At 35.9% G+C, this 144,179-nt stretch overlaps 2 protein-coding genes across 4 annotated transcripts; one reads left to right on the top strand and one right to left on the bottom strand.

Moving 5' to 3' along the window:
• Nucleotides 1-15,188: 15,188 nt before the first annotated feature.
• Nucleotides 15,189-82,300, bottom strand: P4ha1 (prolyl 4-hydroxylase subunit alpha 1). Of its 2 annotated transcripts, none has more exons than XM_026390234.2 (15): nt 81,992-82,300; nt 67,839-67,946; nt 66,677-66,773; nt 64,979-65,130; nt 61,296-61,433; nt 50,628-50,867; nt 47,982-48,178; nt 45,267-45,443; nt 42,150-42,220; nt 29,157-29,256; nt 25,218-25,271; nt 21,736-21,801; nt 18,349-18,417; nt 17,470-17,566; nt 15,189-16,151 (listed from the first exon to the last, which is right to left on the bottom strand). In XM_026390234.2, exons 2-15 carry the CDS (start codon nt 67,912-67,914, stop codon nt 16,081-16,083), a joined length of 1,605 nt encoding a protein of 534 aa, XP_026246019.1. In that variant the 5' UTR covers nt 67,915-67,946; nt 81,992-82,300; the 3' UTR covers nt 15,189-16,080. The 2 variants fall into 2 exon arrangements, with proteins under 2 accessions (XP_026246019.1, XP_026246020.1); XM_026390235.2 differs by lacking the exon at nt 42,150-42,220 and adding an exon at nt 43,386-43,456.
• Nucleotides 82,301-97,504: 15,204 nt separating this feature from the next.
• On the top strand, nt 97,505-115,074 carry Nudt13 (nudix hydrolase 13). 2 transcript variants are annotated; one of them, XM_026390219.2, is made up of 9 exons: nt 97,505-97,630; nt 102,741-102,833; nt 106,032-106,171; nt 108,010-108,144; nt 109,041-109,147; nt 110,089-110,214; nt 110,546-110,657; nt 111,620-111,783; nt 114,576-115,074. In XM_026390219.2, the coding sequence occupies exons 2-9, from the start codon at nt 102,751-102,753 to the stop codon at nt 114,774-114,776; spliced, it is 1,068 nt and encodes a 355-aa protein (XP_026246004.1). In that variant the 5' UTR covers nt 97,505-97,630; nt 102,741-102,750; the 3' UTR covers nt 114,777-115,074. The 2 variants fall into 2 exon arrangements, with proteins under 2 accessions (XP_026246004.1, XP_026246005.1); XM_026390220.2 differs by having other exon boundaries at nt 111,629-111,783.
• Nucleotides 115,075-144,179: the final 29,105 nt, after the last annotated feature.

Raw genomic sequence — 144,179 nt, forward strand, 5'->3', positions numbered from 1 at the left:
TGGACCCCATGGGATTTAAGTTAAGGTTTCAACATACATTCAGGAACGAGAAACAGTCTTTGCTGGATTTACTCTTAGCTGTAAACTGATTAACTTCTCTTATCTCTCCCCACCCCGCACCCCCTGTCCAAACTCATCCTCCGGCTCTTAAAATTAAGTTTACAATATCTCAGAATTTTTTTCAAAATATGCAATACTCCTTTCTTTTCTGACTTGTTTCTATCTAGATTCTAAGGTTGGCTTCTAATGTGATGCATTAATCTTGTGTCAAGAGTCAATTTTTGAAAGAGAAATAAAAGATTGTTGTTGGAGCAGATAAAAAAAAAAGTCATTTGTTTACAAAATGTTTCTTTTTCAATACCTTGGAAACAAATGCAGCCACAAGAACAGTGTAATTCAGAACGTCAATCCTGGGAATTCTAGTCACACTCTTCATCTCTTTCCGTCAAACCCCTGGGCTCCAAATGTTTTCATCCCTCCACAAATTTCTCTGCCTCTTTTTACTCCCTGTGGAAATGGTCAGAAATCTTTTATATATGAGAAAGGATTGAAAATAATGAGACCCTAGACCGATTTCATCAATAATGCTAATGAATGTTCACCTTCAAAGTCAGTGTGGTGGCTCAGGAGGATCTCAAGTTCAAAGCCAGCCTCAGCAATGGTGAGGCGCTAAGCAACTTGGTGAGACCCTGTCTCTAAATAAAATACAAAATAGGGCTGAGGATGTGGCTCCGTGGTGGAGTGCACATGAGTTTGATCCCCAGTAATCCCCCCAAAAAGTTAGTCAATTTGGGAATCCAGACGGTTATCCTGGTGCTAAAAGTTGGTCAAATTTTTTTTAGAACTCGTTCACGAGTCAAGTATGCTGTTCTCTTGATCAGTGGGGCTAGATCTGTGCATAGTTCTCAGTCTTGTTTCACATTTAGGAAATTGTTAAAATATGTCCAGTTTCATTTCTAGAAATTCTAATTGGTGTGGGGGTTGATCCATTTTGAGTTAATTTTTCTGTATGGTATATAAGGGATCTTGTTCATTTTTTTGCATAGGGATATCCTTTCCACCATTGAATGGTCTTGGTAGCCTTGTCAAAATCATTTGACCATATATATATATGTGGACCCTTTATTCCATTCCATTTCTCTGTTTGTCCCTAAGCCAACACCATACTGTTTTGATTGCTTTAGCTTTGTGGTACGTTTTGAAATCACGAGTCCTTCAATTTGTTCTTTATCAAAAATGTTTTTGCTACATGAAACGGTGTTTATCTGTCACATGCAGTTTCTGTATTAATTGAAATGATCATGTTTATTTTCCCTTTTTCTATGACTATGGTTATAGTACATTGGTGTATTCCAGGAATAAATCTCCCTGGGTCATGGGATATAAACCTTTTAAATTTGTGGTAGAGTTTGATTTGCTAGTATTTTATCAGGGATATTTTCATCAATGTTCATAAGGGATATTGGTTGGTAGTTCTCATATCTTTGGCTTTGGGATTAGAGTAATGCTGTACCCTTAGAATAAGTTAGGAAGTGTTCCCTCCTCTTGATTTTTGAGATGAATTTGAGAAGGATTGGTGTTAAATTTTACAAAAAAATTAAAGAGTTATCAGTAAGGCCATCTGATCCAGAGATGTTCTTTGTTGTAAAGTTTTAGATTCAATCCTATAGTAATGATAAATTTAGAATTTGTTTCTACATTATTCAATCTTGGGAGATCTCGTGTGTTAGGGGAGTTGTACCTTTCATCTAGGTTATCAAATTTGTATACAGTTGTTGGTGTTTCCTATAACACTTTTTATTAAAATTTGGAATTTTAATAATTTGTCTTCTTTTTTCAGTCATTCTAACCAAAGGTTTGACAATTTTATTTCTATAGAACCAATTTTGGTTTTGTTTTTTTCTCTATTTTTTCTATTCTCTATTAATCTCTGTCCTAACTTTACTATTTCCTTCTTCCTGCTAGTTCTGGGTTCAATTTTTTTCTAGTTCTTTAAGGTATAAAGTTAGGTTACTTATTAGAGGTCTCCAGGTTTTTGAGCACGTGTGTGTAGCCATGAACACTCCTCTTAGCTCTGCTGTTGTTGTTCCCATAAGTTTTGGCGTATTGTTTTTTGTTTTTATTCCTCTCAAGGTATTTTCTAGTTTCTATAGTGATTAGATTTTAAAAGGCTGGAGTCATACCAAATATCTTTTCCAATTGAAATGAAGTGAGCCAGGGTGTGGTGGTGTGTGGGAGCCACATTGAGTGACCACGCCTTCCAGTCCTGATGCACCACGGGGATCTGAAAGATCAATGCAGTCTGGCCTGGTAGTGCCATGACTTGTTATTTGGTCTTTTCTCCTTGCTCAGATAGTGGGGTGTGCCCTGAGGGTTGAGTTACACTCACCTGTTCCCTTGAGTCCTGCCCCTTCTGCCCTTTTTTGGATAGAACTTTCTAAGAACAAGAGTTCCCCCCCCTGCCCCGCCCCCAATAAAGCTCACTTCTGAGTGTGTTCCCTCTCTATTGTCAGCCTCTCTTGACTTTCTCTTGCTCTCCCTTTTGGGAAGCCTGAGACTGAGAGCTGGGGAAGCCGTCCTGAAGCTTGTGTAAAGGTAAATTGTGTGTGTGTTTTATTTGGTGTCCCTGCAAATTCACTTGAGCAGCCTTAAATTCAGCTGCCTTGCTGGTCAGGGGCGGCAGTGACGCACACCTGTAATCCCAGCAGCTGGGGAAGTTGAGGCAGGAGGATCGCAAGTGGGTGGAGGGTTCTGTGCAGGTCTGGTAGACCCAATTGTTTTATAGAGTTGCTCAAGTCCTCTGTTTCCTTAGTGACCCTCTGTCTGGTTCTTCTATCCATTACTGCAATCGAGGTACTGAATTCCACAATTGTAGAACTCTTTCTCCTTTCAATTCTGCCAATTGATACTTTAAAAAAATTTTTTTTTTGGTTGTAGATAGACATACTATATTAATTGATTTATTTGTATGTGGTGCTGAGGATCGAACCCAGTGCCTCACACATGTGAGCCAAGCACTGTACCACTGAGCTACTGCCCCAGCCCCTAGTCAATACATTTTTTCCTGAGCTCTGATATGAGGTACATAATATGCCTATACTATATAGCTTCTTGGTGAATTGACTCTTTTATTAATATTTGATGTTCTTCTTTATCTGTTGTAATAGTTCTTATCTGGAGCCTGTTTTGTCTGACATTAGGATAGACATCTCCACTCTTATTTGCATGGAATGTATTTTTATATTGTTTATTTTCAGCCTATATTTTTAAAAATTATTTTAATGCATTGTTGTTATACATAATAGTGGGGTTCATTCTGACATATTCATAAATACATAGAATAGTTTTTTGTTTTTTCCTATTACAATTGCCAGTATTATCCCTTTCACTTCTCTGGGCTGGGGCTGGGGCTCAGCGGTAGAGCGCTTGCCTAGCACCTGCCAGGTGCTGGGTTTGATCTTCTGTTTATTTTTAATTGGTGCATTGTTCCACGACTAAACACTCAGGGTCACTCCAGGTGAACTGGACTGCAGGAAACAATCACCCAGAGACAGAGAAATACCTTTTTCTTTGGGACCTGTGACGGCTCCTCTGACCTTAGGGGTCCATGGAAAGAGACAGTGAGAGCCTCTGCTGAACCCTTTTAGGGGAGAAGCCATTCAAATGAGGCAAGGGGTCAGGTTTCAGGGGGTTGAGTCTAGCTTTGTGATGTCTGATGACAGCAGGTTGACTGACCTCTACAGAGGCCACGCCCATCTCAGGAGCTGTGTGGGGATCATGGAAGAGCAAGGCCGGGCAAACAGAGGGGCAGCATGGGTTCAGTCCACTGGGTGCGCTCAGTGCTCATAGTCGCGCGCGCGCACACACACATATATACACACACACACACAGAGCTGTGGCTGGCTTGCCACAGCTCTACACTCTCATCACTCAAGGCTAAGGGGCACTCGGTTCCTATGTGGCACTCCCAACCGTGCATTATAGTTATACATAAAATTAGAATTATTGTGATCTTCATACATGCACAGAGCTTAATTTGGTCAACTTCATCTCCTACTTCTTCCCATTTCCCTCCCCTCCGCTCTCCCCGTGTCCCCGACTTTCGCTCTGCTGACCTCCATTGTGTTTTTTCAAGATCCCCTTTTTACTCCTTTTGTCTTTCTAGTTTCTACATATTAGAGAAAATATTGATCCCTTAACATTCTGAATCTGGCTTATTTCACTTAGAAAGATGTTCTCCAGTTCAATCCATTTACCAGAAAATGACATAATTTTATTCTTTATGGCTGAGTAGAACTCCACTGTGTGTATACCACATTTTCTTGTCTGTTCATCTATCGCCGGGCACCTAGGCTGGTTCCATAACTTGGCTATTGTGGATTGTCCTCTATAAACACTGGTATGCTGGTATTGCTATCCCATGTTGATTTGTAGTTCTTTGGGATAAATACCAAGGAGTGGGATAGCTGGGTCACATGGTAGTTTCTCTCCTAGTCTTTTGAAGAATCTTCATACTGCTTTCCAAAGTGATTGCAATCCCAGCAGCCATGTGTTAAGTATACCTTTTACCCACATCCTCACCAGCAATTATCATATATTTGTATTCTTGACGATTGCCATTCTAATTGGGGTGAGATTAAATTTCTGTGTATTTTTTATTTGCATCTCCCTTATTGTTAGGGTGTTGAACTTTTTTTTTTTTTCAAATTTGTGGCACATTTGCATTTCTTCTTTTGAAAAATGTCACTTTAGATCTTGTGCCCATTAAGTGGGTTATTCATTTTTGGTTTTTTTCTGTGGGTTTTTCTTTTTTCTTTTTTTTTTTTAAAGAGTGAGAGAGAGAATTTTTTTTTTTTAAGAGAGAGTGAGAGAGGAGAGAGAGAATTTTTAATATTTATTTTTTAGTTCTCGGCGGACACAACATCTTTGTTGGTATGTGGTGCTGAGGATCGAACCCGGGCTGCACGCATGCCAGGCGAGCGCGCTACCACTTGAGCCACATCCCCAGCCCGAGAGAGAATTTTTTAATATTTATATTTTAGTTTTTGGCGGACACAACATCTTTCTTTGTGTGTGGTGCTGAGGATCGAACCCGGGCCATACCCATGCCAGGCGAGCGCGCTACCGTTTGAGCCACATCCCCAGCCCTGTGGGTTTTTCTTTATGTTGTTCTTTATATATTCTGGTTATTAATCCTCTGTCAGAAGTGTAGCTGGCAAAGATTTTCTTCCATTCTGTAGGTTCTCTCTTCACTTTAATTGCTCCTTTTCTGTGTTTTTAAATTTTATGCTGTTGTTCTTACTGATTCTTGGTTTTATTTCTTGAGCTTTAGGAGTTTTATTAAGGAAGTCAACCTATTTTTGTGTTTAGACTTAAAAAAAAAGTTTAGACTTAAAAAAAAATTTAGACTTGGATCTTTTTTTTTTAAAGTCCATTTTGTCAGTCTTTACTTTTTTCATTGGTGCGTTTAATCCATTTAATTTATTCTTGCTATTGTGCTGCTTGTTTATGTATGCCTTATAGCTTTTTGGGGGAATTATATATAACATAGTAAAGTTATAACAATATAATTCAAATGATGGTAATATAGCTTCATTCATGTACAGAAACACTACTTTCCAGATCAGCTTTCCCTTTATCAATGTCACCAGTTACATCTTTATGCATGTTATACCCAAAGAATAGATCTATGACTATTAGGCATTTGTCTATAAGGTAATAAAAAGTGAAGTTACAAACCAAAATTATAATAATCTCATAGATCTCATATTTTCCCATGCACTTACCTGACATCTTCTATCACCACATGGCTTTGAGTTACAGTCCAGCATCATTCATTGCAATCTGAAGGATTCTCTTTTAGATTTTCTTACAGGGCAAATATAGTGGTGATGTATTTTCTCAGCTTTTATTTTTCCATAAATGTCTAAAATTTTCCTTGTTTTTGAAGGACAGTTTTGCCAGATTTAGAATTCTCAGTTTGTGGGTTTTTTTCCCTTTCAGAACTTCAACTATCTTATCCTACTGTTTCTGGCCTTCTAGATAGCTGCTGAGATGATAATATTGAGGATTAGCCCCGCAGCCTTGTATTTCTGTGGAGCCTTGGCTAGACCCGAGGCATGTCGATGTCCGGGCCAGTTGCTTGGTACTGGCTTTCCTGCTTGCCCCCAGATCTGGTCCTGTCTGCAGTGCACACAGGCAGGCTCTGCTGTCCCGTCAGGCTGCACTTACAACATGTAAGTTCAGAGTTAAGAATTTTGAGAACTTGAAGACAGTGATAGCAGAACATTAAACAATGTTCTGGTTTTTTTCCTGAGAGGAGGGCATCCATGAAGCTGGCCCTAACTGGGACCAAAACATGCTTTCTCTACCAGAAGTAGCATCTCTTCAACTGACATCTAAAGTGGAAGTAAAATATATGAAGTGTTTCTTACCCTTATGTTGAGGACAAAAGAGTTTACTGTTTAATGTATTTGAGTAACAAACTTACAGAAATAGTAAAGAAGACAGCTAACATGTACTTGGGCTAGGGCTGGGGCTCAGTGGTAGAGCACTTGCCTAGCACGTGTGAGGCACTAGTTTCAATCCTCAGCACCACATTAAAAAATAAAGTTTTTTTAAAAAAAAAACCCATGTATTTGCATGTAGGACAACTTGATTAGAAAGCATATGATAAAAAATGCTACAAACTCCAGTTAGTTGCCATCAGTAAGAATTTTTTTTTTTCTGCTGTACTGAGGATAGAACCCACGGCCTATGCATGCTAGGCAAGTGAGCTATATTCACAGCCCATTTACTTTTAAAAAAAAAATCCATTATATAGGCCAGTCTCGGGGGTACACACCTGTATCCCAGTGATTTGGGAGGTTGAGGCAGGAGGATAAGTTCAAGGCCAACCTCAACAGCTTAGTGAGGCTTTAAGCAACTTAGCAAGACTCTGTCTCAAAATAAAAAAACAAAAATGATTGAAGAAATGGCTCAGGGGTAAAATGACCCTGGGTTAAATCACCAGTTAAAAAAAAATTCCATTGTCCATAACTTTATTTCTAATTGTTATAAATTGCTAAAACTTGATTATAAAACATTTGCATTAATGCTTTGTATCCTCAAATTTATATTAAAATTTATGCACAAATGAAAAAAATAAATTGGAAAAATTGCCAACTGATTTCTGTTCCCTATTTTTCTGCTTGAAATCATACTTTTGACCTCATGGAGTGGGAGGGGAAACCTAACATTCAGAACTACCAAACAGGAAAAAGAGGGAAAGAATATTTTTCACCAGAATGAAATGTTTTCCATCATAGTGGATTTTAAAGCATGTTCTCCATGTATGTGGCATGCTTTTTGTTTGTTTGTTTGTTTGTTTTGTCCTAATTGTTACAGGTTTGGCATGGGTAGCACATAGGTTGATGTCTTCAAAAATAGTCAACCAGGTAGGATTCAGTTGCCTCCTGCAAAGCACTGATAGCTGTGCTTTGGAAGGGCAGATCTATTTTGAAGTCTGAGTAATTTCTTACACCATACACTGGAAGGGGAAAGTGTGAGTCTGTACAGGGGAACTCAGATGTATGATGTCAGGGAGCGCCTCAATACCAGGCGTGGAACAGTGAGGTTTCTTCGTCTTTCCAGCAGAGGGCGCTCTTTGTGAGCACCATCTGCAGTCAGTTGCACCCTGGGCGTTTTAACCACTGGTTGACTTGTGGGCAGTTGGCTTTGTCAGAGCCCTGGTAAAGAGATCTACTCTCTTCTGCTGAGCTCAGTAAGCTAGAGGTGGCATTGGCATCAGTGATGGCAACATCTCAGCAGCTGCAAACACAACTCTAAAATACTTTTTAAACCAAGTTTATAATAGAGAATCTGACCACTTAAGGTTTGGGGAACATTCAACTCTTAAGTATTATTGTATCTTCATAAAGCAAGTTCACTTCTAAGACTAAATCCCTGGCGATCTGAGCAACATGGTTTTGTTATGTTAGCCTAGTAGGACTGACTGAGTCAAAGCTGTTTCTAGGGCATAAGATGTGAATCTCTCTGCTCCCTCCCATTCCCACAGTTTTCCAGGGCCAGGTGTGTGTGTGCGCACACATGTGCTTGTGTGTGCTTGTGTACCTGTTATATTCAGGATGTTAGTCTTTGCTGTATGAAGTAAACCCTACTGTGACTTTGCAAGCCTGCTAGAAGATGGAAAATGGGCAAACGGAGAGGCAGGATGAAGTGACCATACGAATCCAGAGGTCAAGGTAGATGGAGAAGATAGCCTCACATGGGTCCTACCTGGAAAGCCCTACACACATGGCAGAGAGGGAAGCCAGTCAGGGAGTAGGAAGCACAGCATACTCTATTTACTCACCACTCCGCCCTCCCCTGTGTTGGGGATGGAGCCTAGAGCCTTGCACAGGCCAGGCAAGCTCTCAACCAGTGAGCTGCAGTTCTAGCCTCAATAGTCTTTAATCACAAAATTTCTCTTCTGGAAAGCCTTCCTCTGCCTGGTCAAATCTGACCTTCATGGCTCAGTTTAACTGACTTACTCTTGTATAAAATTTAGCTTAACTCTAATAGTGACCATCACCTATTGAGCATTTATTGTATGCCTGCCCTGGTACTATTACCACTGTACATATGGAGGTAATAAAAGCAGGCTGAACAATTTGTCCAAGGTTAGATTGTGAATGGTTAAACCAGGACTCAAATTTAGGACTGCCTAATTCCAATGCCATTCCCTTAATCCGGACTGGATACTACTGCTCCTACTTTGTTGGTGCTGGTCCAGCCCTACTGTTGCAGGTCGCCTAACTCCTGTAAGCCTTGGTTTGCCTCATCCAGGGGAGCAGCAGCTGTCAGTGACTCCTGCTATGCTCATACGGTTCAGTCCTGCAGAACAGGATTGTCCCAGCTACCAGCACAGTAATAGTTTTGCCTAAAGGCTTTCTCTGATAGCTGAGCTGCCTCTGCTCTGTCTTGGTACAGGTGAGTGGAAGTACCTCAGGGAGAAATGACCCTGGGTAGTCCTACCAAATGCATGATGGCAGCTGGTGTATAAAAACCACGTTCCTTTGCCATGAGCAGAAACAGAATTCTGGGATATATTTGTTTTATACTGTTACTGACAGTCCCCTGCTGAATTAAGGCCCAGGTGCCCACAGAAGTAACACACCATTTTGTTGTCTTCCTCCTTTTCCTGTCTTCTTCCCCTCTTTCCCTCTACAAGTATACTACTGGCAGCCAAACCCTCCTCCCTAGGGACTGCTTTTGGGGAAACTCAAACTAGGACACTCATTTTAGTTTTATTGCTAACTTTTATTTTCTGTGTATCCATGTTTTCTCTACTAAGGCAGACATATTCTCTCAGCCTTGTCACACCCCTCCTTGCATCACAGTTAGCAAGGGGTTGGGAACATTAGCAAGGGGTTGGGAACAAGGTAGGTGCTCTGAACAAACCCACTTGATTGCCAGGCTTTATTCCAATAATTTCTGGCCTGGGAGCTTTATATGCAATGGGCCACTGGGAGCTGTGATTGAAGTCTAAGGCAAGTGCTGTAACGGGTAACCCTCAAGGAATTACTGGAGGTCCTAGAGGAATATGTGATCTCTAGTTTCACCATAAATCCAAGTTTTGGAGAATCCAAATCAAAGCTGGGACCTGGATGTGTATTTAATGACTCTGAGCTGCACATTAAATCTGAAACTACCACAAAGCAGCCCAGGGCTGATGTGGAGAGACTGAAAACATGGACTCCCCTTGATGTGGGTAAAAGGACTAACATGCATGCCCTTTGTAGGCCATGAATGATGATAGAAGGGTGGAAAGGCTATTTAATGTTTATTTAAAAGATTGACTATGTGTATAGAGGCCCCTGGGGAAAGGGTGACCTCTGTAGTATTTCTCTCCTTCACATAATTACAATACCCACAAGTGTTCCTCAGCAGGGTAGTTTTTAACTTTTAGAATGCAGAGTTCTACAACTAGCTCTCCTGTGACTGCCTTTTCTCTAAATTAAGTTTGAGTTGCCATAAGGGCCCTCTGTCCCTCCCATCCCTTTTCAGTAGACTTTCATTCTTCCCCATCCTTTACCAAATCAAGACAAACTTCTTCACCTGGGATTCCAGCAACTTCATGATCTGGTCTTTTCTTTTTTTCCTTCGTATTTTCCATTTCTTTCTATACTGTATGTTTATCAGTGTTAATTTCCCACTTTTCCCAACTTTCCCCCATTTCCCCTTCAATTTCCAAAGCCCGTCTACATTCTGAATGTCCTCTGAGTCATGAGGACTTCATCCCTCAATGTCCCTACCTACCTACCACCACATGGAATCTCTTACCACCACTGGGCCCTCAAAGCTATGAATTATCTCTTTTGAACATAAGTAACATTTTATTTCTACTGCCATAACATCTTTTAAACCTGATTTGTATATAGTAGTTCTCTGATTTTTCTTGTACTCAACTATATAATATGTCCTTTCATCTGAGTGTGTATTACCCAGAAATGGAATTGCTGGATCATGTTAACTTTTGATTAGGAAATCAAGTTTTGAGGAATTTTCATATTTTCCATAGCAGTTATACCGTTTTATATTCCTTCTAGAAATGCAAGAATTCCAATTTCCTCACCTAGCTAACATTTTTTAAAAATAGTAATCCTAAAGTATTATAGTTCTGATTTTACACTTCCTTAATGACTAGTGATATGGCATACCTTCACATGTGTTTTATCTTTGGAGAAATGTGCCCATTTGCAAGTATGTTTCCCCCTTGTTTTTTTTTTTTTTGAGAGAGAAATTTTTAATATTTATTTTTTAGTTTTCGGTGGACACAACATCTTTATTTTATTTTTATGTGGTGCTGAGGATGACTCTAGCACCCTGCGCATGCCAGACGAGCGCACTACCGCTTGAGCCACATCCCCAGCACCCCCCCTTGGTTTTTAAATTAGGATTTATCTTTTTGCTTGTTTTTCTATTCCAGTTGTCTCTATCTTTCTTCCAGTATCACACTATTTTGATGACTAACTTTGCAGTAAATGTTGAAGCATTATGAGACTTCTACAACTATTCAAGATTGTTGGCCATTTAAAGTACTTTGGGATTCCTTATTCATTTTAGGAGGGATTTTTGTATTTCTGCAGAACTCTTGGGGATTTTGGTAGGAAATATATATTTCCATCCTTTCACTTTGAGCCTGTGTCTTTAAATCTACAGTATTTTACAGACAGCATATAGTTGAATCCTTTTTTTTTTAATCCTTTATGCCAATCTGTCTTTTTGATTGGATAATCTACACTACTAAGTTTAAAGAAATTACTGTTAGGGAAGGATTTCTCTGTTTCGTCTTACAGCTTTTTCCTCCCATTTTTGGCTTCCTTTGTGTTGACTTTTTTTTTTTTAATAGTAACATGTTTTTATTCCCTTGTTTTCCTTTTGGGTAAATTGTGGTTTTCACGGGAATTACATGTAACATCCTAATGTTATAAACAATCTTAACCTGAGTTCTGGTGTGCTGTTGAATTACTCTAGTGAATTTTTCAATTTGGTTATTATGCATTTCAGTGTCAGAATTTGTTTAGCTCCATTTTACATATTCTTGTTGATAATCTGATTTTGTTCACGTAGCGTTTTCCTACACCCTGTAGTCCATCCATGTTTCCCTTTAGTTCTCTGGGTATACTGCAAACAGGCATATTAAAGTCCTGTCTAGTCCTCTGAGGTCTATGTCTTCCCAGATGGTCTCCACCACTCTTGCTCCCTTTGAAGGTTAGGTTTGTTTCCTCATCTGTCTTTTCCTTTTTGGTTGAACCTGCATTCATGCCAAGGACAACCTCTGCTAGGAGTGGGCAATGTTCTGAGGCTTGAGATCAGCCAGGGTGATGGCTTAGAGTCCTGCAGGTTTTCCCCAGCTGCCTCCTTGCTTCCTGCAAGCTCTGAGTTAGGTGAGACAGACTAGTCCTTTAGGCAACTCCCAGACAAGTCAGAATACTGAAAATAAGTTCTGCTCAGTTCTCTCTAGTTCAAGGAAACTGGGAATTGAAAAATTTTACTTTAAAAGTGATGGTTTTCACTGAAATAAGGAATTTTTCCACAATGTAAATAACACATTGCTTTCATCTAGAAAGTCTTGCAATGAAAAAAAAAAACTGAATTAAATGTGTTCTTGATGTAATATGATTTTGATGTAAGGTCCTTAACGTTAAATAAGAAACCCCACGGTAGCTCATCTACAAATCACACTCAGAGCACTTTTATTATTGCTTTTCTTGAATTTTCCATAGACTTTCCCTATAGTTAAAGAAATAAAATGAGAATGTGGGAAAGATAGCACTGATTATTTTTAATTAGGAGTTTTATTTTTTCTGTTTCATGGTAAAAGTCTAAAAGGTGTTTTCAGAAGTCACAGAACTTCAAGTAATTTTTGCCTTTTAAAAGTAAAAATAGAACATAACTAAGTTCAATTATTATGTAAATTATTTCATCTTTTAAGATTAGACAATGGAGGGCTGGGGTTGTGGCTCAGCGGTAGAGCGCTTGCCTCGAATGTGTGAGGACCTAGGTTTGATCCTCAGCACCACATAAAAATAAAGATTAGACAATGGCAATATTATTATAAAGGCATCAAAGGATAAGATCAATACCTGTTAGAAGTTAACCATTTATGTAGTTATCTTATATATATGATTTAAATAATATCTAAACCCATATAAAACCACTTTGCAATGGAGATCAACTGTGACTTTGAAGTAGATAAGGTAATAATTCTGATTTTTGTGGAGTTTATATGAATGATTTTCCTAAGAAAAGGTTAACTCTCCTGAAAAACACTTAAGTGTAAAAGTGCCTGTCATTCTATATTTAAGATGTTTTATTCTGAATTCTGTAAGGTGCTTAGCCTAAAATAGATTTTTAAAAATAAGTCTCTTACGAAATTAGAAGGATCGAATGACATAATTTAGGAAATTTTCTCTTGAAAGTTTTCAAGTTTATCTGTGATTATCTTGCTTTGTACAATTAACTTCAATAAAATAGTACTGCAAAAGAAGTTCAAGAAGGCCACCAAAAGCAGAATAAAGGATAGGCTCAGGGTTACTGAGGAAACCAGAGTTTCCACTCTACCGGTTTTCTTTTACTTAATATCTGCTTGTACATTTAGTAAGTTACAAAACATCAACAGTAGGCTATTTTATCAGTCTTCCTGTGTCAAAATTTAGATTTAATTGAAGGTGATGTTTATATAGAAAATGAAATAAAAAATCCTCAAAAGTTAAAGTAAACAACCAAGAACTTGTCTACTGTAGTTAAATTTTGCAAAACACCATCAGAGTGGTAGGATAATATTCAAAGACATTAAAAGAATATGAAATTAACATTATTCTGATCTGGTAATTGATAATACTCTAGTGTTGACAATTCATTCCTCTCTAACTTACCCAATATTATTCCTTCTAAAACACCTAATTTAAACACAGTAAACATAGGTGCTACCAAGAGAAAGAGATTGGCTCTTATGTTGCTGACTAATCAGATTAAATTGTCATTTTTCTGTTCTGCTTTCTCCTTGCAATCTTTATTTCACAATTATCTATTCTTGATCAAATGATTACAGGTACTCATGAAGGTGTTTTGGTATTATTACAGTATAACTTCCCCATTCAACTATTTAGCCCATGATGTCTGGCACATACATTCATTATTCAGTTATCTGGGTATAAGTAGTCACCTGGCATGCACCTTACATATAAATCTATACATGCTTATGTATAGATATTCAGATTTTTATCAGCAATAAGATTTCATTCATATACACATAAATTACATGTTTTACTGCTTACAACCCTTTCACACAGTATAAACCTAAGATTTTTACTGAAGTAAATGGCTAATTGCTTCTTTCATCATTGTATTTCTCATTTAGCCAAAGAATCCTACAGTTGCCTTGGTCTTCTTTTACTAGGTCATGACCTAGCTATCACATTCACATATCCTGCTGTTTAGGATGTTCTTGTGGATACATTAGTTAAGAATGAAACTTCTAAATTTGAAGGATAGGCCTAGGGTTGGTGAAGAAACCAGTTTCCACATTTTCCAGGAGAGTTCAGCTCATTAACTTGAAAGGTCGGCATTAAAAGGAAAAAACAAACAACAACAACAAAAAAACTTGTGACAGCTAGACCCCAAGCTTCCTATTGTTTTTTTTTTTGTTTCCCCTCCTTTTTCATTGGAAGGAACAATCACTGATACTTATGAAACTGTGGTGGGTTCTATTGAGACCTAACTCTGAAAGGAGTTTACCAATCCCCATGTGGGATTCTGGGTGAATATAATGAGATAATTTGTAAGGTCATGGAATATGCAACTTCCTTGTGAAAGTTATCTTACTTGCTAAAACACATAATGGCAATACATTTTATTTTCTATGCTTTGAATACCCATCTTATTTCTATACTTTTGAATTTGTTGCTTCAATCTTGATTAGAAATTTTTGTTGTTGATGTTCTGGGGATTGAACTCTGGATATCATTTATGCTAATAAGCATGTGCTCTAACTCAGGTACATCCCAACATCCTCAGCCTAAAAAAGTGGAAACAAATGAAAATGCTAGTCTTAATGTTTTTGGCTAAAATACTTGGGGTGGAACAGAGGGTAGCTGAGAGAAAGGAACTTTGTAGTTCATTTATACATAGGTAAAAATAATAGCTACTTCCCCACAGAATCAAACAGAAACCTTCCTTACATATTCAAAATGCGAAAGGATAAAGAACCAGGATTCACCACAAGTAAAAAGTCGGGGTTAATTAACATAAGTTCACAGCTTTCTACTATTATACCCTATTTCTGAATAGGAGAAAGCCTTAAGTACCATTAATGTAATAACCCCAAAACTAACCAAAGCAAAGCTCTCTAAAAGAAACTTTTTCTTTTCCTGTTGTTTTGGGAATATAAAAGCTGGAGCCTTGTGCATACTAGGTGAGCTCTACCACTGAGCTAAAATCCCTAGCCTAATGGAAATACATTTGACTGATTAATTAATCTGGAACTTCAGAGTCTTTGGCCCATAATAATGTGTTTCAGTGTGAGTGAAAACCAAGAGTTTATAAACCTAAATCTTGTATATTAGGTAACATAAATTAGAATTAAACCATTTTTACTATATTAGACGTTCGATTTAAATAAGAAATACACAGAAAACAAACATTTTTAAAAAAGATTTAAGATCATAAATAGGTTGTTGTCACAACACATTTCAGAATTTTTAAAAAACATTTTGGTTTTTTAAGAAATATTTTTTAAAAAATCAATTCCCTCATTGAAAGGACCTGTACATTTTTAAAATTCCAGTCTTATAAGGCACAATATTTAATCAGAATGCCAACATCACCACCCTGCTATAGTAGGAATAAGATGCAAGGTACTGGCACTAAGAAACAACAAAATTTCCGGGAAAAAAAATCAGTCATTTAAGAAAAATGAAAAAGACAAAAATGCCTAGTGTTATGAGAGACTTTCTGTTAAAAAACTTTAGTGAATTAAATGAGTTAAAATACTTAAGAGGAGCTATGAGAAAAGAGGGGCAGTAGCAAAATACATTTTCTTTAAAAACTTACCAAAAACAAAACAGCTTTGAATAGTGTATGGAGGGGGCAAACATCTAGAACCCAGATCAGAGCCCTAGATTATCACTATTGTCTGAGCAGATTCAGAAAATAAACAGGAAGACTTGGTTAGTATGACACTGTAAGGCATTTGTTCTGGCCTACCACCCAACAATGGAGATATAGTAGAATATTAAAATCACAATTATATTTTATCCTGCCAAAAAAATTCTTTAAAATATAAAATTCCTCATTTTTAACTTTGCCTCATTTCCTGTGGTATCAACTGAACTTAAAGGTTTTATGCAATGTGGTGATTTACTATTTTAAAAGGAAAAAACCCACAAAGTGATTGTCCACAGATGAAACACGGGATGAGGTTCATGACTGAATCAATCATGGAGTGTTAGTCAATTGTAAACTCTCAAAGGTTAGGACTAGGAACTGTATCAGACACTAATTAGAGTATAACAATAGGAAAGGGAAGCCTATTTGTCATTCCAATTCTGACAAGGTACATGGTCTTCGAAATTCTTGTCCACGTTCATGAAGCCATTTATTGGATACTGTGAGGAGGAAAAAAAAAATTAATTTTTTTCCCTTCTAAATGCTAGTCTGTAACAAAGTTTCAACAAGGACTAGGAGTTCAAGACCAAAACCAGATAAAGGCAGACATTACTTTAAACACTGGGTCTGGAAATATATGATTTTGTTATGTACTTGTATGTGTACATACGTATATACATTTGAGTCTATGTGTGTTTCCTAAAGCTTCCAAAATGAGGCTTGAAATGAGCACAAATAGGATTCAGATTGAAAGGAAAAACAATGCCCTGCTCTAAATATGACATCCAAAATAAAAATGAATGTAAACTTTCCCATATAGAAGAGCAACTCTGATCAATCACTATTATTATGTGCTCATTAATTTTCCTTGGTTCCTAGATAATTAATTTCTTTGAGATATATTTTTAAAAATTTTATCCTTCGGGGTGGGGTTGTGGCTCAGTGGTAGAGTGCTTGCCTAGCATGTGTGAGGCTCTGGGTTCAATTCTCAGCACCATATATAAATAAAATGAAGGTCCATGACAACTAAAAAAATATTAAAAAAATTTTTTTCCTCCTTCATCTCCAGTATCATAAACTACATACCTTATTTCTTAATTGCTTTTTTACCATCCTTTGAATCTGACTGCTATTCATCAAACTGTCACTTCTTATTTTTATTTTGGTACCAGAGATTGAACTCAGGGGTGCTTAAGTACTGAGCCACATTCCCAGCCCTTTTTACTTTTTAAGATGGGGTTTTGCTAAGTTGTCCAGGCTGGCCTTGATCTTGCAATCCTCCTGCCTCAACCTCCCAAGTTACTGAGATTGCAAGTACGCGCTACCACACCCAGCTCTGGATTCCTTATCTCTTGAATCTACTATTTGTTCCCTAACCCTTCTGCTGCTGCTTTAGTTCAGGCTCTCACTTCACCATTGCCAATTTAGAGGAAGAGAGCCTGCAGAAGGCTTCCCCAAACTTAGGTTATAAACAAGATGATGACTCCCTTTGTATTAATGTGTACTGCATGATACTGCTTGAGATTCTATACTAAGAATTCATAAATCAAACTCTAAGCCTCCGAGGGGAAGATGTTTTATCATCTTTGAGTCAATGTTTCTTATTTTTAACTGCATTTCCACCTGTTCTTATATCAAAATTCTGATCTGAAAAAAATGAAAATTTATATAAAGATCAGGGACTTCCTTGGTTGAATCCCATACAATCAATGTTAGTCATATGAGGCAAATCTATGGCAGGAGGTGTTTTTGTTTTAAGGTGTAGATTACTTGTTTCAAAATAAGACATTCTTTTCATGGAATACAAGAAATATTTACCCCATTTGTTTCCAACTAGCACTGGACAGGCTGCATGCCGTGTACTATAATCTCCTTCTCCACTGGCGAACAGATTATACCAGAAAACAGCAGTTCCCTGTGGGAAACAATTCAAAATTATCCCCAAATAAAATGCCAGGTTAGCTGAGGTTGAGGCTCAGTGGTAGAGTGTTTGCCTAGCATGTGCAAGGGCCTGGGTTCGATCCTCAGCACCACATACTAAATAAATAATATAAAGGTATTGTGTTCAACTATAGCTAAAAATAAATTTTTTAAAATACCCAGGTTATAACTTTTTTAAAAAAAATTTTGGGGATTACAGGTGTTCAACATAGCTGGGCTCTTTTTTTTTTTTTTTAATAAACATTTCTTTTCCCTTTATTTTCATGTGGTGCTGAGGATTGAACCCAGTGCCTCACACTGTGCTAGTCAAGCACTCTACCACAACCCCAGCCCTACGTTATCACTTTGTATCGTTAAATATTTGTTTCCTCTGGGGAAGCATTATACTTCCCCCTAATTTAATTCTGAAAATGATAAAATCACTTCAGAAACTTTCTAAAAAGTTAATAACACAAAGCTTCTTGAAGAGAATATTTGCTAAAACAAAGATAATGAATCTAGTCATTAATAATAATAATCTAGCAAAGTGAAGAGGAAAAAAATGTCTGAAACCAATGTTACGGATAAGAACTTTAAAATACCAATCCCTGGTTGTTACTCATCTCATGGTAATTTGTGCCATAAATCCAGAGATAAATTTTTAAAGGTAGTATCCTTTAAGGGATATATTAACAATCAGACCATGAAATACAAGTGCACCTCCTCCTCAGGGGAAAAATAGACAAAAACAAAACTCCCACAACAAACCCAGCTTACTTTTTTTGGCCAAACACTAGCTCCTACTTCAGGAAAAACAGTGGCTCCTCCTGCAGACACATCACTCATCTACAAGGAACAAGAGGGCATCATCAAAAGTGTTATAAAGTAAAACATGCCAATGAGGAAAACGTGATATTGAACTTTAGAATATCAGGGACATATAGATTCCTATTTACATAGCTGGTCTTTGCATGATACTCAGAAAAACACTACGAAAGCATGCTTAACAGCAAGGGAGATGGGGATATAATTTGAGATAGGCACTTCTTTTATATCAACAGGGAAAATGAAATGACTTGAAACCAATAAATCAAGTAACAGGCATAAACATCTATTTTATTGCATTAACATGTAATTTCTTGGGCTGGGGTTGTGGCTCATCGGTTGAGCGCTCACCTCAAATGTGTGAGACCCTGGGTTCAATCCTCAACACCACATAAAAATAAATAACATGTAATCTCCATGGAGACAAGAATGTCATTTGTTTTGCACTTCTGATCTTTAGCTTCTAGAATAGTAACTCAAGAACAGTAGGTACTCAACAAATATTTCTTTAAATAAAATTTAAACAAAGAAATCGGCTTATCGTTTCTCATGCTAGGTAACCAATTATGTTAAAAATGAAAGGATTATATTAAGTTAGTCATGAAGGAAACAGAATTAAAAACAAACACTTCAAATTAACAAGCACATGCACCAAAATAAGGTAAAGGAAGTATTAGATCACAGATCATATCATGAAGTTTTGTTTTTTTTTTTTAAAGCAACACAACAGGGGCTGGGATTGTGGCTCAGCGGTAGAGCGCTCGCCTAGCACAGGCGGGACCCAAGTTCGATCCTTAGCACCACATAAAAATAAAAGGCATTGTGTTGTGTCCATCTATACCTAAAAAATTAAAAAAATTAAAAGCAACACAACATATTAGGTTTTGCTTTGTGATAACAAAAGTCTATGTGTAATATTAGCTTATCTGAAATAAGACTTATAAATACAAAGATAAGATTTTGGGGGGTAATATTGCTCCCCCAATAATACAAAGTATGATCTCACATCAGACAGACTAAATCAAGGTAAAAAGTATTAATGAAGGGTATTTCACAAGAATGAATGTATAATAATGAAGAGCTTATCTCTTAAGCAATGAGAAAATCAACCTTGGAGATATTTAAATGTTATGCATGATAGGAAAAATAAATATAAATGCAATGTGGCTCACCTGGAAATAGTATTTAAATATAAGAAATGAATACTAATCAAATGCTATTCAACTATTTTAGAAAATATTGTTTTTTCCTTCTTCCTAATCTAACATAATCTAATAGCCCAAATAATATAATATCAATATTCATAAAGCAAAGACATATGAGAAACAAACCCAGAAACTAAGGAAACACAAATGGCTCTAAAACATCTGAAAATATGTAAGATCCTAAATAAACCTTTCTAAGAGAAATACAAAATTAAATAACTGCCAATTTGGTGAGTGGAAGATATATAGATCAATAAGTCTGACAAATGTATCACACTTAGAGGTAGGATGATTTGGTACAACCTCTATGGAGAACTCACTTCTAGAAAGTATGTAAGCTTTCACAGCATAAAATTATACACTGTACCAGTTTCTCTTCTGGTTTTTCCTTGGTGATATTTCTTTCACTTTATTTTATATGAAACTTAGTAATGTACCTTACCTCTTTTCAGAAACTAGATGGAGATGTAATGTACCTTACCTCTTTTCAGAAACTAGATGGAGTTGTGAGGGAAATGCAATTAGGAAGACGGGAGAGAGGAGAGGATAAGAGGGTGAGAAGGTGGAATGGAGGCAGGGAGAGAGGAAGAAAATAGACTGAGCAAAGACAGATATTGATAGGGAGCAAGATACCACAGATAGCAAAGATAATTCCATAAAAGTCTAATAAGGGTAAGAGATGGAAATAATGAAATAAGCAAAACTAAGTCTAGTTATAAAATACATCTTTAAAATTAAAGGTCATAGCCTTGTAGCAAATTATATTTTCCAAATATATATTGTATTCCAAATATGGATGTATTCATCACAGTATGCTTCATTCTACATGTTTTTTGTTGTTTTGGGTCTCATGCATGCTAATATTGTGGATTAGCATGCATGAGATCCAAGATTGAGCCTTGGGTCTCATGCATGCTAATCCACAACCATGCTACTAGTGAGTTACACCCACAGCCCACACATTCTCTTTTTACATGACACACTCATCTCAGGTGGTCTAACTTATATTCCCTCACCTTGAAGCTGGGCAGAGCTTTATGATTGCTTTAATTAATATAATAAAGAGCAAAAATTACACTTATTATACTGAAGGACATTGAGGGTAGGTTATAAAAATGCCATGTACTTTTTGCATTGTTCTTTTGGGATGCTTTGTCTTGCAATCCAGACACCATGCTGTGAGGAAACACAGGTCACATGGATTGACTAGACTTGAAGTATGCTGTACAGAGCCAGTTTCAACCTCAGCTTCAAGATGACCCTAATACCAAACATCTGACTGCAAATGTGTGAGAAATCTGGAGCAGGAACCATGAACTGAGCCAAGTCAACCTCATAACCATGAGATAATATTAAAAGGACTGTTATTTTAAAAAAATTTTTTTTAGACTTTGGACATTTATTTTGTTCATTTATTTATATGCGTTGCTGAGAATTAAACCCAGTGCCTCACACATGTGAGGCAACAGCTCTACCACTGAGCCACAACTCCAGCTCCAAAAGGACTGTTATTTTAAACCACTTAGTTTTGGGGTGATTTGTGATGCAACAATAGAAAAGAAAAAGAAATATGACTGAAACTTTATTTGGGGGCTGGGGATGTAACTGTGGTAGCCCTGGGTTTAAACCTCAACATCACACATACCAATTTCATTTTACATTTATGTCTATATAAATTTTTTTTAAAAGATCGGTGTTTTGAAACTAACAATGTCAGAGTTGTTTACTGCTGATAGGGCTTTTGGAGTACTGCAATGTGCTATTTGATCTGGGTACCAGTTACCAGATGTGTTCACTTTGTGCGAAATTACCAAGATATATACTTAATGTGTATATTCTTCTGACATGATACTTCAATAAAAATTCTAATTTAGAAAAGTTTACTAAAATATGTGAATATATGGGCTTTTACATATATTAATTATACATCACAAAACAATTCTATTAATCATTAATATTTGAATATTAACAATTTAAATTTTAAGTTTTTCAAATTTCTACACTGAACTTCTATATTACAAACTAAGTTAATTGTAAACTAGGATGTTAAATAGGAATAATGCTGAACAATCTTAGTTGAGTTCATCTAAATATTATGTGATCAAATCCCAACTTAAATTTAGCCATAACTTACATAAAACAGCCATGTAGCAATTCTGTTTCCTGTCCCCAGCTCTTTGAAAGCATCTGGCTCATCTTTCTGTGAATGCAACAATGAATTCAATGATATAAAATTCAATAATGCAAATACTCTAATAGCTGAACATCAGTAGTAATAAGCTGAATGATAAGCCAAATTGTTCCCTTATAATGTCCATAAGCATATACAATAGCTGCTTAAGTATCTGTTGAGACTGGTACTTCCATCATTATCGGGATAAAAACAGATTTGTTAGCCTAAACAATAATAGCCAATATTAAATGACTATAGATTATTTAAAAGACATGACAGCTATCTCATAGCTACATTCATGAAGTATATTCTCTGTGGATAAAAAATTTACACGGAGATTAATTTTCAGCTTATAACCTCCTCAAATACTTATTGCAATTCTGATTTTCTTTTGGATAGTCAACAATAATGAGGTTGAAGACTTCATATCTATCTACTTAAATCTAAATTAAAATACATAAAAATCTCTTGGCATTTATGAAAATGTATCTTTCACACAAATTTGTATACCGTTGTTTGTAATAACCCAAAATTGAAAACAATCCGAATGTTTTTCGATTTGTGAATTGGTAAACTGAGGTGCATCTATGCTATGGAATACTACCAAGCAATAAAAAGCTCACTGTTGACGTGTGCCTCGAGGAAATTTTATGCTTGGTAAACAAACACAATCTCAAAAGGATACATACTGTATGGTTCCATTAATATAACATTTATGAACTAACTGAAATGGAACAGATTATTGATTACCAGCAGTTAGGGATGGGAGGAGTAAGTTTCTTTTTTAAAGTTTTTTAAAATTTTTTATTCTAATTTGTTATATATGACAATGCATTACAGTTCATATTATACATATAGAGCACAATTTTTCATATCTCTGGTTGTATACAAAGTATACTTACACCTTTCATGTCTTCATACATGTACTTAGGGTAATGATGTCCATCTCATTCCACCGTCTTTCCTACCCCCATGGCCCCTCCCTTCCCCTCGCACTATCTAGAGTTCCTCTAATCCTTCCTTGCTCCCCCTCCCAACCCCACTAGGAAGTTTCTATGTAGCTTTAGAGCAGTACTGCAAGGGAACACTGCTGTGACGCATCTTGACTGTGGTAGTAATTGCATAAAACTACACCATGTGCTAAAACTGCATAGAGCCACACAGAAACAAATGCACATAATTGGTATAATATGCATACTCTTGGTGGATGTGTTAATGCCAAATTCCAGGTTTGGATATTTGACAATACTAAAGTTATGCAAGATATTAACATTGGGGGAGGATGGATGAGGGGTGCACGGGACCTCCCTGAATGTGTGTTTACTACTTCCTATGAATTAATAATTAAAAATAAAAAGTTAAAAACATACAACTTAGTTTTGTAATTCAAGGATTTAACTGTATAGTTTTCTACACCATCAAAAACCTTCATATCTTTGAAAACTGAAAATAGAAGGAAAACAGGCTTTACATGTCTTGATAGAAAAAAGGCCCAAGATTTGGGGATTAAGCCAGTAGAGGGTTTTTTATAAAATATAGACTGTGTTCTGTGAAAAAGAATCTACCAGGCTGGGGTTGTAGCTCAGTGGTAGAGTGCTTGCCTAGCATGTGCGAGGCCCTGGGTTTGATCCCCAGCACCACATAAAACTAAATAAACAAAATAAAGGTATTGTGTCCATCTACAACTAAAAATATTAAAAAAAAAAACAACAACCCTGGTTTCATAATGGTGACCAAGAATGTTGTGGATACATGAGGCACATTCCTTAGAATTCTGTCATTATAATAAAGATTAAATTAAGATTGGTAATACTATACTTTAAAGCCAAATATATAAAAGAAGTAAAAAGAGGCTAACATTTATTAATCTTAAATCAAGAGTACTTGGCAAGCAGCACAAACTTTTATAAACTGCTTTAATATTATTATCCTCTATCCTCTAAGCTCTCTAGATCCTTCTTGTTTTTTGAGATAGTGTCTTACTATGTTGCTCAGGCTGCTCTGGAATTTCTGGGCTCAAGTGATCCTCCTGCCTCAGTTTCAAGTAGCTGGGACTACAGACACACACCACCGTGCCTGGCTTCTTTTGTTTATTTTCCTGTCTGAAAATGCGTTCATGTAATTGCTTCAGAGCTATTGGTTCAGAATTCATATGAATTCGTTTCATCTGTCTCTATTCTGTTTTGAACTCAGCCATTACAATTTAATTCTCAATTATTTTTTAATTTGAAACTTCCCTTATTTTTTAAGTATAAAAATTCCTTCTTATAGTTTCTTTTGTCCCATTCTCTAAGTACCATGTAAGTATTTTATATTATGTATCTGATAAATTTTAGTATGCAAAATCCTGGGTATATCTGTCAATTGCTTTAGTCCTACTAACAGTGTCTTATTACCAGTTAGTGATTTATAAAAAATGAATCCATGTTTATAGCTTAAGTGCTCCAATGAGGATTGTCTCTCTCTAGACAGGATATGAATTTGTTTCTGACACAGCAAGGAATACCACCTAGCTGAACACTCTGTTCTTTTCCAGAGTAGTAAAAATTCAAAACCCAGATTCATGTGAGGGTAGGCCTATACTTCTAGAAGCAGCATCCCATACCACCCCAGCCAGGATAGATTATTTTCAAACCCACTCTTTTCTTCACTGAAGGTGTAATTCTTCTGGAGATTTAGGTGTGATACTGGCGGTTCAGGTGCAGCAGCTCACATTGTGGCAGATCCTCTCCCTGAGCTGGTAATCTGGGTTCTTGCAGGTATGTGCCTCTGGCATCAGCTTTTCTGTCTCCTGTTAACCATCTAATTTTGGTCTCTAGGTGTCTTTGTTCAGTTTGTCTTTGGGAATATCCTTTACTTTCTTCCAAGCTTACCAATGCACTTAACCAAGTATCTTAAATACTTTCTCAGGTATCTAGGTGTTTTTTACTGCTAAAATGGCTTTGCAGAGTATATGTTCGCTATGGATTTATAACACTAAAATAACAGAATAAATATGTTGACATTCTCTTCTTGACCAACACTACTCAGGTCCCTCCAAAATCTCTTTTCAACTAGGCCCCAAATTCCAGGCTTCTGTGTTCACTTCTGCGTTTAAGCAAGAATCCTGCTAAAGTTAATTTAGCCAGGATTACCCATCCTCAATATCTAATCAGGTTCCTCACCTTTTATCCCCTAAGTGAATATGATCTCTCTGCCCTTTCTGCAGCAAGATTCTCCTCTTACCTCTTCCATAATTTTTTATTTTTCCTTACTGTATTTGGAGTTAAGCTCTCCCTCACTGCAAAACCTGACTGCAGTGGTCCCTATACTTATCTAATCCAATAGTCCTCTACTGAACTAAGTAGGCCTTCATCTTTAACAAGGGTCATGAATAATTTTTCTTTAACAATGTAATACCTAAGCTTCAGTGGATTTGTTAGGTCTCCATGTCTTTTACTTACCCGTGCAAAGTCAAAATGGGGTTCATATTGTCCTCCAACTCCATAATTTGCGACCTGAAGAAATAAAGTATGAATTAAAGAACTGTCAACATTAATGCTTTAAAAAAAATTCTGTGAGCCCTATTTTGGCCTTTTATATGGTTAGGAACTTCAAGAGAAATAAAAAAGTATTTAAAGTCAATGAGAATTCCAAAGAAAATAGGAATGAAAAACTAAGGATAGCTACTATGTGCTATTTTTAGAAACTTAGTTAATGGGATTTTTTCTTTTGCTTTTGTAGTGAGGGAGCACTTAAGCATATCTGAGACACATGCTTTTTCCAAATACATAATTTAAACTAAAACTTTGAGATTGCTATTTATTTTCACAAATACATCTTCCTTAGAAATTTAAATTTAAAAAAAGTTTCTCAAAGCACCAAATGCTAGCAAATTCCCAATGTACTTTAATAAAATTCCTTTCCTTGAATATTTTTTTTTTTGAACCCAGGCCTTGTGCATGCAAGGCAAGCACTCTACCACCTGAGCTATATTCCCAGCCCTTGAATATTTTTTCTTTGCTAAGGTAAAATGGGAAAAGGTCCACATCTATTTAGTCATTCCTGCTGAAGGGCCCCAACAACTTCAGTTGGTTATGACAATATCTCAGTATGAGAAAGAAGGAAATAAGATATTTGTTCTGGGCTGGGTGCAGTGGTGCATGCCTATAATCCCAGCAGCTCAGGAGGGAGAGAGAAAGGGGGATCGAGAGTTCAAACCCAGCCTCAGTGAGGTGCTAAGCAACTCAGTAATACCCTGTCTCTAATAAAAATACAAAATTGGGCTGGGATTATGGCTCATGGTTGAGTGCCCCTGAGTTCAATCCCCAGTACCCAAAAACAACAACAACAAAAAAGATACTTGGTCTAATTTTTATGTTCCAGCTCTCCTATTTACAATGTTTGTAATGTTGGATACATCCAGTTTTTTTATTTGGAAAATGATGCCTTCCTTGATTCCCTCCATCACAACATGAAATGCTGACAAAGCCAAAGGAGAATGTAACTAAAAGAATGTTGCTGACAAAACAGGAGATCATAATTAGAAGTACTGCCCACAGAAAGTGCAAGTCATGTATATTATTCTGGACATTTTATTTTTGTTTTAAGTAGGTGGACCAATCTGTTAGAAATTGCAAACCAATCTGTTAGAAATCTACAATTTGCTTGGAAGAGGTTATAAAGGTTATGGAGGTTACAATAAAAACAAGATTGGAGAAGACGATGACAAAGTTTTTTTTTTTATGAAAATAAGATAACCATAGAATAAATGACAATTTAAGAACATAAATATAGGCAGTTCTGAATCTCATTTACTATGGCTTATCTACACCAGGACCCTAAAACACAGTTCAAATTTCAATTGCCATGGTATATTAACTGTAATTGCATAAAGTAAAACTTTGCTGCTATTTCTTTAGTCCACAAGTAACTATGTAAAATAAAAGCTACACATCATGATCAATAATCAGTCATATCCAATCTTTCAAAGGCTGTCAGTGACTGGTCACTGTGCATCTGTTATTTTTTGTTCTAAATTATCATGACAAGTGACTTGCCAAGATAATTCAATAGGAAAAGAACAGTCTTTTCAATAAATGGTTCTGGGACAATTGATATCCACAGGAAAATAATGAAGATGATTGCCTACCTCACAATATCATATGCAAAAGTTAATTCAAAAATCAAAGACCTGAATGGAAGAGAGAAAACTGTAAAATTCTTAGGGATCAGTGGTATAGCGCAGTGTCAGTGTGTGCTTAGCATTTGTAAGGCAAGGGAAGAGGGTTTAATTCCTAGTACTGAAAATGAAAACTACACAACACTTAGATAAATGCACAAATGTAAATCTTCATAACCCTGCATTAGGCAATCATTTCTAAAAAGCATAAACAACAACAAAACCCTGACAAATCAGATTCCATCAAAATTAAAAATATTTGTGCCAATAGATGCCATTAGAGTGAAGACAGCTCACAGAATGGGAGCAAATATTTGCAAACCACATCTGAAAAGGGTCTGGTATCCAGAATATATAAAGAACACTTGACAAACAATTCAATCTGAACAACAACAGATCTGAACCTCTTTTTTTTCCCAAAAAGATATAGTAAATGGCCAACAGCACAGGAAAAAGATGTTCATTATCACTAGCTAATAGGGATATGCAAACAAAAACACGAGACAGTACTTCAAACTCATTAGGATACCTATGCTAAAAACAAAAAACAAAGACTGACAATATCAACTATTAAGGTTGTGAAGAAACTTTAACCCCCATATATGGCTTCTGAGAACATAAAATGGTTCAATCACTTTGAAAAACAATTTGGTATATCCCCAAAGTTAACCACTCTGGAAAGCAGTATGGAGATTCCTTAGAAAACCTGGAATGGAACCACTACTTGACCCAGTTATCCCATTCCACAGCATATACCCAAAGGACTTAAAAATCAGCATACTATAGTGATATAGCCACATCAATGTTCATAGCAGCTCAATTCACAATATCTAAGCTATGAACCAATATAGGTGCCCTTCAGCAGATGATAAATAAAGAAAATGTAGTACATATACACAATGGAATACTACTTAGCCATAAAGAAGAATGAAGTTATTGCATTTGCTGTTAAATGGATGGAACTGGAGGCTATCATGCTAAGTGAAATAAGCCAATCCCAAAAAAACAAATATTCTCTCTGATATGTGGATGCTGACTCACAATTAGGTGTGTTGGGAGAGTAGAAGTTCAGCAGATTGAATGGGGGAATGTGGGGAAGGGAGGGGGAATGGGAAAGACAGTAGAATGAATCCCACATAACTTTCCTATGTTCATATGTAAATACATGATCAATGTAACTCCCATCATGTACAACCACAAAAATGGGAAGTTATACTCCATGTATGTATGATACATCAAATTACATTGTGTCATGTATAATTAAAAAGAACAAAAAAAATGTTACCATATGAGTCAGCAACTCCTAGGCATATACCCAAGAGGATTTAAAATACCTGTACATGAAATGATCACTGCAGTTATTCATAATAACAAAGTAGAAACAACCCAAATGTCCATCAAGTGATGAACAGATACATGAAATGTATTCTACCTACAAAATGGAATATTATTGTGCCATAAAAATAAATAAAGAAGGACTGGGGTTGTGGCTCAGCAGTAGAATGCTCGCCAAGCACGTGCAAGGCACTGGGTTTGATCCTCAGCACCACGTAAAAATAAATAAAATAAAGGTGTTGTGTCCAACTACAACTAAAAAAAATATTTTTTTAAAAAAGGAATAAAGGACTGATATATGCTTCCACATGAATGAACCTTGAAAATATAATGCTTAGTGAAAGAAGTAACATACAAAAGGTCACATATTAGATGATCCCACTTATATAAAATACCTAGCAAAAGCAAATTCAGAGACAGAAGGAAGACTAGTGGTTGCCAGGAGTTCAGAGAGGGGGAATATGGTATTACTATTTAAAGGGCATGGTTAGGGTTTCTTGCTAGGATTGTGAAATTTTTATGTGAATCACATTTCAATTCAAAAATTTTTAAAAAGTCAAAATTCATAGTGGCTACCCTCCAGACAGCCTGAGGAATGAAAAAAAATTATAATGTACTTAGTAAGTTTTAGTGTCACATACTTTCCATTTCCTTGTACATTCATATTCAATAGTACTTCATGTTTTGACAAAATTCAAAGGTCATAGAACAATTATAATTTCTCCCACTGATTATTAAAATCACATTGCATGGTTTCAGGCAACAGTTACTTTTTACGGTTTCCAACTCTCATGCAAATAAAGAACTGCCTGTTCAGTGTCCAAAGTTCTTATCTGAAGCCTTTCTTGAAGAACTATAAAAATAACTTGCAAATATGATTACCTACCTGTAATTCCTCTGCAGTGGAAACATCGAGTCCTGTTAGATCTTGAATTCTCATATTTATTCGAGACACTACAGGGTCTTCATAGCCAGAGAGCCAAGCACTAAGGACAAGAGAATATTAGTTTTACTGATATTGTTTTATTACATGAAGATTGAGCTATAATGGGGAATAACAGTAGAATGAATCCCACATAACTTAAGAGTAATGGGGACTAAACCCAGGGGTTTTGTACCACTGATGCATATAACTGGCCCTTTTTCTTGTTTTGAGACAGGGTCTCTTTAACTTGTCCAAGCTGTCCTTGAACTTGTAATCCTCCTGCTTCAGCATCCCAAGCTGTGATCATATGCCATTGCACCTGGCAAGAGCTGTAATTTTAAAAATCATAAAATATAGGACAATAAACGCTTAAAGGCATTTAGGTGATTTACTTGTTTGTGCTTTTTATTAATGAATATATATTTTTAAAAGGATGTCACATTCTATAGTTAGAGATTGAAAGGAAAATATTTTTATCATTTTAGTGTTTCTATAAAAACGGTTGGATTAATGTAAAGAGACCACACTGAGAATTCTTTCCTTGAAACAACATCTCACTATGTTCCTGGCCAATCTGTTAACTCCTGGACTCAAACAATCCTCTTGCCTCAGTCTCACATGTAGCTGGGATTGTAGGCAAGCATCACTGTGCTTTGGCTTACAATGGCAATTTCTAAAAATTCTAGAAAAATACATTTAAACTGAAAGCAACTGTTTCATATAATGTATAGGAACAAACTGGGGTGGAGGTCAAAGGGTCTTTAGTCACATGTATATAGTAGTAATATTTTATAGGAAACAAATTCATGTATTTTATTTACTTTATTTAAATAAGTTTTATAAAAATATCCAAACACACCCACTAAGATAGTTATAACAAACTGATGATAAGCATTTATAGAAACTGGAACCCTCATACATTGCTGGTGAGAATGTAAAATGATCCACCTATTGTGGAACACAGCTTGGCACTTCCTCAAAAATGTCAAGTACTACCCAGAACAATGGCACACACCTGTGATCCCAGCTACTCTGGAGGCTGAGGCAGGAGGATTGCAAGTTTGAGGTCATCCTTGACAACCTAGCAAGATCCTGTCTCAAAATAAAAAGGGCTGGTGATGGAGCTCAGCAGTCAAGTGCCTCATGAGTTTAATTCCCAGTACCACAAAAGAAAAAAAAAAACCCAAGAGTAACCATATTAGCTTATAGCCATCTACGCAAATTAAATATTACATACAGAAATGTTCAGAGCAGCATTACTAACAGCCAAAAAAGTAACAACACAATGCCCATCAATTGATGAAAAAACAAAACAAAACAAAACCCTAAATGTAGGGGGTGTGTGTGTGCATATATCCATAAAATGGACCTTTACTGTGCTGTGAAAGTACTGATATATGCTATAACATGGATGAAAACTTATAAGCATATTCAGTGAAAGATGCTAGATTCAAATGGCCACATATTATATGATTTTACTTATATGAAATATACAGAATTAGGTAAATCAACAGATGTAGATTAGTGATTGCCAGAATAGGGTGGGGGGGAATGGAGAATAACTCATATTTTGGGGTGGGAGGACAAAAATGTTTTGGAATTAGACAATGGTGACAGCTATACAACTAAAAAGATTAAAATCACTTGAATGCACATTCAAAGGGGTGAATTTTATAGTATGAAAATTGTATTTCCATTTTTAAAAATATAACTCCATCATAAGGCTCTGGGTTTAATTTCCAGAACATAAATGATAGAAGAACCCCAAATTCAACTATATCCCCTTTACATATATTTTTAAAACATTTTTAATAGTTGTAGATGGACAGCATGCCTTTGTTTAGTATTTTATGGTGCTAAGGATCAAATGCCTCACAAATGCTAGGCAAGTGCTCTGCCAGTGAGCTTCAGCCCAGCCCCTTCACATATATTTTTGCCCGGTCTATTGGCCCTTTTCTTTCTTCATTTCTCTTCTCGGTAAGCTTAATTCCGTGGTTTGTCATTTTAACAATATTCTTGCTATGGGACTAAATTTAACCTAGAAAAACAATCCTGCATGAATTTTTTTCTCCAAGCTATACCTATGTCACCAAACCATAGTCACAAAATAGGGCAGATATGGTCCACTAAAAAAACATGAAAACCAACTTTAAATGGGCCTTTACTCTTACTTCCTTCTCTATTCTGGACCCCAACCCACCCAGCTTCTTCTTTACTCTGCAAATAACAGAGAACAAACCACACAACTTGCCTACATTAGTATCCACTTGTTCCTTCTAGTTCCTAGAGGCTAACCTAAGGCTTACCTTTTCCTTTAGATTCCATTACCTCAGGCCATCTCAGGAATTGATTAGCCTTTCTCTCTATGATCAACTTGTTCTCTCTCTTGAACCCACTGCCCTTAATTGTGGTGCTGGCAACTGAACCCAGGGCCTTCTACATGCTATGCAAACATCTTAACGTTGTGCTACAACCCATCTTCCTTAATAATGCCCACATCTTTTAACTGGGCTTAAATCTCTCATTAATATAGACAAATAAATTCCCACAGTTGTCGCCTTCTCACCAGCTACCACACACCTTATTCCCCCCTTAATCAACTTTTTCAGACTCATAAATTCATTCTAATCTAGTTTTAGTCCCTTATCACTCCATTTAAATTGCTCTTGATAATGTTACCCATAATCCTATCGTGCTACTAAATCTAATAACACTTTCTAATTCCTGTTGTTTCTCCCCTTGGTAACATTTGACAGTATTAATTCTTTCTAGCAACTCTTCCTCAAACACTCCTTCTCCAGATATTCCTGTAATGTCTGGCTCCTTTACAGTCACCTCCACAGCCTTCTACCTCCCTCCCAGGACTTCACCACTTCCTATGGAACATACTGCCTCTAGCCCTAAGGCTAGTGCCATGCTTTTCTCTTTGCCCAGAATATTCCTTTTTGCTTTGCAAAATCAAGGCTATGGATAGCACCTTAGACATCACTTCTTCAGAGAAGCCTTTCTTGGCCTCTCTCCGTGTCAGACTAAAGTCAAGTCTTCTAATACTCTTTTTTTTTTTTTTTTTAAAGAAGACAAGGAAGAAAGGAAGAGGAGGAGGAGACAGAAGTTTTTGCTAATCACATGAAACTGGCATAAATAACATCCTATTAGAATTAAGCGAGGATAAATACTGTTATAAAATTCCTATTTCTCACATCCATTTCAAAGGAAAATATATTTGGCTTTTTGATCATATGGACTGATGTCAGTGATTTTGATCATATGGACTGATTTCAGTAATACCATGTGTGTGTTGTGTGGTATCAGAGTTTGAAACCAGGGTTTGTTCTACCTAACACTGAGCTACATCACCAGCCCTTTTAGCTTTCTGAGACAGGTCTAATCCAGCCAACTTTTAGTCTTCCTGCCTCAGCCTCCTATGTAGCTGGGATTACAGGCTTGCACCACCATACCTGGCCAGTAAAACCATTCACCACCCCACTGCATCCAGTAGAACCATTTTTAAAAAATAGTAAATAGCAATTAACATCATCTCAACTGCTAAGACATTGTCTTAAAAGCAATTATAAAATCATATAATAACAACTGGCAGGATTAGGACTGTGTTGTAGAACACTAAGAATCATCTCTATTTTAGCTGTTATATCAATACACCTTGCAGTTTTCTCTCTCAGTTTTACTCTCTTTTGGAGTACAATAAATAATATAGGTTTATAGGTAGGGAAGTATTATGAAATGCAGCTGTTCCAATTTTCTAAATTTTATTCCTTCAAAAGTAAATGGGGGGGCTGGGGTTGTGGCTCAGCGGTAGAGCTCTCATCTAGCACGTGAGAGGCCCTGGGTTCGATCCTCAGCATCACATAAAATAAAATATTGTGTCCATCTACAACTAAAAAATATTTTTTTAAAAAAGTAAATGGGCAATTCATGATTGTTAGGAGTAATTCTTTGAGATACTTCCAGTTTTCTAAAAAGCAAGGTTTCTGAATAAGTTCTTAAAACTAGTTTTTCATTTTGGTACAAGAGCTTATAAGCATTATACATTTTGATCTGAATTTTAGTACTTCTTTTATGAGGATTAATGTTTTAGTTTCAAACAAATTCTACTTAGATTTAAAAACTGAACTGGGATCTTTTTTCCACTTGTATACATTAATGTGTTAATCTAACATACACATATACACTTGTATATGAATGTACATGTATTCTAAAAGTAAGTTACTTTTACCAGTAGAATAAAACTAAACTCAAGAAAAAACTCTGAGGAACAGTTTGGTTTGCCTTAGAAATCCTTTTCAAGGTTGGAGAGAGCAGGTAGTTTGTTAAGAGTACAATAAAACTACCTATAGTCTAAACATCTGTCAGTCTCACACTGTGTCAGATTGCTCTGCAGCATAGGTCTCTAGAGGGATGCATATCAGACACAGCATGCTGTTGGGTGGTCAGTCAACGCTATCTGCAATCTTTCAGTAACTTTTATTTTCCACTTTGTGCCTAGTTTTTGTACCAAAGTAATCAACACATTCAAGAATAGCTCCCTCTATAGAATGCCCAAATAACAGCCTTTGTGCCACTACACTCTCTAAGAATAGATATACACTTTCATTTAAATCTCCCTTCATTAACTGAATGCTGTAACTACATCTTCAAAGAATTCTTATATCCAGCTCTGAATGCTTTTACCTCCATGTATCCCTGTAGTTATTTCAGAAAAAACTGCTAACACATATTGTCTGCCACAGCCTGGTTCATCTGTTGCAGGTCATATGCCCTATTCTCAGAATACAGAGATCAGAAGGGTCCCATCCTGGTGGGAATCCTCTTCAGGACCATTTTCTTAAAGGACTTATATTCTCCTGGCACTCCTTTTCTTTCCGAGAGGGAAGAAGCATCTTTTCTTGTGTATTTTTTTTAGTTGTCAATGGACCTTTATTTATTATTTGTGTGTTTGTTTATATGTAGTGCTGAGAATCGAACCCAGTGCCTCAAACATGCCAGGTAAGTGCTTTACCACTGAGCCACAACTCCAGCCCTGGAAGTTTTTTTGCCTGCAAATATTCTTAATGTTTTCTTAAAGTTAATAAGACTTCTTCACAAAAGCAATCTATTTTGTGGCACCTTTGCTACATACTGGAACTGCAATGACTTTGGCATCTGCTGGATGCTATTAAATGAATCAGCATGATAGTTGGGAAAATAGAGGGTGTCATCAGCTGTACACCCAAAACTCTCCTAGGTATCTCATAGTCCTTTAAAGAATCTTGGAGTTAGCAACTGCCTGCAGCCGAAGCACATCAGGGAAGGCCACCTATGAGCATTAGGAAATGGAGAAGGCTGCTGCTTCAAAATGCTTTTTTTGTTGTTGTTGTATAAAACATTTTATTTATTGATCTTTTGGGGGGAATGTGATGCATCACCATTTTGTATTACAGCTGAGCCTTAATCTTGTAGTTTCGTCAACGTAAGTTTTTTTGGCTGGATATGTGAAATACATTCCTGGACTTCTGCCCTCCTAATTTGTTCTTGGCCATCATCTTTCACCAGATCTCCCACATGCAGCTGCTCAAGTTCCAGGTGATGCTCTGCAAATATGCTTTTATAGTACTATGCTATCCTTCCTTTCTAGCATTAATCACAGTAATAATTTTACATTTATTTGTTATTTGACTATAGTAGATATGTTAATTTGACTCTTATTTCCAAATACATAAAAATGCTGCCTGTTTCTGCTCACCAGTACAACTGTAGAACCTACAATGTCTGGCATATAGTAGATGCTTAGTAAATATTTGCTAAATGAATGAACATATTCTGTACACTTCTTAAAACAGAGCCAAGATTTATCTTATTTTACCAAATTTCTTTGTCTGTTGATCTCTTATAAATTTATCAGGACTGGCCGAGTAGATTTCCTTAGTGAGCAGAATGGGAAGAATAAAAGAGTCTTATTGTAAATTATATAGGTAACATACAGGTAATAAATATTAAGAATTTGATGGATTTTTTTAAATTTAATAAGCAATCAGCAACTGACTTATAGTTAGCTGCAATGTAAAACTGGTAAGTATTCTAATTTACCAGAAATTAACACAAATTAACACATCTTGATAACTGTTCCTATTCTATCCTAGAAAACTATTACCTCAAAAATCTGTTACCCAAAAAGAACCTGACTTCTGATATCTTCACTCTCCTTCCCTGCTACCACCAATTTAAGTGTCTAGGCCTATCTTTTTCTTATACTTTAGTGGAATCATTTCCTTCAGCCTTACAGAGGCATACTCCCCCCACCTCCCCTTCTGGGCTGAGAACTAAACTCAGGGCCTTGCACATGCTAGGAAAGCAATTTGCCACTGAACTAAATCTCCAATCCCCAGAAGCAGACTTTTCTATGATGCTTTTGAGTCTATCCTACTATCACATACCTTATTCTAGCAGCTGTAGCCTCCCTTTTTATCTTTAATCTCCTCCTTGCCAATGCTTGTTTGCTTGCTTGTTTTGGTACTAGAGATTGAACCCAAGAGCACTTTACTACTGAGCTATTTTGAGACAGTCTCATACAGTTGCTGAGTCTGGCCTTGAAATTGAGATCCTCCTGTCTCAGCCTCACTGAGTAGCCAGAATTATAGGCATGTGCCACCACACCCCACTCTAGTGCTTGCTTTTTATTCTTCACTGTGAAGTCTCCTGCTACCAAGAGGAAAAAAAAAAAAAACTTTCATTTTTTTGCTCTTCTAGAAAGTTATCAAAGCTCTCACTTTACTCATGTAAAATTACAAAAGCAAAAAAAAAATGTTTGTTATATTCAACAAATGGTCATGGAACACTGGATAGCTACATTCAAAGAAGAAAACTTCATACTATATTAAAAAATATTTTACTCAAGATGTATGAAAGAGTCAAGTGTGATGGCACACGTTTCTAATCCCAGCTACTCCAAAGGCTGAGACAGGAGAATCACAGGTTCAAGGCCAGCCTGGACAACAGGGCAAAACCCTATCTCAAAAAATCAAAGGTGTGTGTCTGTAGTTCCAGCTATTGGGAGGCTGAGGTGGGAAGGTTGCCAGGAGTTCAAGCCAGCCTGTATAGCACAGCATGACCCCATCTCAAAACAAAAAACAAAAACCACACTCCACCATAAGATATAACACTTAACCTCTACTGGGATGGCTATGATCAAAAAGACAGTAACAAGTCAGGGGCTGTGGCCCACACTGGTAATCCCAGGGACTTGGGAAACTGAGGCAGAAGGATTGCAAGTTCAAAGCCAGCCTCAGCAACTTAGAGAGGCCCTAGGCAATTTAGCAAAACCCTGTCTCTAAATGAAAAAAATAAGAAGGACTGCAGAAATGTAGCTCAGTGGTTCAGCACTCCTGGATTAAATTCCTAGTATAAAAAAAAAAAAATCCAGGCACAAGTATGTCAATCACTAGACATGATAGACATCCAAAACCTTTTTCAAAAAAAAATTATACAATTTAGTGGTTCTTGATATATCCATAGAGCTGTACAATCATTACCAATACTTAATTTCAGAACATTTTTACCACCACAAAAGAAACTCAGTGCTCATTAGCAGTCACTTCCATTCTTACCAAATATCTCATTTATCAGAAAAATGATTTGTAAATATTCTATAAGTTACCTTTCCATCTCTTGATTGAATCTGTGGATGCATAAAAAATTTTTCTGATACAGTAAAAAAAATCTGGAAAAACTAGAAACCTAATAAATTGTTGGTGGGACTATAAAATGGGACAGCCACTTTGGAAAACAGCCTGACAGTTTCTCAAATAGTTAAAACAGATTTACCATATGAACCAGCAATTTCACTTCTAGGTATAAACTCAAGAAATTTAAAATGTTTGTTCCTACAAAATCTTGTAAATATTTATAGCAGCATTATTGTAATAAAATTATATATTTGCACATTTGTGGGAATATCTCTGAATAAATTCCCAGATGTAGAATTGCTACAACTTTTATATTCTGAAAAACTATATCAAATTGTCCTTTTAAAAAGCTGCACTGATTTATACCTGCTTATTTCATAAATGCTTGTTAACATCAATCTTTTTATTCTTTGTCAATCATAAAGGCAAAAATAATTTTAATAGTTTAAATTTTCTTAAAACTTTTAAAATTTGCACTTCTGATTATAAAAGATCTCAATGGAAGGTTTGGAGCTTAGCCGTTAAAGCCAATAATGATTACAGGTTAAAAAAAAAACTTGTCATTTTAACCGTGGTTCTATTGTAGTCACTGCAGAGGAAAATGAATGACACATGGGAATCAATCCTGCAAATATATCTTTGCAGACATTACTATAGACCTATCAGGTAATTTAAAAATCTAGCTGTTATTCCTGCATTTAATTTAATCATCAGAAATCATGGTTTCTTTTTTCTAGTACCCAGTGCTTTACCTAAATTAATATGTAAAGTTATTTAGGGGTGGGGATGTAGTTCAGTAGTACAGCACTTGCCTAGTGTGTACAAAGCCCTGGGTTTGATTCCCAGCACTGCAAAAAATAAAAAAATAATAATAATTTAGGAATAAGTAAATAAGATTACAGAATTTATTTATTTATTTTTTAGTTGAAGTTGGGCACAATATCTTTATTTTTATGTGGTGCTGAGATTAAACCCAGAGGCTCGCACATGCTAGGCGAGGGCTCTACCGCTGAGCCACAATCCCAGCCCCAGAATTTATTTTAATAGGAAAAAAATCATTTGAAGCTGGGCATCTAATCCCAGCTACTTAGAAGGCTGAGGAATGAAGATCATAAGTTCAAGATCAGCCTCAGAAATCTTGCAAGACCCTCAGCAACCTAATGAATCACAGTCAAAATAAAAAGGGATGGGGATATAGTTCAATGGTAAAGTGTCCCTGGGTGGCTCAATCCCCAGTAGGAAACAAAAACAACCATTTGAAGATTTCTTTTTTTTGTACAACTGTATTAGAAAATGTCAACTAAGTTATAGTGTTTTCCCCATAACACAGTTTAGTGCCAAGAGGAAAAAAAAATTTGCTTCAAATAACTTCATACAAATCCCTAACATCCATTAAAAGCTAAATTGCCCAGGGCTGGAGTTGTGGCTCAGTGGCAGAGCACTTGCCTAGCATGTGTGAGGCACTGGGTTCGATTCTTAGCACCACATATCAATAAATAAAATAAAGGTCCATTGGCAACTAAAACAATAGTAAAAAAAAAAAAAAAAACTAAATTCCCCCAAATATCTTCCTTTTGGCCTTAAAGACAAACTTATTAGCCAAGTCGTACATTTAATTAGGGTACTATTTTTTTTTTTACATTATCATTTTTTAACATAATTTTTTAAAAAATCACAATAATGCTTTATTGAAAAGAAACAATATTCTCACACTAAACAAGCACAAGTGAATAAAACCATTTTGGAGGTTTTGGGTTTTGGAGATTGTTACAAATGTCAGTAATATAGTTTGAACACCATCACTGCCTTCCTGTAACACAACACAGATGTGAAAATTAACTATGTACAATTAGCTAATATAAAAATCACTATGCAAATTATCTTTTGCCTTTGTAATTTGGGGCTCAAAATGCCAGGGGGCAAAAATTCCAACAGTTCAAGTGCTCTATGGTTAACAAACTGTTGTTAACAGTGGTTCTCAGACTGAAATGGACAGATCTGTAGTCTTGTTAATTATTCTACTATTAACAAGACTACAGATCTGTCCATTTCAGTTTTTAGTCTGAGAACCACTGTTCAACCCATTAAAGGGCAGTGTTGTTAAAAATTTAAGCTAAGATTATGTTAAAATTTTTAAAAATCTGAAATTATTTAAAATTATTTGTAATGTTTACATATTGTAAAAGTACTTTTATATCTGAATCTGCTCCTTATTAGCATTGTAAACTAAATTCTGAGCATAATATAAACATTATATTTGGTATCATAAATGTCATATTGTAGGAAAGCATTACTTCAGAGCAAAGAAATTAAAATCATTTCCAAGAATAATTCACCAAATCATAGAAGATTTTTCTACCACTTTAAATAGATTATTGTTTATTATATATATCACTATTTATATTACTTCAACCGAACTTTATAAGCTCATCTAATTTGTCTTTTCAGAACATGTAACTGAACGTTTACCTTTCAAAACTTCAATTTATTAGCCAGGCATTGACTTAGGAGGCTTCTGCAATTTAGCAAGGCTCTAAGCAATTATGTGAGATGACCCTGAGTAGCTGGGGCTACAGGTGTGCACTAGCATGCCTGGCTTAAATCATGTTTTAAATTATAAAGAACTTTCAAAAATATTTTGCCAAAGAAAATTCCATTTGCTGGAATGCTGGAATAAATTTTACTTCCACAGAAGATAATGTACTCTCTTAGATATTTCTCAAAATACAGTTATTTGAAATCACCTTCCAGGAATTTTCAGAATACAGATATTCCCAGAGCAAAAGAAAGCATTATATTAACAGACATCAGAACACATAAATTTTCTTCCATTTGTTATCTGAGATGTCTTTTGCTTATACAAGAGAAAATATTTATTTCACTTACAGGAATCTTCAAAATTAAGATTTACAGTGATGGGTGGCAAATGACTCCACATAGCTTTAAAATAAATTTTCAAAATAGAAAAAACACATTTTTACTTGTTAATATAAAACATCAGGGGGCTGGAGTTGTGGCTCAGTAGTAGGGCACTTGCCAAGCATGTGTGAGGCACTAGGTTCAATTCTCAGCACCACATATAAATAAACAAATAAAATAAAGGTCCGTCAACATCTAATATATATATATATATATATATATATATATATATATATATATATATATATATATATATATATATATATATAATAAAACAACATAGGACTAGGGGATGTAGCTCTGTGGTATAGTGCTTACCTAGTATGCACAAGGCCCTGGGGTTCAATCACCAGTACCACCCACAAAAGATTTGTGTGCTTGTGTGTATATATATATGTATATACATATATATATATATACACACATATGCATATATACATATATATACATATATGTATATATAGATTTTATATATACGATATAATAGAAATTATAATATATATAATATGTATATAATTATATATAATAGAAAATTTCCAGGAAATGTCTTCCAAAACCCTTAACTTATTAAATGTTGCTTTATATGCTTCCTAGAAACATCCAAATGTGAAGAATTAAGTGCTTATAAATTTTATGATAGTAAAAATGTCTAAAACCATGCAGTCATCTCTGATGAATTACCTAACAGCTTGTTTTTCTTTTTTTTAAAGAAGGGGTTCATTTTTGTAGAAATAAACAAGGTTCTGTAATACAATGGAAAATTAGTGAAACTTAAAATCAGGTTAATTACAATGACCAGAAGCACTATAAATTATTCTCAGAACATGTCTACCCAAGTTGGTTTCTGCAAATCGTTACCATCTATTGGTGTTCCTAAAAGACAATTGGCTCCTACAATTAAATCAAAATCATATTAAAGCAAATTTAAATTTTCTTCACGTCTTCTGATTGAGTTCTGGAAGCTCTACTCCAAAATATGGCACCTGGCATATGAGGAAATAGCAAAGCCAGAAAATCTCTCTGACCTCCTCCTATTCTTTACCCATAAAGCAGGCCATAAAATAATTCTCTGACCTTCCTCCAAAATAAAAATATTTTCATTCCAAAGATACCCTCCTTTATACCTGAAGGAAAAGAACTTATTCTTATCCTTAAAGATACAGAGATGCCAAGAAGTATCTGAACAAAAAGGCCTTGTTAAATTCACTCTTGTTTATCACCTTAGATCATATGCTACTTTGTCCAATCATGCTTTTCTAAAGGCTTTAATGTAATATAACACTTTATTAAATAAATTTGAATGCTCTTATTAATCTCTTTGGTTGTAGTGACTCAGCCATAACCTAGTGAGAGGTGAGAAAAAACCCTTTTCTTCCCTATTCTTACTGGGCAAGAGGACAAGCAGTGGTATAGGGTAGAGACAGGTAGGAAACTAGAATGTGTATATGGTGATGTTAAGGTTAGTACATGAAGGACATAAATATATGCTCAAAAAACAGTAAGAAAATGTTCATGAATGTATTATCTAATCTTTAAAATTATTTAACAATTATTTGTAAAATAATTGTTAAAAATCTATGTAATTCTTTGTATAATTTTTTTAGTTGACAACTAAAATTTTCATAAATAATCTCAAATGATTTCATTCTGTCACAATGAAATACTGGTGTTATTTTGGTTTTGGTACTGGGAATTAAACCCATGAGCACTTTACCATTGAAGTACATCCCAGTTCTTTCTGAGACAGGGCCTTACTAAATTGCTGAGGCTGCCCTTGAATTTATAATCCTCCTGCTTAAGCCTCCAGAATTGCTGGGTTACAGGTGTGTGCCTCTGTGCTTGCTTCTAAATTATATATTCTTAAAAATCATTCCAGTGATCTATCAGCTAATATTCATAATCTCTTTAAATATTGTCAAAAGCAAGGAATCTAAAACTGACTTGCAAAGGTTTCCTTATGTAATAACTCAAGGTGTTTACTAATACTTACAGCTACTATGTGAACTAGAGATTAACTCTTATTTATAATAGAGTCCAAATTAGGCCCTATTCTATGAAGAGTCTTCAGGATCTTCTCTTACTTCAATATGAGAATACAACTTTACATATAAGTTAAAGAGTTTAGGAGCCTTACCAGGCACTCTGTAATCTAATAAATTACTTTGGAAAATGTCATCAACTGCCCCATAACCATGTCTGTTTACTGGTCCATCATAAAAATTCAAGCACAGATGTCATCAAATACCTACACTTAACAGCTGAGGTCTCAGAAACCATATCAAGGATTTTGTGAAAATTAAATTCAAGAAAGAAAATGGTCCAAATATGACCAAAGTTCTCTCCATTACTCCCTTACCTCTTAGATACTCTGTACTGTGCTGTGGTCAATTTTCCAGTCTCAGGGTCATGTACTGTAGCTCGGCTCAGCTACAAAAAAAAAGAAAAAAGGAAAAAAAAGAAAGGACAAGGACTTACTCCAGTAGCAGGCAATTTTGGACTTTATTCCTTTTCTTTTGTTTTGCCAAGCCACAGGTGATTGGAAGGATTCAGATTGGTCTGGATGGTAGGTAATAGTTTCAAATCAGCAAAAAACATTTAGAAAGGTGGCAATAAGAGCAGCCACTTCTAAATCAAGAGAAAAAAGGGTTGTTGACAGATTCTATGTTGTAGATTTATTGTCCTTTCACTTTAAAAAAAAATCATTTGAAACTGTATGTAAATGATTTTTGGCACTGGATTTCACAGGCATTTTCCCAGATCCAGAAGTTTAATGTTCTTCAAATATTTGGGGGGAAAAATAGTCTCTGTAAGCACATTTTTTTTAAAGAATTTAATCTTTATTTTTTATTTATGTGAAGCTGAGGATTGAATTCAGTGCCTCGCCCATGCTAGGCAAGTGCTCTACCACTGAGCTTCAACCCCAGCCCTGTAAGTACATTTTAAAAAACTCTCACCAAGATAACTGTTTTTCACTGTCCCTGCAAAGTGAAAGGCAATTAAGTTCAGAAGTAATTTTTGGAAGCTTGAGCTCAGAAGCATAACTCTGTTCTTTCCATTGCCAACTTTTGAGTCAGCAAATTTTTTTTAAAATAAAATACTCCAACAGGAGAAATACATTACTTTGTAATGACAATATTTTATAAGATGTAAGGACAAATGCCAACACAGTCACCATGAAAGATGATGTGAATCACTGCAGCACTTAGGAATGCCAGAGAAATGCATAAGCAAGGTCTATTCCCAGATTAACCAGGCTGCTGCTTTTTCTTTATTTCCTTCATTAGCAAAAGTGGGGAAAAGAAAACAAGTATCAGGCCATTTCCTGGATATTTGATACCTGATCTTAAGATACAAAGCTACTAATTCCCTAAACATAACAAACCAACTAACAATTGAAGAGAGAACTTCTAGTTAAAGGGAAAAGCCTGTGAAACACAGAGCAGTTTATCTGTGTGTTATCCTGTTTACATATAAGGTGGCAACTTGAGCTGGAGACTGAAAATGACCTATTTTCCTTAAATGAATAAAAATTCCTGTAGGATGTACAAAACACTCATTAGAGGGCAAAATATGCAGCATACACATCTCTTACCTTTTGCTAATTCTGTAATGTACCGTCTCCAAGTCTCCTGTTATTGGGTTTGAAATGGTGGCTCGCCTCAGCTGTGAAGCCAACCATCAAAACAATTGCATTACAAGACAAAAAATGAATCACATTTATCCAACCAGTCAGAATTCTGGTGTTTTGTTTTGAAAGGAGAGTAAGTAGAGGAAATAACTCCATACACTTCCATTCACCTTGTGTTGAGCAGTGAAAGTCAGTTGGTTTCTTAGGATTTTGTATTTTTTTAAAAAAATTATTATTTTATGTGCTTTTATGTTGTATGAATAAAGGATTACAAAAGAGATTGGAATATAAATTTCTTTCAATGGTTAGAGGATCTGACAGTGAGGAAGAGAGAAATTTCTAAAATTTAAAGCATAACTTACAGCTATAAGAATGGCTATTTACAATTAGTGATCTATTCCAAATTCTCTGATTTTAATTTTTAGTGACAGAACTGTTTACAAACACTAATACTGTTTAGAATTCATTTTAAGGTCAATCTTTCCTCCTTCAAGACATCCACTTAACATATACAGTGAAATAATTTTGGACTGAGGAGAAAGGCAGATGAAAAGAACTCATAAATGAAAGAGATGACAGCCAAGATATTATTTCAGACGAGACCGGGTGCATTCAGGGTGGCATGGCCATAGACTATTATCTCAAACTTCTTTTTTTTAAATAAAAGAGTGTTTCTGAGGTTAACAAAAGTTACTGACCACAAATAAAGGACTAAAATAGGAAGAAAATAACAGATTATGATGTAGTTATAAGTTGCATTCTGATAGTAGATTTATAAAAATTTCAGTGGAGAGTGCCCATCTGCATTAGACCAGTCATTTCAGTTAAAATGTAATCTTTGACTAAAAAATACCAATTTGGAAAAGTAGTCAAACTAAAAAAAAAAATTCAAAGTTAATTTTGCAGTACACATACCCACATAATTTAAACCTTTATGATATAACAGGGGTGAATAATTTTATTTTTAGAAATAAAATTTTCTTGTAATATAGCCACATTCATGTATTTTAAAGCCACACTTTATATATTTTCTTTGGCTGTTTTTATACTGCAATGACAGAGTTGAGTTGCCTATAAGGCCTAAAAAGTATTTTCTATCTTGACCGTAATAGAAAAAAAATTCACCAATCCCTGTATAAACAAGTAAATAAAAATATGCCCAGGATTTAACAAAATCTTTCTGAAAGTGATAGCAGTTTGTAGTTTACTATCAATAAGATGAACTGTTTTAAGATCAAGCTGATAAAAAAAAATAGGTGAGAGCATAAAGGCTATCCTTTCCCAGATTATCACACAAAAAAAGAATTCTATTCTGAATAGTTTGTAGGACTGGGTTTTAACCTACGTTAAATTATTTTTCTTATCAAGATATAGGTTACAGTCAAAAAACTATGATGTCAACCTTTAAAAATTAGCATGATTCTTGTGCCCAATTATATTTTTCTGGTATTAATGTGTCTAAAAGGGAATGAAAATATTTCAAAGTGTTTTTTTTTAAAAGAAGATATTTTTAAAAGTTAAGTTTTGACCTCTGCAGTTATTAAGACTACAAAATATATGAAAAAGTTCTTCAGTAAGACAGTGAAAGAGATTTGTTAAGTGTGAACAGTGTGAATAAAAATCTCATCTATAATTTTCATAATTCAGTTTCAGAATTATTTGTTTTGATAACAAACAGAAAAACTGGTATACATAGAGCATAATTAACAACTCCATTATGTTTAAGTGATAATATCTAAAACTATCTGTGAAGTTATTGCCTTATCAATTATCCTTTCTATTATCTTACAAAGGAAACATTATAGGCAGGTACAGTAAACTGAGAAAAAAAGAAAAAGAATTTACCCTGGGTTTTGCTAGATCTTTGACGATTTCAATTTCTGCATCAGAAATAATATCATGGAAACGAATAATACGAGGTTTGTCCCACTCATCTTCTTGTTTGGCGGGAGCCAGAATAAATTTAGGATTCCGGTTTCCATCATGGTAGCGGCAAAACAGCTTTTTTTGTCTGCGAGGAGTCTAAACATAAAGTTAAAAAAATGCTAAGTATATTATATTTGGTAATATTTTAAATAGCTATTCCTTCACATATACATAAGAGTATCTCTGGAAAAATACACAAAGTACTCGGCAAATACTTTGCATCAAAAAGGACTTTCAGGGCTGGGTCTGTGGCTCAGCAGCAGTGCACTTGCCTTAAATGTGTGAGGCACTGGGTTCAATTCTCAGCACCACATAAAAATAAATAAAATAAAGATATATCAACAACTAAGGGAAAAATATTTTTTAAAAAAGACTTTCAGGACTTAAAATTTATTAATGATTATTTTCTTGGGGGAGATATGAGTTTAAATAGGAAAAAACGTAGGGTTTTTTAACAATTCCTCATCAAAATAAAGTTCAAAATTACAAATTTGAAAGAAACAAGGAAATGTTTATAGAAATATGAAATGAATGCTACCACTGTTCCAGACTTCAAAAACTAACTGGGTCTGTGAGCGCGTGGAACACGCCTGTAATCCCAGCAGCTCCGGAGGCTGAAGCAGAAGGATCACGAGTTCAAAGCCAGTCTCAGCAATTTAGCCAGATCCTCTCAAAATAAAATATAAAAAGGGCTGGGGGAGGGCTGGGGTTGTGGCTCAATGATAAAGTACTTGCCTACCATGTGTGAAGCACTAGGTTCAATCATCAGCACTGTATATAAATAATAAATGAAATACAGGTCCATCAACAACTAAAAATATATGTTAAAAAGGTATGTGGGTGGGGCTAGGATTGTGGCTCAGAGGAGAGCACTCATCTAGCATGTGTGAGGCCCTGGGTTCGATCCTCAGCACCACATAAAAATAAATAAATAAATAAATAAAACAAAAGGTATTTAAAAAAAAAAAAAGGTTGGGGGTGGGTAGAAAAAAAAAAAAAAAACCAAAACTGGAAAGTACACAGAAAGTGAAAAAATACCTAGAAGAAAAGGGACAAAACCAAACAGGTTTTCCTAAATACTTCACAATTAAATGCTTGTAGTGGTAATCATAATCATAATAATAATAATATTTAAACTGCAAAGGTGAAACTGGGCCATTCTGTAAATGAGAAAACAAGCTATTAAAGAAGCCAGGTGCTTTTATTAGGGGGCATAAAATACAGCTGTCATCAAACATCTATACCTTAGGGGTTGGGGTTGTAGCTCAGCGGTAGAGTGCTTGCCTAGTGAGTGCTTGACTAGCACATGTGAAGCAGTGGGTTTGATCCTCAGCACCAAATAAATAAATTAATTAATTAACTAAAAGTACTGTGTCCAACAACAACAACAACAAAAAAACCTTAAAAAAATATATACATTAATGAAGGTCCTTACACGGCTAGACAAGCAATCCAACGCTGAACTACAACCCCCCGTTTAAAGAAGTCTCTAACAATGAAATGAATTAACTATTTGATAAAACAGATGCTCCTTTGTGGGCAAAGTTGATGTGTATTTGTTACATTAAACTACTAAATTAGTAGGTTCCTGTTTTCTACCTATAATTCTATTTTGCTCTCTTATGCAAAGGTTACTAAGGGCAATAAAAAAGTCTGCTTACTGTTGGAAATTTGATGATTTTATAGAACTATTGTAATTTTTTTTTAAGGTGTGATCATGGCCTTATTCTGAATCCTTATCTTTAAAAGATACACACTGTTAAAGTTTGGATCTGTTTGAGTTTGTTATAGTCAAGAAAAATTCAAACATCTTTCAGAAGTCTACCCTTTCCTCTAAAAATTCACTAATTATTTTTCAACTGAACACCACTACTTAAAAGAAGGTCCCATGATCAATTATTTTGATCATGTATATTAAATTTATAATAATGCAAGTTATTCTAAAAAGTTTCTGAGAAGTCCTCAGGCTAAACAAAAACCTATGTTCAATTTTGTTCAACTGATGTTCCTTGGAACATTTTTGGTTTGGGCCCCAAAATCTATTGCTATCCTAAAGAGCTGGCATTTTGAGTTCTAAATACATAAAAATCAATATACAATAAATAAAGGAAAATTTATAGACATATTTGGGTCTCTTAAAGAGTAAATATTAAAATAAATCTGTCAAATGTCTGTTTTAAGTATTTCTTAAATAGACTAAAATATTTCACAAAGGAATCTTTTTAAGATTAAATAGGATCAAAACTACAAGAGATTACTGTACAAATCAATCTTTATGTCTCATAAAATCAGATTACAATTTCAACATAAGATGGCTGAAACCTTTTCTGCTTTAAATATAAGAAAATATATCTATTTGATCCTTCAGCCTATAAGCCTCTTTTGACCTGTGAAAATGTAATATTACCACAAATGCATATAATGGAATATGATCCACAAGTTTTATGTTTTACCAACAATTGGAGCATATAATAGTGTGACATCCACAGCAAGGTAATGTGACATACTATAATATTTTACACAGTCATTCTGAATTTTATCTCAGACTTAAAAGAACTCTGGCTCTCTCTTGCACAATGTACATACATACACACACACACTCTCTTACACACACAATTGACTTTTCCACTTTACCATTTTGATACCCTCCCCACGGCACAGCATTTCGTACTTCTGTCTCTCTGGCAGGTAATCCACAGCAATCCCTTTTTTCTTCATTGTGGTTTTCTGATCAGACTGCTCATCTGAAGCAGACTTATTGACATCTTTTTCTTTAGCCATTATATACTCAAAATATTTTAAGTTACCATTAGCTCTCTGATGTTCAGGATCTATTTATTACAAGAGAAATAAAGCATGTCCATGGGTAAATTTACAGTTGTTCAAGCATCAGAATACAGTAACATAAATATAGCAGATCATATAATTTATCTTCCAAACTAAAATGATTTAAAGGAGGAATAAAAATTATTATATTGTAACAATAGATATAAAATAGTACTGTGCCAAGTAAATGAGGATATACAATCATACTATGTAAAAACAGTTGGAAACAGCCTTTTATTCAAGGTAGCAATTATTGCTTCTACTTTGAGAACTTACTAATCAGCTAAAGGAACTATGTTCAACTTGATGTCAAATGAATCTTGAAATCTTACTCATTTTATTTATTTGAAGAATTGTTAAAGATCTTTCTGAGACTGAAAAGTAATCACTATGGTGAAGACAAAGCATACATGGTTGAAAAGCAAAATTTTCCACAGATATATTATTAATGCAGAACACAGTCTATATCTGAGGGCTGAGTGGATTACAGTCCCAACCTTCTAAGTAAGAAGGAAAAAGGAAACTAAAGATATAATTTTCAAATAAGCCAGAATCCACTAACTGCCTCAGAATTGCTAGTGATAATTTTAGCTACCTTTCAGTAAAGAGGAAGAAAAGAAACATACCACCCATCTGGGGAAAGTGGGGGGAAAAAAATCAAAGCAATCCAAACTACTACTATACACAGATTAAAAAAAAAATGCAGAATGTACAGTACGTAGAGACTTCATGAGGTGTTTAGAAAAATCTAGTACTAGACTGTATAGTATTTCTCTCCTTCAGAAACCACTCACAATATATGTCATGATATACTATAAAAGCCTATTTTTTGTAAAATGGAAAAGTATATATTATGTGCAGAGGAGTATATATTACATTGAAAATTTGTATCTTGGGTAACTGGCTCATGGATGACTCTTCTATATATGTTCCTATTTTAATTTTCTACAATGAGTACAAAGTATGTTTTAATTCAGGAGGAAATTCATTGGAAGACACTGAAAGAAAAGGAAAGGATAATTGAACTAATATCTATTTGACTTTTTTCCTAACATATACAAATATTCCTATTCACAAAAGAAATTTTTACAAAGTTTTAAATCTTCATTATAGCCAGGTACACTGGCACATGCCTGTCATCCCAGTTCAAGGCTCACCCAGCTCATTTAGTAAGACCCTGTCTTAAAATAAAGAACAAAAAGGGCGGGGATGTACTTCAACGAAGAGTGCCCTGGATTCCATCTCCAGTAATGCAAAAAAACAAAGAACTTCATTATATACCAAAGACTCCATATCCAATATTATGATTGAGCAGATCAAGTATAAATTAAGAAATTATGGGGGCTGGGGGTGTAGAAGTGTTAGAGCACTTCCCAGCACATGTGAGGCTCTGGATTCAATCCTCAGCACCACATAAAAATAAAATATTGTGTCCATCTAAACTAAATAAATACATAAATAAGGAATTTTCATTTCTAACAAGTGACCAAGTAATTCTAGTACTAGACCATGTAGTGTTCATGGTCCCTGGACCATACTTGCACAAAGAATACATCTCTGTAGAAAGTGCTAGTGGTAAAATTCTCATAAAATGTAATTTTTTTTTTTTTTTTTTAAGTAGAGGTGACTGAAACCAGGGATGATCTACCACCAAGTTATATACCTAGTCCTTCTGATTGGTTTGAGATAAGTTCTAAGTTGCCTAGCTGGGCTTAAATTTAAATCCTCCTGCCTAACCTCTTAAATTGCTGGGATTACAGGCATGCACTAGCACACTGGTCTTATTTTTCTAATATCTGAATATGAAATTCAACAAACTGATAACACTCTTCAAAGGAAACTCATTAACATGTAATATGGCAACATGGTAAATAAACATTTTTAATTATATTTTTATTGGTGCATTATAATTATAAATTGTAGTGGAGTTCACTGTGATATGTTCACACATACACATAATTTGATGATTTCATTCACCAGCACCTCCCCTTACCTTCCTCCTTGATCACCTTCCTCTACTCTATTCTTCTCCCTTCTATTTTTATGAGATTCTTCATTTATATTCCTTTTTCTCTCTAGCTTCTACATATGAGAAAAAGCATTCAAAACCTGATTTTGAGTCTGGCTTATTTCACTTAGCACAATGTTATGAATGAATATTTTTTACTAAATTAGACAAGATTTGGTTTTGAAATTCCTGGAAAATATAGAGCAGAGGAACACAGCCACTGTTGTAGTACTATTAGGTGAGAAAAACTGGTTGCCATTTACTTTGAGAATTAACAGTGAGGGGATAAAGTGTATCTAACAGATATGGCTCTTGAATTCTAATAAATAAAAAAGCACCAAAGATATATCAATGAGTGAATGGGTAGATACATACATACATACACAGATGATATATATCCCCAACCCAATATAATTATAACCTTAAGTTACACATGGATAACATACCTAGTTCAAGAAGCTTCTTTGTGAGCAAAAGAGCCTTATCCAGATCTCCCTGCTGGTATACTGCATAGCTCAAATAATCCAGAACAGAGACTTTATCTATGGTAGAAACCTCGCCTTCATCCAGCTGCCTTAGTGCTTGATCCATCCATAGTTCTGTATGGTAATAATCTGCCTCTGTATAGGCCACTTTGCCCAACTCAAAGCAGTCCTCAGCTGTTAGAAAAGATTTGTGTTTTACTCCTATGAAAGAAAAAAAATAGAGAACTTTAGGAATCTTTACATTACTTTAAATTTTATTTAGGACCACAGAGCTTTCAAAGTACGATTTAACTTTACAATAATCCTGAGGTTAAAAAAAAAGGCAAAAATTATCCTAATTTTATAACAAAGGAACAATTTACAAGGTAATACAGAATGATAGAGAATTTACACTGCTGGTAAAAAAAAAAGGACACAGCACTTAAGAACCCAAGATTTAAATCATCAGCCATTATACCCAAATGAAACATCACTGAAGTTGAAATATACTCTTCTCTAACACACAGCAATAACCATGAGATGTATCTATCTTACTCTTAACCAACAATCTGGGCAAGAGATGAATGTACAGTACAGAGGCAATCCTGTAAAATGTTTGCTTTTTAAAAAATGGCATTAATGATATATAATTTAAAAATCATGGTCTACCCACTTAGATTACAATAGCTCTTAGAATATATAGAATAATGCAACAATCATCACAATCTGTTTAAAATAGTTTGTATACTATAAGTGAGAGAAAATATCCCCTATAGAATTCCATAGGCATATCCTAAGGGAGGTTTTAATTTCAAATTTATATTGCCTGCATGGTCTGAAAAACTAAAGCAAAAAAATTAACATGATCTGAGTTGGCAATGTTATAAGACATCTAGCAACATTTATACTCTGCAAAATGTACCCTTTTCCCAAGCTTTGCAATATTCCTACAGGTGATGCAGAATGAACACACACAATCCAAAACTGCAAAATACATTATAAGCCATTATGAATAAAATCAGAAATTATAAAAAAGCACTAGATATACCTCAAGATCTTCATATATTGGAGATTAAGAATATAAAATAACTGATTAAAATGTTCGAATAAATTATGTGAATGATAAAGATACCTGCTGACATTTGGATGCTAAATGTCTCCCAAAAGTCCATGTGTTTAGGGTTGGTCCCTAGATTGGCAATAGGGAGGTGTGGAAACTTTGGGGAAATACCTGTGAAGGAGACTGTGGGACCTTGGCCCTTTCCTCTTTGCTTCCTGGCTTATGAGGTAAACAATTTACTTTCCTACATGTTCCCCACCATAGCCATCTAACATTCCCACCAGAAGTCCAAAGCAATGGGGTCTACCTGATGCTAGATTGGAACCTCCAAAACTGTGAGCCAAAGTAAACCTTTTAAGTTAATTGCCTTAGAAATTTTTGTTATATTAATATAAAGCTGCCTAATATAGTAGCCTAAAAAGGACCAGGCAAATTCAAGTGGGGTGAGGTGGTAACTTCCAGTTGTTAAGTACAAGTTGAGTATCCCTAATCTGAAAGAAATGCTTCAAAATCTGAAACATTCTAAGCACTGACACAACACCATAGTGAGAAATCCCACACCTGTCCTCATATAACAGGTCACAAAGTGCAGGCGCACTAAAAAGTTGTGTGAAATTATCTTCAGGCTATATGTATAAAAGGTTTATTAAACATAAATGAATATTTTTTGTTTAGACTTAGGATCTATCCTAAGATATCTTATTATATGCATCCAAATATTCCAGAATCTGAAAACTCCAAAATCTCAAATACTTCTGGTCCCAATTTCTGGTTTGAACTTATTTCAGATAGGGGTTACTCAACCTGTATAATCAATGCTATTAAAAACTCACTGGACAGATTAAATAGTGGACCACATATAACTACAAAGAGAATGATGAAATAGAAGAGCTAAATAAATCAGCATGTGATAAACTAGCCAGAATACAACAGAGAGAAAGAGAAATGAAGTGCTAGTTTTAAAACACAAGGAATAAAAAATAAAGTCTGTCTACTTAGAGTTCCAGAAAAAAAAAAAAAAAACAGGAGACAATATGTGGAGACATTAAAGACAGAGTGGTAGAAATTTTTCCAGAATTAAAACACCTGAAACTTTAGATTCAGGAAGCACAATGAATTGCTCACCAAATGAATAACATATATACAAAGGTTTATTAAGGATGTATTTCAAGAAGGAGAAAAATTTGCTCAAAAGAAAAGTTTGAGGTACAAGAATGATTAACAAAGAAACTGGCATACATATGAGCCAATCTAAATTAAACTAACAAATTGGCAAAAATATCAAAGTTTCACAATATCTTTTGGGAAAAGGGTCATATACTACTGGCAGAAATGCAAATTGATACAAACCCTTGGAGTGTATGGGGACAGTATTAGCAAAATTATTTATTTACTCTGAATCAGTGGTACCCCTTCAAGAAAAATATCTGTAAAGACTAGTTAGCAAAAGCAGAAAATAGCCTACTAACGAGGTTACTAGCAGCATTATTTTTTTAGACTTTTTTTTTTATTATTGTTGGTCGTTCAAAACATTACATAGTTCTTAATATATCATATTTCACAGTTTGATTCAATTGGGTTATGAACTCCCATTTTTACCCCGTATACAGATTGCTGTATCACATCAGTTACACTTCCATTGATTTACATATTGCCATTCTAGTGTCTGATGTATTCTGCTGTCTATCCTATTCTCTACTATCCCCCCTCCCCTCCCCTCCCCTCTTCTCTCTCTACCCCCTCTACTGTAAATCATTTCTTCCACTTGTATTATTCTTCTCTTACCCCTCATTTCCTCTTATATGTAATTTTGTATAACCCTGAGGATCACCTTCCATTTCCATGCAATTTCCCTTCTCTCTCCCTTTCCCTCCCCTCTCTCATCCCTGTTTAATGTTAATCTTCTTCTCAAGCTCTTCGTCCCTACCCTGTCCTTAGTTACTCCCCTTATATCAAAGAAGTCATTTGGCATTTGTTTTTTAAGGACTGGCTAGCTTCACTTAGCATAATCTGCTCTAATGCCATCCATTTCCCTCCAAATTCTATGATTTTGTTATTTTTTAATGCAGAGTAATACTCCATTGTGTATAAATGCCACATTTTTTTTATCCATTCATCTATTGAAGGTCATCTAAGTTGGTTCCACAATCTTGCTATCGTGAATTGTGCTGCTATGAACATTGATGTAGCAGTGTCCCTGTAGCATGCTCTTATTAGGTCTTTAGGGAATAGACCGAGAAGGGGAATAGCTGGGTCAAATGGTGGTTCCATTCCCAGCTTTCCAAGAAATCTCCATACTACCTTCCAAATTGGCTGCACCAATTTGCAGTCCCACCAACAATGAACAAGTGTACCCTTTTCCCCACATCCTTGTTGTTGTTGGACTTCATAATGGCTGCCAATCTTACTGGAGTGAGATGGTATCTTAGGGTGGTTTTGATTTGCATTTCTCTGACTGCTAGCGATGGTGAGCATTTTTTCATGTACTTATTGATTGTATGTCCTCCTCTGAGAAGTGTCTGTTCAGGTCCTTGGCCCATTTGTTGATTGGGTTATTTGTTATCTTATTGTCTAATTTTTTGAGTTCTTTGTATACTCTGGATATTAGGGCTCTATCTGAAGTGTGAGGAGTAAAGATTTGTTCCCAGGATGTAGGCTCCCTGTTTACCTCTCTTATTGTTTCTTTTGCTGAGAAAAAACTTTTTTAGTTTGAGTAAGTCCCATTTGTTGATTCTAGTTGTTAACTCTTGCGCTATGGGTGTCCTATTGAGGAATTTGGAGCCCGACCCCACAGTATGTAGATCATAGCCAACTTTTTCTTCTATCAGACGCCGTGTCTCTGATTTAATATCAAGCTCCTTGATCCATTTTGAGTTAACTTTTGTGCATGGCGAGAGAAAGGGATTCAGTTTCATTTTGATGCAAATGGATTTCCAGTTTTCCCAGCACCATTTGTTGAATATGCTATCCTTCCTCCATTGCATGCTTTTAGCCCCTTTATCAAATATAAGATAGTTGTAGTTTTGTGGATTGGTTACTGTGTCCTCTATTCTGTACCATTGGTCCACCCGCCTGTTTTGGTACCAGTACCAGCAGCATTATTTTTTTAAGCAGGAAAGTACTGCAAATAAACCAGATTTTCATCAATAGGGGTGTGTTTAAATAAACTGTGGAACCTCCACAATAGAGTAACATGCAGCTGTAAAGTGAAGTGAAGATATTTTTAGGATATAAAGTAATATTTAGGAAATATAAGTTAAAATACCAAAGTACAGAACAGTATTCACAATATACTGCTTTTTGTGTAAATGTTAACTGTGTTACCTTTTGTGCATATGTCAAGAGGAAATAGGAATATGTATATTTCGTTTTTCTATTTCAGTACTTTAAAAAAACATAACAAATGGTTACACACAGAAAAACAAAGGGAATAAGATGAAGAGTACAGAAATTAAAGTGAGATTTCTATAAATGTGCTTTAGTACAGATTGGGAGATTAAAGAATATGAAAGTTTTATATAATTAAAGGGAAAGGTCAATAATCCTTAAAAATAAAGAATAAAACACTGATTGAACCCAATTGTAAAACATGTTGAAGGCAGACCACACAGAGCAATTAATTATTTTAGGTGTCTTCAAGGTAATATTTTGACTTTTCATAACTGGTGTGATATATATACTAAGGATTTAAAAAAAAAAAAAGCCATGGACTGGGGTTGTGGCTCAGTGGTAGAGTGCTTGCCTAGCATGTGTGAAGCACTTCGATTCTCAGCACCACATATCAATAATAAAATAAAGGTCTCTGACAACTAAAAAATATTGAAAAAAAAAACAGCTGTAGTGGTACATGCCTGTAATCCCAGAGACTTGGGAGGCTATGGCAGGAAGATTGCAAAGTTTAAGTCAGTAATTTATGAAGAATGTGTCTCAAAAATAAAAAGGGTTGAGGATATGACTCAATAGTTAAGCATCCCCAGTTCATCCCAGTACCAAAATAAATAAGTAGTATAAAAAATACTGCATTGAGTAGTCAATATTATTAACAGCAAAGGCATTGTTATCCTCTGATATTATTTTGAGCATATTATAGGTAATACAAAGAAGTGATTAAGTTAATGTCATTAGGAATCTAAAATTTTCACTAGAGAAAGGAGATAAAAGCCCTGTAATCTTTAATTTGAATCAGAACTAATATGAATCCACATATGTCCCATCTCTGTTCATTAAAAAGACCCAGAATAAATGACAAACAGAAATAAACACCCCTAGAACCTAGCTAGTCTGTTCCTTAAGTGCTATTCCCTGTTAAAAGGAATCAAGGGTTGTTGAAAGCCTGATTCCAGCTTTGAAATAGAATTTATAAGATAAACTTGGAAAAAACTATGCCCAAAAGTAAGAAAGTTTCCTAGCTATCAAAGAATATGATCACTTCAAAAAGACAAAATGAGATGACAAGCTAATCTGAAGAAATTCACATGGGCAAAATAAGGTAATCTGATACAATGAATAAAACAGACTGAAATAAAAAAATACTACATATAAAAATGAGTTCATGATATTTTAGATGAAGATCACTGGTCACTAACAAAAGTTATTAGGATATCAACTAATTATGCTGAAAACTGATAAAGAGGAATGTTCTTGTTATTACAGAATTCCAGCTAATCAAAGTAGATGAAATGAGGAAAATCACCATTTTGTAACCCTGAATGAAATAGTGGCTCTAGGCAATGATCATCAAAGCTCCAAAAACCATGAGTTAAACTCAGAAAAAACATTATGTGGAAGGATCAGGCTCTCAGTACCTGAACCTACTCATCAATCAGCATCACAAAAAGTGTAGGAGACATTAGGTGTCCATTCAGATAATTCAATAGAAAGTTCACAGCGCCACCTATGGAGTTAGTGAAATAAACCTAAACTGAATGCCTCAAGCTCTAACCAGTTTATAGGAAAGGAGACTTGAATCAAAGTGTGAAATATATCAAGAACTATGTAATGTTTTGAACAACAATAAAAAAATAATAAAAAATTCAAATGAAAAAAAATTAATTTTTAATTTTTTTAGGTATCAAATGATAGAATAATTATGTTGATTTTAACATAATCATATCTTTTCCCATTAATAAAGAAATAACTTCTAGTTTTTAAATAAAAAAAGAAAAAGAAGTTTAAACACCACCAAAGAAGAAATCAGCCAATTCCAGGATGTGGGACATTCCATAGAACATATGTCCATATTTTCCATACTTATCAATAGCATGAAGAATTAGAAAAAGAAAAGAGAAATTTAACCCAAAACTCCAACCATAAAAAGATATCTTTGAGATCATCGCAGAAATTGAATATTGACTAGGTATTAAATTATTAAGGGAATAGTATCCATTTTGTTATGCAGGATAATAGCTAAGTAGTTATGTAAATTTTTTAAAAAATCTGAGCAGTTAAAATATGCATACTGAATTATTTGTGAATAAAATAACAGAAATGTCTAGGATTTGTTTTTAAAATATTCCAGCAAAAACAACAAAAAGGAGGAGTGAAGGAAACAGATAAAATACCAAAATATTAAGAACCTTTGGGGGGCTAGGGCTGTAGCTCAATGGCAGAAAGCTTGCTCAGCATGTGTGAGGCACTGGGTTCCATCCACATAAAAATAAACAAATAAAATAAAAGCATTCTGTCCATACACAACTACCAAAAAATAAAAAATAAAAAAAGGAACCTTTGGAGCTCTATGATGGATACACGAGGCTCATTATGTTACCATCTTTATTGTGGGGTGTGTGTGTGTGTGAGAAAGAGCGAGAGTGTGCACTTACATGTGCATACGAGTGATGTTTGATATTTTCTATAATAAAAGATTTGTAAATAATAAAAAAGGAGAAAGCCAAGCTAATCACTTATGCTTAATAACTGATTATTAGTGTACTCCCAAAATGAAGATGAAGTTCCATGTTTTGATGTTTTTCCCCTTAACTAATTCTTTACCTTACCACCCTCCACTCTGGAATACTCTATCCTTGGCCATCTGTGTTGCTGTAGCAAAATACTGGTGACTGGGTAATTTATAAAGAACAGAAATTTATTCTCTCACAATTCTTGAGGTTGGGAAGTCCAAGGTCAAGGTGCCAGCAGGTTTGGTTGTCTGGTGAGGGCTGCTCTCCACTTTAAGATGGCACCTTGTTGCTACATCCTCCAGAGGGGAAGAATGCTCTCACATGGCAGAAGGCGAAAGGAAAACAGAGCTGAATACTGCATAAAGCTTCTTTTATAAAGGTCTTAATCCTGTTCATAAGGGAGAAGCCCTCATGGACTGATTGCTAAAGGCCCCATTTCATTGGCAATTGCTAAGGTTTAGATTTAAAATGTCCCACAAAAGCTCATGTTTTTAAAGCTTGTCCCCAAAGTAGCAGTGTTCAGAGGTAAGGCATTTAACGGATGATTGCCTCCTAAGAGCTCTACCTCATCAATGGATTTATAGGTTAACAGACTATTGGGAAGTGTGGTAGAAACTTTAGGAGATGGGGCCGAGTTGGAGGAAGTAGGTCACTGGGGGAGTGTCTTTGAAGGATATATTTTGTCTTCAGCCCCTTCCTTTCCTTCCTTACCTCTGCTTCTCAGCTACTACGTAGGCAGCTTTTCTGCACTACATACTTCTGCCATGATGTACTGCCTTGCCACAGGTCTAAAAGCAACAGGCCAAGCGACCATGGACTGAAACCATGAACCAAAATATATCTTTTTGCCTTTAAATTGGTTTTCTCAGTTATTTTGTCACAGTGATGGAAAACCGACTAACAGCCATTAAGTTTCAACACCTGAATTTTGGAGGGAACACATTCAAACCACAGCAGACACTAAGAAACTAACTCAGCAGTTTAACATGACATAATTCCAAAAACTAAAACAAGTATATTAAATTTTGGCTTCCCTATGATTTTTTATTTCTGAGAACTGGTGATGCAGTTCTAAGATGAACTCACAGTATAGCAATTATGAGTGTTTCAGGGATATGCAAAACATGTATGAGAACAGTACACCATCAATACATGCAGGTAGCATCAGTAATATTTTTTACATGACCTAACACTTTGGCTATGTTACTTGAAAAAACATAATTAAGAGCATAGGCTTTAGTGAATACCTCTGCTGGTCTTATTTTTGATCTAGTTACCATTATTAAAGGAAACTAGGAATCAGATTCTTAAAAGAAGAAAATAAATGATGTGCAGCTTTGAAAGTAGAAGACATTGCAAAGTAGTAAATATGAGGGTAGAAATAGGCTCGACAATGAGAAAAAACGAAATGAGCAAAGTTATACAGCCAAACAGACCTTAAAAAGCTTTCATATAGGGGCTGGGGTTATAGCTCAGCGGTAAAATGCCTGCCTCACACATAAGGCACTGGGTTCAATCCTCAGGCACTGGGTTCGATTGTGTCCATCTTTAAAAAAAAAATCTTGGGGCTGGGGCTCAGCAGTAGTGCACTTGCCTGGCATGTGTGAGGCACTGGGTTCACTTCTCAGCACTGCATATAAATAAATAAAATAAAGATCTATCAACAACTGAAAAAAAATTTAAATAAAAAAGCTTTCATACAAAGGGTAATAGTTGGAATCAGGCCTATAAAAAATTAGTTGTAAATCCCTTTGGTTCAAAGGAAGAGGCATGGATGACTTATTAATATAAGTATCAGACTGAATATTTTGAGACTCTGTCTCAAAATAAAAATAAAAATAAAAAAGGCTGGAAATAGCTCTGTAGTAAAGGAGTCCCAGGGTTCAATCCCCAGTACAAAAAAGCAAACAAATAAATAGATCCTAATTTATTGTTACAATACAATCACCTCATGCACTCATGAGGTAAACTCATGTTGTTAAACCATACAAATTTGTTAGTTATCTGAATGTGACATGCTCGACTTTTCAGCCTTTGTGTATGTTCCCTCAGAATGGAACACTTTTCCTCGGTATGACCACTTCTGCCTTCCTCTTCCATTTTCATGGTAATGCTTTATCCATTAGATCTCTTTTTTGGTGGGGGAGAGGGGGCACTATGAATTGAACCCAGGGGTATTTATTCCCAGCCTTTTTATATTTTATTTAGAAAAGGGCCTTTCTAAGTTGTTGAGTCTGGCTTTGAACTCATAATCCTACTGCCTCAACATCTCAAGCCACTGGGATTAGAGACGTGCACCCCCATGCCCAGTTAGATCTCAATTTTTAAAATGTCGTCTTCTCCAGGAAGTCTTCCTTAACCCTCCTTTATCAAGTCCAGAATTAGGTTTCCAGTTATGTGCTGCCATGGTATGCATTTACTGTAGTATATGCATTCACTGTAGTATATCTTGAAAATATAAGCACCCTGAAAGGCAAAGGTAGAATTCTCTCTTGTTCATTATGTATGCTTAGTTCCTAACATAGTAGCTGGTACATATTAAATAATTAAATGTGGCATTTTAAACCAGAACTCTTTTTTTTGGCAGTGCTGGGGATCAAACCCAGGGTCTTGTGTATGCTAGTCAAGCACTCTATCACTGAGCTACATCCCTAGTCCTTCAGAAGTCAATTTTTAAAAATAAAGTTATAATCTTATTGAAAGTGTTACAATATATAGTATTAGCAGAAACAATAAATTTGCAATTTTGTACATTTGGGGGAATTTGAGTTAATGGAATTATATTCCAGTTTAACAAATTTTACTTAATATTATACCTTGTTTAGCTTTACTACTTGATACTTTTATCCCAAATGAAGCGAGAGAAATAACTTTTTTTTTTTTTTTTGGTACTGGGGATTGAACTCAGCGATGCTCAACCACTAAGCCACATCCCCAGACTATTTTGTATTTTATTTAGAAACAGGGTCTCACTGAGTGCTTAGTGTCTGTTGCTGAGGCTGGCTCTGAACTCATGATCCTCCTGTCTCAGCCTCCTGAGGCGCTGGGATTACAGGAGTGTGCCAATGACCTGGCTACAAAGCATCTTGACAAACGACTCATCCCATTGTTTTTTCCTTCCTGAGAAAACCAATTTCAGTATGAACAGAGGCAACATATTTATTTTTTTCAGATGACAATGACAGGAAAAAGTAATGGTAGTAAGCCTCTGACTGAAAGAAAATGTGAGTAAAGTAAATTATCATGAAATAAGATGTAACTTTAAAAAAGGAGAGCTTTGCCAAAAAGGTTAGAAAACAGGATGTTCCATAATATTTGTGTATACTCAACACATCTTGGCTCTTAATTATTAAGCCTATAAACTTTGATTATCAATTCCCTTACAGTTTTACAAAACATTCTAGTAAGAGATGTTCTAACCTAGAAATATGATTGTTTCTTTTTCTAAACACTAAAATTGCCTACTTAAGTTAGTTCCCATAAATATAAGCTTTCCCAGTAACAAGCTAGAAGAATATCCACCACTATTAAGTCCTAGAGAAAGGGACAGTTCTTTTGTTCTCAAAGGTTATGAAACAAACTATAGTTTAAAATCTTAAAATACAAGTCTTTTTAAATTAACATTATCCTAGTAGATTGAATAGAGCAACCAGGTGATAGACATTACATTGACTGGAAGAATGACCTTACCTGGAAGATTTCCCTTTGAAATGGTATCTGTATCCAGATTGTAAGTGTCCTGGAGACGCAATAGAGCTTTGGCTGCCCCAACCTGATCTTCATCATTAGGAAAGTATTGTCTCTGAATGGTTAGGTTAGAGATAAAGCCTTGAAATAGGAAAAAAGGAGGTTAAAAAATATGTACAACTTCACAGACTCCTAAGAGTCTTTACAAGGATTTTTAAAATTTTATCATTTTCTACCATTCTATGAATGTTTCACGTGTTCATCAAGAAAACATTAAATACACTGAATGAGATTTGACATATCCCTAATTTGTTCGACCTTCCCAATGTCTTCTAAGGTTAAATTATTTGAGGTAACTGCACAAATTATATGAGTAGGTAAAGATCAACTAACACATAATTGCAAGAAAACAACAATACAATACCAGCCAGGCTGGAAAACAAAAAGTGCCTCCATTAAGCTTCAGAAATGAAATATTTATGAATTTGCAAAGGATATACCTTGGCAAGAAATTAAAACTTTCAGATAACAGATGGTACGTAAAATCTGTGCTCTTAAAAAATTTGTGCTCTGTTTTCTTCCTTGTACCACATGTTATATAGCATGTAAACATAAATTTTAGTGGGATTCTTTGGAGGACAGAAAATTATAGATTTAAGATTAACAGTTAAGTTAGTATACTAAAATATATTTAGAAATGTTAAATTATCAAATACAGTGATAATCAATCAAGATTTGATATATAAAACCTTAACTTAAGGATGATTGATAAATAATATAGCAAAAACTCAAAACTAACAAATCAATTACTGATAATGATATAACTCCTAAGAAGGATGGATGCTAAATACTCTGAGAAACCAAAACCAAAAACAATGAGTTTAAAATTTTTATAATGTAAATGTCATCATTGTAAATAAAAAATAGGTATGAGATTTCTCTCTTATTAACTTTTAATCAGGGGCTGGGGATGTAGTTCAAGTGGTAGCGCGCTCACTTAGCCTGCGTGAGGCACTGGGTTCGATTCTCAGCACCATATAAAAATAAAATAAAGATATTGTGTCCACCTAAAACTAAAAAATAAATATTTTTAAAAAAAACTTATAATCAACTATTTGTATTTTGGTCAGCAAAAGATCAGGCATTTTTATGTTAATGGAAATATACAAATATCAACTAGCTGGAAGAAGGCTAAAGTTCATATAAAGTTTAAGACTATCCCTCAGAAACAATTTCCACATGGAATTTTACAAACAAATTTCACAAGTCTTACAGAAGATCACAATGTGTGTGTGTGTGTGTGTGTGTGTGTATAGCACATTATGAGATAACTACCACAGATTAAAACACCAAAATCTACAGGTCATTATATTCTTTTCCAGCCTTGTATACTGCAGGTCATTACTTTAGAATGAATGATATGTGTGTTTATGTTTGTGTAAACATGCTATGCATAGAATGAGGGGGGTGGAGAGAGATAGGTGGGTGTTATTTCTTTCAAAATGTTCTCATGGGGCTGGGGTTGTGACTCAGAGGTAAAGTGCTTGCCTCACATGCGGTGAGGGACTACGTTTGATCCTCAGCACCACATAAAAATAAATGAAATAAAAATAGTGTCCATCTACAACTAAAAAAAATTTTTTTAAATGTTCTCATGGTATTATATAGCAAAGAAAATAATCACAGACATTTCCCCTCATAGTGAAGTATTCATAAGTACTTGCAATTACTTTTCAAGCTTTCTGGTCTTATGCATAATACAGTAGTCCCCTAAACATAAAGAGACATTCTAACACTGAATATTGCCTGAAATCATGTATAACAAAAAACCTATGTAAACTATGTTTTTCCTATGCATATATACACAAATTTAATGCTTTTTCTATCTTAACAAGTACTTATGATATCACACTTTTGTAGTTTGAGATGCAACTATAAAACAACCATGTTTCTTTTTCTTCACAATTTCATGGAAAATTCATTTTTACTATAGATCCTAGTAACTTTGTGTGCAATTTTTTCAACTTCAGTACATGCTTTTTTTTTCCTATAAAGTCAATAACTTTCACTTAAAAGAAATAACTTTCACTTAAAGAAAATATTTTATGTCTTCTCTTTGGCACATCCAAACTGTCATCACTACTCTTGCACTTTGAGGTCATCATTAAGTAAAATAAGAGTTATCTGAACACAAAGCACTATGATACTGTGACAATGAACTGGTAACCAAGAGAATTACTAAGTGACTAAGGTTGGGTAGCATATATAGCATGGATATACTGGATAAAGCTATGATTCCTATCCCAGATGGAACAGGACAGGACAGCATGAGATTTAATCACACTACTAAGAAAGGCACAAAATTTAAAACTGTTTATTTCTGGAATTTTCCATCTAGTATTCTAAAACTATGAGTAACGAAAACTGCAGAATGTAAAGCTGTGCCTAAGAAAGGAATAATATAGTTTACTTCATTGCCTAAAACACTGGTAAGTACTCCTGGAGGATTTCTTGGTTTGTTTTTTTCGGTGGTACTGGGGATGGGACCCAGTAGCATCCTACCACTGAACTATATCCCTAGTGTTTGGGGCAGTTTTTTGTTTGGTTGGTTTTTTGCGGGGGGGTGTTGTTTTTGTTTTTTGTTTTGAGATGAGGTCTTTCTAAGTTACCTAAACAGGTCTCAAACCTGTGGTTCTCCTGCCTCAGTCTCTCAAATGCTAGGATTACAGATGTGCATCACCATTCCTGGCTATCTTGGGAGTATTTTTATTTAAGACCAGCTCTCTTAGAAATTTTTTTTTTCTTTTTCTCTGGGTACCGGGAATTAAACTCAAGGGCACTTAATCACTGAGCCATATCCCCAGCCCTATTTTGTAATTTATTTAGAGATTATTTATTATTATTAACTCTCACTGAGTTGCTTAGCTGGCTTTGAACTCACACACTCCTCCTGCCTCCACCTCCAAGCTGCTGGGATTACAGGTATGTGCCACCATGCCCAGCTTAGAATATTTTATCTATACAGCTGGCTCAGCATTCTTGCTCCCTCTTTTGGCCACCTTATTACATTCAACAAATAAATGAGCCCCTAACTGTGTACTAGGCATAATCCCTTTACCTCCTGCAATTCTAGACTAAGTTTTCTGTAACTAAAACATCTAAAACACCCGAACAATTTCAACTACAATTTTACTGTTTCATTATTGGTGTTTGTAGTCTCAGTTTTTTAAATTTATTGCCTATATTGAGTAATAGAATAATCCTAAACTCAAAATAATAGGTAGAACATACTAACACTCTCTTTATGATACCACTCCTGATATTTTAAGAATTGAAAAATTTATATATACATCTTTAAAGTCTGAAAGTAATCCTAAATATAAACGATTACCCTCAGAAATGCCAAATGCTATTTGCCAAATAATCTATTCACTTCTGTAGATTTCATAACAAAATCACCAGTGTTAGTCACTAGTAGCATAAATTACTATTTTTTAAATCAAAGTATTCAAGATCTTAACTAAATTAGCTCTGTTCTAACCAAATGGAGTCGGGCAATAATTCACTTCATTTACATCATTGATGTTCTAGGAACTGAATTTATCACAAATTTTGGCATTTCTATAGGTGGTGAAAATATTGCCTTACCCTTTTTTTCCCCCCCTCATTAGACTCCTCAGACTTACCATCTGACATATCTTTAAGGATCAAATTCTCCAACTCACTCCACTCAGTGTTGAGTCGTTTCATTAACTTGAATGCATTTACAGGATGCCCAACAAATCCTTCTGGATCTTTTGTTGCCGTGCTAGTTAGCTGATCTAACTTCTCTGCCCATCTACAGATGTTAAAACATAAAAATGGAGTATACACACAGTCAAATAAGGAAAAACACAATTTAGTAGCACTTGAAAATACAGACTAGAGGCTTAAAACTATAACTTCTTTTTGGGCTGGGGTTGTAGCTCAGGGGTATAATGCTTGCGTAGCCCATGTGAGGAACTGGGTTAGATCCTCAGCGCCACATATAAATAAAATAAAAGTACTGAGTCCATCTACAACTAAAAATATTAAGAAACAAAAAACTTGTTTTTAAAGTAAAATTATAAAGGTTCTTTAAAAAGCAAAATGTTCTTATGGGTAAATCCAACTTGGCAGAATCAAAATATAACTGTAAAAGATTTTTGGTTTAGTTTTTTGTTGTTGATATTGTATGTTTGTTTATTTATTTATTTGCAGCACTGAGGATCGAACCCAGTGCCCTCACATGCTAGGCAAGTGCTCTACCACTGAGCCTCATGGTTTAGTTCTGTTTTTTTCCAAATAGTAAACAGAACCTACCTTAGTAAAAGCTGAGATTTGATACCTCTAGTACAAGTAAAAAAAAAAAAAAAAAAAAAAAATTCATTTTCCTATAGCTCCTTAAGGCCAAATAACTGACGATTACAAAGTACAGATAAGCTCAACCAAATTCAGCTACATGTTCATTTAAATCAACTTACACTAAAATTTTTTGTGTGGGTGGGTGGAGTGGGGATGGCATCTTGCCACGTTGACCAGGCTGACCCAGAACTCTTGGGTCCAAGCAATCCTCCTGTCCTGCCTCAACCTCGGGAGTAGCTGGGTTTATGGAAGTAAGCCACTGAACTTGGCTTAACTAATGCCAGAGTTTTACATTCAATATCTAAAAGCTATGTTTTAAAACAAAAGCCTTAATACTTAGCTACTCATTGAACAAAGAACAGGAATTCTCAGGTCAGGATTAACTATAATCTGAGTCAATTAAAGATAATTAGCATTTGAGAAAAACTACATCAATTAAATAATATTAACTATACTTAACACTATTGGCTCAAAAATGAAGGAATGAAGGATAAAGAGAACTTTATCCAGGTGGCTTCATTAGGGGTTGGGGCAATAATAGAAGGATAGATGATATTTTGAAAATATTTGGCACCATTTTGAAAAATGGTCAGTCAATTCCTCATTACCCATCATATATATCCTCATCTCAATCCATGTTCTTCCACATAAACCTGGGCCCAGGCTTTAACCCTTGTTCACTATACTCTTGCTTTAGCCATTTTAACTTGTTCTCTAAAACTCAAAGATGGTTTTTATTTCTACTCAAAGTTTTAGCTTAAAAAAAGAAAACATATAGGTGGAGGTTTGTTTGTTTTGTACCAGGGATTGAACCACTGAGCTTAACCACTGAGCCACATCCCCTACCCTTTTTTATTCTGAGACAGAGCCTTGCCAAGTTTCTGAGGCTGGCTTTGAACCTTGGATCCTCTTGCCTTAGCCTTGCAAGCCACTGGGATTATAAGTGTGCGCCAGCACATCCAGTTTGGAGTCAATCTTAATAAGTAAAACACACTACTTACTTTTTTATTTGTTCTAATTTGTCCTCTTCAGCCTTAATATAATCTTTCAGAGAAGTTACCAGATCTTTCTCAGTATGGATCAAATCAGTCATCTGACCTATAAGGGAAAGAGAAGAAGAAGGTTTTGCTCATGTCCATCTACACAAATATTTTAGAACAAGCTTAGAATGATTAAGAATGCTTCATTTTATGGGAAGATTTAACTGGCATAAATGAGATAGGTTAGAGAGGATCATCTTTTCCCTTTTTATAGCACTTGCCTAGTATATGAGAGAGGCTCTGGGTTCTATCCCCAGCAAGATAAAAAGAAAAGAAAGAAAGAAATTAAGGAGGTAAATCAAAATAAAGCCCCACACTTTATTCTAATCATGTGTTCCAATTTTAATTTTCAATCTACTTAATTTTATAAGCCTTGTCTGTGTTAGCACATTGTCTTTTCATTGACAAAATTGTTACAAAACAATACTACTTTCCAAGGATCAATGTTTGTTTTTTATCACTTCCTTCCTCACTTTTGTTTTCAAGACTAGAATTAAACAGAAACTACACTAAAAAGGTTGCAAATATTCTATTTTTAGTTATTTATAAGGGATTGAGATTACTCATCATTTTATATGATGAAATCAAATATTATAAATATTTGTGTTTTAGCTTACAATTCTATAAAGGTCAAAAAGTCAACAGAATGAAGGCAAACACCTTATTTAAGGCAATTAAAAGTATATACATGAAAATATAAAAGGATACATTTCAAACTCTAAGGAATTATTCTGGGAGCAAGGGGACATGGGGATATGTACTATAGTCTGTGTACTATACTTTTTTCCTCACACTTTAACCAATATGCTATTTTTATAATACTTTTAAATAAGATCTATAAAAATTATGATGCAGAAAAATAATGTATTCACAGTAGATTTTAAATGGAAAAAGATTAGAAAACAATATGTAGGATATTTGTTTATCTATGCATCAAAAGACTATATGCATTAAATTATTTGCTAGATAAAAGAAATCAGTAATTTTCTTTGATATGCTTTTCTAAATTTTCATAAGCTTCTAATCAGAATATTTATCATGAAACTGCACTGTATATGTTTCTACTAATTTAAAAACACTTAAAAGTGGAAAATTTTAAATGCAAAATATAGTTAAGACTTACCAATTGAAGTAAAAAAGCCTGGATGGGCCAAAGACTGGGGAAGTAGAATCCCTATGATTAAAATACACCATATCATCTTGGAAGACTTAATTTTACAGGTTCACACACCTGCAAGAGAAATAAAACCATTGCCAAAAAAAAAAAAAAAAAAGGAAGAAGGGAAATGTTGTTTATCCTTCCCATTTACATAGTAAAATCCAGATTCCAAGAATTTTTTTTAATCTGTAAATGGACATAATACCTTTATTTATCTATTCTTATATAGTGATGAAGATCAAACTCATGTCTCACACTTGCAAGGCAAGGCAAATGCTCTAACCCCAAATTGATGTTAATGATCATAAACTCAGTGGATTAAACAAAGGGGAAAAGGGAGCGGGACTAGGAATAGGAAAGACAGTAGAATGAAAAAGAAAAAATTCTTATAAATTGATATAATAATTTAATGAAATAATTTAATGATAGTTAACTTCTTATTTTTCATGTAGAATACTACCTTGATATTTCATGTTAGAGAAAAAAATACATATTTTTTATTACCTGATAACTTATGTTTAAAATTTTAATCTAAATTTTTTTAATAATTAATAATACAATCAGAGTAGCTGAATAGCAGTGGCTCTTCATATAACCTAAAATATGTTTTCTCTGTGATATAGATCAAAACCATGATATTCCCAGAAGATATGCTTTATTAGATATTGCCAATATATTTTAAAGATGTCAGAATATGTTTTAAAGGAAAAAAATTTCAGAGCTTTCTAATTAATCCTTAAAATTCCTAACTTGTGGGCTGGGGATATAGCTCAGTTGGTAGAGTGCTTGCCTCACATGCACAAGTCCCTGGGTTCAATCCTCAGCACCACAAAAAAAAAAAAAAAAAAGAAAGAAACAAAGAAAGAAAGAAAATTCCTAACTTGTTCCATCTTTCTCTGTATGGTTTTAAATTTTTAAATAAATTCAATTAAAACTTGTGCATTTGGGGGTAATGAAAATGTAGGGACACATGATTAAATAACTCTGATAGTACTGAATCATGAATATTAAGTAGGTGATGCCTAAAAATTAAGAAAAAAAAAGTTCATAGTTGTGAATTTTTTTATTTTTTAATCCTGGTAGCAAAGCCCTTCTGTTTCTCTGTGCCACTGGTAGGAGTTTTTTCTAGTGAAAATTCTTCACAGCAGATGAGGATATCAACTAACCAACATAAAGGTTTTAACTTGATTTCCCACATGCCCTACCACCACTCTTCTCTTTATCCTTCTCTACCCAAACATGAACTTTAAATGCTTCTGATTACCTTACAGGAGAATAAACCACCATTACAATACTGTTTGCCCCAGTAAAAGGCTCCCACTGGTTATTCTAATTTGTCACACTGTTCTCTTTGTATAGGCACCTCTGATTTCCAGTGTGAATTTACCTAAACCAACAGGCTGAGTGGAGGCCACAGTGAAAGGTCCCTATTCCAGCTGAAAAATAACACTATTTTCCCTGTAACTTGAATCTCAATAAAAATAGATCACCAGAAAAAATGACATTCTGGAAGAACTCCTAAATCTCCTCCCTCAAATTTGCTGCAAACTTCCAGATACTTCCAGAACCACACAGTAGTGAAATGCCCTGCTTTCTTGGCTGCCTTACAATGATTTTGGGAAGGCTTCTAGAATGTAGCAGATGCAGACACTTCCTTTCCTGGGTTCCTGCCAAAGCACAAGTCTTTTTCAAAACCCGATGCTGTCTGAAGAGTCTAGAAGTTTCTCACTGTTTAAAAAGATTTCTGTCATCATTTTCTTCATGAATAAATGCTATTTCCAAAAAATACAAATGCTTTGTCTGTACTCACAGAAAGATAATCACAAATGTTGTCTGAACTTTTAACTCTAATGAGAAAGTTTAGATTTTTTCGGATAAGAGATTATTGTTTCATTGCTAAAATATACTGTCATGAACAATTCTTTGTCAACTTTTATTGTCCTTAAACTTCAAGAACCATTAGCTTACAGAACTAAAAAGATTTCAATGGTGCTTTTCTTCAAATACAACTTGAAAGTTTTATTTTAAGAATGACAGAGCTTACATAAAAATCCAAAGCACTATCCACATAAAGAAGTATTTCTTTACCTTATGTTATGCTTTAAAATAAATTCTACACAGGTTTAACAATTATAAACAATAAAACAAAACCACAGAGTATCTCTGAAAGCAGATAATTTCTAAATTTAAGAATAAGAAAGCAATCTAGATAATTTACACAAATTCCAGGTGATGCTGATATTACTGGGACTAAGGATCATACTTTGGAGAACCACTGGATACAAAACCCTTGTAATTATGGAATTCTGCCCTTAAATAGCTTTTATATCAACTCACATTTTGTAAAAATATAACTGAAATTCCAATTACTATAGGGAATGGTTCCTCTAACCTGTTTTAACACTATGTCTCATTTATCCACATTCATTCAGAAACCTTAAGGAGTATGTTAATGTGCTTTATCAATCACAGATTTTTAAAACAATGATTTCCTTACTCATAGAGTTTTACTTCCATCATTTCCACTCTGATTCAGTTATCAACTTGCAAAGTAAATCATTATAGAACATCTAAGAGTCAAATGCCCAAAGACAATACAACTTTATAAAAAAAAAAAAAGGAGATATGTCTCCTGTTCTAAATCTTCAAACAAGCTTGAATAGAATGTAAATACATCAAAGTGGATGCAATCTCCTTTAGGAAAAAAAAATGTCTCAGGTAGACCTGGATAAAAGTAAATTGCAAAAGTGCACGAATTATTCAACAAACTTTCCTAAAGTGCTTCTTCCAGGAAAGTCCAGCCCCACAAACTCAATAGGTCAATCAAACCCTCAGAATAGACTTTAAGAGTTCTACTACACTGTAAATATTTACAATGTTGAGTCATCAGTATTTATTGAATTTTACATATAAATTATTCAACAAATTACTAGAATTGGGCATCTGGCAAAAAAAAAAAAATTCTATTATCCTTTCGGTTTCACATTTTTTCTTCCAAGAAAAACCTGCAACATTTCCAGACAAATCATCCAACAATTTAAAAAGGCAGACTCAAAAATGCTTGATATCCTAAACTTTAAAATTTTTCACAAAGCTCCTTTTAACAAGTCTCTCCACACCTTCCATACTTGTTCTAATTATTTTAGAAGGCTCCAACTTTGTTTTTCCTCATACAGATCTCATATCCAACTGTTGGTTCTCCTGTCACAGTGTTCACTTAAATCACTTTGACAGTTTTCATGATCAACACAAAAGACCAACACAAATTCTGGCCATTACAATGTGATATGTGTCAAGATGTGGCATGCCTTTTCCATCAAAGATGGAATGGATTTTCTGAGACAACTAAGAGTGATTACTGATGCAAGTAGTTTTATTTTTGCTTTTCTCTGTAATCCCTTAGCAAATTGTCATTTGTTTAACTTAATTCCATGAATTCCAGTCATACTTTTGTTCCCAAAGAATGTGACCTAGTACTTAGAATCTGATGGACAAGAGCTTTAATGCTATGATCAACAGCTCTATCAAAAACTCAAGAAATCTTGCTAACTTCTTTTCCACACTTTTCTTTCTTGAGCAGTGAATCAAGTTGCTGACTTAATTCCAACTTAACAGCATTTTAAGACTCATACTGGGAGTCAGTTCCAAGTCAAGATATTGCCCTTTATTAAAAGTGCAACATGGGGAATCATTAATATAAAATCATTTCAAAAAACACACCTCTGATTTTGCCTATTATACCCCCATTACTCCTATTCTCTTCTAGAAACTGCCTCTTCTACCCTTTTAATGCTGCTCTCCTCTACCTTCAACTCATCCTCACAGTTTTAGCAGTCAAGTTACAAACAGCATGATCCCTAACTAAGTATAGCTCATAAGTTCTTTTCTGGAAATTTTGGAAAGTGAGAAAGAAATGGCACTCACTCTTTGAACTACATAAAGTAAGTTCAGGAGAAATTGGAGATCAAGCTCTGTCACATAGGTCCAAAGAGTGGATGAAGCAGATATACAGAAAGACAAGACAACGAACAAGATGGAGAAGAAAAAATATATTCTTAAAGTCTAATCATACTCTTTAATCTCAGTTTTTTAGACAATTTCCTATTTATACTTACAATTACCTAATGTGCTAGTAGGAGTTGGGTTTTTATTGAGCCCAGAGTACTAAAAAATAATCTGTCTCCCCATCCCTGTGCTTAATGCAATATTTCTCAATAATTGCTTTTTGCTTGTTAAGGAGATCCAAAAATACTACTTCTATATCAAAGGTAGTTTATGAATATGTGACTTAATCTACTTTTTTAAAGATTTAAACTGGAATTCAGGTTCACTTCAAGTTAAATTAACTCAATATTTATTCTTCTATTTATTTTTTTAAGTGCCAGGGATCAAACCCAGATACACACACACCCCAGGCAAACATTCTACCACTGAGCACATTGCACAACTTAATGTCTGAAGTTCTGCTCAGCTAGGAAAATCAGATACTCCTAAATCAGAAACTTTTTAATGTAGGTTAATGGAGAAGTTTGACAAAGATATCAATCTTATTATTAGTAAAATGGTACCATTCTTCACTAACTTTGAGACTATGTGTTTTAAACTGCATAATAGTTGAATATTCATCTATTTCAAACACCTACTTAGAAATACATACATTCCTAATATGCAAAAAAGGTCAAAATTCTTGCTTCCAGGATACAGAAGCTAAAAATTTACAGTAAATCAGTAAATGTCAACCTTTATTTGATGGTTCTTTTAACAGGAACCAGGAATAAGCCAAAGAGTAAGGTGTAAATATGAAGGTCAAATGTGACTGCCAGCAAGTAATTTAAAAAGCAATAATTTATATCAAGGTGCTTAGGTTACCACCTGGAACACAGAATACACTTAAAAAATGTCAATTACTTTTGGATGTGAGGCAAAAACTCAATAATAGCTGAATTTGTCACCAAAGATGTCTCATGGGGCACAGAAACAGAAATGACCTGGAGAAGAAAGCTCAATTTCAACTCTGGTTAAGACAGCAAGAAGGAACAAGTAGCCCAGACCCCTAGAAGACAGATGCAGGTCCTTTATGTTTCAGGAATTTTGAGAAGACAATAGACAGAGGCTGAAGGAAGAAGGAAAAGAAAGAAACATTAAATGATATATACATTACTTAATGTTGCTTAATAGATGTTATGTCCAAATATTAACTTAGCCTAAACGTTTCTCTCAGAAAAAAACAAAGATTTTTTTCTTCTTTTGCATACAAATATCCAACAGTTCCAGACTGTCTTCTCTCTATTGAATTGCCATTTATTTTTCCCAAAAGAATTGACCATTTTTGAGCATATGAATTCTTTTTTAATTTTTTTAGTTATTTAGGTGGACACAATATTTTTAATGTAGTGCTGAGGATCAAACCCAGCGCCTCACGAATGTGTAGGGAATGCTCTCCCTCTGAGCACAATCCCAACCCTGAGCATCTGAATTCTTATTTTGTTCCATTGATCTATACATCTTTTCTCTAAAACCATACTGCCTTGATTACAGTAGCTCTATATCAAGTTGAAATCAAGTAGTGTTTTAGCTTTTTTAGTTCCTTTGCTTTTCCCTATCAATTTTAGAATCAGCTTGTGAGTTTCTATAAGAAATCCTGCTGAAATATGGACAGAAACTTCATTGAATCTATATATTTCAGGTGGAGAATGTACATTTTTAATAGAGCTTCTAATCCTTGAGCATGGTATAATCAGTGTTTTTTTAATTTTCAGCATACAGATTTTGTAAAGTCAATTCTGCAAATATTTCATGTTTCTGGTGCTGAGATGGTAATTTTTTAATTTCAATTTCCAATTTCTTACTACAAGTATAGAGAAATGCAATTGATTGATCTGTATTGACCTTCTATCCTGAAAATCTGCAGAATTCACTTATTTACCATAGCTGCTTTTGAAGAGCCTTTTAAGTTTCTACATAGAGATGTTGTCTGATAACAGAGATTTCCCTTTGAAATACACTGTTAAAAGAATGAAGACAAGCCACCAACTGGAAAAAAATTACTTCCCTATCACATAAATTCAAGTCATTCCACTCCTAGAAAAGAAAGCATATGCCCTGCTAAAGATCTGTACATTAATGTTACAGATTTATCACAGTCAAAAATGGGGAGGGACTGGGCATGTGGCTCAAGCGGTAACGCGCTCCCCTGGCATGCTTGGGGCGCTGGGTTTGATCCTCAGCACCACATAAAATAAAAATGTTGTGTCCGCCGAAAATTAAATATTAAAAAATTCTCTCTCTCTCTCTCTCTCTTTCTCTCTCTCTCTAAAAAGAAGAGGGAAACAGCCCAAATGTCCATCAACTGGTAAATGGATTTTTAAAATTATGGTAACTTGTACAATCTACTACAATTTAACAAACAACAAAAAGGAATGAACAACAATAATTATACTGAGGACTGGGGATGTGGCTCAAGCGGTAGCGCACTCGCCTGGCATGCGTGCAGCCCGGGTTCCTCCTCAGCACCACATACAAAGATGTTGTGTCTGCCAAAAACTAAAAAATAAATATTAAAAAATTATCTCTTTAAAAAAAAAATAATAATTATACTGAGTGTAATAAGCCAGACTCATACTCTATAACAATATATATAGAGAGAGATTATACTAAACAATCCCATTTATATAAATCTGTAGAAAATACAAACTAATCTCAAGTGACAGAAAGAGAAAAATGGTTTCTTAGGGATGAGAAGCAGAGGAGGACTGCAAATTCATAAAAAAATCTTAAGGGTGATATTTTTACTTAACACCATCACAATTCTAGTGTTCACATATAACTTAGTTTTTTTTTTTTTTTTTAGTTGTAGATGGACACAATACCTTTATTTTTATTTATTTATTTTTATGTGGTGCTGAGGATCAAACCCAGTGCCTCACATGTGCCAGGCAAGTGCTCTACCACTGAGCTACAACCGCAGCCCTAGAGTGTTTTTTGTTTGTTTATGGGTACTTTTTTTTATTTGTTCCTTTTAGTTATACATGACAGTAAAATGTATTTTGACATATCATACACAGAGTATAACTTCCCATTCTTGTGGTTGTACAAGTTACACTGGTCATGTATTCATATACGAACATAGGAAAGTTATGTCAGATTCATTCTACTGTATTTCCCACTCCCATTAGGCCTTCCTTCCTCCCATTCCTGCCCCCCTCCAATCCAGTGAACCTCCACTGCCCTCCCCCCGACCCCTACAAGGTCCACTGTGGGTCAGCATCTGCATATCAGGGACAATATTTGGTCTTTGGTTTTTTGCGGATTGGCTTATTTCACTTAATATCCTCCGGTTCCATCCATTTACCAGAAAATGCCATAATTTCATTCTTCTTTACAGCTAATATTCCATTGGGTATGTACCACATTTCTTTATCCATTCACCTGTTGAAAGGCACCTAAGCGAGTTCCATAGCTTACCTATTGTGAATTGAGCTGCTATGAACATTATGTGGCCACATCACTACAGTATGCTGATTTTAAGTTCTTTGGGTATATGCTGAGGAGTGGGATAGCTGGGTCAAATGGTGGTTCCATTCCAAATTTTCTGAGAAATCTCCATACTGTTTTCCAGAGTAGTTACACCAATTTGCAGTTCCACCAGCAATACATGAGTGTCCCTTTTCCCCCACATCCTCACCAACATTTATTGTCACTTGTAACAGTGTTTTTTAATCAATTAATTGAGACCTATTCTCTAAATATCTTTGAGGTTAGAAGAAATGACAGTAAAATTTGAAACTATGTAACTTTGAGAATGTCTTCATGCAACCTTTGAATATGAATAAATCTGTATGAATTTAAAAGGTGTTGGGACAGGATTCTCTGGAAATGAGGCAAAAACAAAGGTCAACACAGCAATGCTGAGAGATCAAAAATGTTTTGAGGTCCTAAAGTCAAACAAGTAGATTTTAGAAACACTAAAATAAACACTTATTGATTAATTTTTGAAGGAACTAGATCTATAAATAGAGCTAATCTTACAGTGTAACAATAGTTCTGAGCTTATTTAAAAGGAGTTGATATTTACTGCACTCTTATATAAACATATAAACACATCCTCCATTCTGTATGTTATTTCAAACAAGAAGCTATTATTCTTTAAGCACAATGTAAAGTAACAATATCATTATGTGCAATAAGACTTAATGATCACAACACAGAACCCAGAAGAACATTTCCAGGGCAATTTTTCTAGAAGTAAACAACAGTGCAGTCTTTGTACACACGTTTTTCTTCTTTAGTGAAATAAACATTTCACAGAACAATTTTTAGTTAGAAAGCTTGAGTAATTATTTGGGCAACAGAGCTAGGGAGCCAGGTGAAAAATCTTATGCAGAAAATAAAAAACAGATTAACCACATCTTAGTGATTAAAACTTTATAATTTCCATTTCTATTACTTATTCCCCAGAAACCTTACTAAATACCTTCCAAAAATTTAACATGTTTATAAAAATTTGGGGGGGTGCACCAGGGATTGAACTCAAGGGCACTAGATCAGTGAGCCATATCCCCAGCCCTATTTTGTATTTTATTTAGAGACAGGGTCTCACTGAGTTGCTTAGTGCCTCGCCATTGCTGAGGCTGGCTTTGAACTCAAGATCCTCCTGCCTCAGCCTCCCGAGCTGCTGGGATTAAAGGCATGCACCACCACCCTGGCTAGTAATTTTAAGATGCTCACAGAATCCACTTCTGTCACTGTAGACATGAATAACAGAACACAATAGTTTTCCTTTATACACAGGTTCACTTTCTGTGGTTTCAGTTACCCATGGTCAACTGTGGCCTAAAACTATTATTTTAGTGCAATGAGGAATTAAGACATTTTGAGCACAAGTGTAGTGATCTGGCAATTTGGATATACAAAGAGAATCTATAAAGTGCTTCCAAAGTAACATTCAAAATTTTGAGAGACCATATCACATGACTTTTATTATAGTATAGTTATAATTATACTTTAATTTATTGTTCTATTTTAATTTATTGTTCTTAATCTCTTACTGTGTGTAGAGGAAAAAAAACAATATATGTTCAATCTGATACTGAGGCTTTAGACATCCTTGGGGGTCTTAGAATGTAACCCTCCTGGATCAGAGAGTACTACTATATACTGCTCTTCTACTTGATATTTCATACAATGTTCAAAACTTTTTTCATGACTTGCAGTTGTTGACTATCAATTCTTGGGTCTTATTAAGTTCCAAAATCAAAGTAAGTTTGATTCCTATAACTGAAACATCTGTTTAATTCATTCTGCATATATTACAGACAAATACCCACAGGTACCTATAATATTACTCAAATCTCATTCCTAATACAAAAGAGGTTATTTATGTATGCTCGTATCTCTGAACATGATCAATTCAGGCCAGGGTCCATTAGTTCAAAGTAGAATAGCCAAAACTGGTTAGCAACCCCTTTCTTAATAGATGGCTTATAGCTTGAAGACTCAGGTATACTTTACTCAACTTCAACCCTCCCAAGGCTATATTGCCAGAATGCCACTTTTCTTTACCCTGGTCTAACTCTCTTCTTTCCAGCCTTCAATTCCCTTTTTTTCTGATGCCAGCTGAAGAAAATGTACACAAAAGACTACATATACTAGGAAAAATGAATACCTTATTGCAGAGGATAAGAATCTAGATAAGTGCTTCCATTCAGCACTGATTTAACAGAGTAAAATAATAGCATTATTTTAAGTATTCATGTCCTGTTTTTTCTATGAAACATTTTTCATCACTCTTTTGATACTCCCAGTCATTTAAATTGAATGGAAAAGACTGTTAATTTCTACTAGCCAGGAACTCAAGTTTATTTCAACTCTAGATACTTAAAACATTCCTAATACAGTGGTAGATATGCTATTAATCAACTTTCATCAGAGATGATGAAGGAATATGAAATATGAATCAGAGAACAGGTGACCTGAGTCCAAGTCCTAGTTTTGCCATTTATTGAATTCTTGAGCAAATTACTTGACTTTTCTGAGTCTTGTTTTCTTTATACTGTGAAATGGAGATAATATAAAACTACCTCACAAAATCATCTTCAGGCATTATAATATATAAAGAAACTCTTCCTAAGGTGCTTTAGTTATCTGGCAGATCATATAAGAGGACTTTCCAAGTCTTTTTAGAGTCCAATCCAATCCCTGGATGATTAGAGGAAGAAAAGAATTACTGACTGCTATGGTTCAGATGTGGTTTGTACACCAAAGGTTCATTTGTGAGAAGCCTGGTCCCAATGTGGTGATGTGAAAGGCAGTAGAGTTGGGCCCTAGGGGCTGGGGTTGTGTTCAGCGATAACCTAGCACATGTGAGGCCCTGGGTTCGATCCTCAGCACCACATAAAAATAAATAAATATATTGTGTCCAACTAAAAAATAAATATTAAAAAAAAAAAAGAGTTGGACCCTATGGGAGGTGGTTACCTCGTTGAGGCACTGCCCTTAGAAGGAATTAATGCTGGTCTCAGAGTAAGTTTGTTTCCCCAGAGTGGGCTATTAGAGAGTGTAAGCCTGAACCCTCAATTTATCTGGCTTCCTGTCTCACCATGTCATCATTTTCACATACACTTCTACCATGGTGATGTCATCTACCATGAGGCCCTCACACCAGAGCTGAGCAGAAGCCAGTGCCATGCTCTTAAACCTCCAGAAGAACAATCTAAATCAGCCTAATTTAAAAAAAAAAAAAAAAAAAAAAACACCCTGTCCTATTTTCTCATAGCAATAGGAGACAGACTAGTATATGAATGAGGTTTTAGTGTCATGTGTTTCTTTAAAGAATACAAATGGAAAGAAAAATAGTTAAAGTTAACTGTGGCTACCACTAAACAAGTCTTCCCTTGAATTATTTATAAAACAGGTTAATTGCCCGAAAAATATTTAGGCTGAGTATATTAATTTATAATTCTTTTTATTAACTTTACTATTTAAATTGGATTTATAAACAAACAAAACTTGGACATACCTATATGAAACCCTAAGGAAGAAAAAAATCCAAGACATTACTCACTCACTGATCTCTGTATTTTTAGCTAACACACAATCAAGTATACTAATGGTCATACTGATCATCCAAGGAATGATCAGTATAAAGTTCAAAAACTGCTGGGAGTAACCTAAATGAGAAGCCTTTTGAATTCTGTAAATTTTTATTCATGCACAATATTTATTTGACTAGAAGACAGGATAGCTTCAATTTATACAAATACATTTCACCAAGTAGGAAGAGAAATTTAACAAGTTTCACATATATATATCTACTTTGACTCATCTCATATATTTATATACACACCCATTATTGTTTAACTGTAAGATTCAAGACCTCACTGTAAGAACAGCAATGAAGTTTAATCCAAGAGTGATACAATTTATTTCTGTTTACCTTCATGCCTATTCTACTTTGAGTGACAAACCAAATATGTCACAATATGGTGGGAATACACAATATAATGTACTATCATTGACTTGGCAATTCAATAATTCTAACAATCTATTAACTTTTCTTAAAACCCTTTAAGCAAGTGGGTTGGGGTTGTGGCTCAGGGGTAGAGTGCTTGCCTGGCATGTGAGAGTCACTGGGTTCTATTCTCAACACCATATATAAATAAAATAAAGGTCAACTAAACACACACACACACACACACACACACACACACACATATATATATATAAACAAAAAAAGACCTCAAAATTTATGCCTAATTCAATTTTCAGAAATATTCAAGAAATTCAAGATGCCTAGATAGCCTTAAACATTAGTTTTGCATGCCTTTTATTTTTTCTAGAGTATCTTATAATAAGAGTTCATGAGTAGGGAGGGGGCAGAAATTGTATATAAAATCCCATGTTAGAGCACATTTGCCCTTTCTGACCTAGGACCACACTTTCCAGCAGTTTTCCAAAGGATTCCATGACCTAGAAATAAGTTGAGAACCACTACTCTGTATATCCCCTAGGTCAATAAAAGAGCAGTAACTACGGTCCAGTTCATAATCACTAAATAAACATCCCTTCCACAGAAATGAAGACTCGAAAGCTTTATCACTACTCTAACTCTTGCTTTATCCTTGGAATAAAAGCAGGAGTTTGAATTTAACTGCTCTATAAAAGATACTGCTTGTCAGTATACAGTTCACTCTGCAGTAACAGTAAAGGTTAACATCTCCTTACCAAAAGCCAAGGTCCCTCTCTTCTACAACATGGACTACACAGGTGATATAGTTTTCTTTTTTCAATGGTTGTTTAAACAATAATTAAAAGTTGTACACAATTTTCATCTGTTTTACCAGCTAAGTACAAAGACAAAAAATGGCCCATGTAATTATCCTCTTATCAAAAAGACCTGGCTTTGAGTAATTTAAAATTCATTTCAGTATGTCAATGAAAACAGCATTACCCATTTTAAAAGAGACAAAGTAGTCCTTTTTCTTAGACTTTGTAAATCCAAGAAGCTTTTGCCATTAGCTATCAAAAACACTGGTAGAGCCAATAATCCAAAACCAAAACTGACATGATTCTTAAAGGTAAGTGGTAAAATCTATTCTTCAAAAGAAAAAGATAAAATTTAAGTTTCATATTAAGATTATGAAGTTATACTTTAAGCCAAAGTTAGAGAAAAATCACAGAAGACTATTCATATTTCAAATCAAGGCAAAATATATTCAAGGTTGTTCACTTTTCAGCTTCTTGGCTATTTTCTGCTTAAGGTACCTATTTTCTCCCTATAAACTAGATCCAAAGAACCCTTCAAAGTGTTTAACTTCCAATGTTCCTGCTCTGCATGCTGAATATTTCATCTGATTATTTTAGGAAAAGACTAGCCCCATTCATAAGCTACATCCAAACCTACAAGGGAAAATACGTTACTTCCCAGAACCTTAAAAAAAAAAAATGAGCAAAAGTTGATGAAAGAACACTGCTGCCACGTCTTTCCCCCTCCCCCACTCACGTAGTGGCCACTTCATCCCTTCAGAGTGCATTCCAAGGGAAAGTCCAAGAGCCACAGCTCTCAGAGAAACAGTTAAGTAGAAATTGGCAAACGTCTTAGACATTTTAGATCAATCCCTAAAAGGGGATTTAGCTGCTTCTTTATCCCTTTAAGACAGTGCAAAATTCCAAGAGTCTTTTCCACTCTGCGGAACGCATGTTAGCGTCTAAAAATTGAATTGTGTATTTAATAGGTTCGATTATTTAGGAGAACTATTCTCATACTTACCTTATCATCCCTCCTGGAGGCCAGTCATATAATCCAACTCAAAATTCTCACACAATCATGAAATGTTTGACTTAAGTGGACTTTTAAACTCTGCAAATTCTCGAGGGCGGGGAGAACTCATGTGCCTTTAAAAAGATTTATGGGGACGAAGAGGGAAGCAGCAGCCCAGCTTCCCCAACTGGGAGATGTGACAGCAACTTCCTGGGCTCCAGCAGCCCTAAACTCGGTGCCCCCGGCTACGTCTGGCTGCTAAGGCAGCACCCCAGCGCTCAACAGATGACTTCAGCCCGAACTTTCAGAGAAGGTCCGCTTCCCGGACCAGACGGTTTTTTTCGATAGCGCAAAATGCCTGGAGAGCTTCAGCCTCTGCTGTAAGCTGTAAAGCCCACTCTCCATTGCCACATGCTAACCATCTGCGGCTGTGGCAGCCAAAAACCCACGCCCCACCCTCGCGTTCCTCTCAGCTTTGTAGGGAGCACCAGGTACGGAGGGAGCTTGGAAAAATCAACAGGGCGATTCCTGCCCGGGAAGGAACATTCAAGAAAGTCCTGGTCCCTGGGGCGGGGACAGAGGCTGCTGCAGCCCCAACGATCAGAGGCGGGATAGGGGCAGAGGTGGGAAGGGGAGCCCCGGGCAGAGCAGCCGGGCCTGCGGGGCAGCACGAGGGCACTGGGAGACGGGGACCCGTCTCCAACGGAGAAGGTACCCAAGCTGCTGTAGTTAAGCGGAGACCCCCGCCCCCCAGCCACCCTACCACAGCCGGGAGAGCACGGACCGCTGCGGCAATGCGAGGTGGACCCGGGCTGCCCCTGGGCCACAGCCCGTCTCCAAGGTCGAAGGAGCGTCTCACCTGGAAAGTGGGACGGGAGGGCGGCGCGCTCTTCAGTTCCTGTCGCCTGCACTCAGGCCGGCTACCTACTCCCTGCCCTCAGCCCGCTGGCGGCGCAACTGGGCAGCAGAGGGAGCCAGTTAGCCCTTTTATAACCTCTAGGCCGCGACGGCAGCTCCGGGGAGGAGGCAACTGCAGCCCTCGCTACGTGAGCTCGATCACACCAGCGCCCCCAGGACTGCGCAGGCGCCCCAGCTCGAGCTTCCCTCCCGCCCCCACCCGCGGAGGGTGCGTGGAGTCGAAGGCGGAGAGCAGGGGCTGGGGCTGGTCGCGCCGCCAAAGCGGGCAGGCCTAGGGAGTAACGCGCGTGCGCAGTGGTGTCTCCACGCTGTGGTTCCCGCGGATACCACAGGATTTCCCCGCCCCTGTTCAATTTCATGGTCAGCGCCAGGTCTGAGCAACGAAGCCACCAGCAAAGGCATATCTTTAAAATGAAAAGAGGAACAAGGAAAGATAGAAAATATAGCAGAAAGGAATCCTGGAGTGGAAAATAATACAGTGCGTCCAGCCTAGTGTCTCAGCTATCTTGGCTTAAAGCCTTTTTGCTTTTTAACCTCCCTTTCATATCTCTACAGTCATTTTATAGGAATCTCACTCTATCTCCCATCTTTATTCTTTATCAGCAGATAGTAGGCTAAAAGCTCCAGAGTCAGATTATCTGGGTTTAAATCCTGCTTAGTCCTTTGTAAGGTTGGGCTTTAACCTTTCTCATATCTTTTTCCTCAACTACAAAATAGGGATGACGGTATTATCTGTCTCCTAGGATTAGCATGAGAAAATGGATATAAAGCACTTAGAATATGCCTACCATACAGAAAGGATTTGATAAATATTAGAATTTGTTTTTAAAGTAGTAAGTCCTCTAGGGTCTGGGAGTGCAGCTCAATGGCAGAGCACGTACCTAGTATACAGGAGTTTGATCCCCAGTCACGCAAAGAAAAGTGAGAAAAAAGAAAAAATATATACTAACTACTCTAAGGCACCAAATAGTGCGTTGGATCTTAGTCATTTCTAAAAGAAAGTTTTACAATCAAGAAGCAGCAAAGGTGATTTTCCTCTTGTCAATGAAAAGAAAAAGAAAAAAACTTCCCTACAACATTTTATTCATTAAAAAGTGTTCACAAAGTTTTCCATATGTACCAGAAAGTATATCCAGGAGGTGTGGTTGAGTGTACAGCTATCAAAATAGATAAAGCCTACTTGGGAGCTTCAGGCAACCAAAAAAGTAGATAAGGTGATGGTTCTTAAAGATTGGTCAGAGTATCACACAAGGTCAAAATTCTTTTCATGTTAAGAATTTATTTGTTTTTATGGCAATACAGTGAGGTTTTCCAAAGACTACAGATCCTGTGCTCTTGCAAAGGATTGAGTGCAGAGCATCTGTAAGAATCTTCTTTTAAGCCAGACATTAGATTTGCAGAAACGTAAAAAAGTGCCACTCTCAGGGCTGGGGATGTGGCTCCAGCGGTAGCCCGCTCGCCTGGCATGTGTGAGCCCCGGGTTCAATCCTCAGCACCACATACAAAGATGTTGTGTCCTCCGAAAACTAAAAAAAAAAAAAAAAATTAAAATTCAAAAAAAAAGTGCCACTCTTCTTACTTTAGAAAATGTATTCTATTTATTTTTTTTTCTTTTTTTAATTTTTATTGGTTGTTCACAACATTACAAAGCTCTTGACATATCATATTTCATACATTAGATTGAAGTGGGTTATGAACTCCCAATTTTACCCCAAATGCAGATTGCAGAATCACGTCGGTTACACATCCACAATTTTACATAATGCCCAATTAGTAATTGTTGTATTCTGCTACCTTTCCTATCCCCTACTATCCCCCCTCCCCTCCCCTCCCATCTTCTCTCTCTACCCCATCTACTGTAATTCATTTCTCTCCTTGTTTATTTTCCCATTCCCCTCACAACCTCTTATATGTAATTTTGTATAGCAATGAGGGTCTCTCTTCATTTCCATGCAATTTCCCTTAGAAAATGTATTCTATTTAAATAGTTAATATGCAACTTTTTATTGTTTTTGAATGAATTATAAATATTTTACCTGTTTGTTTTAACTCCTAGACAGATATGATCTACATAAAAGCTTCTTGTTGCCAGGTACAGTGGTACTCGTTTATAATCACAGTGATTTAGGAGGCTGAGGCAGGAGGATTGAAAGTTCAAGAACAGCCTCAGCAAATTAGTGAGACCCTGTCTCAAAAAAACAAAACAAAAACAAAAATTTCTTGTAGTCCTCAATATTTTTTAAAAGTGTGAGGTGGTCAAGGAGCCAAAAAACAATGGCTTCAGCAGATTCACTGTGAAGTTAATGAAGCTCCAGCTTCAGGGATACTCATTTGCACTTCCCCTTTCCAAGTCCATAGAAGGAGTCCTAACAATATGTTCAAATAGTCATAATCTTTTGTAAAAAATTTAAAAGCAAAATATTTTAACAACAATCTTTAGTCCTTAGTGATTTCACCTCTTCCACACTTCCTCTTATCTAGTAGAGTTGGATAGCTAGCAGACATTTTTTAAATGAAGCTAAAGTTGAATTAGGAATACATTTGGTTTGAGTTTAGTGGGATATATTTTTGTAACCCACAGTCTCTTTCATGTGCAGTTAAGATATTGCCAGCTGTCCAAGCTTCCAAGAATACTCCTTACCACCCATTGTGTTGACCCACCCAGGATTGTAAAACAAAGGTGTGGGATTAGACCCCTTAGAATTATTTGAATGTACCCTGTGTGCTAGCATCAAAAAATATGTGTGGGCTGGGGATGTGGCTCAGTGGTAAAGTACTTGCCTAGCATGTGTGAGGCCCTGAGTTCCACCCCAACAGTTCAAAAATTTAAAAATAAAAATATGTTGTTAGTGGGGGAAGAGCAGGGTTGAATTTTAGGGAGCTTGAAGCTATTTTGTTGGAAATTCTTCATATTTCTTTTAAAGTAAAGATTTAATGTTTACCAATGCATAGCCCAAAAAAGGAAGTTCTTTTCTTTTAGAATGTAATAAGAACATCCACAGAAAACTAAAGAATGTCATTCACCCAAAGAAAACTGATGTGCCCTGAATTCTTTTTTAAGTCATATATTTAACAACCCTTGGGTATTTTCCCAAATTTGACAACAATCCTAAAAATTTATATGCATAATCAACAATAGTTGTGAAGCTTAAACTTTTCTAACCTATTTCTTTGTCAAATATTATAATATTTTAACCAACTACACAAAAGGAAAAAACTAAATTTTCTTTTTATCTTCTCTATAAAAGTTGTTAGTGAATTATTAGCATTTGAAGCGACAAAGAGTATAAGGTATAAAAATGTAGGGAAAGAAAAGTAATACAGAGATGTCTAGCAGCTAATTAATAAAATTATTATGTTCTTCTTCTAAATTTTATGATGTTTTGATTGACTTAATCCATTTGGTGTTGCTGTAATAAAATACCTGAGACTGGAAACTTTATAAGGAAAGTGGTTTACTATAGCTCACGGTTGTGAAGTGAATAAGACCAAGATCAGGCTCCCACATCTGGCAAAAACCTCATGCCACATCATAACATGGTGGATGGCATCTGGTGGTGAGAGCACATGCAAAAGAGTCAGAGAGTTCACATGATGAGAGACAAAACCAGAGGGTAAGCCAAGAAAGTTGAACCCAACTTTACAACAAATCTGTCTCATGGAGACCAATCCAATTCAAGAAGACCTAATCCCTCACAACATTGATCCCTTCTGAGGGTGGTGACTCCAATTACCTAGTCACCTCCCACTAAGCCCTGCCTTCTAAAGTTCCACTACTTCTTAATACTGTTGCACTGGGTTCCAAAACGCCACATGAGACTTTGGGGGATAAAACATACCAAACCATAGCAGTGAGGGCATTTTAAAAAATATTTGTCATTTGTTTGATCCCCCCAAAAAAACACTTCAATTGAAATCTACATGACTATTCAACCTGATCATCCCTGCTTGGTTATAAGGACAATGAGAGATACTTAGTGTAGTAGAAAAAGAATAACATGAATCCCTTTTGAATGGGCAAACATTCGAGCAGAGCTGATCTAGCCTTACTCTAAACCACCAATAAATCTCTTCCTCTTGCAGCTGAAAAACTTGAACATGTCCATCAATCAATAAATATTTTTGAATAAGGCATTAAAAATTTGATACACACACATATGTATATTCATTCTTAGGAAAAGACTGTTCAGGTACTATGGTAACAACTAACACAATTAATAGATTGATGGCAACTCAACTTGGCAAACAAGACTCTAAAAACAAAACAAACAAAAAAACCCCAAACAAGGGGCTGGGATTGTAGCTCAGTGTCAGAGTGCTTGCCTAATATGTGTGAGGCACTGGGTTAGATCCTCAGTACCACATAAAAATAAATAAAATAAAGGTATTGTATCCATCTACAACTAAAAATATTTTTTAAAAAACAGTCAATCAGTAACAAGCTTCACACTTTTTAAAGTTAGTTAAATAAAAACAGTCTTACTCTAGTGAATTCATCTCTGAAAAGTCAGCCAGTCATCCAATACTCTTTCCACCAAAGTAATCTTGCTGTAACGGTGATGTCTACCCTCCCTCACCTCTGAAAATCAATCAATCCCTTCCCCAAAAAGCTATACAAGATCAGCAGAGAGTTGATGTCAAAAAAACATAACAATTCTACATGTAGAAAATAAGTCACCTTTTTCTTTTAAATTTTGAATGTTTTCTTTTCCTTTCACATTGAGCAACTGTGTGACCAACAGAGGGAACCAAAATAGAATACATTTCCATGTTATCGAAGGCAGTTTTAAATAACTTGCACTCACATATATGAAACAATTAGAAATCATTTGATATAGTAAAGTATTAAATTATGAAGTAAGGATTATGAAATAATGTACAGTTCATAATCATAATGAATAAAATTAAATCTGATGAAATAGATAATAGTGAATAGTTCCTTTGGTAGGGGGCAAAGATGATAGAAGAAATATTTTAGATCCTATGTGTCAGTGTTTTAGTCAGCTTTTTCGCTGCTGTGACTAAGGATCTGACCAGAACAATTGTAGAGGAGGAAAAGTTTATTTGAGGGCTCACGGTTTCAGAGGTCTCAATCCACAGACAGCAGGCTCCATTCCACAGGGCTCAAGATGAGGTAGAACAACATGGTAGGGGAGAGAGAGAGAGAGAGAGAGAGAGAGAGAGAGAGAGAGAGAGAGAGAGAGAGAGATGGGAGAGAGGGAGAGAGAGGGAAGATTTACTGATTAGATTAAGGCTATCCACCAATCATTTTTCCTCCAAACTTCCTTGCATTGTCTCACATATGAGCTTTTGGAGGGCACCACATCTAAACCATAACAGTCAGGCACTGTGCCATGGGGCTGAGAAGCAGACACCAGTGGCCCATCTCCTGGAAATCACAGCCCAGCCAGGGGACTACTGCTCAGTTCCATTAACTGAAGAGCTTTAAAGTTCTGGTTGTGTATGAGGAAGGAGACAAATCCACACAGACTGTTCTCACAATGGCCCTTCCTCCCTGGGAAGCTCTTTCACCCCACCTATGCCTCCTAGGCCAAGGCAACCTGTTACTTTCATAGTCTTTGCAATAAACCAGGCTCACAGTGCGTGTAAAGCCTGGTGGGAGAGAGAGATGTGAGGGTATGTGTTACCAGGATGGCTGGTTTGGAGAGAAGAAAAGGAAAAGGAATGAGCCACTTCATGAGATTCATTCAGACTCTCTCTGCATGGGTTTAAACCTGGGATTTGTGATTCCTCTTGTGCAGTGTTCCCTCAATTTTAACCGTCCCAAATTTCAGGTGTTCTTCTCCCACCTCTATAATTTTGCAATAGCATGCAATATATTTTTTAATTAATTCACTTAAATAAACTAAGTTAAGAATTTTTATATTTTATGAACTTTCATAATTCTTTATATTATATATAATTTTTATAATATTTATATTTTTCAAATGTTCTTGCCACACTGTCTTGGACACTCTCAGGTATTTGCTTTCTTAGGAACAGTCTGCCTAAGAAACTCATGAATGTTCTTTCAGGAGGACCTTGAATCTCTAAAATTAAAAATTATGCTTATTGTGCAAAAAAGGAAACATTTTAGAAATATTATGCTATATGAATTAGAAGAGAAGGGTCTGGTGAGAAAATTAAGATTCATTGAATTAATATTTATGGAACATTAACCTACTATACACAAGACACTGCCTACTGGGCTGTAGAAAATAAAACCTTGATTAAACAATTTCTGTTTTAAGAGGTTTAACTCTATCTTATTAGACAGAGTGAAAACCTGCACTTGTGGCAATGGGAATTCATTCATCCTGCCTACATGAACTAGACTATGCTAAGAGCTGGGTATGTGGCTTCTGCTGTCATAGAACTTGGACTCCTTCTAAGTAAACTGACAACATGCCACATTAGTAAATATTAGTAAATATATATATTATATACATATAATATACATTATATATAAATATATATTATAAACATATAATATATTATATACATATAATATATATATGGAAAATAATAAGAAAATAACCAGAGTGCTATAGGCAAGAATAAAGGACATAATTTAGATTGATAACACAAGAAAAGTGTCAATGAAGAAGTAACATTTAAACTGAGGCCTGAGTTAAGCTGATAGAGTGTGTAAATAAGAACATTCTAAAGAGAGGAAATAGTATATGTGAGGACCAGGGGACAAGATAAGTTTGGTGCATTTGAGAAGCTGAAATGGGTGTGGCTGTAGTGCAGGAAACAAGGAGGAAGCTCTTAAGAGAGGAGATTGGAGAGGTCTGCAAAGGCTAAATCATGTGGGGCATGTGGGTTTTTTTTTTTTTATATATATACTGTAACAAGTATAATGAGAAGGCAGGGAAGTATTTTAAGCAGTGCCGTAACATATTGTTTGCCTTTAACAAAGGAAAATGCAATGTAAGAGAATAGAGATTTTTCTATGAATAACATGTCACTGAATGTGGGGATGGACCTTAGGAATACATGAAGGTCAAGAAACGAGGAATTCTAGAATATAGCTAAAATTGGAAAGTATTCTATTCACTAACATACTGGTATGGTGACATTGTGGGAAGTGACTGCATTGGAATAGCCAGACCTCCTACATCATGTGATCTCAATAGGGATGAATACTTGCTGTAGTAAACAGGATAACGACTTCTAGACGATATCCACCTCCTAATACCTAGAACCTGTGAGCAGACTGCCTTACAGGTAAAAAGAACTTTGAAGATATAATTAAATTAAAAACTTTCAAATGGGAAGATTAGCCTAAATTAGGGAGCTGACCCCAATCTGATTACACAGGTTCTTTAAAACTGAGAACATGGGCTCAAGATGTGGCTCAGTGGTACAGTGTTTTCCTCGCATGTGTGAGACCCTGGGTTTGATCCCCGAACACTGCCCTGGCCCCCCCCCAACCAAAAAAAAAAAAAAAAAGAAGTACCTGCCATGGTCAGGGAAAGAAATGTGAAAAGGAAGTAGGGTCAGCTATATACTGCTTTGCTGACTTTGAAGAGTCAAGGAATGTGGTGGCCTCTAGAAACTGAAAAGCCAAGGAAATGGATTCTTCCCTAGAACTTCCAGAAGGAGAGGAATGCAGTCGTCTCAGCTCTTTAGATCTTACCTAAGAAAATCTATATTAGATTCTGACTTACAGAACTGTAAGAAAATAAATTTGTATCAAGCCCCAAGTTTATGGTAATTTGTCATAGCAGCAATAAGACCTTAAGACACTCACTTGTGTGACCATAACAGAAATAATGGCAAAGACAATGACTGAAGATATTTCTGAAGAGTTCTTAGTTGTGAATGATCCCTTACACTGAGTATGGGTTCTTGAGACCATGGGAATTATCTAAGGAAGAGAATTTAGAGAGTAAGAAAAAACTTTCAATAAGCAAGACAGGAGCGTTAAGAGCTTTAATTCTAACATCAAAAGCTATATAACCTCATATTGTACTTCAAGCAGGACACGTGTGTTACATAAGAATTGTGCCAAGGTTTCTACCTTGGAAAACCATCAGAATAGTGGTATCAACTACTAACATAAGGAATTTGGGGAAGCAACCTAGCTTGTAGAGCATATGATGACTTTGATTTTGTATCTTATTGGGTTTGAAATGACAGAGGCTTTCACAGGGTTCAAAGGCACTCCAAGAGTTTGTCAATACGAAGCAGATTTTCATATTGCAAAAGAAATTGATCTAAATTCTGACTTTCTGTCTACATGTAATTCTAACTTAAAAATAATCCACAGTTTCTTGGGTTCTAACTGCTAACTTGAATCAGCTATATGTTTACTGAACATATCTTTCTGTTGTTGGCTGGCATGGCAAGACTACCTCCTTGTGCAAGCCATTAATATTCCCCAAATATTTCTAGGGCTTTTCTCTTCCCAGGCAGGAAGGTCTGTTCTTCTCTACCATCTCTGAAGTTAACTGTCGCTAATTAACTCGTTTAGCAAAAAAAAAAAAAAAAAAAGGCAGTTTGAGAGTCAGAATTGTTTCACCACGTTCTCTTCCCATTGTAGTTTACCATGGAAGTTCATATCAAGATGAAGCCTTCATCTCTTTGGGTCGAGAGTTCCTACAATGAACATAGCCCCAGACTCTCCACTGCCTTGACAATCTATTCTGAACCTGTACCTTGAGTGAAAAATAAACTTGTATTATTTAAACCACTAAAATTTGAGCTTTATCACTGCAGCATTACCTAGTCCATCTTAACCTATGAACTGCCTTAACCAAGTCAGACTCACCCTTTACAAAAACCTACTATCAGAATTGTCAGGGGACTCTAGTTGTAGTTCAGTGGTGGTGCGCTGCCCCTCACATGTGAGGCACTGGGTTCAATCCTCAACACCACATAAAAATAAATAAATAAAACAAAGGTAGTATATCCATCTACAACTAAAAGTATTTTTTTAAAAAGGAAAAGAATAATATTTAAGTCAGGTGTGGTGGTTCAAGCCTGTACTCTTCGGGGCTCAGGAAGCTGAGACAGGAGGATCACAAGTTCAAGGAAAACCTCAGCAATTCAGCAAGACCCTAAGACACTTATTGAGACCCTGTCTCAAAAAAAAAAAAAAAAAGGATTGAGGGGACTTGGGTTGTGGCTCAGTGGTAGAGCACTTACCTAGCATGTGTGAGGCACTGTGTTTGATTCTTAGCACCACATATAAATAAACAAATAAAATAAAGATCTACCAACATCTTATTTAAAAAAAAAAAAAGGACTGGGGATGTAGCTCAGAGGTAAAATACCCTGGGTTCAGTCCCAAAAAAATAAAATATTGTATTTATTAGGTCTGTTTTGTATCTGGAATGTAGCAGAATTCTATTTATTGATTATATTTTGTAACTGTTAATAAATACTGTGTGTTGCCCACATACTGTTCATTTCCCACCTCCTCCAACCATTAAGACTCTCCAGATTGCTCAGTTTTCTAGTTTAGATGTGATTTCTACTTCTGCTTAGGATGTAGAAAATGGCAAAGAATTACTTCTGTCCTTACAGTGGGGAGGGGGAGCCAATAATCTACAATATAATGAAGTTTTGATCATAACAGACAGCTGAGGTCACAAGAAAACCAAGTAACCTGAATTCCAAGGAGAAACAGGACACACAATTAAGACCTTCAGCCAAGCAAAAAAAGAAATCAGCAAACATTTTAACAAATTGTTAGCTGGGCACACTGGAACATGCCTGTAATCCCATTAACACAGGAGGCTGAGGCAGAAGGATCACAAGTTCAAAGCCAGCCTCAGCAACAGCCAGGTGCTAAGCAAGTCAGTGAGACCCTGTCTCTAAATAAAATACAAAATAGGGCTGGGGATGTGGCTCAGTGGCTGGGTGCCCTGAGTTCAATCCCCAGTACCCAACTCACCCCCAAAATTGTTAAAGGCCAAATGTAGGCTACATGTCAGTTGAGAATCTCAACCTCCCAAGTAGCTGGGACTACAGGTGTTCATTACCACTTCCAGCTCCTAGCCCCAATATTAATGGCATTTTATAACATTCTCTCTGTACTCAACTGTTGTCTTGTTTTGAACAAATTCTAATTCCTAAAGGAATATCTTTCCCAAAGGGAACTGTTCTAATAGGAAGACTATTTCAATTATTCATGTCTTCATTCACTCAACAAATATTTACTGAGCACCTACAATGTGCCAGGCCTTGTATTAGATACTAAAAATATATTGGTGAATGAGGAGCAATTATTTATTAATGTTGGTGTATGAAAATTGATGAATAGCCTGACAGCTGTAGCAGACTCCATTTGTTCCTCTTTCATTTTCTGGTCTCTTTCCTAAGAAATTTATCATCCTTTGAATATAAGTAGTTTGAGTTGCAAATATTCAATATTTTCAGTTTTACAGTTTTCAGGGGAATATCTAGCAGCTATTCTATCAAGAATAGAAGGTGTTTACAATTTTAAAAATACTTTACTGAAAACAAGAAGTTACATTTGAGAGTGCTTCTGTTTATAAACAAATAATCTGACTTGGCTGACTGGAAGATTTGTAGAGCTTGGCCAGTCCTCACATTCTTCCACCCAAATGAACTTGTCAAGAGGTCAAAAACACCCAGCAGGAATGCCAGAAATCTCAGCTTGATTTGGTGAAGCAAGACTTGGAAGAATAACTCTTGGTTTGAAAAGAGCACTAATAGATTCAATGAACTTGGGTCCTGGTCCACCATTAAGAGGATAACAGAGGATAGTAGAGGGCTGGGGTTATGGCTCAGTGGGGTATGACGGTGCTTGCCTAGTATGTGTGAAGTACTAGGTTTAATCCTCAGCACCACATAAAAATAAATAAAATAAAAGGTATTGTGTCCATCTACAAGTTAAAAAAAATTATGAATTTTAAAAAATAAAAAAGGGGATAGTAGAATGTTCCTGTGAAATTGCTCTAACTTTTATGCTGAAATTTCTTCATCCATCAAATGGCCGTTATAATATGCATTATATTTTTTAAAAATCATGTATTCAGTGCTGGGATTTTGGCTCAGTGACAGAACGCTTGCCTCGCATATGAGAGGCACTGGGTTCAATCCTCAGTACCACATAAAAATAAATAAACAAAATAAAGATATTGTGCCCATGTATAATGAAAAAATATTTTTTAAATCATGTATTTAAATTATTTTTAACTTTATTGTAATTTTTCTTTTCTCATCTTCACTTCCAGCTGTTTATGACCTTTGGTCTTGGCTCTATTCATTGCTGTGTGTTAAGCATCACTTCATGTTCGAGAAGATAGTTAGGGGAAAACCTATTCTACTTTGCTTTTGAAGAGAAGCATAAAGATCACCCCATGTTTATGGCATCATTGGCTCAAATGGACAAGCTCTTTGCCAGGGAAATATATTTGAAGAGTCCTCATATAAACCCTTTCCCATCCTCATTTGCTAAAATCTATTTCTTGTTCGACATAAAGTAAAACAATATCCAACTGACTATACTATACACCTGCTTACTGAACAAAATTACAATTTTTCTCCAAGTTTGCTAGCACATGCCTTACTTCCTGATGTCCATACCTGTATTGGTCAAAGGCTGAGTAACCTGTCTATCGTCTCATATATTTGTATGCTCACCCATTTATGTACCCACCTGTACACACACATTCACACACACACACCCCACACACACTTCACACATACATGCATAACTAGTTTTTTGATGGCAGAGACAATAGGTTATTCACCATCACATCGCCAATTATAGCATGATGCCTAGCATATGATAGATTTCAATGCATCAATACACTGTTATTCTCCTTTACCACCAAAAGCCTAGTGTGGGGAGAGGCTGGGGCTGTGACTCAAGTGTAGATAGAGCACTTGCCTTGCACATGTGAGACACTGAGTTCTATCCTCAGCACCATATAAAAATAAATAAAGATACTGTGTCCATCTACAACTAAAAAATATTTTTTAAAAAGGCTTGACTGAGATTCAATGCCCTTAAAAGTGTGTTCAGTGTACATTTATTACATCATTACACAAATCCTATTACTTTGAAGTTAAGCATGTCCAAGAAAACACAATTTTACCCCATCACCTAAAAAAAACTATAAGGATTATTAATAACATATATTTTGTATTTACTAAGCATGCACTATAATTGTTTAATAGAACAAATGATTGGGTTGAGTTTTAATAGCTTTATTGAGATATAATTGAAATAACATGCAATTTACCCATTTAAAGTATGAAATTCAATGATCTTTAGTAGAGTCACAGAACTAAACAATTAGCACCACAATCAATTTTAGAATATTTGCATCCATCAAAGGAAAAAAATTAAAAACCTGTTCCCATTAATGGTCACCCCCTTATTTCCAACCTTGTCCTCCACCTTCCCCAGGCAACCACTAATCTACTTTTGGTCTCATAGATTTTCATTTCCTGAACATTTCATATGAATGTAACCATATCTTTTTGCTTATTTCATATAATTGCCCCCATCCTTAGGCAATCACTAAACTATTTTCTGCCTTATAGATTTGCCTTTTATGAACATTTATATAAATGCAATATGTAAATTTTGTGACTGGAGCCTTTCACTTAGCATAATGTTCTCAATTTCATTTCTGTTGTAGCATCATTTATCAATACTTCATTTTTATTGGTGAATAAAATGCCAATATATATGTTAAAGAACATTTTGTTTATCCACTTGCCAGTTGCTGAACACTTATCAGTTGCTGAACTTAAATAAGGCTGCTATGAAAATTCATGCACAAGTTTTTGTGTGGACATATCTTTTCAATCATCCTAGGTATATAACCAGGAGTGAAATTGCTGGGTCATATGATAAGTTTGTATTGTAACTTTTTGAGTAACTGTGAGATGTTTTCCAAAGTGGTTGCATCATCCCGCCATCTGTATTTGAGAGTTCCAATTTCTCCATATCTTGTCTTTTTTGCTTGTAGCTATCCTTGTAAATATGAAATAGTATCTTGTGGTTTTGATTTATATGCTCTGTTGGTTAACGATGTTGAACATATTTTTTTTTCATGTGCTTTTTGGTCACTTACTTGTATCTTCCTTTGAGAAGTACCTATTCAGATCCTTTGTTTATTTTAAAAATTGGGTTGTTTATCTTCTTATTTCTGAGTTGTCAGTGTTCTTTATATATTTTGGAAACAAGTTTATTAACAGGGACATGACACACAATCATTATTTCTGATTCTATGGGTTATCTTTTCGTGTTCTTACTGGTATTGTTTGTAGTGCAAAAATTTTACATTTTTATGGAGTTCTGTTTATTTTCTTTTGTTGCTTGTGCAAAAAAAGCCAGCTGAGATTTTTTATAGGGATTGTATTGGATTTAAAGGTAAAGTTGGGGAATATTGCCATTGTATTTTTATTATTTTTTTTAAAGAGAGAGAGAGAATTTTTTAATATTTATTTTTTTAAAATTTTTGGCAGTCACAACATCTTTGTTTTAGTATGTGGTGCTGAGGATCGAACCCGGGCCACACACATGCCAGGAGAGCACGCTACCGTTTGAGCCACATCCCCAGCCCAATATTGCCATTTTAATAAAATCAAGTTCTATAATCTATGAGCATGAGATTCTTTATAACATTCCAATATTTTTCAGTATTTTGGTTCAGTTTTCCTGACCCACGCCTGGTCAGAGATATACCCTAGGTCTATAGAACATTATAGTGGTCAAAAGCACAGTTTCTGTCTAGAGTTTGACAACTCAGAGTGAAAGTCCCAGCCCTTCTTCTGACTAGCTATGTAAATACGGACAAATTATTTAACTTTTCTTAGTCTCTGTTTTCTTAAAACAAAGTATAAAGTGCAAATAATAATACATATTACATAGGATATAAAGATTAATGATAAATATGTGACACACTTAGCATTGCACCTGCAACATTTTCCCTTAAGTGCACTCCACCATCTCTTTGGAATTCATTGACATTGTATCTTGTTTCCCTCAAAATTTCTGTACCTTCCTTAAAGATAATGAATCAAACTACTCAAAAGCTTCAGTTCATATCTAATGGAAGAGGTTCAAAAGAAATGGCTGGTCAACTAACCAGCTCTGCTCTTCCTTCCCATATGATCTAGGTACATATCAACTAGGAAATTTTGGATTTAGTTATCCTTTTCCTCTACAGTCGGACTTCCACATACAATGATTCTTTTAAAATATAAGTCAAATCATTTCATTGTTCTGCTCAAGTCCTTCAGTAATTTCCCATCCCTCCTCCCATAACAGCCAAAAACATTGCAATAGTTTAAGAATTTAAGACTTGTAAAAACCCTATGTGATCTAATACCTGACTACTCTTTGACCTCATTTCTGATACCATCCTCTGTCCTAGCCTTTCCTCAAACCTGTCAGACACATTCCCACCCAGGGCCTTTGGATATGCTCATTTTGTTCTGTCTACAAATATTTTCCTATGGATACCAACTTGGCTTCTTCAGTTATAGCCTTTGGGGTCTTTGCTCAAATATCGCCAAGTAAGGCTGACCATCCTGTATAAAATAGCAAAATTATTCCTCTTATTAATTTGCTTTATTTTTCTCCCTAGCACTTATAACCCTCTGACAAATTATATATTTACTTGTTTGTTTCCTTCTATAAACTGCAAGTAACATATGTTCGTGTATTTGATTCCTTTAATAGTCCCAGGCATATTTGATGTTTGTTAAATATATGCTAAATGAATGGCCTCCAGAGTTGTCTTTTCCTATAAGTAACTTCAGTAGTAAGAAGACCAACAGGGCAGGACCAAGGGAAGGGATTGATTTCTGTCAGATGAAATGTTCTTCTTCAATTAATCAAAGGATAAATTCTACTCAAAGCTCAAACATAGCTTGACACAGTCCTATTTTTTTAAATTAACAGAATTTCAAGAAATGTTAGAATTAGCTCTAAAGTGGACAGAGATAGAACTAGAAAAAAAAAGAAAGGTAGAATTATCTGAGTCCCATTCCCTTTTGCCCTATCCCCATAATCTATGCATTCTGTGTTTCAGAGTGGATTTATAACTTTATCATTTTATTATTTAAAAATGGATATAATGCCACTTTACTTTTTCCACACATGGTATTTCTCTTGGTATTAAGATCTTAGGGGGCTGAGATTTGGCTCAGTGGTAGAGCACTTGCCTCAGCACCACATGAAATATTAAAGATATCGTGTTCCTCTACAACTAAAAAAAAAAGAACAAGAAGAATTTTTTTTAAAAGATCTTAAAAATTCATTAACAAGACTGTGGGTAACTTTGCAATTAGAAAACACAGTGCCATGCCTAGGAATTGAACTACAGTTCCCAGAGTGCATCTCTTAGAAGAACTCTGGGAAGTGTGGCAGAAGTATGCTTTTTGACAACCATAGAGAACTTTATCAAGCATAGGGATTAAATAACATTTCCCAGAGTGCTTCTTTTAGGAGGATTCTGGGAGGTGTGACAGAAGAAACAATGGTCTCTCCAGGGAAGAGAAGCTGTTTGAACTTGAACTTTTGGAGTTTGCTGGTTTCTGCTGATTCTTGAGGCCTAGGAAGGCACCCCCAAAAGAATTCAGAGTGAGTACAGTAGAACAGAAATGTGCTCAGGTTCTAAGTGCAAGAAGTTATTTTATAGGGAGACATAATTAGAACTTAATAAAAGCTCTTAGTTACAGTGTTTTACAATTTAAGTTAATCTCTTCTCTGTCTTGAAGAAACCAGGGGAATGACCAGTTTTGCACTTGTGAAGCTATCTCATTAACTACAGTAGTTCATCACTTTCTGATACATCTTTGAAGAGTTGTTTAAAAATAGAATTTGCTAACTTCTCACTCTTTGCCTTAATTTTTTAGTTAAAGGAGGAAACACCATCTTTTAGAAAGCAAGTCATAAGACCTTGAAATTTGTACCCCAGTGGTTCCTCAGGTCCCCATATTGTTGAGGTCTATAGTCATGCCAAGATAGATGGACTCTCTCCAGAGGGCTCTCCCAAACATCAGAGTCTTAACCTCTTCTTGGTGATAGTAACATAAAGACTTGAAATGAGCTTTTTTTGTTATGCTTTTAGGCTTTATAAATTAATCCTTCTCCTGGAAAGATGAACAGAATGAGAAATGTGTGTGACTCGTTGATTTCAGAGAGTTCAGAGAAATTGTTAATCTTAAGGTCATCATTTATTAGTTTTTTTTTTTAAGAGAGAGAGAGAGAGAGAGAGAGAGAGAGAGAGAGAGAGAGAGAGAGAGAGAGAGAATTTTTTAATATTTATTTTTCAGTTTTCGGCGGACACAACATCTTTGTATGTGGTGCTGAGGATCGAACCCGGGCCGCATGCATGCCAGGCGAGCGCGCTACCACTTGAGCCACACCCCCAGCCCCATCATTTATTAGTTTTTGATAAAAGTAATATTATTTTTCATTTCTATTAGGCTATGTACTTTAAAGGGAAAAAAAAAAAACCCAAGTCAGCCATGATAATTCAGCCATAGGCTGGTAGCAGAAACTGGGCAAAACATCAGACAGCCAAGTACACTGGGCTTCATAGATTTGTCAGTAGTTAAAACCACAACCAAATAGTTCTTGCAGTTCCCAGGATCCAAAAAATACTCCAAAGGAATTCCCTTTGACTCACAGGGAATATGCTGAGGTATTTCCAGTAACAGTGGCTAAGAAACAGACTCATTGACCAATTAGTCCCAGGAACTACTATTTTATGATACTTTCTTTTATTCAAAAAGGAATAAGTACATACCGTTATAAAAATGTTTAAGTGCAAACTGGACAAGGTGGCACACACCTGTAATCTCAGCAATTTGGTAGGCTGGGGCAAGAAGATCACGGTTTGAAGGCCAATTTCTGCAATTTAGCAACATCCTGTCTCAAAATAAAAATAAAAAGGGCTGGCGAGGGGCTAGGGTTGTGGTTCAGTGGTAGAGCACTCACCTAGCACAGGTGAGGCACTGGGTTCCATCCTCAGCACCACGTAAAGATAAATCAATAAAGGTTTTTAAAAATAACGGCTGGGGATGTAGCTTAGTAGTACAGCATCCCTGGTTTTTTAATCCCTAGTGTTGCAAAAAGAAAAAAAATTAAGTGCCGAAATGAATAAAGTAAAAATTACAAGTACCTCTTTCAGCCCTTAGAATCTCCTTCCCTCTCTCCCGAATTAGTCACCGTTAAGAGTTTGGTATGGGGCTGGGGATGTGGCTCAAGCGGTAGCGCACTCGCCTGGCATGCATGCCGCCTGAGTTCGATCCTCAGCACCACATACAAACAAAGATGTTGTATCTGCCGAAAACTGAAAAATAAATATTGAAATTCTCTCTCTCTTAAAAAAAAAAGAGAGAGTTTGGTATGTGTATTTCTAGTCATTTGAAAAATATAAACAAATACACAAATTATGTACTCTGGAATATATGTATATGTCCATTTCTTTATGAATTCATTAGACCATGCTGACCAACCAAATATTACTTACTTTTTTCCTCCAGTTTAAGGCATAACTGGCAAATAAAAATCATATATGTAATATACATACTATAACATAATATGTAAAAATTATATATATGTATATATATGCATCAGACAATTTTGATACATGCATTTATTATGAAGTTATTAAATCAAACTAATCCATCACCTCACATTCTTGTGATTTTTTTTCAATTGTAGATGAACACAATACCTTTATTTTGTTTTAACAAAATATTTATTTATTTACTATGGTGCTGGGGATTGAACCCAGGGCCTTGTGCAAGTACTCTACCAACTGAGCTATATCCCCAGCCCTATTTATTTTTTTATGTGGTGCTGTGGATCAAACCCAGTGCCTCACACATGCTAAGCAAGTGCTCTACCACTGAGCCACAACCCAAGCCCTTGATTTTTTTTTAATTGTAGTAAGGACACTTAAGATCTATTCTTAGTAATTTTCATATATATACTACATTAACTATAATCATCATACAATACAATAGATCTCCAGAATTTAATATCCTGTCTAACTTAATTATCCTGTCTAAAGTATTATTTTAGTGCTTTTGATCAACATCTCCTATTGACCCCTTGCTTTTCTTACTTAATGATAGATTCTGAATAAACTTCCCTATTACTACATAAATATTTTTTTAACTGTTATATTATTTTCTATTTATTTTTAACAGCAAAGTGTGTTATTCCATTTCATTATAATTTTTAAAACATTCTTGTACATGTCCTTCTCTTCCTAGAGTAAATTCCTAGAAGTAGAATTGTTAGGTGAAAGGAATGCTTATTTAACATTTTAATAAGTATTCCTAAATTTATCTCTAAAAATATTGTTTCAATTCACATTTTCTGAATTGTATATGAACTAGAAATATTTACGTCAAATATAAATATTGACTGAAAATACATTTCTCCCAATATATCACACAAATCCCTGGGTTATTAAAATGGGGATTTTACCTTTAAATACTGTCTCAAAGAGTGCTTTGCAACCCACATATCACATATTGCCTTCTGTGAAAGCTAGTTATATATTTGTATTCTCTCTCTTGCTAAAGTTTCTTGAATGTAAGAATTTTCATCCTATAAATTTTTGTGCTCCTTAAGAGAGACCCTGTATAAAGTCAATATTCAACAAATGCTTTGTTGACTCCCATTGCTAAATATATTTTACCCTTGCTTAGGACATAGATTGCAGCTAAAACTATCCAAGGATTAGTCACCAGTGACTCATAATTATGCAACCAAGAAGTAGACCTCAAACTTTACTTATTCCTTTGTAGGTTAAGGTCAAAGCTTGCTTCCCTTGGGCACAATTAAAGGGATGGCTTATTATTTAGCTGTACTGATTTTCCCATTTTTTTCATTGAAAATTTGTGATTTTTTTTTTTTTTGCTGCTAATATGAAAGGTATTTTCATGGGGAAGAAAATACTACTGACATACAATTTAAAAGAAACCCTGCTGGGGTTGTAGCTCATGGATAGAGCACATGCCTTGCACATGTAAGGCACTGGGTTCGATCCTTAGCACCACATAAAAAATAAATAAAGATATTGTGTCCATATTTTTTTAAAAAATCTTTTAAAAAACAAATAAATAGGGGCTGGGGTTGTGGCTCAGTGGTAGAGTGCTTGCCTACCATGTCTAAGGCACTGGGTTCGATTCTCAGCACCACATATAAATAAATAAATAAATGACTATCAACAACTAATGAAAAAATATTTAATAAATAAATAAATAAAAGGAACAATGGGGGCCATGGATGTAGCTTAGTGGTAGAGTGCTTGCTCATCATGCCCTAGGCCCTTGATTCAATCCCCAGCATGGAAAAAATAAATAAATAATAAAAGGAACCATATTTTGCAGAATGGATTCTTCAGATACAGTTTTTTTCCCTCCCCCTCTTCCAGTGAGCTACAAAAGATAGAAACTGTCTTGGATCCATATGAATTTATATAGCTGCCTTTTGAAATATTTTCCTAGTGTCTATGATTTTATATTTTTCTTATCTACAGAATTTCCTATTAACTCATTCCCAGAGGGATGTTGGTTTTTATGTATTCTGAGAAACTTTGTTTCATTACTATGGAGATATCCCAGGCTTTTTACTTGGTCTATTAATTAGAATAATGCTTGACATTTTAATAAATAAACTTCAAATTTTCAGTAGCCAAGCCGGATGCAGTGGTGTGTGCCTGTAGTCCCAACTATTTGGGAGGCAGAGGCAGGAGAATCACTTGAGCCCAGGAGTTCAAGACCAGCCTAGGCAATGCAGCAAGATTCTATCAAAAAAATTCAACGGCCAGCAGTATAACTTAATAGCAGAATACATGCTCCCTGCACAAAGCCTGGTTTCAATCCCCAACACCAAAAAATATAAATAAAATCATTTTAGTGACTTAATATGGCTGAAGCTCTTATTTCTTTTCTTTTTTTTTAATCTTTATTTTATTTCTTTATTTTTATGTGGTGCTGAGGATCGAACCCAGGGTCTCACATATGCTAGGCAAGTTCTCTACCACTGAGCCACAACCCCAGCCCCATCTTATTTATTTACTTGTAGTGCTGAGGATTAAACCCAGAGCCTGTGCACACTGGGCAAGTGCTCCATCGCTGAGCTACATCATCTCTTAGCCTATATGGTAGAATTTTATTTCTCATTCACAAATAACCCAACCTAGAGCATCTTTGGTCAGTAGACAGCTTTTTCTCCATGTGTGAAAAAGCTTCACCATCTAATCTATCCTTTTCCCATGGAGTCTTACAAGGAGAAGGAGAAAAAGAGAATGGAAAAGGCATACCCACTTCATGATTGCTTCAGCCTAGATGGGACATACCACTTCCACTCATATTCAATTGTTAGGACCCAGCCTTTGTTTTCCCCACATGCAAGGAAGGAGAGAGATTTAGGCCATAGCCTGGCAGCCATCTCCCAGCAACAGTTCCACAATATGAAGGATAATTAGGTGATTCTCACAACTTATCAGCTTGGCAGAACAAATTTCAATTTTGTAGATTAAGAGAGAAGCTCTGAAAAATTGAGATCCTTAGGTTTGTTAGTGGTGGAAGTGCAATGGCGAAGCCAAATCACCTAACTCTTATTTAGTTTCTCTTAATATTACAAAGCCATCCTAACCTGGCTTAAAATATAACTCTTGGTGATTCATTACTTTAATTTTCTTTAAACTCTTTTTTTTCTCTAGGGATCTCACAATGTCTCTGTATTGTGGAATAGCTTTCAGAGGAAAATCCTTTTGTTGTTATAGGCTGCTGTCAACCTATGTCACTAAGTCTAGGTAAGTTGTGACTAACCTGAGCCCTGACTATTCTATTCTGGGCCTAATAAGTTATGAAATCTAAACATCTCAAAAATCCCATTTTGAGGATTAAATATGAAATTACCATTAAGAATGTTCAATGTAAATTATTTATCATTGAAAAGATTTTAAACAAATGAAATTTCCAATAATATCTGAAATGCCTAAAATATCTCACACTCTTGAAGGTAAATTCTGTTAAGACTTTGGGGCTATGGATGTGGCCCAGTGTTAGAGCACTTTCCTGACACGCATGAGGCCTGGGTGCTATCCCCAGCACCACCAAAAACATAAGGATAAGATTTTGTCTCTTCCACTATGATACCCTTAGTGCATAAAACAGTGCAACTATGAAGTATTACTGAATATATTAATACTGAAGTATTAACTAATGAATAATAAGGAAGGAGTTAAATAAATTAAAGTTCATGCATAGATGGAATAATAAACACATTAAGAACTATATTGAATAACATTTCATGAAGTTTCTTGAAAATAATGCGGATAACTCCAATACCTCCTTCCTCCCAAAAGAACTAACCTTCAGCGAAAAGCAGACTAGAAAATAAAAACCTAGGGGCTGAGGTTGTGGCTCAGTGGTAGAGCGCTTGCCTCATATGTGCAAGGCCCTGGGTTCGATCCTCAGCACCACATACAAATAAATAAAATAAGTGTATTGTGTCCAACTACAACTAAAAACTAAATACTTTAAAAAGAAAAGAAAAATCTATAATCACACAGAAAGATGACAAAGGAATTCTTTGTCTTAGCCTAGAGAAATTTGAAATCACTAGCCTGCTTTCATAGTTTCAGGGTTTGAATGTTTGCAATCTCTGTGGTATAGCCCAAGAACCCCCACCTAATAAAGGAACTGAAGTAGTAATCCTGGACTGATAATACCTCTGGGACACCTTGCAAATCAAATGTAAAACCCTTTAGGAGCCAGACACACACAACCAGGCTCTCTAGTTAGCCTTACCAAACTTGAGTGCCGAGTGCAAAATTAATAGGCATAAAATTCTTCATGAGCAAGAGTGATCAACAACAAAATTGCAAAATTTTTTGATGTTTTTGAACATTTAGATGTTTGTCCTTCTTACACTGAGACTCCAAAAACAATAACAAAATTATTGAGAAGAAGTCTAAGAAACGAGAATCTTAAAGTGATTAAATATATTTAAAATGAATTGAGGCCAGAGTTGTGGCTTAGTGGCAGAGTGCTTGCTTAGCATGCGTGAGGCACTGGGTTTGATCCCCAGCACCACATAAAAAATAAACAAATAAAATAAAGGTACTGTGTCCACTTACAACTAAAAAAATATTTTAAAAAAAATAAATAAAAATAAAATGAATTGAAAGCATGAGAAAAGAATAAAAGTCTATAAGTAAAGAATATGTTATGATATAAAAAATGTTTATATATGTTTAAGAAGAAAAGACTACAAAAGAGTAGGTATGACTGATTCTAAATATACCTATACATGCACTGATGTATAATCTTAAAGTTTGTAGAGTTCCAAAGTGTAAATAGTGATCATCTCTGGTAGGATTGCTGATTATTTCCTTTTTTTAAAAAAACTGATAATTGTATATTTTCTGATTTCTAAAGAATGACTTTTTAAATGAGTATAAGAAAAAACAGCTAAAGGTTTTCTTGGTATAATTTTAGCATAGTAACTTCTATACTATTATAACTAAATGGAGAAAATGAATTATTTTAAAACACAGTTCTTTACTGAGGAGAGTATGAGTATGAGGAACTTTTGGACTTAGTTCCTGTTCCATTTGTGGGTGTTTTGCTTTTTAGGGTCATTGGGGCAGAGCACAGGTTGTACCACTCTTACTCTTTTGTGAAAGCAACAGTGATTGTTCCATTATTTATATTTGGTAACTTCTTGGTCACTCTGCTTTGACAAACAAGGAGTCTTTACTCCCCATTCCAGGCTGCAGTCACTTAAAATGAGTTTTAAAATATCACAGGTCTTAAAAGATCCAGTTTCTTTTGTCTTCTAGTTATAAAGAGCTCATTATAATTACCTTTATTACACAATCAAAATAAGTTCCTAAAAATGGCTACTGGAATGTGTTTGTCATTTTGCTTTGTATTTTCACTGTTAAGCCAATGCTCCCTACTGGTGTTATAAATGCTCCCAGATCCTACAGATTTTCTGATTTCTGTCAGTAAATCATATTTTCCACTTACTTGACAAAATATGCCATATACCTAAGAATCTGTTTTAGGGTTTTGGATAGGCAAAAAATTTTTTTGTCAATTCCAAGGCCCAAAAAAGCATTTGTGTTCAATCTCTACTAATCACATGGACCCTGACTCAATTCCCGAGGATCTTGAAGGAAGAGATCAGACCACCCTTAATAAAGATATTGGAAAAGCCTAGAATTCCATTTTATCTCTTTCTGAGAAATCAATAAAAGGATGTTTGTTTTCCCACATTTTTATTTTGGCTATTGAAAATATTGTCCTCATTAAACAAGTCACATATAGGCTTCATCAGTAGTCCCTTCAAAATAGATAAGCCGCCAATAGTGTCTACTTTTGGAGCTAGATGTTTAAAGTCAGGGTACACTGAAGATAAATGTGTGTCTTATCTTTGCTCGATCAAATGAAAGCTCCTGAAGGTATAGTGTCTGCTCCTTGGCCATCTGCAGTAATCAAGTCTGCTCCTTTCTCTAGGTATTCTTTGGTTGATGTTTCATTATGGTACCTGTTTTCCTTTCACTCCACTGCCTGTAAATTCTTGCCTCACAGTATAATATTGGCAAAGTTCCTTGAGGTTCATTCAGTAAATATTTTATTACCCTCGAGGTTCAATAAATATTTATCAAATTGAGCCATTCAGTATGCTAATGACAGGTGCAGAGCTGAGAAAGGCAGACTCTGCCCTTAAGAAGATCAAAGTCTTCCAGGGGAGTCAAATGAACAAATAGTGTGACAGTGCACCCACAGAAGTGTGGGCAAGGGGTGCAGTAGAATGAAGAACAGAAGCAGTGATTGCCTGTAGCCACCTCAGATCCTTTATAGAGCACATTAGAATGCAAATAAATAAGTAAAGGGAAAATAACCATGGTGGGAGAGGGATGCAGGAACAGAATTCTCAAAAATATATGCTATGCTAGTAAGTATGGTCTTGTAATGGCTTAATTATTTCCCAAATGCAGGTATTTATTTGAACTGAAAGAAGATGATGACACATGCAGAAAAGCCCAGCAGACAGGAGCATTTTACCTCTTTCATAGCCTGGCTCCTTTGCTTCAGCCATCAGGACATCAACACCTGGTCCCCCGGCTTAACCTATTAGGTAAGCCCAATGTGGACGTGTAGAGTAGATCACCTGTGGCCACTAAGCAGAATTCAGTCCATATTGGATCTCAGAGAAATATTCTTGGACTTTAGCATCCAAATTTTTCAAACAGCTTCTGCATCTCAAGCTTTTACAGCTGCTTCTGCCAATTAGTCATTTATTGTATGGACAACCTTAGTTGATCAGTCAAATATTAGGTGATGATATGAACTCTAATATTTTAAACCAGAGGTCAACAAAACTGCTATGAACTGGAACCTGCTGCCTGTTTTGTAAAAACATTTGTTTTTTTCAGTGCTGGGGACTGAACCCAGGGCCTCATACATGCTGAACACACTCTGCCATTGGACTACATCCTCAGCCCCTATAAATAAATTTTTACTGGAACAGAGCCACAGTTACTCGTTGACATACTGTTGATGGCTGCTTTTGCCACACAATGGCAGCTGAGTATTGTGACAGACTGTATGACTCACAAAGCCTGAATTAATTAGTATCTCTTTATAGAGAAAGTTTGCCAACCTCTGCCTTACACTGGTGATTTCCAGCTTCCATGGAGTTGTAATTGTTTTACTGTTTAAAATTTGCATCCTTTTTTAGTTTTTACTAGATAATTTTTTTTTTGTACTGGGGATTGAACTCATGGGCACTCTGTCCTGAGCCACCTTCCCAGCCTGATTTTGTATTTTATTTAGAGACAATGTCTCACTGAGTTGCATAGTACCTCATTTTTGCTGAGGCTAGCTTTGAGCTCATGATCTTCCTGCCTCAGCTTCCTGAGACACTAGGATTACAGGCATGTGTCTCCTAAGATCAAAATTTAAAGTGAATTAAAATTAATTTGTTTAGAGAACTCTTTTTTAGTCTGTATAAATATAGATATCTAAGCAGTTGGGATTTAGTGTTTTTTTTTTTTTTTTTTTTTAATGGGATCTCAATATCTTACTATGTTGCCCAGGTTGGTCTTGAGCGCTGGGCTCAAACAATCCTCCTGCCTCAGCCTTCTGAATACCTGGGACTATAAGCCTGTACTATAGCACCCAGCTGGGATTGGATATTCAAATATTAACTTTCAGTTTTATATTGATACATAAATATAACAAGTCACTATATACTGGCTAACTTCTAAATACATTGCCAGTAAATTTCTGTCATGGATCAGATGTTGGAGTACTTGCATGGGTAGTTTCCAACAAATACAAGGGCTCCATTAGAAGGCAGTAAACAGTTTTTTCAATGCCTAAAGAAGTTGACTGTCACTCATTTTATGAATGAAGAGGTATGTTCCTTGCATCATACAATCGTAAACAGATATATACAGAATTCCTCAGATTGTGGTTGAGAAATTGGAGGCCAAAGAAGTAAAGTGATTAACCAATGAATGTTACACAGCTAATTAGCTACAGAGCAGTGACTTTAAACACAGTTGGCCTCCATATCCTCAAATAACTGTGGATGCCAAAATAATTTTTTTTAATTGTGACTGTGCTGAACATGTATAGACATTTTCTTGTTATTTTCCCTTAAACCATACATATAACAACTGTTTACTTAACATTTGTAGTGTATTGGTGATTTCAAGTAATAGAGAGATGATTTAAAGTTTATGGAAGGATATACAAGAGACTTAAGCATCTGCAGATTTTGGTATATGTGGGTGGTTCTATAATCAGTCCCCCACAAATACTGAGGGGCAACTGGATAGTTAGTTCAAGCTAAAGTAGATGATTTTCTATAAGTCTGATCTGGCTTTGGTGATATTATTGAAACTCTTGTTTTTGTTTGCTTGTTTGTTTGTTTGTTATGTGTGTATGTTCTCCCTTTCTGTTTCTTAGAATTGGAAAGGCTCCTGGGTAAGTTTGGACAGGATGCACAAAGAATAGAAGATTCGGTGCTGATTGGATGCTCTGAACAGCATGAAGCATGGTTTGCTCTGGATCTAGGTCTGAATAGCTCCTCTTCCACATATGGTACATAACACTTTCTAGTGGGTACTTCTCAGCAATTCTCAGACTTTGAGATTTCACAAAATAATATTTCAAGAAAAATTTTAGGAGTACAAAAGTTATCAACTTTTAATTTTTTTTAGTAAGGTAAAAAAATTTCTATCATTTAAAAGAAAATAAAGGACATTTTTTTAATATTTGCTTTCTAAGCTAAGTGGTGGGTACACAGATATTTATTGTATTTATACTTTTTTTGCATTTATGCACTTTAATATATCATACATAGATGGGATATAATTTCTCATTTTTCTGAGTATACATGTTGTAGACACATTTTAAGTCTTAAATATTTTATAAGAAATGTTTTGAAATTCATATCATCATAGTATTGCTCTTACCAATGCACAGAAATTAGTGTTACCATGGAGTAGATCTGGGTCCCCAGAGCATCAGGTGGGAACCACTCTGCTCTAGATTTATGGCTCCTATCAGACTTTCCTTCTCTCTTTTTAAGGGTCTGGGTGTAAATGTAATGATGCTGGAATGAGATTCAGAGAGGAATTTAGAGGTCCATTTCATCTCTTTTCTAGGGAGAGTGTCGTGGCTAATTCAAATGGGCTTATTGCTTTGAAGAGGATCTTGAGAAATACTATGCTCTAATGTTTCCCAAACTGGCCTGACCATAAGAATCACCTGGTGCTTGTTAAATAAAGAAAGAAAGAATTCTGGGCCTCACTCCACACCTGCTGCTTCAAAATCTCCAGGTAGGAGCTTGAGAACCTGTATATTTTTTTTACTTTCCCCAGTTGAGTCTTATTAGGCAAGTTTGGGAAACACTGATCTATCAAGATAGACTGGGGTAGGGGCTTAGAGACAGATTTGACAATTGTTTAATTTCCTTCTCTCTTCTGATTTTCTAGCCTCCTTACCAAAATCTGAATTGGAGACGGAACTCAAGGGGTCTTTCGTTGAGCTGAGGAAGGCTCTCTTTCAACTGAATCCAGTGGATTCCTCCTTGTTATTCACGGTAGGTTCTGATTTATCAATTCTGTAGGAAATTTAATTTTTTTTTTAAAGAGAGAGTGAGAAAGGAGAGAGAGAGAGAGAATTTTTAATATTTATTTTTTAGTTATTGGCGGACACAACATCTTTGTTGGTATGTGGTGCTGAGGATCGAACCCGGGCCGCACGCATGCCAGGCGAGCGGGCTACCGCTGAGCCACATCTCCAGCCCTGTAGGAAATTTAATAAAGTTGGATCAAATCCATGTGTGCTACACAAGACTAGAGTGACATTTGATTTCTTCTTTTGTGGATCATAGCCCTGCCTACAAACCTTGGCAGGATAATGTGTTGTAGGAAGTTTGCTGCTGCTTCTTTATTTTACCCTTGTTTTTGGCAGAATTGCTATCAAGGCTCTTTTCTCCTAAGGACATGCAGATCTATGGCAAGAGAGCCATCAGCCTCATAAACATTATTATTGGCCCACAGAAGGACATACAGAATGTCTTTAGCCTGAGAAATAATTTTTGAATTGTTTTAATAACTTGTCCTCACTGCTTTAGATTCTACTTCATTTGGCATTTTGATTGTCTATTTGATTTAAACACTCTGAACACTTAGTTGTAAAAAAAAAAAAAAAATCCAGCCTATTAAAGAGAAATACGTGGGGGTGTTCACCTATACTGAAAATGTTTTCTTTTTAAGCTGGTCATGAATACATGGGTGCTTGTTATCTTTTTATATTTTATTTAATAATCATAATACACTCTGTGCTTCCTTTTATTCATATTTCTGATGCTAGGGGAACATATCCAGATAGTTTCCTTATCTTAGTAATCAGTTAAAGATAGTGAGGTGGAAAGGGATTAGCATTTCCCTCTATGTTGCTCTAGATATCAGGCCCAATGATGTTGTGGATGAACCTTATTCTCTCCAAGTGAAACCAGGCCCCTCTCTGTATTTCTAGGCTCAATCTCTTCTCCGTTGGCATGATGGTCATCAGTTCTGCAGCAGAAGTGGGCAGCCCACCAAGAAGAACATGGCTGGCAGCAAGCGTGTGTGTTCTTCCAATAAGATAATCTATTATCCACAGGTAAGGGTTGCTTTGAGGGAACAGTAATCCAAGAAGGCTGTGAGTTACACTGTCCTGTACAATTAAAATGTTTCCTTAGCTGGACATGATAATGCATGCCTGTAATCTCAGTGGTTAGGGAGGCTGAGACAGGAGGATTGAGAGTTCAAAGCCAACCTCAGCAATTTAGCAAGGCCCTAAGCAACCCAGTGAGGCCCTAAATAAAATACAAATAGGGGCTGGGGATGTGGCTCAGTAGAAAAAGGCTTCCTTAATGATAATTAAGGAAGTTAGCAGGCCCAGTTAGCAGGCCCCAAAGTGCCAGTGTCTAATTTCTGTTCTCCTTCTCTAGATGGCTCCTGTGGTGATCACTCTGGTGTCTGATGGGACCCGGTGTTTGCTTGCCCGCCAGCACTCCTTTCCCAAGGGACTATATTCTGCTTTGGCAGGTTTTTGTGATATAGGTAAGAAGTGTGGGGGGATATACAGGTGATAGTGGGAGACAGAAAATCTTATTAATAGTCGATATTTCTCTGTTTTGTTACCATACTTCTTTGAATCTCAAGCACCATCTTTCCTATTATATCAAGAAAACTGCCTTCTGGCATTATGAATTTCCAATATTGTGTTAGGCAAAATTTCAAACACAGCATAGTTAAGAAGATTACATAGTGAACACCCATTCAGCTACTACCTAGAGTCAATACTTATTTATGCCACTAATTTTATTACATATCCATTCATCTATCCATCAATTCATTTTATCTCTGATGTACAGATTGTGGACCTAGTATGCTTTTCTCTAAATACTTCAGCATGCATAGTACTAACTAAGATTTCCATATTTATTTATAGGGTTGTTGTTTGTTTTCTTTCTTTGTTTATTGGAGCAAAACTTAAAAATGGTGAAAAGTGAGATTTTTATTAAAGGTAAGGGCAGTAGTAGCCTCTCCCATTGAAGCCCTTATATAATATAGTTATAATATATAACTATAGTAGGAGTTGGATGCGGTGGCACATGCCTGTAATCTCAGCAGCTTGGGAGGCTGAGGCAGGAGGATCACAAGCTCAAAACCAGCCTCAGCAACTTAGTGAGGCACTAAAAAACTTAGTGACATCCTGTCTCTAAAATATTTTTTTTAAGTGTGGAGGATATGGTTCAGTGGTTAAGCAGTCCTGGGTTCAATCCCTGGTACCAAAAAAAAAAAAAATAGGTGTGTATGTGTGTATATATAATCTATCTATATAGATAGATTATATATATATATATGAAAAGAGAGAGAGAGAAACTCAGATATTGAGGACCTCCCAAGAGTATTTTATTGAGACTTTAGAGCCAGTTTTTTACTCTCTTCACAATGGGCTATCATGGTACAGAAACATGATGCAAACTTCTGGCTACGGAACTGTCCTGAATTAATCTGAGTTCTTGCAGGTGAAAGTGTGGAAGATGCTGTCCGAAGGGAAGTTGCAGAGGAGGTGGGACTGGAGTTGGAAAGACTACAGTACTCTGCATCCCAGCATTGGCCCTTTCCTAACAGCTCACTCATGATTGCTTGTCATGCAACCGTGAAACCAGGGCAGACAGAGGTAAATTCTTGCCTTTCATTTACTCTGGGATATTTCCTTTGCTTCATCTAATCTGCTGGTCTGCAAGTAGTCAGTGAGCTAGTGAGTGAGTCTAGTCCAGCGGGTGTAGATTATACAGTGATATGTAAGATTCAATTTATACCCTCAAAGAATTTTCATTCTAGTAAAGGAAACCAATAATTGCCACTCTCCCTTGCACATATATCAATCATAAGACAATTTCTTTATATTTTTAACTATTGAGGTATAATCAGCATATAAAAAGCTATAGATATTTAATATATCCAACTTGATGGATATTTAGATAAATATACCCCATGAAGCCATCTATTAATCTTTATGAATGTCATCAACTTACCCAGCATTTCGAAAAGTTTCCTCTTGTCTCCTTTTTTTTTTTTTCTTTTGTGGTAAGAGCCATTTGCAAAAGATCTATCCTTTTAGCAAATTTTAATATATTCAAAATAGTACTGTTAACTATAGACCCTATGTTGTACAGGTCTCCATAACTTATATTGTATATTATTTTATATTTTGTGTATTTATTTTATATTCTTTGACCAACACCTCTCTATATTCCCTTCCCTCCATCCACTCCACTCTTTGTTTCTATGTATTTGACTCTTATATTCCACATGTAAGATCACACAAAATTTGTCTTTCTGTATTTGGTTTATTCCACTTAGCCTTCCCTCCAGTCCATCACCTTGTTGCAAATGCAGGATTTCCTTCTTGTTTAAGACTCAATAATATTGCATCATCAGTATATGCCACATTATTCATTCCTTAATAGACATTTTAGTTGTTTCCATATCCTGGATATTGTGAACATAGGAGTTCAGATATTCCTTCAAAAGACAGATTTCATTTCATTTAGATATATACCCAGAAGTAGTATTCCTGGATTAAATGATCATTCTATTTTTAATGTTTTGATTAAAAAAAGATAACAATATGGAGATTTAAGTTTTTAGTTGTTGATTGACCTTTATTTATTTACTTATATGTGGTGCCAAGAATCAAACCCAGTGCCTCACACATGTCAGGCAAGCACTCTACCAATTGAGCCACGACCCCAGCCCTCCATATTGTTTTCTATAGTGACCATACACATTTAAATTTCCTTCAGCAATGTACAGGATTCTCTTTTCCCCCACATCTTTGCCAATATTCATTTTCCTTTGTTGCTAGCTATTATCAGGTATGAGATGATATCTCACCATGGTTTTAATTTGCATTTCCCTGGTAATAAGTACCATTGAACATTTTTTTATATATCTTTTGTCCATTTGTATTTCTTCATTGGAGAAATGCCTATTTAGGCATTTTGCCCATTTTTAATTGGGCTATTTGCTGTTGAATTGTAAGAGTTCCTTACACATTTCGGATATTAACTCCTTATCATATAAATGGTCTGCAAATATTTCCTCCCATTCTGTAGAGTGCCTTTTCATTTTATTGTTTCCTTTCCTGTGCAGAAACTTTTTTAAAATTTTTAAAATTTATATATGACAGCAGAATGCATTAGAAGTTTTATTACACATGTAGAGCACAATTTTTCATATCTCTGGTTGTATACAAAGTATATTCACACCAATTCATGTCTTCAAACATGTACTTTGGATAATAATGATCATCGTGTTCCACCATCATTTCTAACCCCATGCCCCCTCCCTTCCCCTCCAACCCTCTGCCCTATCTAGAGTTCATCTATTTGCAGAAGCTTTTATGTTTGATATAATCCTATTTTTGCTTTTGTTGCCTAGCTTTTGATGTCTTATCTACAAACTCATTGCCCAGTCCAGGGTCTAGATGCTCATTCCCTATGTTTTCTTTTAAGTGGTTTATGGTTTCAGGTTTTGTTGTTGTTTTGTTTTTTGGTATCTGGTGCATGAGTAAGGATCCAATTTCATTCTTTTGCAGTCATTTCAACATCATTTATCTGATAAATTTTTATTTTTCATCTTTAGATTATACTAGTACCTTAAATAATAGGCATAAAATACATATATCAAATTTAATGACCAATTTTAGGATTCATCTCATTGCTCAAGTTAGTCAGGATCTTGGAGGCTAATGATATAAAATTATAGGAACTTCTGGTTTAAAGGTGCTTAGATGTTGTCTTATCTAAGCTCATCTCACTCATTTTCATCTGTGGCATCTCTGATAATAGCACTGTGGTCCTTGCGAGCCAAAGTGTGCCCATTATATGCTTTGATTTTAATAGAATATTCTGTTTTGATTTCCTGTGGACAAAGTTTGCATTTGTTTGCTTCCTGCAAAGAAGATACTGTGCTTTTGATTACCATTAACCCTTAATCTTTACAAAAATAGTAATATTTGTAAGTTATCTTTTAATTCAATCATACAATCAATGGAAGCACAAAGTAAAACAAGTATTATTCATAATTTACCACTCACTGTTAACCACTACTCTTGATATTTTAATATTTGTACTTCCAGAATTGGTGGGGAGGGGCTTGCTTTGAACCCAGGATCTCCTGCATATGAAGCACATGCAGAACCACTGAGCTATATATACTCCTACCATTATATTTTCAGGATTTTTTTAAAGTATCCTATTTTAAAAAACTGTTATTTTTTCAAATGCATTTAAATCTCATTCCTAGTTGTACTCCTCTTGTGTCTGGGTCATATCTAGAACTGAGTTTCATTTAACCTGTAGATGGGTGTTACCTTCCAAGGTAGTCATTTTCTTATTTTTGGCCATAGTCTTTTTAAATTTTATAGTTCCTAATCTTACTTTGTTTTATCCTCATGTCTTTCAGATCCAGGTGAACTTGAGAGAACTAGAGGCAGCTGCCTGGTTCAGTTATGCTGAGGTGGCTGCAGCCCTGAAGAGAAAGGGCACCTCTATTCAGCAACAGAATCAGAGTTTCCCATTTCTCTTGCCCCCAAAGTTAGCCATTGCCCACCAACTGATTAAGGAGTGGGTGGAAAAACATGCCTGTTCTTCCCTGCCTAATTAGCCCAGGTAAAGCCATTGAGATCCCTCCTTGGATTGCTGAAGGGCATACCAGAGATCCGTTATAAAGGTGAGAAGGACAACCTCAAGCTAACCCACAACAAGACAGCTCTATCAGCAATATTAATGAAAAAGAGTTTCTAATAAAGGGCCATCAAGAATGCCAGTGTAGGGCTGGGGATGTGGCTCAAGCGGTAGCGCGCTCGCCTGGCATGCGTGCGGCCCGGGTTCGATCCTCAGCACCACATACAAAGATGTTGTGTCCGCCAAAAACTAAAAATAAATAAATATTTTAAAAATTCTCTTTCTCTCTCTCTAAAAAAAAAAAAAAATGCCAGTGTAAGCTGCTCTGGTGGTGCAGGCCTGTGGTCCCAGCTACCTGGGAACATGAAGCAGGAGGATCACTTGAGCACAGGAGTTTGGGGCTAACCTGGGCAACATAATGGGACCCCTATCTTTAAAAGAATGCCATTGTGATAGGAAAAACAGATGAGATGTCAACTATAAAAATCAGAGGGAAGCATGAAGATTAGTGTGGATGTAGACCTTTGATCACTCATTTTCTCTCAGGCCTTAGGAGCAAACATCTGGTACATGGCTTGTTAATGCTGTGTTTTCTGTCTGCCAAAATGTGCCTGGGGTAATTTTGGTGAAAGTCTTTATTTTAGTACTGAAAATATGTAGCAAGTTTCAAATCACTACTGAGTTACTTTTTATCCCCCAGAATTATGAAAAATTGTGCAATATAACATTTCTGAATTTGTGTACAGGTCCATTCTTATATATGGTAATCAAATAAAACTTGTATTTCTTTAAGTCATCTGAAAGGTCGAGGAAGGAGGGAACTCGGGTCTTCCTGGAAGTACTCTGCCATAAACCAGAGGTAGTGAGGTTCTGTTGAGGCAGTTGAATCTCAGTGGGGCTCAAGATGATTAAACACTATTTTTGTGTTCTCAGCTCTGTGGCTTGTTCAATTTGTGAGTCAGTGAAAGGACTACCAGTTTGCCATGCTTGTTTTCCTAAGTGTAAAAGAATCACTGTCATTTAAATACCCAGAAAGGGCTGATTAATTTCAGTTAAGAGATTAGCAAGGATAAGCAAAGGTCAACCTGAACCATTTCTTGAGATTTATGGGATAAATCAAATTTAGGATAACTCATCATTCATATAGGCTGATCTATACCTTGTCATAAGTGAGGAGTGTATTCGGGAAAAATAAAATATATTTCCACACCTTTGCTCAGATGTATTTTTTTCCTATTCTATGAATTAAGAATTTTAAAACATGAGGATGGGAATGGGTAGGAAAGATCCCTTTTTGATGTGACAATAAAATGTTTTAAGTGTACTTTCCAAGTCTGCAGCACCATTGAAACAGTGTGTGGAAGAGATGCTTTTAGAGGCCAGGCCTGGGGCTGCGGCTCAGTGGTAGCGAGTTTACCTGGCATGTGTGAGGCACTGGTTTTTTGATTCTCAGCCCCACATATAAATAAATGAATAAATAAAGTAAAGGTCTATCAACAATAAAAAAATAATAACTCGGGGCTGGGGATGTGGCTCAAGCGGTAGCGCGCTCGCCTGGCATGTGTGCGGCCCGGGTTCGATCCTCAGCACCACATACCAACAAAGATGTTGTGTCCGCCAAGAACTAAAAAATAAATATTAAAAAATTCTCTCTCAAAAAAAGAATAACTACAGGAAGCACCATTTCTTCAGATGATTCTAGGCACTAATTTATGACTAAAAGGCACAAGCCCCAGAGACCCTTAAGATTATTCACACATTGATGTCCCACAGGACTAAGCAAAAGAGATTCTAGAATTGGAAAAGTTGGAGAAATGAACTTCCTTTTGACTCCAAAGGGTCATTGCTATCTTCCCTGCCAGCAAACCATCAATGCTTTGGGAAAATCCAAGTGCCTTTATCCACTGTCCTTGAGAGATAAAACGTGATGGGACTTTATTGTCCTGTTAGATTGGCAGCTTGCCTTTCCCTGGGGTGAACTCAGAATGTAGAAAGGAAATGCACTTAGGAAAGAGAGGACCAGAGATTTCTTCATTTCTTGTAATCAGAAGAAAACAGTTCAGGGTCCATGTGTATTACTGTCTGCCAATCATTTCCATTTCTGTGGGTGTGTTTGTGAGCACATGTGCACACATTCCCCATCTGAAATACCAGTAGAAAGGGTAGTGTGCAGGGTTCCGGTTATGAGTTTCTCAAACTTACCCTGGAATAACTGTTTGCTTTTTGATTAATGTGTTGTTTTTTGTTTTTTGGGTTTTTTTGGAAAAGAAGAGACTAACAGTCACAACCTTGAACTTTTGTTTTCCTAGCACAAGTAGGAAAAGGGCTTTGCTATAGAAAATTATATCTGAAAACAGGCAGAATACAGGGTTAGGGTACTGAAAAAGGCGGATAAATAGAAGAAACTGGTACAAAGTTTTGGGACTGGAGAGTGAATGTATGCAATGAATTATGGAGGTGCTGAGAATAAATAGAATTCAGCTGAGTCCATGATGTAGCATAGCAAAAACAGGCAGAATGTTAAAACAAATATATTTGTCACCAGCATGAGCTTGGCTTAAGGTCAGGTAACCATGGTAACATAAATTAAAAAGCAATGAATTCATTCCTTATTTTTGCCTGTTTTCCTTTCTCTGCTCAACATTTAATCTTCCATGAAGATAAACTTTATGTACCACAAATACATTGTGGAAAAACCTATTTCTCATAATCAATCTGGAATAGCATTCTTACCAATGAAATGTAACTTGGAAGCAAATTATAAGAATATATTTACTTAAAACATTTTAGATGGTTAACATTATTTAAAATGTTGCCTTGTGTAATAAAAAGAAACATTTTTCTCTGCTGCTTTCTTTTTTATATATATTTTATTTTTTTAGTTGTAGTTGGACACAATACCTTTATTTTATTTACTCATTTATATGTAGTGCTGAGGATCAAACCCAGGGCCTCACATGTGCTAGGCGAGCGCTCTACCACTGGCCACAACCCCAGCCCTCCGATGCTTTCTTAACTACTAGTACAATGCTTTCCCTCTTCCTCAGTTCATTTCAGTCAACACTGCTATGAAAACAGGAGCAAGGACTGAAGGAGGGTATGATGTAGTTTGTGATGTTAAGTTCACAAACTATATAACACCATTCTCCTAATTCCTCTCTTTGTCACTGGAAAGGAGCTGTATAGAAAAAACTAGGCACCCTGTATTCAGGGGTTCTGCATCCTTGGATTTGACAACCATGGGTTAAAATTTTTGGGGAAAAGTTTTATCTGTAAACATCAACTGTACCTGTTTATTTCTTTTCATTAATTTCTAAGAATACACTACAACAGCTATTTACACAGCACATACATTGCATTAAGTAGTATAAGCAAGTGTACTAAATTCAAAGTATATATGCTATAATTAAAGTATAGAGGAGGTTGTATGCCAGGTTGTATGTCAGCACTGTGCCATTTAATATAAGTGACTCAAGATCTGTAGGTTTTGGCCTGGGGTAAGGGTCCTGGAACCAATCTCCATGGATACTAAAGGACAATTGTACTTTCACTGTCATTACCTTCACAGGACAAGATATATAAGGGCATATTTTTTCTGCATACAATTAAGGGAAAAACCAGAGACTCAGATTATAAAAACATGGTTAGTCATACGGAGCTATTTGTACTGACCTTATTCATTTTTGGAGGAATATGAGGATCATCTTAAGAGATAAACACATTTCATCTTGGTAATAGATACAGTAGTTATATTATCAATTTAAGAAACATTTCTTCTTAGTTAATAGATGTATGAGTTATATTAGTATCAAGCAGACTCAATTAATTCAAACTAATGTAATGTGTGAAACATCCCAAACAGGTAAATCCATAGAGACAGAAAGTAGATCAGCAGTTCTAGGAGCTGGGAAGAAGGAGGGAGTAGGGACTGACCATTATTTGGTACAGGGTTTCTTGGTGGGTTGATGAAAATATTCTGGAATTAGATAGTGGAAATGGCTGCACAATTTTGTAAAGAATACTAAACTAGTAAATGGTACACTATAAAGAAGTAGATTTTGGTATGTGATTATGTCTCAATAAAACTTATTAAAAAAGTAAAGTCTTTATCCTGACACAGGAGCATACATGCAAAAATTTATCTACCATAAACTCAGAATTAAAAACTAGAATGAGCCGGACATGGTGGCACATGCTTGTAATCTCAGCAGCTCAGGAGGCAGAGGCAGGAGGATCATGAGTTCAAAGCCAGCCTCAGCAATTTAGCAAGTCTCTAATCAACTCAGTGAGACCTCGTCTCTAAATAAAATATAAAAAAGGGCTGGGGATGTGGCTCAGTAGTTAAGTGCTCCAGTACCCCTCCCCCCCCTAAAAAAATACCACAAGAATGAAAAGTGAATGAGTTGAAATGTATCATTTCAATCTATTTCAAAATATCCTGGTCCCCACCAAAAGAAACCCCACATCTATTGGTAGTTTCCCCTCACTCCCATCCTCCGAAACCTCTGGCAATCACTAATCTAATTTGTGTGGATTGCTTATTTGAACATCTCATACCACTGGAATCCTACAATGTGATCTTTTGCAATGGGCTTCTTCTCTTGGCATAATGTTATAGTAGGTAATAATACCTCACAAAAATTTTCTTTGAGGGCTGGGGCGTGGCTCAGTGGTAGAGCGCTCACATAGCAAGTGCAAGGCCTTGGGTTCGAGCCTTAGCACCACATTAAAATAAAGGTGTTGTGTCCAACTACCACTAAAAAATAAATATTTAAAAAAAATTCTTCGATGGTTTATCTAATGTCTCTGGGAAGTTTGTGATTTCTATAATGATTACTCCTTCATTGGGTTTAAAACTATTTGGAAAAAAGCAAAACAAAAATAGGATTACTTTTTCACTGAAAATTGAAGCATAGCACATATATATAGCAACACTAACCTGTCATTAATCTTAGTAACAGACAAGAAAAGAGATTGAGTATAAACCAGCAATCGTCTGTGATTACATACTTTCATAAAATCTGTTCTACTTAGGAAAATATAACCTGATGTGAAAAGCTTGAGTGCCTGATTACCTTTTTTTAAAAATATTTTTTTAGTTGTCAATGGACCTTTGTTTTATTTATATATAGTTCTGAGAATTGAACCCAGTGCCTCACACATGCTAAATAAGAGAGATCTACCGCTGAGCTACAACCTCAGACCCCTGATTACTTTCTGAAAAAGTACTTCCAAGTTTGTCAATTCAAATTATTTGTTTCTAGACTTCCTATTTAATTCCAAAAATGTCTCATGCTGACTTTAAGCTACTTCTTTCAGACAATGCCACTTCTTGCTTTTTTAAAAAAATATTTTTAGTTATAGATGGACACAATGCCTTTATTTTGTTTATTTAGTTTTATGTGGTGCTGAGGAACAAACCCAGGGCCTCACACATGCTAGGCAAGTGCTCTACCACTGAGCTACAACCCCAGCCCCCTTGATTTTTTTATATGTAATGTTTAAAAAATATTTTTTATTTGTAGATGGACACAATATCTTTATTTTATTTATTTATTTTTATGTGGTGCTGAGGATGGAATCCAGTGCCTCATGCATGCTAGGCAAGCACTCTACCACTGAGCCACAACCTCAGCCCCTATTAATTAATTAGTTAATTAATCTATCAATTTATTTATTTATTTTTATATGGTACTGAGGATTGAACCCAGTGCCTCACACATGCTAGGCAAATGTTCTACCACTGATCTACAACCCCAGGTTTTTTTTTAATATTATGATCACTGATATAAGCCTTAAGTCTACTGCAACATTCAAAGCTAGTCATAAACTGTGTACAAACCAGTGTACTATCTATTTATTTTATTTTTATTAGTATTATTTTTTCATTGCTAGGGATTGAACCAGGGCCTTGGGAATGCCAAGTAAGTGTGCTACTACTCAGCTTTATTTTTATTTAATTTTTAATTTTTGGTACCAGAAATTGAACCCAGGGGCACTTAACTATTGTCACATCTCCAGCCCTTTATATATATATATATATATATATATATATATATATATATATATATATATTTTTTTTTTTTTTAATTTAGAGTCAGGGTCTCACTGAGTTCCTTGGGACCTCACTAAGTTGCTGAGGTTGGCTTTGAATTCACAATCCTATTGCATCTGCCTCCCAACCTCTAGGATTATAGGCACGTGCCACCACACCTGGCTTACTTTACTTTTTAAAATAGACTATTCGTCTCACACTGAATCACTGTTTTCTTAAATATCATGAAATAAATGAAAAAAGAAATAGATATAAGATAAAAGAGGAGCTGATATATCAAAGACCCAATTAGTAATGGAAACAATAAAATAGAGAAAAACTTGTCTTGAGTTCATACATAAGGGACTATTCTGTGACTAAACCACAAAACATTTTTCATATTTGTAGAACGTTACACATGCTTTATGGGAAAACTTTGCATAAGAGCAAGTCTAAATATATCAAATGCTTAAAGATATATATTATTCTAAACTATTTTTTAAATGGGATAAATCCTAATTTTAAAAATATATCACTGTACTCCACAGACAAAGGAAGACTCAATTACCCATCCATTTCTACAAGAAGTTGATTTATGAATATGGCTGTGTTCAATTCTCTTCCAACTAACATCATCTAATTCATCAATTCACATAACACAAGGAGCCTTTGCTTTGGCTTCCCCTTAGAGAATATGAAAGATTCAAATAAGTTGAAAGAAATCAACAGTTATTGAACAAAACTATATATATGTAAAACTGTTTTAAAAACTTGTAAGGAGAAAATATACAAAAGGAGGTTTTTGTTTGTTTTTAACTAGGAATAAAAACCCTGTGGGAGTAGGTGTTAAAGATGGGGGTACAATATTAAAGAGAATGATGGGAACAAAGACTTCACCTTTTTATCCTGTAGTATCTGGGATAGAGTGGATAATACTTGAGAGGGCTTAGGGAAAACAGTCTCTGCAGGAGAGAACCAGGTTTTGATTAACTCAGGAAGTAGAAGTAATAATTTAGGGTAGTGATGGCCAAGAGAATGAACATTCTGGAAAGGCAGAGATGCTTCTGAAACATTTTCTAAACTTTTCTGTTATACATACTTTCCATATACTATTTATGTTCTTCTGCATAAATTACTTGTAAAATCAAGTTTTTAAATGCTTTATTTTAAAACAATTTTAATATTTAAATTTTGAGCCCAAGGGTGCTCTACTACTGAGCTACACTCTAACCTTTCTCTTTTTTTTTTTTTTTTTGAGATGGGATCTTGCTAAGTTGACCAGGCTGACCTCAAACTTTGATACTCCTGTCTCAGCCATCCAAGTTGCTGGAATTACAGACGTGTGTCCCCATGCCTGGCAATGCTTTTATATTATTAATTTTATTTTATTTTATTATTATTTGTCTTGGTACTAGGGGTTGAACCCAAGGGTGCTTAACCACTAAGCTATATCACCAGCTCTTTTAAAATATTTTATTTAGAGACAGGGTCTCACTGAGCTGCTTAAGGCCTCAGTAAGTTGCTGAGGCTAGCTTTGAACTTGTGCTCCTCCTTCCTCAGCCTCCTGAGCCGCTGGGATTTCAGGTGTGCACCATGGTGCTGGGCTGCTTGTATTTTTTTATGAGTATAAATCAACAGATTTTTAAAGCTGTATATTTTTTAAAATTTTCTCATTTCCTGCAGTTTTCACAGAAAACTTCTTACATATCTGCTTTTCTACTTCAGAAGTCATGTGAATGAGCAACACATACCTTGAAAACTCATGCAAAAGAGCATAAAAATGAAGCAAAGCTCTATTATTGACCCATGAGACTTTGGATGCCAAATTTTCTTAAGGGGAAGAAATTAGAAGTGAGATGATAATTCTCTTGATAAAGATGTATTGCTGATTTTATTGCAAGAATCTAAGTAGCATCGCAATAGCCTCTTTTTGCAGATACCACCTCCCCATTCCCCACCACCACTCCATTCTTGATTTGGTATAATTCAAGGTCTGAACTATTTTGTCGATCTTTTGTCAAATTAACTTAACTTTGGTTCTTCTCCGACGACACTTATTGCAAATTAGTAACCTAAAGCAAATATATTTTAAAAATAAAGAGCTATTAGGGTTGAAAACATCTTGTTTGAGAAATGTCGATCAGTTGTTATGTTGAAAGTAAGTAATGCTTTTATGGTTGGTTCCTGTATTAGGTGTGAATAAAAGTCTCCCTTTAACTCCTGGTATTTTTAATTTGCAAGATAAAATTAGTAAAGAATTATTGAAAATAGACTTTCTCTGAAATTAAGGGCAACTTCCTTATAAGAATGAAGCTCCAAACTGCTTTAGCTTCTAAACTTACTCAGGCTGAGATTAGAAACCATCCCCTGCCCTGGCCAGGCACCATGACAGCTCTTTCTAGCTCAGCCTAACTAAATCTGCATATGTTTATTTACTGCCTTTTGTCCCACTTTGCCTTCTCTTTTCTCTTTTAAAAGTTTGCCTACCCCTTGTGTTTTCTGAAAAAAAAAAAAAAAAAAAAAAAAAAACTGAAGAATTTAAGTGTCCGTGTTCCTTCAAAGCTGACTCAGAATAAACTTTTTTTTTTTTTTCTGACAATTTGACTCTCAAGTATTTGTGGAGTAAGGGGTGCCCCTGCTTGGTAACATCATTATCTCTTGATTGCTCTTTAATAAAGAAATAATGCTGCCGGGCACGGTGACATACACCTTTAATCCAGAGAATTGGGGGCTGAGACCCGAGGATCCCGATTTCAAAGCCAGCCTCAGCAATGGGGAGGCACTAAGCAACACAGTGAGACCCTGTCTCTAAATATAATACAAAATAGGGCTGGGGATGTGGCTCAGTGGTTGAGTGCCCCTGGGTTCAATCCCTGGTACCCAAAATTTTAAAAAGAAAAAAAAGAATGCCATTTTATTGTTGGTAAATTATATTTCTAAGTACATCAGTGAAACGTTATTAGGATGTACTTAATTATACTCCAGATCTACCATATATAAAATAGTTTTCTAAGAGGGGCCGGGGTTGTGGCTCAGTGGTAGAGCGCTTGCTGAGCATCCATGAGACACTGAGTTCCATCCTGGCACCACATAAAAATAAACAAAATAAAAGTATTGTGTCCATCTACAACTAAAAAAATATTTAAAAAAAAAAAAAGACCACACATTTAAAAAAAAAAATTAAGAGTAAAGAATTGTAAACCTAAAGGTACAATTTGAATTTAAATGATTATAACTTTTTTGAAATGCACCATGCTCTTTCATCTTCACTAGACAAATGAAATTTAACCTAGAGCAACAGTATTTAGTAAATAAACAAGCAACAAACTTCATTCTGAATAGCTGTATAATTAGGCTTAATTTCAAGAGCAAAAAAAACCCCAAAACTTCCTTTCAAAGTGAGCTTTTGAATGACCCTAGGTTGTGTTTAGTTTTCACGAATGTGAACATGTTGTTACTGGGTTTACAGACGAATATTTAACTCCATAGAAGACATTTTAGAGTAACTTGTATTGGGTTTTACAGCCGAATTATGTTCTTGAAGTGACTTTTTAATCACTAGCAGTTGTCCTTGGAGGCTGCCTCCCTGAGGGTGACTACCGCGAGAGTTTGGGATCGATCCCAGCCCGTGCTGATTGTTAAAAATGAATCTTCAGGAGCAAACCTCTGTGTCAGTACATAAATCAACAGACATAAATAAATAATTAAGTCTATAATTTTCTAATAATTTAAGCAATAAATGATCTTCATTGAAGATGATGGATAGAGTTAGAGAATTTGCATGATATTCTTGTCCTTTCTTTGGTAATCTTAACTTTTGATGTAATTTTAAACTGAAAAAGTTACCAGAGTATTACAAGCAACTCCTACATGTCCTTCATCTAGATTCACTACTTTTTTCCATCTCCCTATTTTTTTAAATTGCCCCCAGGCTTGCTCATGTACATGTACTCTTTCTTCCCCGCTCTCTTTACATGCACATCTAATATACATATAATATGCACACAGCCAAGAACAGTGGCACAAGCCTGTAATCCCCGTGGCTTGGGAGGCTGAAGCAGGAGGAACACAAGCTGAGGGCCAGCTTCAGCAATTTAGCAAGGTTCTGCTCAAAAAAAAAAAAGAAAAAAAGAAAAGAAAAAAGAAAGAAAGAAAGAAAAGAAAGGGGGCTAGGAATGTGGTTAAGTGGTTAAAATGCCCCTGAGTTCAATCTCTGGTACCAGAAAAACAACAAAAAATACATATACAGAACACTAATAAAGTTTAACCTGTCATCTATTCTGACTTCAAAAATTTTTTAGATTGATTGATGCTATAAAATTTATTGAGCTTAAGTACAGTTCAAAGGGGTGTGTGTGTGTGTGTGTGTGTGTGTGTGTGTGTGTGTGTAAAATCATCAGCACAATCAAGTTTTGGAACATTTTCATCAGCCCCCAAAATTCTGTCATGCCAGTTTGTAGATAATTTTTGAGACACTGGTGAACTGATTTCAAAGTGACTGTACAATTTTACTTTGTAACCAGCAATGTGTGAGGGACAGTTTCTTCACATGTTTCACGCTACTTTTTTTTTTTTTTTTTTTGTACTGGGGATTGAACCCAGGTCACTTAACCACTGAACCACATCCCCAGCGCCTTTTCTTTATATTTTATTTAGAGACAGGATCTCACTGAGTTGTTTAGGGCCCTCACCAAGTTGCCGAGGTTGGCTTTGAACTCTTAATCCTCCAGCCTCAGCCTCCTGAGCAGCTACAGACATTTGCCACCCCATCTGACTTCACAATACTTCTTAATAATAATAGTCTACCCTTTTGATTATGGCATTCTAATGAACATGAAGTGGTATCTCAGACCTCTCATATTCGGATTAAACTCATCCAAATTATAATATCTCCCAGATTAAATCATTGTGGATTTAATTTGTATCTCTCTAATGACTTATGATGTTGAATATCTTCTGTGCTTGCTTATTTTATATCTTTGGAGAAATGTCTATTCAAACATTTTCTTTGGAAAAATGTCTGTTCAAATCTTTTGCCCCTTTTTTAGTTGAGGTATAGACTTAATTGTAAGTTAGAAGTGAACATATATCCTGAATTTAAATAATTTATCAGCTAGATCTTGCCTTTTTATCCAGTCTGATAATCTGCCGTTTCACTGGGATGAATGTTCACTCATATTTAATATTATTGATATAATTGGATTTACTTCTGCTTTTTGCTGTTTTTCTCATATCTAAAGCAATTCCTTTGTTTTTCTTTTCAGGTCTTTTGTTTAATACTTTTTTAGTACCATTTTAATTTTTCCTGCTATACTGAGATACTATATGTTTGAGTGGTTGCTGTAGGGATAAAAATATAAATCTTATTATAATCTACTTCATACCAACACAAACTTTTTTTCCAACACAAACTTAAATTCAATAAAATATAAGAACTCTGTTGACGTGAAGCTCAGTTGTAGGGCAGTTGCCTAGTGTACACAATGCCCTGGGTTTGATACTCAGCACCACACACACACACACACACACAAAAAAAAAAAAAAAGTATGGATCTTCTTCCAATATATAAATTCCCTTTTCCTCTCCTTTTCTTTGTTCTATTATTGTCATGTATATTGCATCTACTCAATGTTTCAAGCTCAACGGTGTTAAGCTATAACTGCTCCTTTGCACAATCTTAAATCTTCATTCTTCATTCTTCATCTTAGAATGTCTATTTTTACCTTTGTTGTAAAAGGTATATTTGTGAATACATATGCTTGACAAGTTTTTCTTTATTTCTTTATTTTTATTTATTTATTGTGTGGTCCTATGGATTGAACTGAGGGCCTTGTGCATGCAAGGCAAGCCTCTACCAACTGAGCTATATCCCCAGCCCAAGTTTTTATTTTTGTCTCTTTGAATATGTCATTCCAATGAACCCTGACTTCCATTAATTTTGAAAGTCAGCTATTGATCTTTTTGGTCCTTTTCATAGACTAGATTGTTTTTGTTAGTGCTTTCAAGATCTTTTCCTTTTGTCTTTTAAAAGTCTGCCTATGAGTCATGCACAGGGGTACACACCTGTAATCCCAGCTACTTAGGTGACTGAGTCAGGAGAATCAAGTTTGAAGCTAACTTTAGCAATTTAACAAGACTCTATCTCAAAATAAACAAGACTTTTAAAGGTCTGGGGTTTTAGCAAAAAGTACAACACCCCTGCATTCCATTCCCAGAATGCAAAGAAAAAAGTTTGTGATGTTTTTGGCAGAGCTCTACTTGTGATTATCCTTCTTTTGGTTTGTTGGGTTTCTTAAATCTGAGAGATTTTTGGCTTTCATTTCTTCAAATATGTATTTTTGCCATTTTCTGTCTTTCCTCTTCTGTAAATCCTCTTATACATGTGCTGATACATGTGCTGGTGTTGTCCTGATGTTGATTCTGCTCATTTTCTTCTTTCTCTTTGTTCTTCAAGTCAAAAAATTTCACTTGATTTTTGTTCAGCAACCTCAAATCTACTGAATTTTTTACTTCAGACATACTTTTCAACTTCTGGTTCTTTCATATGCTCTCATTTTGAGATTCTTTTTTTGTGCGTGTGCCCCCTGTTTTTAGCTACTCCAAACAGCTCAAGGGCATTCACTGAAGTGTGCTTGAGACATTTTGGGGTTTTGGAAACTGCTTTAAGAAAATAGAACTGTCTGGGGAGGACTGGAAAATGCCCCTGGTATTTAATGCCCTATTTCTTTTTTTTTAATTAATTTTTTATTTATATATGACAGCGAATGCATTACAATTTTTATTACACATATAGAGCACAATTTTTCATCTCTCTGGTTGTATACAAAGTATATTCACACCAATTCATGCCTTCATACATGTACTTTGGATAATAATGATCATCACATTCTACCATCATTTCTAACCCCATGCCCGCTCCCTTCCTCTGCCACACCACTGCCCTATCTAGAGTTTCTCTATTCCTCCCATGCTCCCACTCCCTACCCTACTACAAATCAGCCTCCTTATATCAGAGAAAACATTCAGCATTTGGTCTTTTGGGATTGGCAGACTTCATTTAGTGTTATCTTCTCTAACTCCATCCATTTACCTGCAAATGCCATGATAACATTCTCCTTTATTGCTGAGTAATATTCCATTGTGTATGTATGCCACATTTTTTCATCCATTCATCTATTGAAGCATCTAAGTTGGTTCCACAATTTAACTATTGTGAATTGTGCTGCTATAAACATTGATGTGGCTGTGTCCTTGTAGTATGCTGTTTTTAAGTTCTTTGGGTATAGACCGAGAAGAGGGATAGCTGGGTCCAATGGTGGTTCCATTCCCAGTTTTCCAAGAAATCTCCATACTGCTTTCCATATTGGCTGCACCAATTTGCAGTCCCATCAGCAGTGTATGAGTGTACCTTTTTCCCTACATCCTCACCAACACTTATTGTTGTTTGTATTCATAATAGCTGCCATTCTGACTCAAGTGAGTTGAAATCTTAGAGTAGTTTTGATTTGCATTTCTCTGCCAGTGATGATGAACATTTTTTCACATATTTGTTGATTAATTGTATATCTCATCTTCTGGTCCGTGGTCCATTTATTGATTGGGTTATTTGTTTTTTTGGTGCTTAGCATTTTGAGTTCTTTATATACTCTAGAGATTAGTGCTCTATCTGATGTGTGAGAGGTAAAGATTTGCTCCCAAAATGTAGGCTCTCTATTCACCTCACAGATTCTTTTTCTGAGAAGAAACTTTTAGTTTGAATCCATCCCATTTATTGATTCTTGATTTTATTTATTGCTCCAAAGGAAGTTGGGGCGTAAATCCACATGATGGAGATTAGGGCCTACTTTTTATTCTATTCAATGCAGGGTCTCTGGTTTTATTCCTAGGTCCTTGATCCATTTTGAGTTGAGTTTTTTTGCATGGTGAGAGTTAGGGGCTTAATTTCATTTTGTTGCATATGGATGTCTAGGTTTCCAAGCACCATTTGTTCAAGAGGCTATCTTTGCTCCAATGCATGTTTTTGGCACCTTTGACTACTATAGGATAATTGAAATTTTGTGGGTTAGTGTCTGTGTCCTCTATTCTGTGCCATTGGTCTACCAGTCTGTTTTGGTGCCAATACCATGCTGTTTTTGTTACTATTGCTCTGTAGTATAGCTTAATATCTGGTATAGTGATGCCATCTGCTTCACTCTTTCTGCTAAGGATTACTTTAGCTATTCTGAGTCTCTTTATTTTTCCAGATGAATTTCATGACTGCTTTTTTATTTCTTTATTTTTAAAATTTTTTTTGTAGTTGTTGTTAGGAGCCACAGCAAAAATATTGATATAGGCACCTTTGGATTTTATGACTGCCAGCCAGCAATTCACATTCATATGGTAATTGGACTCATGCTGTTTAGCTGGGCCCATTTCAGGACTCAGGTTACTCATGTCACTCTTGTAATGGGAGAGTTCCCATTGGTTGGAAAAGGATGGTAGGAGGGTGTTCCGGGGGAAGTGGAAGCCCCCCCCCCCCTCAGGTAGAACACACACACGTGGCGGACCCACCTGTTAGGGGACGCACACGGCCTCTCTCTAAATAAAACTTTGTCTCAGTTTGACTGGCTTGTGTTTTTGTGCCCAACCGGGTTGCAAGATTGCAAGCCCGCGTGCACTGACAGCTCAGCAGGGAATCGCTCAGCAGGGGTGCCGCAGGCAGTGCTCGGCAGCAGGAGCGGGACTCAGCCGGCCCGGGGCCGGGCAGTTTGCGGCAGTTGTAAATGGACATAATGCCTTTATTTTGTTTATTTTTATGTGATGCTGAGGATCGAACCCAGTGCCTCATACATGCTAGGCAAGCACTCTGCTGAGCTACAGCCCCAGTCCCGTGATTTTTCTTTTTCTTCTTTTTTTTAGAGAGAGAGAGAGAGAGAGAGAGAATTTTAATATTTATCTTTAAGTTTTCAGCAGGCACAACATCTTTGTTTGTATGTGGTGCTGAGGACCGAACCCTGGCCAAACGCATGCCAGGCAAGCGCGCTACCACTTGAGCCACATCCCCAGCCCCGATTTTTCTATGTCTATGAGGAATGCCATTGGGATTTTGATTGGAATTGCATTAAATCAGTATAGTGCTTTTGGTAGTCTGGTCATTTTGATATTAATTCTGCTTATCCAAGAGCAAGGTAGATATTTCCATCTTCTAAGGTCTTCTTTGATTTCTTTCTTTAGGGTTCTGTACTTTTCATTATATAGATCTTTCACCTCTTTCGTTAAGTTGATTCCCAGGGTTTTTTGTTTGTTTGTTTGTTTTTGATTTTTGAGGCTTTTGTAAATGGGGTAGTTTTCCTCATTTCCCTTTCTGAGGATTTGTCACTGACATACAGAAATGCATTTGATTTATGAGTGTTGATCTTATATCCTGCTACTTTGCTGAATTCATTTATTAGTTCTGGAAGTTTTCGGGTGAAACTTTTAGGGTCTTCTAGGTATAGAATCCTATCATCAGCAAATAGTGCCAATTTGAATTCTTCTTTTCCTAAGTGTATCCCTTTAATTTCTTTCTTGTGCCTAATTGCTCTGGCCAGTATTTCAAGAACTGTGTTAAATTGAAACGGTGAAAGAGGGCATCCCTGTCTTATTATGATTTTTAGAGGGAATGCCTTCAATTTTTCTTCATTTAGAATGATGTTGGCCTGGGGCTTAGCATAGATAGCCTTTATGATATTGATATATATTCCTGTTATCCCTAGTTTTTCTAGTGTTTTGAACATAAAGGGGTGCTATATTTTATCAAATGCTTTTTCTGCATCTATTGAGATGATCATATGATTCTTACCTTTAAGTCTATTGATGTGATGAATTACATTTATTGATTTCCATATGCTGAACCAACCTTGCATCCCTGGAATGAATCCCACTTGGTTGTGGTGCATAATCTTTTTGATATGTTTTTGTATTCAATTTGCCAGAATTTTATTGAGAATTTTTGCATCTATGTTCATTAGAGATATTGGTCTGAAGTTTTCTTTTCTTTCTTTCTTTCTTTTTTTTTTATGAGGCCAATATCACCCTGGTTTTGGAATCAGGGTGATATTGGCCTCATAAAATGAGTTTGGAAGTGCTCCCTCTTTTTCTATTTCCTGAAATAAAGTGAAGAGTATTGGTATTAGTACTTCTTTAAAGGTCTTGTAGAACTTGGCTGTGTATTCATCTGGTCATGGGCTTTTCTTGGTTGGTAGACTTTGGATGGCATCTTCTATTTTGTCACTTGAAATTGATCTGTTTAAATTGTATACATCATCCTGATTCAATTTGGGCAAATTATATGACTCTAGAAATTTGTCAATGCCTTCGATATTTTCTATTTTATTGAAGTACAAATTTTCAAAATAACTTCTAATTACCTTCTGTATTTCTGTAGTGTCTCTTGTGATATTTCCTTTTTCATCATGTATGTTAGTAATTTGAGTTTTCTCTCTCCTTCTCTTCATTAGCATGGCTAAGGGCCTGTCAATTTTATTTATTTTTTCAAAGAACTAACTTTTTGTTCTGTCGATTTTTTCAATTGTTTCTTTTGCTTCAATTTCATTGATTTCAGCTCTGATTTTAATTATTTCCTGTCTTCTACTGCTTTTGATGTAGATTTGTTCTTCTTTTTCTAGGACTTTGAAATGTAATGTTAAGTCATTTGTTTGTTGACTTTTTCTTCTGTTAAGAATGAACTCCATGCAATGAACTTTCCTCTTATAACTACTTTTCATAGTGTCCCAGAGATTTCGATATGTTGTATCTGTGTTCTCATTAACCTCCAAAAATTTTTAATCTCCTCCTTGATGTCTTCTGCAACCCATTTTTCATTCAGTAGCATATTATTTAGTCTCCAGGTGTTGGAGTGGATTTTATTTCTTATTTTATCATTGATTTATAATTTCATTCCCTTATGATCTGATAGAATTCAGGGTAGCATCTCTACTTTTTTATATTTGCTAAGAGTTGCTTTGTGGCATAATATATGGTCTATTTTAGAGAAGGATCCATGTGCTGCTGAGAAGAAAATGTATTCTCTCATTGAAGGATAAAATATTCTATATACGTCAGTTAAGTGAAAGTTATTGATTATATTTTTGAGTTCTGTAGTTTCTTTGTTCAGCTTTTGTTTGAAAGGTCTGTCTAGTGATAAAAGAAGTGTGTTAAAGTCACCCCAAATTATTTTATTATGGTCTATTCGACTTTGAACTTGATAAGAGTTTGTTTGATGAATGTAGATGCTCCATTGTTTGGGGCATATATATTTATAATTGTTAAGTCTTGTTGCCATATGATTCCCTTGAGCAGTATGTAGTGTCCTTCTTTATCCTTTTTGAAGTCTACTTTATTTGATATGAGGATGGAAATCCCTGCTTGCTTCTGCAATCCATGTGAGTGGTATGATTTTTCCCAACCCTCCAGCTTCAGCTTGTGGATGTCTTTTCCTATGAAATGAGTCTCTTGGAGGCAGGATCCTGTTGGGCCTTTTTTAAAAATCCAATCTGCTAGTCAATGTCTTTTGATTGGTGAGTTTAGGCCTTTAACGATCATGGTTATTATTGAGACATGATTTGTATTCCCAGCCGTTTTTGTTTATTTTTTGGTATTTAACGTGACTTGGTTTCTCCTCTGATTAGATTTTCCTTTAGTGTAATACCACCCTCTGCTGATTTTCATTATTGTTTTTAATTTCCTCTTTGTGGAATATTTTGCTGAGGATGTTCTGTGGTACAGGCTTTCTAGTTGTAAATTCTTTTTAACTTTTGAATATTGTGGAAGATTTTTATTTCATCATCAAATCTAAAGCTTAGTTTTGTTGGGTATAAAATTCTTTGTTGGCATCCATTTTCTTTCAGAGCTTGGTATATGTTTTCCATGATCTCCTGGCTTTGAGGGTCTGGGTTGAAAAATCTGCTGAGTTACTAATTGGTCTCCCCTATATGTGATCTGATTTCTCTATCATGTGGCTTTTAAGATTTGATCCTTATTCTGTATACTAGGCATTTTCATTATAATGTGTCTGGGTGTAGACCTGTTGTAATTTTGTACATTTGGTGTCCTGTAAGCCTCTTGTATTTGGTTTTCCAATTCGTTCTTCATGCTTGGGAAATTTTCTGATATTATCTCATTGAAGAGATTGTGCATTCCTTTGGTTTGAAATTCTGTGCCTTTCTCTATCCCAGCAACCCTTAGATTTGGTCTTTTGATGCTTCCAATAATTCTTAAATGTTCTGTTCATGGTTTCTTACTATCTTCACTGTGAGGTCAATTTTATTTTCCAGATTGCATACTTTTTTTTTTTTTTTTTTTTTTTTAGAGAGAGAGAGAGAGGAGAGAGAGAGAGAGAGAGAGAGAGAGAGAGAGAGAGAATTTTTAATATTTATTTTTTAGTTATCAGCGGACACAACATCTTTGTTGGTATGTGGTGCTGAGGATTGAACCCGGGCCGCACGCATGCCAGGCGAGCGCGCTACCGCTTGAGCCACATCCCCAGCCCCAACTTTGTTTTCATTATCTGACGTTCTTTCTTCTAAGTGATCTAGTCTGTTGGTTATGCTTTCTATTGAGTTTTTTATTTGGTTTATGTATCCTTCATTTCAAGGATTTCTGAATGTTTTTATGTTTTGTTTTTTAAGAGTCTCTCTCTTGAATTAATCTTTTGCTATTTCTTATCTCTTTGTTGGAGAGATCAATTTTTGCCTGCATTTGCTCATTTAGGTCATCCTTTAATTCATAGATCATTTTAATTATGAGCCTTCTGAACTCCTTCTTTGACATTTCATCAACTTCGACGATGTCCATGGGTTCTGTTATTATAGGATCCTGGTTTCTTTGGGGCACTTTCATCTCTTGTTTATTCATGTTGTCTATGTGTCTTCCTTCTTGCAGTGTGGATCTGAGATATTACAGTTTCTACCCTATATTTTACCCATGAAGATTGTACCTCACCTTGATATTGGGCTTTCAGACCCTGCTGGTGTCCCTCAACGTATGCTACTGCAACTAAAGGTAGTGGCAGCAATAGCCAAGGTAAATAAAGATAATAGTTGAGGTGCCCCAAGATAGAAGCTATGTCTCACAGAGATGGGGCTGAAAAACTGGGTCTCACGCTCTCTTTGGAATGCCTGCTCTGACATGCAAGCTGCTTATAGGCCCTGTCTGTTGTCTTTTTGTTGTCAAAAAGACAACAGACAGGCTACTGTGTGGGGAAGGCTATGGTGATGACTGCAGTGTCCCAAGATGGAAGTGGGTTAGGGTCAGGCTCCCAGGTGGGGGTGGGGAGGTGAACTCAGACCTACCCTATCCTGGACGTAGGTCCTGCGCAAGTCAGCGGGATGGATCTGGGCTGGACCTGGGCTCCTGAGGTAGTCTGCTGGTTGGAAGGGACAGTCCTGTGCTCGATGCTGGGCTCTAGTGGGTGCCTGCAGGTGGAGGGATGTGAGCCTGAGTCCCATGCAGGCTGGTGTGGGTGGATCTCTCATTTTGAGATTCTTTGTTCACTGAATCATGGTAATCTGTTACCTTTTATTGTGTGAACATGGCTTCTTTAAATGCTACACTTCCTTTTTTGTGGGTGTGCCTTGTAATCTTTGATTAAATTTCAAATAGTAGAATAGATCATGTATTGTTTTGGACATTCCCCCCACCCCATTGTTCTTCTTTTGTTTGCCTAAGGTTTTGTCTTAAAATGGCCTAAAATCTGTGAAATCTGTCTCCACTGAAGTGTGGATAGCTATTGATGTCTGTGATCAGGTTTTTTAAGTCGGTTTCCTAGGTTTAACCACGGTGTCTGCATAGCATAGCAGAAATTGGCCAGGTCTGTGCTTTCCTTTCAATCAGGCCTCTGCTTTCTGCTGATGAATGTGAACTGGCAAAGTACATTCAACTTTTCCCTGGCTTTCACTTTTTACTGGACATTTTTGCTTCTGTTTGTGCATAGGCAAAGGCTATAGCAACAAAGGGTATGTGAGAATTTTCTGTCTGCATGCCTGGGGGAAAGCTAAAATGTGTGAAGTACTTGTCAAGCCCAAAGGCTGTCTCACCTCCCAGAAATCTCTTAAGGATCTAGATAGTCCTCAAGCAGGACTGCAACCTCAGGCTAGTGAACTGCTTATCAATGACATGACAAAGTTAATTTACAATATATCAGATTGTGAATCCCTTCTGGCAGTTGGAACAAGCCTTATTTATAGGGTTTGCCTTCTCCCTGGATGTTATGGCCTAGATATGAGGTGTCCCCAAAAGCTCAAGTGTGAGACAATGAAAGAACAGTCAGAGGTGAAATGATTAGATAATGATAATTGTAACCTAATAAGTGGATTAATCATCTGACAGGAACTAATTTGGTGGTAATTTAGGCAGGTAGGTTATGGCTGGAGGAGGTAGGTTATTAGGGGTGTACCTTTGGTGAGTTGGTTTTTCACTGATGAGTGGCCCTCTCTCTCTGCTTCCTGATTGCCAAGTCCTGAACTGCTTTCCTCCAATACACCCTTACACAATGATGTTCTGCCTCACCTCAGGCTCAGAGAAATGGATTTGGCCATATTTGAATTGAGACCTCTGAAACCATGAGGGCCAAATAAACTTTTCTACCTCTAAAATTGTTCTTGCCAGGCCTTTCAATCCCAGCAGTGAAGAAGCTGACTAAAGCACTTGTTGAACCTTAGAGCCAGCATAGAATAGGAGCAACCCCAGACAGGCAAAAATACCAGACTCATGTGCTCTTATCTGAACTTCTGTGGTTTCATGAATACACAAGTCATAATTTGTTGTAGGTTGTCTGTTGAAATGATTCAGAGTGTTGAAATGATTATTTCTGATGATTTTATTGTTTATATTTGATGTATTCAAAGGGGGAAAGGAATTTGTCAACTTACTCAATCCATCATGCTGAAAGTGAGTCTCCTGTGATGTATTTTGGAAACACTTTCCAACTAAAGTAATTTAATGAGTGGACTTGAAGACTTGTGAACTTCTCAAAGCTATCATTTAAAGCATCTGAATGCCAGAAATGAGTTCCCGGAAAAGGGGCAGAGCAAAATATGGAAGATAGGACTCTCCAATAATCACCCTCCCCACAGATTTTGGGTTTTGTGGACCCACATTTATTGTGAGCGGAACTACCTTGCCCTGTATTAGAGATCATGTTACAATAAGCCCCTTCCCTGTGTAGTTCAAATTCACTTGGCTATAGAAAGACAGGTTAGAGAGGCTGGGAATGTAGCTTAATGGTACAGTACTTACTAGTATGCATGAGGTCCACGTGTGGGGTTCTACCCCCAGAACCCAGCTCTGAAGAAAGGAAGGAAGGAAGGAAAGAAGGAAGGAAGGAAGGAAGGAAGAAAGGTTGGACATGTTGAGCAGCAACATTTGCCCTATTACACAGCCTTCCTCTATTGCTATGCAACAGCAGACTGTTCATTTGTTTAACATTAAAATCAATCACATTTCTAATAAATACACTCATCTCTCCCAGGAAAATCAACTTTATCCTATACAGTAATAAAATCAAAGTAGAAAAACAAACAAATAAAAAACCTATCTTCCACAAAATCAAAGAAACACTTGGAATTGCTAGCAAAGTTAACTCATAAATTAAGATATCCTACACAACTGTACTAAGCTTCTTTTCTGTGTGGTTGGAAAATAAAACATTCAGGTAAAAGTTACAATGGCTACTTCATGTAATACCAAGTACTTGCATGCAAGACAATATTAATGAGATATGGAGCAACACAGTATCAGGAGTGAGTCACATTTTACTCATTTCCTTAGTTACTTAAACATATTCATTCATCACAGTTTATTTTGTAATCTCTTCTATACACGGTTAACATCCAAAATATGAAGACTTAGCTGTGCATTATGTGGACCTTGAGAAGCAATACAATTTTAGCTAACAGAGTGACAAGATAGTAGCTTTTATTTAGTTTTCTCTTTTAAATCTTTGCTTATAAAGATTTAAAATCTGAGTAATATGTGTAGAAAATTACCAAAATAGTTCCAGCTTATTTCCTACTAGGCTTCTCCTCTTCCTAGTAATCTGTGTAGACTTGTTAACATGTTGCAAAAGACAAAATATGTTCCCACTTTGAAAGTATGATTGGCTGCTTCTCCCCCAGGTGACACCTGTTGAGAGCCACAGCCAAAGGGGCCCCAGCAAACTTCCAGCTGCCAGCTGATGATTGGCTCACAGCGGCCCCAGCAACATCTAGCTGATTGGCTCCTCTGCGGTGATGTTCATTGGGCTGTTTCCCTGCCCTTCAGACTATGTAACTGCTCATTGGGGAACTTCTTTGGCTCCGCCCACATGACCCAGCCAATTGGCCTTAAGAGCAGGAGGATTGTGGGAGGTGGAGAGGTTGGTGTGAGAGAGAGGCTTGTGGAAGCCGGTGGTGGCAGTTGGGCTCTGAGGGTTTCTTTTCCTGAGGAGCTGTTTTGCTTGGCGTTTGTAGTTCTAAAAATAAAGTTAGTTTCTTTTGACAAGTGGCTCCTGAATTGTGCCCAGCCAGACTGCGGCATTTGGTGGCCCGCACGGGGAGCGACTGAGGGTAAGTAAACTGCTCGCCCCTGAGGGCAGGGCGAGAGGATGGGTAGCCATTCTAAGATTCCTCTTTTGTTTTGCTTCATTTTTGTTTTAAGTTGCCTGTCCCTGGAGATGAGTGAGACGGAAGAAAAACCGCTCACATCTGAGGAAAAACTATTTGCGTCTGAGGAACAGACAGGGAGAAAGGACGGATGGACATGTCAGGAGGATAGAAAGGCTATAATGATTTTGTGTTGTTCCAACTTTATTTCATTCTGTCTCGGTTTGGTTTGGTGTTATCTTGCTGGGTTGTATTATAGTAGAAATACGGGATCAGCAATTAGTAAAAAACAAACCGAAAGAGTGTTAAGTAAATTGTTAGAGCAAGGAGGCTTCCCAATAAAATCAAGAGCAGTCAGGGCATACGTTGATATAATACAAAAATATAGCCCTTGGCTTTTTAAGGAGGAGTTGTTAGATATATCACAATGGAACCATCATGGTGAGGATTTAAAAAGAATAGAAAAGAACAACCCAGGGACTCTGCCAGTTGGCACATTGCCATTGTGGATGAACGTATCTAGTTTGTTTAGTCCAAAGCCTTCAGATCAGACAAAGGTAGAGGAAGGAGAAGACATATTGATTCAAGTAAAAGAGGTCTCTCAAGTTAGTCAGAATGAGGAAAAGATTCAAGTACAAGAGAAGGTCTTTCAAGCTAGTGAGACAGAGGAAGGAAGTTTAGAGCAGAAAAAGCCATCAGGGGAAAAGTTACAACAGGAGACTGCTAATAACACCTTTCTATCAGAGAGCGAAAGTCTCCAACCAACAACACCACCTCTACAGGAGACTGCTACTAACAGCATTCTATCACCAGAGGGCATAAGTGTCCAATCAACAGTACCACCTCCATATGCTAAGAGACTCCCAACCCCCGCAGTTGATAGTTGGGATCCTGAGACAGGATCTCAAGTATGCCCTGTATTTGAGGTAGGAGGGCAGCAAATTTACCAGGGTTTAAATTTCAAATCAGTGAAGGAGCTAAAAGAGGCTGTAACAACCTATGGTCCTCAAGCACCCTTCACTGTAAGCTTGGTCGAATCCATTACCAACTTAAACATGACACCAGCAGATTGGGCTAATATTTGTAAAGCTGTGTTAACTGGAGGACAATACCTGTTATGGAAGGTTGCCAATGAGGAATTTTGCAAGGAGACGGCTAGGCGAAATGCAGCAGCTGGTTATCCTCAGAGAAATCTAGATATGTTGTTAGGAAAGGGACCTTATGAGGATCGGCAGCAACAACTTGCATATGATCCTGGCGTATACTCACAAATTGCTGTAGAGGCGATTAGGGCATGGAAGACTTTACAAGGACATGGAGGTTTACAAGGTCAATTATCTAAGATAATACAAGGAACTAATGAACCTTATGCTGAATTTGTAGATAGGCTTATTCAAACAGCTACCAGAGTTTTTGGGAATACAGAACAAGTAATGCCATTAATAAAACAACTGGCTTATGACCAAGCAAATCGTTGGTGCAGAGATATCATTAGACCATGGAAACAGGAAGATTTAAACACATATATTAAATTATGTAGAGACATTAATGAACAAGAGCAAGTCATGGCAGCTGCAGTAAAACAGGCTTTAGATGCCAGAGACATTAATGAACAAGGGCAAATTGTGGCAGCTGCAGTAAAACAGGCTTTAGATGCCAGAGACATTAATGAACAAGGGCAAATTGTGGCAGCTGCAGTAAAACAGGCTTTAGATTCCAGGCCAAGAACATGCTACAATTGTGAACAAACAGGACATTTTAAAAGGAATTGCCCCATAGGAGGAGGGTTTAACAAAACTAGGTATCAAAGGAGTAGAATACCGGGTATTTGCCCACGATGCCGTAGAGGGAGACATTGGGCTAATGAATGCCGTTCTCAAACCACCATAGAGGGTACTCCATTATCAAAAAACGAACAAGGACAAGGTGTTTATCCACAATATCGTGGACAAAGGCATCGGGCTCCGTTGCCAAAAAATGGACAGGGGGCCCCAATGCTCCAGGGCCCCAAACCACAAATATACGGAGCACTGGAGGAACCCAGCAACCCCAGCAACCCCATCAGGGTAGTGCCCAGGGCATCAGATCCCTCATCAGACAAACCAGAGGGAGCACAGGGTTGGACATCTGCGCCTCCACCAAATCAGTACTAACTCCAGAGATGGGAGTTCAAATCATTCCCACAGGGGTAAAAGGACCTCTTCCCAAAGGAACAGTAGGCTTATTATTGGGACGCAGCTCTTCTACTCTAAAAGGACTTTTGATAAGTCCTGGGGTAATTGATCCCGATTATGAAGGTGAAATAAAAATTATAGCCAGTTCTCCAAAGGGTATATCAGTAATTTCACCAGGAGATAGAATAGCACAGTTACTAATAATACCAAGCCTACATGATAAATTTTCCAGTCATGCTGTAGAAAGAGGTTCCAAGGGATTAGGCTCCACAGGTGTAGATTGGGCTATGCTTTCTTTAAATTTAGATTCTCGCCCCATGCTAAAACTAAATATTCAAGGACATGAATTTAATGGGCTACTGGATACAGGTGCAGACCTTAGCATTATCTCTCATCAAGAATGGCCAAAACATTGGCCATTATAACAAGCCACTCAAACGCTTCGAGGCCTAGGAGTGGCGAATAATCCCGATAAAAGTGCAATGGTATTAGATTGGAAGGATCCTGAAGGATGTGAAGGAACTATACAGCCATATGTATTGGATCATCTTCCTGTAAATTTATGGGGACGAGATGTCTTAGATCAATTAGGTTTGACATTAACAAATAATATCAATCAAAATGCACCCACTATTATGGCTAGACAAGGTTTTAGGAAAGGAAAAAGATTAGAAAAACAAGAACAAGGTATAGCAGCACCAATACAAATAAATCAAAGAACAGACAGACATGGGTTGGATTTTCACAAAGGGCCACTGAGACAATAAAAATTACCTGGAAATCAGAAAGACCAGTATGGGTTCCTCAGTGGCCCTTGACTAAAGAAAAGATACAAGTAGCCCATGATCTGGTCAAACAACAATTAGTGGAAGGACATATACAACCTTCTGTATCTCCCCATAATACTCCCATTTTTGTCATCAAAAAGAAATCTGGTAAATGGAGATTATTGCAAGATTTAAGAGCCATTAATAATGAAATGGTCATTATGGGACCTGCTCAATCGGGGATTCCTCAGTTGTCTGCTTTGCCAAAAACTTGGTATGTTTTAGTTATAGATATTAAAGATTTTTTTTTTCAATTCCAATTCATCCTGAGGATAGTCCACGTTTTGCATTTACTATCCCTGCACTAAATCATGAAGGTCCTGATCAGAGATATGAATGGAAAGTACTCCCTCAAGGGATGGCTAACAGCCCAACTATGTGTCAAATTTATGTTAACAAAGTAATCCAGCCACTTAGAAATCAAAATCCTGAGCTACAAATATTTCACTATATGGATGACATATTATTAGCACACAAAGCTAAAAACACATTGCTAGAATGTTATGCCACACTTACAAACTTATTAAAAAATTTTAATCTAGAGATAGCAATAGATAAAGTACAATTAAATTTTCCAATTAATTATTTGGGAGTTCTATTATCCTCAACCATGGTCCGTCCACCAAAAATTCAAATACGAGTAGATCAACTCAAATCACTTAATGACTTTCAAAAGTTATTAGGAGACATAAATTGGATAAGGCCTTATCTAGGCATACCAACAGGAGAATTGGGACCTTTATTAGATATCCTAAAAGGTCCATCAGATCCAAATTCACCCCGAATGTTGACGCCTGAAGCAAGAAAGGCATTAAAAATCATTGAAACATATATGGAAAATATGCATTTGGATAGAATTGATATAAGTTTGCCTTTATTATTTATTGTACTATCAACAAAAAATATTCCTACAGGAGTATTTTGGCAAGAAGGTCCATTATTATGGATACATTTATCTTATTCTCCTAACACTATTCTTACTAGGTATCCTGAGGCTGTAGGACAATTAATACTCAAAGTAATAAAAACAGCAAAGGCAGTGTTTGGAATTTCTCCTAATAAAATTATTACTCCATATACTATGAATCAAATTGATGAATTAGCTAATGAGTTAAATACTTGGGCAATAATCATGTGCAAATCTAATGTTTCATTTGATAACCACTTACCATCTAATCCTTTATTGTCTTTTTGGTCATTGCACCCTGTAATTTTTCCAAAAATGACAAGAAAAACCCCTATCATGAATGCTCCAAATATATTCACTGATGGGTCAAATAATGGTACAGCAGCAATAGTTACACCTGATCGAACTTTTACATTTTTAGTACCCAAACAATCAGCTCAAAAGGTAGAGCTTAATGCAGTATTACAAACTTTTGTGATGTTTAAAGATTCTGTATTTAATTTATTTTCTGATAGTCAGTATATAGTTAATGCTATAGTATCCCTTGAAGATGCTGGTAGGATTTCGCCTTCTTCTACTGTTTTCTCTCTGTTTTCCACTATACAAAGTTTAATCTGGGACAGAAAAGATCCATTCTTTATAGGACATATCAAGGCACATACAGGATTGCCTGGAGCCCTTAGTTTGGGCAATGATTTAGCAGATAAAACTACACATGACATATATATTTTCTCTATACTAGAAGAAGCTATAAATTTTCATAAAAGGTTCCATGTCAATGCTAATACTTTACAAAAGCGTTTTAAAATAACTAAGGAACAAGCTAGACAAATACTAAAACAATGTCAAAATTGTGTTACCTTTTTACCACAAGTTAATCTTGGAGTCAATCCTAGAGGACTGATACCTAACCATATTTGGCAGATGGATGTCACACACTTGCCAGAATTTGGAAAATTAAAATATTTACATGTTGCAGTTGATACTTCTTCTGGATTTTTGATGGGCTCCCTTCATGCCGGAGAAAAAACTAAAGATGTTATAGCTCATTGCTTACAAAATTTTGCCACTGTGGGCATTCCAAAACAGTTAAAAACAGATAATGCCCCTGGTTATACGTCTACTTCTTTTAAACAATTTTGCTCATCATTTGGCATTACTCATATAACAGGAATCCCATACAATCCACAGGGACAAGGCATAGTTGAAAGAGCTCATCAAACTATTAAAATGTACTTATTAAAGCAAAAAGACGGAATTGGGAAGGGGTATATATTCCCCAAAGATAAACTTAAAATAACCCTTTTTACTCTAAACTTTTAAAATTTGGATTCATCAGGACTTAGTGCTGCAGAAAGGCATGTGTCCAAAAAATGTACATAAGCCCTTTACTTTGGAAAGATATTCTAACAGGACAATGGAAAGGTCCTGACCCAGTAATTGTCTGGAGTCAGGGGTCTGTTTGTGTGTTTCCACAGGAAGAACAGCAGCCGATTTGGATTCCAGAGAGATTAACCAAGGTCCTGACCCAGTGATTGTCTGGAGTCGGGGGCCTGTTTGTGTGTTTCCACAGGGAGAACAGCAGCCAATTTGGATTCCAGAGAGATTAACTAAAGCGAATTCTACAGACCAAAAAGAAGATGATTTGGCTCAAATCAATAACAGCTGATATCCAAAACTCCAATTTGGCTATCCTTACATCTGCGACAGAACCAGGATGCTTTTTTCAATATCTGTTTTATTATTGCCCTTTCCCATATCATGAAGTTCTATTTTGTTTTTTGAGCTCATATTTTGTTTTTTGAGCTCATACAGACCTAGGTTACAGACCTAGGTTAATGTTTTGCTGATCAGTTCTATTTTTTTTTTTTACTATAGAGTTTTTAAACATTGCAATGGAGATTTCACCTATAAAAAGTTATAAGGCCTTTACTATTATGTTATGTGTTGTATGTATTATATTATGTGTGCACACTTGTGTTTTGTGTTATATGTTTGAATGTACATATGTCCATATATCATATATGATGAGCGCTCATGAAAAAATGGATCAAAAAAAAATTTTTTTTATTCACGTGATTTAAATGGTTTACTTTCACCTATCTTTTTCATTATATTTAATAATTCTTTTCAAGATAATGTAAATTGTTAAGAAAATTGTTTTCTTTTAGTGCCTTCTGGAATGTTACACAATGTTTTCTTTAGCTATTATCGCCAGAATTTCTATCTTCATCCCAGTGCCAGTGAAGATAATGTAAATTGTTAAGAAAATTGTTTTCTTTTAGTGCCTTCTGGAATGTTACACAATTTTTTCTTTAGCCATTATTGCCAGAATTCCTATCTTCATCCCTGTGCCGGTGAAGACAAAGATAAAACTAATCTACAGTTTCTGCAATAGCCATCACTGAACTGCTTGCAGAACTTGCCTGGACTATGTATCACTTGTATGCATTATGAACTCACTTGTATGCATTGTGAACTATCTGTTGGTGCAGCGACTTGTGGTACTGTTGGGGTATTTTTGCTGATAATGTCATCGGTGGTACAATTTTCCCAAAAGGAGCCATCAATTGGCTTGGTATGTCTTCCTCCCTTCTGCTTGTCATGATCGTTCAGCTAAAATTTGGGGGCCAACAGAGGTGAGGCAAAGAACCTTACCCCCCCGGTGGTACCTCTCCACAGGTGTGGCTGTATACTGACGGTAGTCAATGACGGGTAAGATCCAATTACAATGGTACCAACCTAAGACAGAAGGCTGACGCCCTGAGGTCAGCTCATCCGAAGACGGGTAAGGACCATATGTAGTATTGGACAACCTAAGGCAGGCACGGTCCCTAAGCCAC

Source organism: Urocitellus parryii, chromosome 5 (genome assembly GCF_045843805.1).
Source record: "Urocitellus parryii isolate mUroPar1 chromosome 5, mUroPar1.hap1, whole genome shotgun sequence".
NCBI lineage: Eukaryota > Metazoa > Chordata > Mammalia > Rodentia > Sciuridae > Urocitellus > Urocitellus parryii.

Excerpts from the sequence above, each read along its gene's own strand:
- P4ha1 (XM_026390234.2), bottom strand. The coding sequence starts at position 67,914 with ATGATATGGTGTATTTTAATCATAGGGATTCTACTTCCCCAGTCTTTG. Across the intron at positions 42,221-45,266 it reads AAGATCTAGCAAAACCCAGG|CTGAGCCGAGCTACAGTACA; the intron begins GTAAATTCTTTT and ends TTTTTTTTGTAG. Across the intron at positions 16,152-17,469 it reads GCTAGTTGGAAACAAATGGG|TATCCAATAAATGGCTTCAT; the intron begins GTAAATATTTCT and ends TCCTCCTCACAG.
- Nudt13 (XM_026390219.2), top strand. The coding sequence starts at position 102,751 with ATGTCTCTGTATTGTGGAATAGCTTTCAGAGGAAAATCCTTTTGTTGT. Across the intron at positions 108,145-109,040 it reads TAGCTCCTCTTCCACATATG|CCTCCTTACCAAAATCTGAA; the intron begins GTACATAACACT and ends CTGATTTTCTAG. Across the intron at positions 111,784-114,575 it reads TGAAACCAGGGCAGACAGAG|ATCCAGGTGAACTTGAGAGA; the intron begins GTAAATTCTTGC and ends CATGTCTTTCAG.